The sequence below is a fragment of the Pholcus phalangioides genome, unplaced genomic scaffold, assembly GCF_987345545.1.
Source record: "Pholcus phalangioides strain wild (caught in Gottingen) unplaced genomic scaffold, Ppha-v1.0 ptg000018l_1, whole genome shotgun sequence".
NCBI lineage: Eukaryota > Metazoa > Arthropoda > Arachnida > Araneae > Pholcidae > Pholcus > Pholcus phalangioides.
Window position 1 is genome coordinate 9,800,145 of NW_028301611.1, and position 144,179 is coordinate 9,944,323.

General features: G+C 34.5%; 7 protein-coding genes and 1 long non-coding RNA gene across 10 annotated transcripts in view; 3 read left to right on the plus strand and 5 right to left on the minus strand.

The window, feature by feature from the left end:
* Window positions 1-2,394: 2,394 nt before the first annotated feature.
* Window positions 2,395-6,004, minus strand: LOC149071690 (cytochrome c oxidase subunit 6C-like). 2 transcript variants are annotated; one of them, XM_089247782.1, is made up of 4 exons: window positions 5,868-6,004; window positions 5,338-5,513; window positions 4,226-4,317; window positions 2,395-2,490 (listed from the first exon to the last, which is right to left on the minus strand). In XM_089247782.1, exons 2-3 carry the CDS (start codon window positions 5,508-5,510, stop codon window positions 4,251-4,253), a joined length of 240 nt encoding a protein of 79 aa, XP_089103908.1. In that variant the 5' UTR covers window positions 5,511-5,513; window positions 5,868-6,004; the 3' UTR covers window positions 2,395-2,490; window positions 4,226-4,250. The 2 variants fall into 2 exon arrangements, with proteins under 2 accessions (XP_089103908.1, XP_089103910.1); XM_089247784.1 differs by having other exon boundaries at window positions 5,900-5,982.
* Window positions 6,005-6,216: 212 nt separating this feature from the next.
* mRpS16 (mitochondrial ribosomal protein S16) lies at window positions 6,217-10,486 on the plus strand. Its single transcript, XM_089247781.1, has 3 exons — window positions 6,217-6,328; window positions 9,173-9,415; window positions 10,286-10,486. The coding sequence occupies exons 2-3, from the start codon at window positions 9,175-9,177 to the stop codon at window positions 10,405-10,407; spliced, it is 363 nt and encodes a 120-aa protein (XP_089103907.1). The 5' UTR covers window positions 6,217-6,328; window positions 9,173-9,174; the 3' UTR covers window positions 10,408-10,486.
* Window positions 10,487-11,594: 1,108 nt separating this feature from the next.
* On the minus strand, window positions 11,595-22,101 carry LOC149071692 (uncharacterized). The gene is made up of 3 exons (XR_016194572.1): window positions 22,014-22,101; window positions 18,902-18,935; window positions 11,595-15,191 (listed from the first exon to the last, which is right to left on the minus strand). It is a non-coding gene; the product is annotated as an uncharacterized LOC149071692 (long non-coding RNA).
* A 555-nt stretch (window positions 22,102-22,656) lies between these two features.
* ND-18 (NADH:ubiquinone oxidoreductase subunit 18) lies at window positions 22,657-32,060 on the plus strand. Its single transcript, XM_089247768.1, has 5 exons — window positions 22,657-22,811; window positions 26,019-26,151; window positions 30,471-30,646; window positions 30,746-30,819; window positions 31,841-32,060. Exons 1-5 carry the CDS (start codon window positions 22,705-22,707, stop codon window positions 31,942-31,944), a joined length of 594 nt encoding a protein of 197 aa, XP_089103894.1. The 5' UTR covers window positions 22,657-22,704; the 3' UTR covers window positions 31,945-32,060.
* Window positions 32,061-32,086: 26 nt separating this feature from the next.
* On the minus strand, window positions 32,087-57,086 carry Snup (snurportin-1). Its single transcript, XM_089247767.1, has 9 exons — window positions 56,878-57,086; window positions 52,978-53,136; window positions 50,837-50,984; window positions 49,053-49,157; window positions 48,607-48,703; window positions 42,901-43,013; window positions 37,332-37,409; window positions 34,225-34,311; window positions 32,087-32,329 (listed from the first exon to the last, which is right to left on the minus strand). Exons 2-9 carry the CDS (start codon window positions 53,133-53,135, stop codon window positions 32,087-32,089), a joined length of 1,029 nt encoding a protein of 342 aa, XP_089103893.1. The 5' UTR covers window position 53,136; window positions 56,878-57,086.
* Window positions 57,087-57,623: 537 nt separating this feature from the next.
* On the plus strand, window positions 57,624-82,414 carry LOC149071695 (tyrosine-protein kinase CSK-like). The gene is made up of 13 exons (XM_089248024.1): window positions 57,624-57,935; window positions 59,257-59,344; window positions 59,512-59,622; window positions 60,800-60,900; window positions 64,105-64,324; window positions 65,571-65,739; window positions 70,347-70,449; window positions 72,388-72,549; window positions 73,482-73,581; window positions 75,262-75,357; window positions 77,812-77,898; window positions 78,142-78,353; window positions 81,437-82,414. The coding sequence occupies exons 2-12, from the start codon at window positions 59,318-59,320 to the stop codon at window positions 78,319-78,321; spliced, it is 1,356 nt and encodes a 451-aa protein (XP_089104150.1). The 5' UTR covers window positions 57,624-57,935; window positions 59,257-59,317; the 3' UTR covers window positions 78,322-78,353; window positions 81,437-82,414.
* Window positions 82,415-90,828: 8,414 nt separating this feature from the next.
* Window positions 90,829-102,388, minus strand: Rlb1 (lysine-rich basic protein Rlb1). 2 transcript variants are annotated; one of them, XM_089247863.1, is made up of 8 exons: window positions 102,160-102,388; window positions 101,943-102,031; window positions 101,269-101,341; window positions 100,369-100,440; window positions 96,903-97,834; window positions 95,197-95,283; window positions 91,887-91,990; window positions 90,829-91,010 (listed from the first exon to the last, which is right to left on the minus strand). In XM_089247863.1, the coding sequence occupies exons 1-8, from the start codon at window positions 102,184-102,186 to the stop codon at window positions 90,907-90,909; spliced, it is 1,488 nt and encodes a 495-aa protein (XP_089103989.1). In that variant the 5' UTR covers window positions 102,187-102,388; the 3' UTR covers window positions 90,829-90,906. The 2 variants fall into 2 exon arrangements, with proteins under 2 accessions (XP_089103989.1, XP_089103990.1); XM_089247864.1 differs by lacking the exon at window positions 95,197-95,283 and having other exon boundaries at window positions 102,160-102,283.
* A 15,803-nt stretch (window positions 102,389-118,191) lies between these two features.
* The window catches only part of LOC149071697 (SHC-transforming protein 1-like), a 29,204-nt gene continuing 3,216 nt past the window's right edge, over window positions 118,192-144,179 (minus strand). The window contains exons 3-12 of the mRNA XM_089247811.1: window positions 143,743-143,813; window positions 142,709-142,769; window positions 140,928-141,047; window positions 140,468-140,521; window positions 140,163-140,341; window positions 139,171-139,318; window positions 130,325-130,379; window positions 125,935-125,997; window positions 121,662-122,026; window positions 118,192-119,996 (exon numbers count right to left, since the gene is read on the minus strand). Coding sequence (XP_089103937.1) covers window positions 119,859-119,996; window positions 121,662-122,026; window positions 125,935-125,997; window positions 130,325-130,379; window positions 139,171-139,318; window positions 140,163-140,341; window positions 140,468-140,521; window positions 140,928-141,047; window positions 142,709-142,769; window positions 143,743-143,813 — 1,254 coding nt within the window. The 3' untranslated portion in view covers window positions 118,192-119,858. The remainder of the gene's footprint in view (window positions 119,997-121,661; window positions 122,027-125,934; window positions 125,998-130,324; window positions 130,380-139,170; window positions 139,319-140,162; window positions 140,342-140,467; window positions 140,522-140,927; window positions 141,048-142,708; window positions 142,770-143,742; window positions 143,814-144,179) is intronic.

Consider the following 144,179-nt stretch of genomic DNA (forward strand, 5'->3'; position numbering starts at 1 on the left):
ACACAACACAGTGAGTGTCTGTAGATATGAATCCACCCTAATAGTCACTGGTATCAAGCTCTTTTAGCATGTGAAGGCAGCATACCAACTGTACAGCATCCATTTAAACCATAATTGGTAATTTAGGGTTTCTGTGGGCACTATTAACCCAATCAAACCCCCTCATCCTTACTCTGCCGATTCCTATAACATTAATGTGCTTTGTCATGACGACTATAAACATTACATGGGTGAATACATAGATTCACCTAACACTGATACAAATACAACGCCACAACAGGCAAATTGCCCAACGAGGTGGCTGACTTAAGAACATCATGGATCCCCGGATTTTTTGGAGGCCCTACCTACTACTGCTACACCACACCCCCCCCTCCCCCACGGAACCCCCAACGAATCGGTACATGTGGGAATGTACGTGTACATGTAGTGAAACCTGGACGTGAAGTTTTTTGTTTCTCTGTAATGCTTATGTGTAGTGCTGCCATCTGCCACCATTTTTTCTAACTATGAGTGAAGTGTTATGATTGAATGATTTATCGTTGTAGGACTGTTGCTCTCTGTGGCGAGACTTTTTAACGGGGAGATCGGCTCGCATTTGCGCCTTGAAGTTGGGAACCACAGAAAACCAACTTCAGCCAACCACCACTGTGGGGTTCGAACCCGGATCCTCGCATCGCGAGTCCGTCACTATAACCACTCGACCACCACAGCGGCTGAAAAAGGGCTCTCTTTTTTTTCAAGAAAAATAACAATCACACTGATCAATCAGACCAGTGGCTGGAGTAATCCCCAGGGGAACATAAACTGAATGAAATGTGGTTAATTATGGCTAAATTTATATAGTCTCATATATATACACTAACTAGGATCAAAACGGAAATCAACATCAATATACTGAAAAGAAAACCAAAAGCAGGTCACATTGTCATAAGGAATTTCTTTTTTTTTTTTTGGAAAAAATGAATCTTATCAGGGCCAATATGATGGTAAAAACCACGAACATGCTATACTACGCATAATTTTTTTTTGTTTTTCGAAAAACAATATACACACACATGTACAAACAATGAAAAACATTAGTTTAACTTCAAGAGCACTGTTCCCCCATTTTGAAGTTATTCATAGGCCCAGAATATCGCAGGCATGTGCAGAAAATTTCTTTGGTCTGGAAAATCTGTATTTCATTCTACTATCATAAGATGATATCTCAGCAAGATGTTGAAATTTGGATTCGGACAGTTTATCATAGAATCTCTTGGACAACTTCTTGGTACATGCAGTGATGTTAAGCACACCAGAGTCTTTTCTGATATTAATATTTCTGACGAACCATTTATTTTGGAACCTCTCAAGGGCAATTAAATTGTAGTGTCGGGCAAATAGTCACACAGGAACAGCATCCATTCTCCATGATCATAGACGCTATAGCTCAAAAGTTTTATTTAAAAAACCAACGGACATGAAAAAAAAATTGAAATGCTTAAAACAGATTTGTTCATGTGGTAAATTTACATTCCTTTGATTAAAACATTTGTAAAATTCAAAGGATCATTATTCAACCAGAAATCCATCAGATAATGACAGATCAATTGCTCAAATGATAAATCATTTAAGATTACACAGAGAAGATAGCGTGACTCTCTACTATTGATGCAAACTACAGATGACAGGATACGATGCAGAGATGAATTTTGGAAGAAAAATTGTACATGCCTCAGCAGAGAATAAAACAAACTTATCAATCCTATTGCAATCCCAACAAGTGTGCTACACCAGTGTTCCTCAACTGCCTGGCCACGAGAATCATACTGCAAGATAATCCAAACAATTACAAATCTTATAGACTAAGATGTCTAATAATTAGTTTGGTTTTTTTATTTAACAACTGTGATGTTAGTTAATAATCCTACTAATAACATGCAAGTAATAAAGCAATGCCTATTGCCTTAATTTTAATTTAACAAGCCGTGATCCTAAAATGGTTGAGAGAATCACTGAACAACAAAAGCACCGACATTTTTCTTCTTTGGAGCACATATGAACGCTGAACCTAACACCACGGACAATACAGTTGAGCAAGGAGTCCACTGCTCAGTACTGTGTTCAGCTTTATACTTATATATACTCCAAGAAAGAAAAATATCAGTGCTTCTGTTGCGTAGTGGTATAATGCATGCACTGATTCAGATTGCAGGAGGAGGGTGGTTCGATTCCCCACAGAGGCATGTGGAATTTCCCAATTACAAAATTCAACTCCGCATCATATCAAGTCATCAGCACTTTGCGTCACAGTATAGGTAATTTTCTAATTACTCGAGAATTGGATCATTTTAACTTTAAAAAGGAAAAAGTATATAATTCCCCCTTCCAACAAGAATGAAATAAAAAAAATCTAGAGCAATGGTTTTATTTTAAATAAATTTACATATCTCACACCTTGAGAGAACCTAACTTTTTCATGACAGCAAAACTGGAAACTTTGTGTGCCTGAAAAAGATGAAAAATAAAGAATTTGGATTAATTCATAAAACTAGAATTTTATAGTACCACGTGAAAAAAGAAACTGAAGCACATGCAAGCAAATGGAAATTTTCAGTTATGATTTGAATATAATTGAATTTATATCAAATACGCCAGAGATTTTTTAAGAGAAATATAAAGCACAAAGAAAAGACTAAATACTAATTCTCTTTAATCAGATGATTATAAGGTTTTTGTCATACTGATATCACACACTAACTTTGTGGGCCTTTCTTTGACCAGATCTTTCCCTAAACCAGCCTAAAAAATCCAATTTCTCTCAATTTTGTGAATTGTTAGAATAATTTTTTATACTTAAGTCTGAATAAATATATCTAAGTACATCAAATTATGTACAATAAAATGTTCGGCAATCATTTAAAAAAAATCAATCTGCACCCCATAACTTCAATCACTAATTACAGTGTTCTACAAATAAAAATGTAAATCATTTTTTTAGGAGTAACAGTCCTGATTCTTATGGAAATCTGCCTCCTGAATTCAAATCTGTAATGTGTTTCTGTGTCAGGTATAACTTTCAAGTTAAAGGCAATTTCAAATTTTTGACTTTTTTCTATGCTGAGAGTCTATATAGGAAACGCATGCAATACTCACTCAACTAGTTACTTTTAAAATTGTATAGGACACAAATAAAATGAAACAAAGTAAATACAAGCCTATGAATTATATCATAATTTTATAGAAAAAAAATTTAAAGATAGGAAATATAAAAAAGTCATTTCTCCAAGAATTTGAAAGGCTTGTTTTTTCTTGCATGATCACTTTTGCTCTCTTGAGTAATGTTCTAACAACAGTCATTGCAGGCATCCATTTGCCTTCATGCAGAATTCTCTACGGTCATTATATCTTCATAAAACCTTTCACCATGTTCGTCCAAAACAACACTGCAGTTCTCTGGGAAAATAATGCAGATGTGAATCTAGGAAATTCACTCTTAGGGAAGTTGCATCCAAAATCCTTGCACGCACTTACCAGCCATTGAACCAATTCTTCATAGTTGTTAGCTCATTTACTTCTTAGAAAGTTTCGTGTTACATTCTTGAAACAAATCCATGCACTTTTCTCTTTTGATGCCAGGCATTTTTCAAAAAATATGTGTCTCTGTGAAGTTCTCTAATTTGGAGACCAACAAACACTCCCTCATTTTTGCAGTCAAAAGACAAAACTTTCTGAAAGGTACATAAACCCCTTTCCAGATGAATTCATGGCTTTGACAAACTCTTTTATAAAGTCTAGCTTCGTGTGAAGAGGAAGGCAGCAGGACATCATCAATGGTTACTTATTTCTCATTGTGTATATTTTTTTTCTCCCTCTTTCCATTCACGTTGATACCAAATCATTCTTTTGCCGTGACCCATTCATGCAGAAAACCTCTAAATTTTGGTATATTTTTGCTGCATACTTAATACTCTCAAGTATGACGTATCTCAAGAAATTATATTTCTTTATAACAGAATTGGAGAATCAATTGAACATATTGAATTTCATAATTTGTAGGGAAGAGAAGAAGTCTTATTTTTTTTTAAATTCTCAGTTATTCGACTCGCATATTTATACGCCATTTTGACTCTGCCTCCCTCGCATCATATAAACGAGGTTTCACTGTACTATATTTTTTCATAATAAACAATGTTTTGCATTTTCTAATAATTTATTTAAAAACCAAACAGATATTGCATACCTCACACCTACAAAAAAATATCTCGCTACTCTTCTCTCTCAAAATACCCTAGAGCTTTCATGCGTTGATAGTCAGCTTCTACATCATAAGTCCTGCAATTTATAAAGTTTTAATTTAACATTACAAAATGTTAATGCAAATAAATAAAAATATTCGAGCATGATGTACATAGTGATACTAAAGACATGTAAATACCTTTACCATGAAACACTCATGGTAGGAAAAAAACATACTACCAAGAGAAACAATTCTGAAGTTTCCTTCTTTTCTCAAGAAAGTCTGGATTAAAGTTTGAAAACTGGTGTAAATGGCTTCGTTCACAAAATTTTCATTCACATAAGGGTGAATTCTCAATACATGCATTACCACTATTTAGTGATTTTTTTTTTACAGATTAGCCTTTTTTGGCATTATTTTCAGGGTTACTGGTGGTGTGATATGAAAACACCATAATGACTCCCACCCCTTCTCAAAAAAAAAAAAAAACCTTTAAGGTTTTTTGCATGAAAGGAAGTACAAAAAAACAAAATCCCTTTTACACTTGTCGTATTTCTTTTTTGAGAATTTCTTCTCATTTGTTGCACCTGGGCCTCTAAGAATGGCATATTCACTGAACAGAGTTCTTGTGCAAATGAAAAAAATAAACACAAAAATAAAAAAAGGATGAAAACGAAATGATACAGAAAGGCCAGCGCAGCATCACCATCTATAACCATGTTGGTGAAAAATTACTGTTTCGAAATAACCATAAACTTTCAACAAAAGAGTATTCCTAAATTGGGAATCCACCCATCGCAAGTAGCAGTAATTGATATTTTAATGAAGCTCCAAATTTATTGTCAAAAACGGCTACTTCATAAACATATACTTGATTGTACATGCACCTCGTAAACATTCCTCTCCAAAATTTCCAATGAATCTGTGCAAGTCAGAACGTGGAGCATATGTTAAATAGTGTTGTCCCCTAAGGTATTCCTGTTGTCTGAGTTATGTTTAATCCGTGTTTTTCTAGTGCTGCCATCTATTTTACATATTATAAGTAAAGATCGTTAAAAGCTTGAATTTTCACGTTGGAACAGCTCCCAACTATTTTAAATACCATGAAAACTTACTTGTAAAACTCAGCGTAACGCCTTTTCCTTGGCTCAGCTACACCATACCTATAAGCTAGAGCAGTAGCGAACCCTAGGACAAAGGCAAGACCAATGTGTAATTTTGTGCTTTGCCTCAACATCCCTCTCATCTGAGGCTTCTGTAATTTCTGGACTTGCGTAGAAGTCGACATAGCCTTGAATGAAACAATTGAAATGCTATTATAATATAATCGTTTTATTTATCATTATCAGCAATGAGAAAAAAAAATATCTATAGCAATAATGCAACTAGAAAAATTTTCATTCCAGTAACTCAAGGCCGGAACTAGCAGGAGGGTGGGGGAAAGCATGTGTGGCCAGTAACCCGGGGCGATTGACTGAGGGGGCGACGAATATTCACCCTTTAATTGCTGCTTCTACATACACAGGGGCGACAAAATGTGTGCTTGCCCCGGGTGATGACGAAGTATTTAGTTCCGACCCTGTTAATACTAAACAATAAAAAAAACCTATAATAAAATAGTACTAATTTAAATTACACAACTCACTTCGATAAGACGAAAATTATGAAACGAGTTACCCCGAACAAGGTCGCCTATGTTGCGAATAATTTTCTTACAAGGAAGGTCAGCCAGACATGAAAATATTCATATGGTAAATTTCTGATGAGGAAGCACATAAATACGGGGGGGGGGGAAAGAAATGAAACCAAAATATTTATCTGTAGCGACATCTTGAAACGTTCACTAAAATTTTTTTTATCGTTATTTACATATCACAAAATAATTCGGTAGCGACAGTTATGAAAGGGAAAAAAAAAAATAATAACTAAAGTGGTTTTTTTTTGTTATTTTTATCCTCCAATTTGGTCAAAGTCGTCTTAATTATTAATAACAAGCTCAGGCCGTCCATATATCAGCCCGTCATAGAGGACGTTAATCTATCTGTATCTGTATCAGCCCGAGTAAACAAATATTTTTACTGGCATACTTTTTTTTACAGCCATTCAGTAAGTGAATCGGTTTTTGAGTGGTTTATAAAATTAAGGCTATGGGTGAATTAGTGATAACGTAGGTTTTACCTGTACCATTAAACTCTACTTCGTCAGAGTATTCAGGTTTATATTTACTATGATAATCTTTTTAATATAATGCCAACTGCGTTTTTAATTAAATTCATTAATGAAGTTATTAATGGCTCAGGAATACTCCTTTACGGCTGAAATTCTAAAAGCTGGGTTGCGCCAAATTTGGTGATAAGTTTTGGAAAAGCTTTGGTATAAGGGACAGGTTGGCGATTTTTGGTGACTTTTTTTTCCGACGCGAAATATGTCCGACGGTCCGAGAAAAAGCCGCCAGACACTACGTGCGCCAGAAAAAAAAATCGCCAGCATAGAAAACAATAACAACAAATGGTATAAACAAAAAGAAGCTCTGCATTGTTTAAAAGATAAAACTGTGGATAAAAATAAATCAATCAGGGTTTAAATAAAACCTGGCCATTGTTTGAAATAAAGCCCGGACCGTTGTTTAAATAATAAATCGATCAGGGTTTAAATAAAACCCGGGCATTGTTTAAATGAAGCCCGAACCGTTGTTTAAATAAAACTGGGCCATTGTTTAAAATAAAGCCTGGACCGTTGTTTAAATAATAAATCGATCAGGGTTTAAATAAAATACAGGCACTGTTTAAATAAATGAAAAAAAAAAGAGAACAATAAAACCTGACCAGCGACGAAAATGTAATCCAAACACTCGTCAAAAAATGGCTGAACGGCTATTTGAAAAGACGCGCTACAACAACTAACGCCGCCTGGCAGAATTTTTCAGAACAGCGACAACCCAGCAGAACAACACCGAACCAGAGTGCGCCAACGATGGCAACTTATGGACGGAAAAAAGTCGCCAATTTGGCGTGTCCCTTATACCAAAGCTGTTTCCAATATGCTATACTTATCTATTCTTACACCATTTTCATTCCTTATTGTCTCCAGCGTCATTATATCACGAGCGTCTTGGCTCTCTTAATGGTGCTTTGTCACCATTGAAATTTAGTTTATTGAGCATAAGCTGAAGTTAGTCCCTGTTCGTCATCCTGCATTCACTTTTTTCATGGATAAACATTCTTCAGTTGGATGAGAAAACGCTTCAGTTTCTTTACAGAAGTCGGCATGATACCTGCTAAAGGAATTATAGTTTCTTTCATGAAATCTGCCTCTAGCATGATTCCAAACAGCGATCCCACCAAGAAATTTGGTCGCCATTGGATTTACTGGAATAGAAACACGAAATTCTAATGTAATGGGTTGATAAATCCAGTGGCCAATAATTTTATGGGTTACAGAATTTCTCGTGATGTTCTTGCTTGCAAAAATTTGGCAATCTTGATTTTCATGATGTTGAAGATGTTTGGTGAGCAAGAAAATTCCATGATGCTAAGGAGCAAGAACTTGGCAAAATCAGAAATCACCAAATTTGGTGCAACCCAGCTTATGGAATCTTAGCCCTTTTTTACCATCCTGAATTTTTTAAGATATATATATTTTTTTAATTTAGGGTTTATATATCTTTACTGATGATCTTAAGTATTTTCTTGTGACCTGGTACAAAAAACAAGTTTTGGCCCTCGCAAAATTGATCATGGAACAACTAAATTATAATCCCTTTTGGTGATTTTTTTTCTGTGGCAAGAATTATGTCCTAAAGCATGACTCTGTTTCACTCTCGAAGATTTCTCGTTGTGCTTATCTTGCCAAAGAATAAAATCGCCAAGAAAGGGATAACGCTATGGCTGTTTTAACAAAAAAATAGCAATGAAATAAGGGATCAAGATTAAAAATATAACATCCTAAACCAGATACAGGATTGAAAATAATAAAAACCAGGACTCTCATAAACAACCATGCCTTCTGATATATAAATAAATGTTCTCTGGAATATAAACTCAGACTCTCTTTTAAAACCAAAGTTCAAACGACTGAATACAAAGTGAAGATAGTTTCAGAAAGAAAAGTCCCCCATTCCTCTATGGGGAATTAAACATGAAGTTAATCCAGAGGAATATGACTTCGCTTTCCAAAATTATCTTTGCTATGTATCCAGTGTCATTTGTACTATGTATAATTAGCGGAGAGGTTCATCGTTGCATTGTTTTTTAAATAATACAACGTTCAAGGCAAAAAAAGCCCTCTGGGTTAAATAAAAACATGATTGTAGGTTTAAAATTATAACGGCTAGTATACAAAAAATTAATTAAAATAAAAATATGAGTTGTATACAAACTGAGATAATCCATATGTAATCCTGAGAACAAATTACATATTGGGAAAATGATATGTGCGATACAATATATGACGAACAAAAAAAAGATCTGAAACGTGTGTGCGTGACTCGATAAATTCAAATGCAGCAGTATCAAGATATGTTCTGCAAAAAGCGATGTTTCATCCACTCCAGAGAAAGTGTCCTCTCACTGCTTGCTTTCCCTATCCCATATTGTATGGTGGAAGTTGTTTGTTTTGGCAAGTTCTATCAATCTTTACAGTTCTGGTTTAGTTATACTGAGTGTATATAAAAATAAATTGTGTCTAAAGGTCTTATATAAACATTTAAAGTATATACTAGCAGCACAAAAAAAATTCATCTCTACAAAAAAAGGAAGCCTTTAAAATAAAAAAATTATATTATAATAATACTCACCGCAATAGAGAGGTGAGTGCATCTCTCTGTGAAGGGGTTGACCGTTAAAAGAGGTTGTCACTGTATGCATATATGTATATTTTCTTGTTGCTGCTTTGCAAATAACATTTATTAACTCCGATTATTCTTTTCTTAAATTCTGATCTTATATATAGATATGCCAAGACCATCACTCATGATACGGCTTCTTCGTAAAGGTTGTGGAAACAGACCTTTCTATCACATCATTGTGATAGAGACTGAGAAACGATGCGTGTATGATGGTATCGAACAGTTAGGAGTTTATGATCCTATGCCTAATGAAAGAAACGAAGAGCTTATTTCGTTGAATGTGAAGAGGTTTCAATATTGGATCGCTCAGGGAGCACGACCAAACACTAATGTATCTATGTTACTTGGTGAGAACAAATTTTTAATTATAGATTTTTTTTTCTACCTTTGTTAATAATCTCATTCGTAATTATTATTAAATATTGCAGTCAACTGCACTGTTTATTTGGATTAGGTTTTGAATCTTGGTACGGAAAATGGATCCATAGCTATTCAAAATTGACTTTAAGGGGGGTCATTCAAGTATTATGTCAGCATCGGGGGGGGGGTGTTCCAGATTTACAGAATTTTGTGGACAAGGGGGGTTTGAAGGTTGTTTACGTCATCAACCACCCTTCTTTAAGATATGAAATATTCTAAGCTGCTGAAGGGGGGGGGGGGTCAAAAATGGCTAAAAATCTGCTGACGTAATACTTGAATAGTCCCTAACTTGTAGAATTGTCTCTAATGACCTTTTGTGTGCATAAAATAATTTGGTATGACAAAAAAAGAGGGCATGGCTGTATATTAGAGTATGGTCCTTATGTGGACCTGACTGACCTCAGATAATATGAACCTTACAGAATTTGTATGTTAAATGGCAAAAAAGGTGTAAATACATTTTTTTTTGCAGTTTTTTCAATGCAATTAAAAAAAATTAATATAATAAAAAAAAATACATGAAATGCTATTAATATCACTCGTGTTCTGTTATGTTACTGCCCTGCTTTCATGCCATTGTAAAAATGCCCGAATTTAGTTTTATTCAGATTAAAAGTAAATTTATTGCATTTTAACCATTGTGAAATTATAGTCATACTATTTTGAGGTTTATATGGTCATTAACCGAAACATCTCATCACTGTGTCATCTGCATAAGTTGCAATATTTCCATTCATTTGTATCAGTTAATTATGCTACTGCATTAACTTAAAAATATATTTTTTATTCATACACAGGTTTAGCTGGCATTCTTCCTATTCACCCACACTCTCTGAGACTGGCTTTGAAAACAAGAGAGGAAAGAATAAAAGAAGCAGCAGAAGAAAAGGAGAAAAACGAAGCTGCAACTTCTGCTTAATAGACAGCAGCATTAGGCTATTGTGGCATGTAAATATATATACCGTTAGAATCAGCCAATAAAAACAATTTTCTCGTCATCATAACCTATTTCTTTTCTTTGAAATTATGGAATGAAAATAATTGATATTTCTTGTTAAAGGAAATCAAGGCATAATCCCCCTTTTTTTTACACAATATACAGGATGATTCATGAAGAAGTGTAGTTTCCAGATGCTGTAAAATGGTAGCAATTGAAGACAAACCACAACTGCTGCCCTTTAGGTAGATTTATTCATAGTTTTTTCTTTTGCTACTGAGGCAAAAGGTGATAGCACATGCACCCCCATAACTAGTCTCTTCTAGTGCTGCTTCCAACTTTTTTTTCCCTATGAGAAAACTGTCACGGGAGACTCTTTCCCTGGATATATCAAGTCTTCACTTCATGCTTCGGTTGCAGGGCAACTTGATTTCCCTATTTAGATTGTAAATGTTGCTGCACAGCATGTACATGGATTCTATTTTGCTGACTTTAATACCACAAAATGCCTTTTCCATTGTAGACAGAGCTATTTTGAATGACTAATAACATTTGCATCTGCTATTGTCTATGCCACTTACCTTGGTAGTATGAATACATCTACCTAACAGATTGTAGTTGCAACTCTCTCAAACTCTTTACTTTTGACTTAAACTGTTACTGTTTTACAGCATCTGGAAACTTGAGAGTAAGAGAACCATTGTGTGTGTTTACTTTAGTTATAACCACATGATGCTCAACAGATCAGGCAAATATGAAAAGCCTCATATATACTAGTGTTCGTTTAGGAGTCTGGTATATGTGTTACTCCTGGTACGTATCAAGTGAAAATTTGCTTAAAACTTTTTATCACCTTGCAAAACACTCTTAAACCAATGTTTCACTTATTTTTCTGTAATATCCAGTATGAAGAGTTGAGTTACTGAATGCCATAACTATTTTTTTAATTGTGAATCAATTTAAACTGACTAAAATAATCACATTACTCAAAACCTGTTCTATGCACAATCACAGCATTCTCCAGAGAACCATTTTAATGGGGTGACCACTCAGCAATTTCAGTTAACTCCCATGAGATGTTATTCCTATCAGAAAGCTGTGAACAAATACTGTGCTACTTTTAAATGAAAATTTTAAGACTTCATGAGCAAATAAGAGACCAATATAAATGAAATGAAGAAAATGTGAGTTTATTGCTAGTTGAACCATAAACCATGTTGGATGAACTGAAAAATTCTCAAGCATTTTCATATTGTTTACAGCTAATGAACAAGCAACAAAATGATATTTAGCATTTTAGACTATGTTTTAGATAGTTACAAAGTTTTATCACAATAGTTATAAATCAACAGTAATTGCAGTGAATCGAAGTAGGATCAAAGCAATGAAACAATATAAATACCCATTAAGCATTTGATTCTAACTAGACATCCAATAAGACTGGAAAAAAACCAATGAAAACAATAGTACAACATAAATTTCAGAATCAATACTAAGTTCATGCACATTAAAACCAAATCAAGCTAAGTGATCTCGAATTGACAACATTGTATACATTAATTTAAACATGTTTTTATGTACTCGTGCATCAAAAATTATATTTTTCAATGAAAAAAGAATTCCAACTTCCCATAGTTTCAACCCCCCTCCCCCTGGAACATTCCATCGCCCCCAGAAGAGAAACATATATATGTCTGAGAAGAAAATTTTACATGTTATATCAATTACTGCTGAATTTTTATTTCAGCAGTAATAATTAATATTAGGTATCAGCAAACAGACAAAAATATACTTGCACATTTGTGTCCATCAAATTCCTTAGACACATAAACGTTTATCTTTTCTCTTTTTGCTTGAATGAGCTATTCAATTTCAACGAAGAGAAAAGAAAAAGATTTTACTAAACTCTCTCATTAAGACATGTGCCTTCCGACTTTACAAGAAGATGCCTAAACAGCCTCGAGAAGTCTTCATACAGTCTCTTATCAAGATGATATTTCAAAATAAACATGTCTTGAGAGAGATTTTTCAAAATTGCAAATAACAGGCAGTGGAAACCTCCCACAAAAAAAAATCAATAAAAGAAATATAGCTATATAGCTGCCAACTTTGGAGGATAAGATTTTTGCACAGATCCAAATTCCATACAAAAACAAATATGAACAGGATTTTTGAAAAACACACCAAGTAGTTTTTTTTTTCGTAAATAAAAGTAAAATCGTGGAGATTTTTTCTCTTTTGGAAAAATGGGACATTTTGCTAGCCACTACCAATTAGTCGACATCATCACCAAAAATGTAAAATCACCTCTGTCATTGCTACACTTAGATCAAATCATATCAACAAAGAATTTGCCATCTGCCCCAAAAACAGGGCATGCAGACATAAGGTCATAGCAGAGACAAGTCACCTCCTAAGTGGCTGAACTGATGCTGGCAGTTTGGCAAACTTTGTCTTAACCCTGCAAAAAAAACAACTTATTTCATGATTTGACGTAATGGTAACTTGATTTTGGAGGAGGGAAATGAAAGCAACAGCTCTTTTTGGGGTAAATTTTTTAGGAATAATAATTCCCCCCCCCCCCCAAAAAAAAAGTAAAATTTTTTTTACAATCACAGATTGAATGTGAGATATAAGAAATTCTCAGGAGCCCCGGAGAATGAGTGCAAATTCAGGAATTTCCCAGAGCCTTGGCAGCTATGTAACTAATAATGGCAATAATTATCAATTTATCAATTTTCAAACTTAAAGAAATATTTATAAATTTATGACCTAGCTCTGCAACATGCTTCATGATATTAATGTAATTGCATCATGTTTGTAGTTGAACATATCTGAACCAAAAGAAAAAGAACTTTGATTGCTGAGAAACATTCAGGCACATACGACGTATCTCTTAATATCACTTTGAATAGCTGTTCTAAACACACTCTTGCACCACAGAAAATGAATTTAAAAAATTTAAATGGTTGTGTTCAGTGTTCTTTTCCTGAATAAACTGATCACACATCAAAGGACTTCAATTAATTTGATTCACACAATTTCAATTATAAATCAACAAAAAATTTAAAAACATCAAAAAGGAAAGAAAATTGCATCACTATAATTAAGATAAAATCAATAGCGATTCATCATGTAAACTGTCTTTCTATTCAAACTACTTAAGTCTTCCAACTAATTATACTCTGACTGCTTCACCGGTCTCTTAAAGCTCATAACTTCTCTTTAACTCACATCAATATATTTTGTGTAATGGGTTTCACTGGTTTCCAGTTAAGATAAAAGCAACTGAAAATTTCAGAGGTTATTGGCAATGATCTGTAATATAGGGATAAAATAGAACTGCTGTGTAGTTACATTAATTTATTTCGAAATATATATCACCTACTAGCTCAACATGTTTCCAACGAAACCACTTCTTATAGATGGTGACAAGCTAATATACAACATAATTGGTTCATAATGTACAATTATTAGTAAAATTTTAGTCTGCATTAGTTTTTTCGGGATAATTACTTTTATTTTGGGTTGCTGTATTTTAGTTATATTTGACATGCACCTTTTTTCAGCCACCTCGTTGGGCGTTTTGCCTATTGTGACCTTAGTATTTGTATAAATTGTGCAACCCTAAATTAGCACATTTTGTTAATCTAGTTCATACTCAATTTATAATATCAAGATTTGTATTTATTTAAAAAAAAATAACACTAAAAATCACATCAGATAACCTTTTTTTTCACTAATTTAAATTGAAAGCGCCAAGCAAACCTCATAGTTATTTTCAGACTTGCAACTCAGTTAAAACGAATTTCAATACAGACACACAAGCTTGAAGTTTCCTTCCTTGAAAAGGCACTCTAGGTGCATACATCATCACAAGCGTTTGCACGTTCAAAAATACATCCAGCATACATACATTCTCATATACACACAAATATATATATCAACAAGATATCTTATGGCCCACTTGTCAGTCATCTCTGGTCACATTGGCTTGGTGATAGAAGAGGACATTCAAATGTTGTAAAATGTGGAGCCTTTTGTTTCGTATCCCATAGTTTTACTAGGAGAGGTTTCGCATGGATTAATTCATTTGCGGTACAATTTTAGTTACACGTGCACATCTGGAACAACACAGTTTGACCCACCATTCCTCAAAAAAAGGCCATATCAAGTCAACTCAGATAAACATCACTGGTAACAGAATCTTCATGATGTCATGAGAGAAAGATAAAAAGATCAACAGAGAAATAATAAATAGAATAAATGAAACATTTAAACTAGAATTAGCACATAAAACGTTAATGGAAGCAATGATATCCTATTCCTTTTAAAAAATAAACCAATGAGTGACTGTGAAAATGTAACAAGAGATGACCAACTAGTACCCATTATGTTTTAAAAATTACATACTATAAAAAAGTAGCAGTGAAATACAATAGGAACTAGGCACAAAAAAAAGTACAGTGACTAACACGCAGCAAAAAAAAATATGTACATGCATTGCCGAGACTAGGAATAATCATATCAGAACAATTAGGGAACTACTCCAGGAAATTTTCATCGATTTCTGGAATCGGTTCCCTCCAGTAGAGAAAGGAATCGTAAACAGGAAGAACATTGCAACTCTCCTTTACAGCTTCATTCGATGGCAAACACAGCTCAGCAAATGAAACGTCTTGTATTGGCTCTCTCCAATACTGGAAGCTGTTGAACTTCTCTTCGATAGCTGCATTGGTCATGAACTCTTCTTTGGTTGGATACATCTGTAATTACATATTTATATAAAGTCAAGCCCACTTAATACAAAATGACAAATTATCTTACACTATTTAAATGTATTAGGTATAACATTTTGTACAAGTGGTCAAATAAATTCAGTTAATGCGAGAAATCGGCATCATTGTGTGGAATTTGTGCCAGTATGCCGACAGACATTGAAAGTGATCAGTCACCAATAGGGCTGAACAAATCCCAGGCACCAGGTCACCATGGCGACTGGAAAATTGGCATTGGCATATAAATTTTTTAAATGTGGTTGCTAAATTGGAGTGAATTTTTAAGAGTCTCAGGAAGACGCCCAGTTTTCTAATTTCATTACAGCGCGTCTTTTAACATGCAAAAAGTAAAAGAAAACATTATTTAGGACAGTTTTTCTTGAGTAAAATACCATGCTTGACTCCTAAAAAATTGAGCTGGCACCTAAATATTTTTTTAGTTTGTCAAGTCTTTGTGACCGGAAAAGTTGAAAAAGGGATTTTTTTGGAGTTTTTCTTATAGGAGAAAAAAACTTTGGCTACTGTGCAACTTCTTGTCAAAGCCCTACTGTTTGCTTTAAATTATACACTGGTCATTGTCATATATAAATGTGAAGTCACAAAATACTTTTGAAATTGTTGAATGTTTATCTATTTCAAATAGATTGGAAGAAAATTGCGACTTTTTTTATATCAAAACAGTGGCAACGTAACTAGGGATTGATGTTTCCCAGGTTTTTCTCAATTCCTGAAATTTCCCTGGCAATATTTTTTTTTCAAAGTTATTAACTAATATCATTAATAATTATGTATATAGTTTCGTTATTTAAAAAAATTAGTAACTAATATACACTGATTTGTAGAAATAATCTCTTCTCACCCAAAGTTTGACTCCAAAACAGTTCAATGTGCCTAGGGGGGGTAATGTATCTCGCAGATCACCAATAGTGCTTTAAGCCTAAAATACTATTTAGTAATGATTGTGGTTAGTAAATGATTATAATTAAGATATTACACTCATTCGCATTAATTGGAAGAATAATCGTAAGTGTAAACTAATCTACAATATTGTTGAAAATAATGTAATTTTATAAAAAGTTTCTTTAGAAAAATTACCTAAACTAAAAAAAAATCAACATTTTTTTTTCCCTTTGGACCGATTTCAATATTTGTAGAACAATTCTTTAAATAATTTGACATGCATTTCATTGAATTAGTTTCAGAAAAATTAGATTTTTTTGCTTTTTCAAAAAGACTTCACATTCTGCACTTACAGCAACCTTTCAGTTGTAGCCAGTTAACCCTTTAAGCAAAAGAGGAGAAATCATTAGACCCCCACAAAATGCCATATCTTTTTTAACCCGCGAGCATGCGCAAGTGTGTGTTTCCCAACCACCTGAGTATATCACAAATTTCCTAACTTTACCATTTCTAAAATGGGTATAGTTAGGGGTATAGTATATACCCTGTGTAGTTGCTTCTAAGGTAATCTTTTAGTAGGGGAACGTGTCAGATGCAAAATTTCCTCTTTTGGTCACTTGAATGCAGCTACTGGGGTGCTAAACACCCCCCCCCCCCCAGCATGTCCTATTGTTACTTTACTTGCATGAAAATGACTCTCAATCTGAGTTACAAAGATGAGATTAAATACTTGCAAAAAAAATTGAAGATGTTTCTACGGATGAAAAATCAATGAATGAGTCAGATTGGTATATATGTCCTAAGAGCTATTGCAAGATCTTCTAAGAAAATTCTTGTGAAGATGCTTGGTGGATGAAATTGGCGTTCCATATATTCTACTGTTAAAATTTCAAATAGCCTATGATAATATTTTTTGCAAATGTACTATGAAAGCTCTCTTTCATCTAGAAAGACCTTAGCCCTTCAACTAATCGGATCCCAAATAGTAAAAGCACTTGAACTAAAATGAAGATTCTGAACAAATTTTTCAGCTTGCAAACCATTTACAAAAAAAGCTAAAGACTTCATACAAACGTTTTTTGTGTGCATGAGAAAAAGGCAGAAAAACAAAAATTAGCTGCTTCAAGTATAGCAAGAACATATCAGTCTTTGAGCGCAGTGTGTGAAATAATGCAAGTTTTCATATCTAATAAATGCTGGTATTTTCCCAATATTTCTTCCATTTTAATTAAATTGTTGTTTTCAAGATTTTGTTGTTTTCATATTTACAAACATTTAAATAAAAATGTGTTTCAGAAGAAATTAATTATTAGCAGGGTGCAAAGCACTCCCTTGTGCACTTTCGTGTTCTTCCCTGTATCGCGCGTGCTACTGGGTTAATTGGAGTAGGCTTTCTTCAGATTTTCAACAGGTGCAAAGATAGCGGCATAGGGAAAAGTTTTCCACTCAAAAATCAACTTTACAAAATATCTGGGCTTGTCAATGCTAAGAAGCTTTCAAAGAGACAAGATATCTTGTCAATGCTGCTAAAAAGGGTTGGTAAATGAATTCAAATGAAATTTTAAAAACCTAATTCAAGTGGCTTATTTATTCTAGATTCCCATTGTTAGACAAATTACTGGGTAAATCTCAGGAGGGAAACCCTAAATGTAACTCAATGAATTAAAAAATACAGGTATCTTTCGATTTATGCGATTTCACTGTAACAGGATTTTTAAAAATTGATTTTAAGGATTCCAACCTGCAAAATTCAACTTGGAGTTTAACTTTAATCCAGGAAATAGGCTTGCAAATATTGAAGATATAGTTAAATCCTTTGATGACGGAATCTGTTGGATTCAATGATGTAGAGGAGACAAATATGAGAGAAATTCTCAGATACAACTAATTTTAGTCCCCTTCTTTGTCACACGCATGCAATCAAGTTTATGAATGCTTCAAGAAAAACGTCATAAATTCTGTTTCATTATTTTAATTGAAAACTATCAATTATAAAGGTTACGGCTGTAAACACTTTAACCTGCTTGAAGTTTATGGGATATTTTGTATAATTTTTTTTTGTTTAGTTTATTGGAACAAGATCATTTTTAACCTTTAACTGGCGTGGTGGGGTCATCTCCACCCCCCCCCCCCCCCACACACACACACACATATCGTTCACCTTGCCACCTCCCTTGAGAAAGAATCAATCATGAGCCCAGCTAGTTCTGTACAGAGATTTTTGCCAGATAACACGTTTTCCTCCTCTGCTCCCCCTCCTGTCAATCAACTGCCAGTAACAGAGTCAGCTTTTGTTCAAATTTATATTACAGAAGAGAGAGAGAGACTGTTTTTTTCCCATCTTTTCAGATAAGTATAAGAATATGCATACAGAATAAATTATAGAAAAGATTGCTGTCAAAATGGCACAGCAATGGACTTGCTGGAGTCCAACGGCACAAAATTTTCACAATGCCAGTTAAGAATGGTACAATAATTCTATGGGTTGCTAAATATAATCATAGTACAACAAAAGAGGCTAACCAAGCAAACAAAATAAAATTTTAAAAGAAAATAAAAACCACACATATTCACAGTACACATTTTTTTTTCAAATCTTACCTCACAATTGGTAGCAAAACGAACAACTAAACTGCAAACTCAATGCAAATCTAATGAAACAAACCAAACAAAATTGGCAAAACAAAAAAATTAAATTAAACAAAAAATGTTCAGCCAGGAGATATTTGTTCTTCAAAATAAGAGTGCAACAAAGGCCAAAGATTGGAGCAAGATTTTTTGCATAAGGGCATAGTCACCTCTGCAACAGTTGCTTCACAAAAGACAAATCACCTATAAAGTAATAGTAAAAGAAGAAAAATTTTAAACTCATAACAAAATAGATAACGAATCTCATACTCTCAAATGCTACAAAGCACATAATTTAATGCACTGTTACTTACTCATATTGAATCTTATAATTTTTCAGTTTAAATCATTGGAAAAGCTCATAAAAATAAAAAAAGATGTATTATATTACTTCTTTTTTTCCGGGAGTGGACAGTATTTTTATAAGCATTCATAGTATGAGGGTCGTATGAGACACCAGTACAGCTTTTCTCTCTTTAGCATATGTTTCTATTTTTTTCCCTTTAGCATATATCTCTATAAGAAGTACAGATGACAATACCAAACAAAGATAATGGGAAGAAAAATCACATTCCTCTGTGGGGAATCAAACCACCACCAACCCCACACTTTCTGAGAGCGTGCTCTACCATTAAGCTACAGAGGACATTTTCTTTCGTAAAAACACTGTTCACAGTGTTCCCCACAGAGGAATGTGACTTTTCTTTTCAATTATCTTTGCTTGGTCTCCAGTCATCTGTACTTCTTGTAATTAGAGAGATTCATCATTTCATTCTATATCTCTACAGCCATTGCTTGGAGCTGTATGATTCTTGTACCAATCAATAGAGGATTTTTTTTCCTTTATAGGAATATGTGAAAATGAAGAAAAAATGGAACTGTCTGGTTTTTGCACCCATGTGTCTTCAATTTCTGTTAATTTCATCAGAGAAGAATGAAACTTTAAACATAACAAATAGATGTAGTAGCTCTCACAAATTTATGAGCAGTGGTAATTTTCCCTGGTCTACTTCAGTTGAAGGCCCCTTCACATGAGTGATTAAGTAGTTAAAAACATTTTAAGTCATGAAGTGCTCTAAAATCTGTCCCAACGTAAGTAATGGCGTGGTGAATGATCATCAGAAGTGACTTAAGTGGTGGAGGGCAGCAGCTCAGGATTTAGTTAGACACAACATAATTTTTTAATTTTTCCAATAGTAAAAATTCACATGACATAACGCTTTTGAGCCATATTTTGACAATAAAGATGTTGAGAAAACTTAAAAGAACGGACAGGACCAGAAACATGGATTTACTCTGCCACAAGGGTACAAGTTTACATTCTGGTGCCCCCCCCCCCTAAAAAAATTTTTTGGAACGGTTAAATAAAGACAAAGGAAAAACTTAGCGTCTTACTTTTCGGCTCTGTAATGAACCAGAAATGAATTAAATGAAGTAAATTTCTTTATAAAACTCTCCTTGTTATACTTCCTCTTTATGGGAAAAGTGTAAGCAATGATAACAGCCCTTACAAGGGCAGTGATGAAGGAGCTCCAGCCCAGTATGTTTCTTGTCCTTTTCGTCTTCTCATGCTATAAATTCACTGTGGAAGGGCTCTGCTGCATATTGTGAGGGTCACGGTAACGATGGCTCATCAATAAGAGCTGTATTATGAAACAAGTTACCTGGTGTAATTAAGAATGGTAAAATAATCCTGGATCAAAATGTGGGACAATTTATTTAAAAGTGGAATGCATGGTCAAAGACATTTTGTTTAATAAACAATGGTGTGTGACTTTGTACTGAAAAAAATCAGATTTATCCCAGGCTCACCTAGACTGAAGCCCTGTCAGCCTCCAGCTAGGGTTGTCCGAGCAGCAGGTAAGCGCTAGCTCCCTCGATAATCATTCAATAATAATATGAAGGCTACGCTTACTGGAACGGAACAGTTTCGGTATAAGGGACATGCCAACTTGGCAACTCTTTTCTGACGATATGGCGCCAGCGCGCTTGGTTGTTTTGCATTGCCGTTGTCTGCTGGGTTGTCGCTGTTCTAGAATGTTCTTTCTGATAAAAAAAATACAGCCAGATGACACTGGTTGTTGTTTTCACTTGTTCCTAGCGCGTCTTTTGAAACTTCCAACTGCCATTTTGTCGTAACTCATTCTCTCCCCTCCCTTTTCTTCCAAATGACATCACCATAGCCGCGGCATTTTGAAAACCATTGGTAGATGAGATTTTTTTTGTTATTGAGAGTTTGATTTTCACAATGTAGTGCATGGATCGGATTAATTATTGGATATATCGCGCTGGAAAAACAATCGCCAGCATAAAAACAACGGAAACCAACATCGTCAGATTTTTCTATTGTCTCTCAGGTTGTACCTTTAATATTTTCCTTTATTTAAACAGTGCCCGTATTTTATTTATACCCTGATCGATTTATTATTTAAACAAGGGTCCCGGCTTTATTTAAACAATGCCCTGGGGGTAGCGGCTTAGGCTTTAGTTAGACACCGTAATTTTTTAAATTTTCTAACAGTAAAAACTCACATAACGCTTTCGAGCCATACTTTATGTATGTAATGATTCGTCTTTGTTAGCCGAGGTATCACTGTATATATATTTTTTGAATAACGTTATCCAAACGTGTTTCGGAGAGATTTTTAGGATCTCTAAAGGGAATTTGTGTTAGTAGATATCTATGCCCGAACCCACACCTCCACGGTAAGAGGCCAGCTCCCTCTCCACTGCTCTGCTACGTGGCAATATATATAATCTTACCTGAAATATGAAAACTTTTCAAATATTTCTGGATGTTACTCAGCAAGTCATGCAATGTTTTGATATTTCTGAAATCAGTATATTTTTCACTGATTGTAATACTTTAAATAGAAGTTTTTCAGTTATGTTTGTAAATAATGTGGCGGGAAGGACAAAACACTGCCCTACAGGCAAAAACTTATAGAAAACATTGGAATTGCTTGTAAATAATAATGGAATTCGGGGTCCTAATGTTTCAATAGTTATAATTATGAATTGATAAAAAATTATCAATTACATACTGATTATAATGATACATTATTTACACATTGTGAAAAATATAGGGGAAAGGGGTGACTCGTGCTCATGCGCCCAATGCAACTTTACGCCTATGCACTACGCATCAATAACAGTGAGGTGTATCCACATGAGAAACATTAAAAATGATCAACAGAGTCTTTCATAATAATCATTGGGAAATATGGAAACAATATTAAAGTGAATCAGTGAGTTTCTCAAAATAAAAATATTAAAACTTACAAAAGTAAAGCTTCGATTCTCAAATGACACACCCACGCACATACAATACACCTCAGGTTAATATAAAAACAAGAGATCGATAAACGCTAATAAATGCAGACGGCTTTGACTTAGTTGCGTGATAGCAATGCAAAATGAAACAAGAAAAATTATAATTGTAACCACTTAAAAAACTAATTACCCCGTAAAAACGCACTATCGCACTGGTTTAATGAAAAAACTATTTTCGATTCAGTAATATTCGAGAAATACTCAGAGAAATTTTTGTGGTTATAAATATTTAGTCAGGATGTTAAAGCCGTCCTGATGTTATTGTAAACAAACCATGTTCATCAAGCTATAGGAGACTCTTCTTCTTGCTGAATAACATTCACATACAGTCTATCAATAATGCATGGAACTAAGCTTTACAAAATAAAAATACAAAAACTTAAATAAAAAACTAAAGCTTCGAGTCAACGTAAAACCGAGATCGATAATCGCTCATGCATTATGGACGGCTGTGACTTACTTGCGTGAAATCAATACAAAATGAAACAAAAAAAATTGTAATTTTAATCATTTACGAAACTAATCCACTCATGAATATGCGCTATCTCACTGGTTCAATAAAGGTTTGGTGGTATTGAGAAATTATAAGGAGGAATAATACTAATTTGTTATTTTCTCTGGTGATAAATATTCAGTTGAGATGTTAAGGCCGTCCGTATATCGTTGTATGTCACACACACAGACTATCCTAATGGCTCTTGTGTCAAGGATAGCAAATTTGGGACGTTTGAGGATCATTGGTGCCAGGTGAATGAAGTATTGTGTTTGATTAGGTCGATATGAAAGAGCATCTCTTTCATATTTTGCATTCAGTGTTGATCACGTACAGTATTTTCTCACATATTCGTGAGAGGCTCTTACCCAAGGTTAATCTTTGATAGAGCTATTTTTGATATAAAATACGGTGTAAAGGGTTTTATCGTTAAATACAGTAAAAACCTCTCTTTTATGGTCACCGGCGCGACAAAAATATTCGTCGTAAAAGAGTGGTGACCATTAATCAAGGGTTTGAAATGCATACTTTTATTATAGAAGGGGAAATTATTTAATAATAATAATAACGTGATCTTCACGTATTGCCAAGGGATCAGCATGATCCGTCCAGGGAATTCGTTAGTGTTAGGTTAGTAGACATCCATGCCCGAACTGGGATTCGAACCCAGACCTGCACAGGGAGAAGCTAGTTCCCTAACCACTCGATTTGTCCGTTAAGAGGGATTTTAATGTGTATTTTTTGGTTACGAAATTGGCCTCGAGCAAATACGATACTATCATCAACTGTATTCAAATAAAGTTTCAACCTGATGTAAATTTTCAGTTCATTTGCTGAGGTGAGGAAATATAAAAAATTGGCAAAATATTAAAACTTGCAATGATGTCGATTCTCAAATGACACACCCATGCTAGGGATACGTAAATTTTCTATTTACGAAATAACCGCGGTAAATGTTAAATTCCCGAAATAAATGCGTTAAATGTTAAATTCCCGAAATAAATGCGTTAAATGTAAAATTTTTGCCAATTTCGACAAATAAATGCAAAAATTTGAATTTTTACTACTTTTCTACAAAATCTTGATAATTTAAATTTTATCGTTAATTCTTCCATGTGTTTCCAAGCTAAAATTGACACCTTAAAAGAATACGAAAATAAAGGATCTAGTATCAGATTTCGTGCGTTACATGACTGCGTGCTTCAAATTATTAAAAACACTTCTTGGTGACAATATTTTGCGCTACCAAGGCTGGTCACATAAAGTGAATCTTGTGGGCGACGCGCTCATTAAAGAATTGAAAGAATTTAATTCTGTTGTGGCCAAGATGAACATATTTTTTTTGCACCCAAGAAAAATAAGCAGTGCATAATTAAGCTAACGATAAAAAAAAGTATCAATGTATAAGTGATTACTGTATTACTGGCAGCAAAATTCTTCCTGACGCCTGTAGTAACCAGCCAGAATTCGAGGTTCAAAGCTGTCATTCATCTGAGCGAATATCATACATATTGCTGCTTCTCTCAATAAATATGAAGACGATTACTCTAGCACGAGTTTCTTAAAAATAAGTTTTGACAGTGAAATTCTAGTTCCTAAAATACGGGTTCAGTTGACTTCGTTTCCGAGTTCTGTAGGGAAATTATGCTAATCAACAATTTGAAAGGATCTAACTTTTCATTCGCACATGTTTTGTGGAGTAAGTTAGTAGATTTGAAATCTTTTGGACTCAAATTTCAAGGGAATTCTTACGGGAAAAAAATTGACTAATGAATACAGTAGAGTCTCGCTTATCCACCTCAGAAAAATCATTTTAGCCGAGGGCCTATGATATGTTATTTTTTTAAATATATTTTTTATTTATTTTTATTTTTGTTAAAAAATGAATTTTTTTTGTGTACAAATACGAAATTTCGGACCTGAATTTTTTTTGCAAAATTTACGTATCCCCTAACCCATGCAAATATGTTATACCTCAGTTAAATATGAGAACAAGAGATAGATAATAGTTCATAAATGAGGACGGCTTTGACTTTCCATGTGACAAAAATACAAAATACAGTAAAACCCCAGTAAGGTGCCACCCTAATAAGTCATCATTTTTCTTTGGTTTTATCCAGCTTGCAATGGATAGCAGTGATATTAAACCCTCGGTTACTCTGTATTTTCGGTTAACTTGTCACTATGGGAAAGTTTGAGAGGAACAGATGATTTCTATAGCTTCCTTTGAAGAAAAAGCTTGATAATAACACTGCCGTACAAAACAAAAAAGTGGGTTAAACAAAAAGTTTGATCCAAATGATTTGGGTTAAACTTTCATTTGTGGAGACAAACATCCTGAGCCCTCTGGTTCTGACACCTACGGTGCATACAGTGGTGGGGATCCAATAATTTGACCACTAGTTTGTTACAAACCAGTTACCTCCAGCTTCAGTGATCTCTCTCTGATACATTTCTTTCACTTATAAGATTACTTTCTACACTCCCGGTTGAAGATATAGTATAATAATGCTATTCACTTATATATGCCACTCACCTATGCTTCTTTTTCCCTTTTTCCATTGCACCAACGCGTGAGAGATCACTGTGCAGTAGAGTCTCGACTATCTGGCCTAGTTAAAAATTAATGCATAATAATTCTCTGTGATTCCAAGCTGCACAAAAACTGGTTTTGGGGTGTGGCTAAGCAAAAACGTCCATTAAAAATCTCTTGCGCTGTGCCTGCCACACCTCAAAACTGGACTGGTTTTTGTACAGGTTTGACTGTAAGTGGAAGGAAGAGGAAGAAGAGGACTAGCCCTCAGTCATCTACAACAAGGACTTTTAAAAAACTAAAACCTGAGAGTTTTTCGACTATTTCATCTTAGGCCTACCTTTTGACATTTGCAGTAACATTTATCAATAAAGAGTGAAATAAGTTTAAATAATTTTTTATACGAATATATATCTATATTGAACTCATATTTTACGTTGATCTTTTGTTTACTTTAAAGGCATACAGTATGTGCTCATACTATATAGTGCTTATAATTTTGTTTCCTGCAGTTAAGATAGACGTAAAAGAATTTATCCTAAAACGTGTCCAATATTTTTATTCTTGAACCATTAATTATTAAATAAATTTTTAAAATGTACAGTTCAGTACTTAACTAATATTTATTTGTGTAGTAGTATTCGCGAAGTACTTTCCCCTCCAATTACAGGCAAAGTTTTTGCCTGTACTTAGAGGTCTAGGTCGGAAAATATGAATAAGAGTGGGTTTTGGTATACAAAGGGTGTTTTTGATGGTATGGGTGGAAAGTAGAAAGTGACCATTTTTATAGAACTCCGGCGTAACTGACCTGCCCTTCTGTAAAATTGGCCAGATAGTCCAATCTACTGTATTTACAAAGTTTCCTTTGGTGTTTTATGTTTCTTTCATTGTGCAAACTATATGATTTCTTTTATATTGTCTTTTCCAGGTATTCGTCGGGATTGTCAATCGTTGAGGAAGGATTGAAAGTCAATGAACCAGAACAAAAAGATGTGATTTCTACAATGAAAGAAATTGAGGAAGAGAAACATGTTCCTGAGTATATCATGGGAAGTGAAGCGGTTAGTTCTTTAGAGACAGCAGCTCCTTCCATTTAGTTTTTTTTATTGTTAATATATCTTGCTGCATGCCATACAGGAAACTCTTGGGGCTACAAACTAAATTGTTCTGCAAAATTTTTCACATTGAAATAAAATCCTAAATTTTTGAGCTTATTATATGATTGTTATGTATTTTAGATGTCATCTTTTCTAAAATGGCTGTTGTGTAAATAGTTACTCATCAAGTTCTTATAAGTGGCAATATGATAGTATTTTAATTCAAAAACAATACAAGAAACAAGTAAAGAAGGAAGAAGAGGTATAACAGGTTTTACCCCTATTCATCATGTTTATTCTTAACTTTTCTCTATTTTTTTAATTCAAATATCTCAGCAAATATTGCATTTAGAAACATGAAATTTATTTTTTTCTTTTTTGGGCTAGAGACAGGGCAACAATTTGCTCATCGAGTTTTTTGAGTGCAGGGTGTCCATATAAGATGTTTTTAATTTAATAACTACCAACCCCTTGCAATGTGAATGACTTATCTGAGATCCACATCATTTGGATAATTTTTCTAATTAGAAGTACGGTTCTAGGATCAGTGGTTGGCCAGTAATTTGTGGTGCATGCTATTAGCTATGCACCCTGTATACAATGAATCCTCAATATAAACATATTTTGCAGACTAAGAGAAATTATCATTGTAGAGAGGTAATTGTTATATCAAGAGGTAGCATCAGCATCTCTTCTGAATTGTCATTATTAGTATCATGATACAAAAGTGTATGTAAAAGTACAGTAGAATCCCATTTTAACGAATACTGTTATAGCGAAAATCTAGTTTTAACGAACATTTTTCTAATTCCCCCAAATAAGTTTACATAGGAACAATGTTAGATAACCTGGAATTCCTTTATAACGAAATTTCGTTTTAACGAAGTGATTCCTCTGGTCTCTTAGCGTTCATTATAACGGGATTCGACTGTATTTATTCTCACCAAAAAATTGTAATTGAATAGTTTGATATATAAAATTCACTACGTTTTTTTAAACCTGTAAAGTAGTTTACAGCGCAACACTTTTATGTACTTTGCAAAATTAGCTTCATAGCAACTTCATTAACACTTTTAAAGGGTTTTTACTTCATTTTTCACTATGTATCTCTATAGTGTAAAATAAATTATCCAACTATTTTACCATAACAAATTTGACAATATTAATTACTAATACTTGATGAGAAACGTAAAAAAAACTGTAAAAAAAGCCTACGAGTCTAAAAATTAAGTAAATCTTTTATTTTTGAAATTATATATACAGTCAAATCTCAATAACTCAAATATGTAGTGGCAGATGAAAAACTTTAAGCTATCGCAAGTTCGACTTATCAGAAATTCTGATTTCGTAGAAGTAAAAAAAAAAATTTTCTAAAATATAGTGGAATCTACAAATACAGGGGTGCAAAAGCTGCGCCAAACGGTTCTCTTGCTACATGTTGCACTAATTCTTGTTTGTGGTTCACAGAGGTACCGCTAATGCACTGTATTGCGTCAAATACCCCGAATTTAGGAAAAAGAAGCATGACAATTTTGTTCACGGGATGCGTTCTTTCCGAGACAAGGAAAAAGATACAGAGGAGGCAAACTTCAATTTGTTTTCACTTCCCACCACCGCGTTCTATCTGTGACCTTGGAAAGTAGTAGTTCTACCTTGAAGTACGAAGTCCTGTACTGTTGTGGTATAACCCGCAGGCTATCAAAGTCCCTGAATGAATATGCCGAATTTCCCGATTTCTGAGAGCGTTTTTTCTCCTGCGGGTTATACTGAAAATAACGGTAATTTCGCGGCTACCAACCTGCGTACAAAGACAGCATATCTACGGCGTAAATTCGCTGTATTTCCCACAAGATTGCACATGCGCCTTTGCGAAGAATCCAAAAGGGGATTGGTTTACTCGTTTAAATTACTACTACTAAAGCAGACAAAAGTACCGACGTTTTTTGGAGATCGTTAGTAAAAAAAGGGATCTGTAAAGACTCCAGCTAAAATATCCAGTTTTGTCATCTAGCTATCGTCGGTCGCGACAATTTCACATCGCGTAAATCCGGATTTGACGAACAGGGTGCGACTCGAAGAAAATCTCTACCCATGCAGAACCTATTTTTGGCTGACAACACTTTTTTCACCCTTTCAACCCCATTTGGCACCCCTTCTAGAGCGGCACCGAAAATTGCTGCACGGTCCGCCTCTGCATTGGTGGGGGAGGGACATACTCTTAACAATAGTCAAAGGAAGGAGTTTGTACTAGGAGCATGCTCATTTTACATAACTTCTGTGAGATACCTATTATATGTAAATGTCGTACCTTTCCAAAACATGTTGGAGAGAATGAAATGTTTGCACCCTCTCTTGTTTTCCGCACTCCTCGTGCATTGCTGAGATGGTACATTACTCCCTCGTGTATTGCTGGGATGTTGCTTAGCATTGTATCACCAACAGAACTATCAATTATGTATGATGAATGGGTTTCACTACAATGCAAAGAATTACAAGTGAAATCAGTTCAAAGAATAGAGATATATATAGAGACATATATATATATTGGGCAGACATATTCAAACTTTGTAACCTTGAAAGCAGCCCGAAGTTCAAAATTTTACCAGTTTTGGTGAAGTTTTTTTATTTTTAACACATGATAAAACGCAGACAGTGAAAGAGAGTTCAGCGTTCTGTTTGAACAGTGAAAAATCTATCCATCCAATGCTTTAATGGAATAGAAGACACAAAATCTTATGTTCAAGGGCATGAAAATTTAAAAAAAAAATTGTCATTGAGATGCTGAACTTCTGAAAGCGACTGATGATTCGTATAAAAAATATTGTAACAGGCTTCAGGCTTAGAAAACAACAGGACTATTAACATGCTATTATGTTAAAATAAATAAGGTGTTTATATTTTTCCCGTTTTTTGCATTGCGCTTTTAAATTTAATCATTTCTTTAAATTCTGTGAGCTTTTTTTCACGGAAACCCTTATTATATTCTGCACGGTTTATTTTTTTTTTGCTATATCAGGATGAATAAGATTTTGGTGTTCAAGCAGCAAAAATTTTTGCTGCTTAAGCTTTCAGTATGCATAGTGCTTAATTTGAAAAGAGTCTATAATAATTGTAATCGTCATTTCAGTAATTTATGTTTTAGTAATGACATAAGATACTTCAGAAGAAATTTAAATGGACTTTAATTTGTGAAGGAAATTTATTTATAATTATTCAGATATATTATAATTGCAGATATAGTTAGTTTTTAGTTCTGCTCCATTTTCAAAATTTCTGCTCCAAAAATGAAAGTTTGCTGCTCCAAAATGAATGAGGGGTGCTTGCACCCCTGCGACCATATTAGTACAGAATGTCACACTGCACATGAAGAAATTACTAATGGCAGATTAGTCTAATGCATAATTATTGATAAAAACTATTTAAGCATGGACATACATATTATGTGTATAGATTTACAGAACATGCAATATTTGTGACACAAAAAAGGTAAAATTTTTTATATAAAAAAAATAGTAATTTTTGATTTTTCTCTCATTTTATTCACCTTTTAAGAGAGTCTTGCATGAATGATGTCATTGTTTTTTAAAATCATTGATACACTATTCTGAGAGATGGCTTACTTTTTCAACAAAAAACCTTTTATTAGGTTTGAATTTCTCTAAATTTCATTGATTTCTTTGTTTCACAAATCTAATTTTTCTATCTTTGTTTTCAAAAAGTTCACATGCAATCAAGATTTGTTCTGACGTTTGAACCTGAATCGCAACTAACCTGAATGGAGATATTGACGATATACCAGCTGTGCAACAAAAAATTTGCTTGCGCAGGTGACCAAGTTAAATTGTCATTGCTCAGTTTATCTACAAAACTAGAGATGGAAAGAGAGGGAGAAAAAATTCCTTTAATTATGTACCCTGGACCTATAAGTCCTGAATGGCTAGATGCAATTTTTATAAAAATTCATATTACACCCAAGAAAAGTTTTACCACATAAATAATACTGAAGGTCCTGGAGTGGAAAGAAAACTTAAGCAAATATTTGAGTTATCAGAGTTCAACTCATTGCGGATTAACTGTATTACTAATATTAATGAAGTTGCAACATAATATGTTTGGTATTTTGTTTTGACAGAAATTAAAAATTTATTTTCTATTTAACGGACAACAATGTGTCCTTAATTAGTGTGTTTAATATCAAGGGCTTACTATATCAATTAAATGTTACATGTATTGTTAGAAATTTTTAAAAATCCCTGAAATTTTTTTGGTTGCTCTGTCAAAAGGCTGATTTGAGACCAATTCACGGTGTTCCAGAAGAGCATGTTGCAGAGAGGAAGGTCAGAATATTCAAGCCTGCTAAAAACCCAATGCAATCTGCAACTTTCAACACTAGGAAATGGCAAATTGAATTCAACACACAAATGAGATGGGAGAACCCTTGCATGGGCTGGGCATCCACGTGAGGCTTTTTTTTTTGTCTTAACTAATGTTTACTTTTATCTTAGAAATTTTGAGAATTGACATTTAAAATGTAATTTTTCTTTTTCTCAATTCATAGCGGAGACCCTTTATCAAATTTGAATGTACAATTTTCTACAAAAGAAGAAGCTACAAGATTTTGTGAAAAGAATGGTGAGGTCAAAGTTTTTTTTTTTCAATGCTATACTCGGGTGTACAACCTCTGGCTGAATATGACCCGGCAAGGTGTTTCTAAAAAAAGTATGCATCTATACATTATTATGGTTGCACTAGTTTCTGGCCTGCGTCACATATTTGGCTCATAGACTGAGAAGGTTGTACACTTCTGCTGTAAATGGTTTTTTAAAATATTTATTGCAAGATCAAAGTGACAGAATTTCAGGAAAGGACACATTGGATGTATCAAATATCTCCAGTTCTGGCTAAATATTTTCAATTTCTCATACTGAAAATTTACAAAGGAGGAGAAATTTTCATCACCCTAGTTCCATAAATAAAGGTTAGGCTTATATCCTTATTGTAGTTGCCAGCATTAACTGTCATACAGCTTTTCCATCGCAAATACGGTGAAACCTGTCTAAAACGGGCACTGTATAAGTCTCTTCATTCTTAGTTTCATATAGGTCCCACAGTACATCACAAACTAGTTTTAGATGTTCTTTTGCTCCCAACATAGATTTAAACGTCATTCCAAGAGAATCTCAAACTTGTTTTGAAAATATGTACTGAAACACATTCCATAGGAGAAAAAAATACTTATTCATTTTTGGGGTTTTTAGCCCCAAAAATCTATACATAAAATTGATTTTCTGTCTGTGCGTGTCTGTTCTCAATACAAATCTAAAATTTTAAATCTATTGTTGCCAAATTTTGCATATATGCCAAATGGGACCCGACTTGAATGATAGGGTACTTTAAAAGTTTGTCTGACTTGTACAAATGCCCGGAAGTTTTTCGGCATTTGTGGTATAGGCAACAGTAGTTTTTGGGCGTCAACAATCACTTTCGAATGTAATGCCGCCAGTATTACGCATAATAGTTCATGCCTTTGTAATGGTCTGTCACTTTTTCAATTCTCTCAGTAATTGAAGAAAACCCAGGCAATGCTGGGTATTATAATTAGTACTAATATACAGCATGTGATGGAGCCAGTTTTTTTTTCATTTTTTTTTAGGTTGGCCATACTTTGTAGATGAACCACAGGTGTCATCTCCAAAGACTAAAAGCTATGCATTAAATTTTTCCTGGAATAAAAGAACAAGAGTGTCAACCAAATAGTGAAAGCTACAGGATGCTTTCTATTGTATAGGCTAGCTGTATTTACCTGTTCTGAACAGATGCAAGGTCGGTTTTGTTCATGAACGCAAACATTTATTAAAGTTTTATGAAATATATTACATGAGCTACAAAAAAAAAGTGTTCAAGTTTCTTCACATTGCATTTTTGTCTGATCATCCTCTTTGCGACGTTCATACTTCTCGAATGCTTTTGGTACGTGGTCTCTCATCGTGGTGTAGTTAGACGGCTTATCCTTGCAGAGAGATTCTGGTACTTCAATATTCAACATCTCTGGAACCATGAAAGGTTTAAGCCACACTATCAGAGGTGTAGCCACCCCAGGTTGGTAGTGTGTCCCCTTGTGAAAGAAAAGCAATCCATCTAGCTGGTAATGATAAAAAAACAAACAATTATACTGATGCAATTTTGTGCCACCTTTGGTGGTGACAGAGAACAAATCACTTGAAAAGATAACTTCAACATACTAAGGAACTTGAGTTTTTTTATAATACCAAAAGAAATGTAGGAAAAAATAAGTGTGAATATTTGTAACAATAATGTGTCCCATAAAATCTAGGTTTTATGGTTGCCCTAGTTATGTCAAAATGTCTATATTGCTTTGAAAATTAGTTTCTCATAAATATTTTGATGGAAGAGGAAATAATTTTTTTTAAAAATTTATATATATATATGAGCTAATGTAGCGATATTGGATACAGACATTACATACTGAGAAGCAAAATTTGTTTTTTTACTAAGAAATAACCTTTTTTGGTGAATTATCTGAATGGGGTCTGGTCTTATTTCATTTGATAATTGGAGGTCTGGTCTTATTTCATTTGATAATTGGAGTTCTGCTGTATTTCTTTTATAAGTTAAGTGAAAATGTTTTCTGTATGCCATGTCATTATCTCTTTGACTCTCAAAACCCTTAAGCAGTCCAACATTATGTAGATTTGAAAGAAGACTCAAAAATAAGCCTATATAGTCTATATAAATTACAAGCAAACAGAACACGAAATAAACACAACTCTGCAACATAAATACAATAGCCCCAGACTATATAACGTAATAAGGCAAAAAGGTGGGCCGGATATCAGAAAGGCTGGAGTTCTATAAATGCTCACTTCCCATCTCCACCCATACCATCAAAAGCACCCTTTTCATACCAAAATCAGCTCCTATTCGTATTTTCTGACCTCTAAGTACAGGCGAGTATTTGATATTAAGGTTTATTATGTGCTGAAAAACTACATTTTAAAAATTTATTACAGAATTAATGGTCCAAGAAACATATTGGACACATTTTACGATAATGTCTATCTTGATTGGAGGAAACAAAAAATATACAGTTTATATACACTATATGCTTTTAAAATAAACCATTAACATAAAACGCAAGTTCCATGCTTATAAAAATTATTTAAACTTATTTCACTCTTCATTGATAAATAATGCAAATGTCAAAAAGTAGGCTTAAGATGAGAGTCAAAAACTGAGTTTTTAGTCTTTTAAAAAGTCCCTGATAAATGACTGCTTCTTCCTTTCAGCCCTCTTCTATGATGCAATGCCCTTCCATTTACACTCTAACCCAGCAAAAACAGGTCTGGTTAACAGCCCGGGAAATTTTAATGGTCAATTTTACGTAGCCACACCCCAAAACCTGTTTTTGTACAGCTTGAAATCATGGAGAATTATTATGTATTAATTTTTAACTAGGTCAGATAGTCAAGAGTCTACTGTACAGGAGGAGCTATACCAAAACAAACATATTTCAGCATGTACCGATTTGTAATTTCTTGGAGGAATGCGTACAAGGTGCATTTGTGTGATTTAGTATATATATTTGATTTTCTGTGTATGTTCTCTATACAAATATACAATTTTAGACCGATTATCACCAAATTTTGCATGTATACCAAACGGGGGGGGGGGGGGTCTGATTGAACAGGATACATTAAAAATTTATCAGAGCTGGGCAAATACCCAAAATGGGCTGAAATCTGTCACTCAACAATCACTTTCAGGATGTTTACCATGGTTCCCTAGCAGTGCCTTTCAGACATGATATACTTTTATAATAGTGTCACTTTTTCAATCCTGCCATTAGAGGAAACCCGAGCAGCACCGGGTATTATAGCTAGTAGTCTATAAATTAGCTAGCTTTACCCTCTCCCTTCCCTACAGGGAATATTTAAAAATATGTACTGGGAACCCAAATGGTCATCAGCCTTAGACAAAATTAATCATGTATGACTGGTACACAGCCATTATCCTTACCTCAGTGGGGAAAGGTAAACTTGAGGACATCGTCGACTGAAGAGTAGCATTATCACACGTATAAAATGGCAATGGAACAAACTTGAACTGTAGAAATAAAATTCGGATTAATACAAAATATAAAAAATACTTAAGTTTATTTTAAGCCCTCTTTCTATGGGAAATATAAAAGCTGGTGTAGTCACTCAGCAACAGGGGAAAAATCATAAACGATTATGGGAGAGGTGGCATAAACTGCCAATAAATCCACCAAGGAAAATGATGTAAATCATTCTAAAGTCTATGCTCGTTATAACAACCCCTATCGTTCTGTTAAAAACAGTTGTTATATCGTGGTAATTATATTGAAAGGAAAACAAATATCTTATGTGATAAAATATTTAGGACTTATCCTGCTGGCCATTTAACAGAATGGCTACTACAATGTTCAGTCATTATAACGAGCGCCAACTGTACAGTGATACCTTGGCTAACGAAGATAATTTGTTTATGTTTGTTCGCTGAAACATGATTTCCCACAGTTATACATGGGAAATCTTTTAATTCGTTCTAGGTCCCACAATTGGGCGGCTTTTATATAAAAGGAACCACACACAAGTATCATTTTTAACGTTTTTGAGATATACCGACATCTGAACTGTTGAAAAAGGTGGGGTTTTTTATCTAAATAGAAGCAAGTGACATATAGGTTGTGATGCCGTCTGTGTGCAACTTGAACTAACTACCAAACTGAATCAAAGATAACTATAAATAGCTTTTTCTCATTTTTTATTTAATGGTGCTTGGTTCTTTTTATATAAAAGCCATCCAATTAAAAGGTAATTTTTTTGAAAAATCAAGGACAGCTATAAAAATACAAAAACTGACTGAAGGCTAAAATGAACAGCTTCGAAATCGGATAAATGGGAATTTACAAGACAAGATACTGAAAGGACTTTTTATATTACGTTATGTATACAACCAACACCAGTAGATTAAAGCTGGTGTTGATGCAGCCAAGGTGAGTTCCCCCATCCATTTGTAATTTGGTCGGCTGTGTCTGATGCATGCAGATGGAAAAGATAACCACCTAGAATGTCCAGACCAAAGTTTTGGTCTTGAAAATTATCCGTGCTTTAAAAATATAAGCTAAATTAATCATTTTACATGAAATAATTCAAAAGAGAAATAGAGGTTCACCTAAAAAATAAAATTCTGAGGTAGAGATGAGTTAACTGGGCTTGAGGGACAGTAATTCTGATGATTGCCGCTGATTTGGCCCATGTAGAGGCTGTGTTAGTGGGTTATAAGTAAATGTTACTATGTGCATCCATACCAACTAAAATGTTTGTTATCTGAATCATACTCATAAGCTGAGGCAGAAAAATCATGGAAAAAAATTCATTAGCTGAGGCATTTGTTAACTGATGTATCAATATATTACCACTTTTCCCTAAAAGGAAGAGTTTCAGCTTCCGAACCATTGACCATTTTGTTTGTATCTGCATTAAACTCTGACTCAAAGTTGTTAAAAAATACTGAACTCAATACTTTCTCAAACTGGCTTTGAATACAAGATTTAATAAAAAAATATGAGAAGTATTAAATAAACACAGTGAAACCTCAATATAACGATACTCAGTGGGCTGAGAAAAAATATGAAACAGTGTTTCTCAAAGTGTGCATCACAACAGCTCTTCTAGGGACATTGCCAACCTTTGTAAGGGATGTCGCAGCGAGCTGGAGAGATTGCTTTTTGTGTGCCTATTTATCCTTTGAAGTGGTTCTTTAAAATTGGAAAATATCTACCAAACCATTCTGGGGAGCCACATATGAATCATGAATTGGGCAAGGGAGCCATGAGTGAAAGTTTGAGAACAACTGTTGTAGAGCATTATTATGTCATATACTTATGAAAGGCAATACGAGTATTATCACATGCCATCAAATTTATGCTGCTGTTGGCATCTCTTTTAAATCAGTGTTATTAGTACTGCCAAAAAATTCACTTTTGAATATTTATTCGCCACAATAAAACGTACATTATTAGTCATAAGTTAGTAGGTTATAAAAAACCTAAAGTTGACAAATGAAACTCAGATGTGTTTGCGTGTGCATTGCCCCTGTAAAGAGGTTTATCAAAATAAACTGGTGTATCACACAAAATAGTGATACCGAAAACATTAGCACTTTCAGTGATCAGAAGATACCAAATACCGATAATATTAGACCTCAGAAGAACTAAGATATGTGGCGAGTTTAAAAATACATTGAAGGATATTTCGAGTGAAACATCAAAAATATCGCTGTAGTGATTTCAAAAGAGCCAAATCTCATGAAGAGTTAGCTTCCCATATGAAAATAGTGTTAACTCGATTAAAAGATTCCAGATTTAAAGAGAAAAGAGAAATATGTTTATTTGGTACAACAGAAGTACATTTCTTACGATCCCATGTACATAAAGATGGAATTCATCATTTTGAGAAGAAAGTTAAGGTGATTCAGGCCATCCATATTCCTACCAATAAGCAATAATTACATGTGTTTTTGGGGTTGATCAACTTTTACCATGGGTTTCTTCATAAAAAGGCTATGATTGCAGAACCATTGCATCGACTGATGGCTAATAACGTACCATTGGGAATGAAAAAGTTCACATTGATACTCTAAATGCACTAAAAAATTAAATCTCCTCTTCCAGCATTTTAATAATATCTACCACCTGTGCTGCGCCCCCGTTTGGGGTAAGTGCAATATTGAGTCATCAAATGCGAGATAGAACACACTTCAGTTCTGCCTTTGTTCCGTTGAATACCATGGCGCTGGTCACTCATAAAACAATGTATGTTTAATTAATTGTTCTTTAATGTTTCGCATTGTGTTATACAAATGTTAATAAATTAATCTTTAACCACCACATTTCCACCTCATTAAAGTTATTGGGAAGGGGGGGGGGGATTATCGTAGTAAAGGATATCATTGTATTGAGAGAAGTTTAGCATTAGACATAGACAATGGCCAATTTCAAACAAGATTTGAAAATATATCATTGTGGAGGAATTCATCATTACATAGAGTATCATTGTAGCAATGTTTCACTAGAGTTAAAGAATATTTGGAGCACATACTGGGTTTGTAGGACTAGAGTCTTGAATAGCTGGCACTTCCTTCAGTTTCGTGTCAATCCAGTAAAACCTAAACTCTGTCTGAAATTCAATACAAAAATTAATTATGCACATTTTGAATTGTTTAAACTTTTAATACAATGAAAATTAAAAAAATTATAATTGGATAATGAAAAACTTTTGTACATCTTCTCACAAAGTAATTGCACTTGATGCAGTAAAACCATGATAGCTCAACACACCAAGTGAATAGAAAATCAAATCGACTCAAGCAGATTTCAAGGTAGCAAATTTTCATAATATTTTATCTTAAAAATTTTTAATCTGTTCAATGTTTATGACATAATATTACATGGAAGTTCTATGGAGGAAATACAAAACACTGTCCTTTCCCTTGACAAGTGTGTGTACACCGATTTGAAATAAGAACGTAATCTTGATAATTTTTTGTGCGAATAGATATAAAAACACATTTTTCACTCAAAAAATGTCTGTCTTAACAGACAGAATGGAACAGGTCTTTACTTGAGGAGTTGCATATTGGAATAATTTCATAGAGGGGATATTATTTTTGAAACTGACTTGTGTTATCAAGTAAAATATGCAAAGGTACATGAGGTTATTGAAAATATTGGTAGGCCACAGACCCAATATTTCTACAGTGGAGAACTTTCCTTAACAGGCACTTCCCTGCTATTGGACACCTCCCATTAACGGACACTTTTCTGATCCTCAGTCTCGTGGAATGGGGCTTTAATGTATTTCGCTCCCCGTTAGCGGACAGTAAAATTAAGCAAACTCTAATTTGCGAATTTTTTCCCATAAATCAGGAATTTATCATATTCAATGGTGATTATGTATAATCCCAAGCTCATTTGGTAAATACGATAATCCACAAATTAATTACTTTATTAACTGAACATAACTATGTTCCAGGATGCTGATTCCGAATAGTAATGTTGGTTTTGTTTGCACATGTTGATATGTGTGAAAAAAGCCAACATAATTGATAATGTTATGAACGTTTATTCCAGGGCTGGGGGTTTTTGACATAAAAAACTGGTTTAAACCATCAAAAACCTAAATAAATGCTTTTGGATAATGTTTTGAACACAAGTATATAACATGATGAAGAACTTACCTTTTTGCATATTACAATGCTTTATTTTTAAACGCTAATTTATTACAATAATTAAAACAATACTAATTATAATTTGTGGTTTTGAATTTTTTGACACACAAAGAATCTAGAACAAATAATACATAATTTTATGGTTCATTTTATCTAAACTATTGATTATCTTTGTTCAATTTACTAAGTCAAAGAGAGCTGTTTATTCAAAATATGTGTGATCAGGGTTAGGTTTTTGACATCAGACACACAGTATTGAGATACAGTGAAAAACTTATTTTGATTGCTAGATATATAGTAAAACCTCGATAAGTCGTCACCTCAAGTTATTGAAAAATTATGACGACTTAAGCGGAGTTCCGTCAGTTTGAATGTGTAGTGCTATGAAAATCATATCAATTTAAAGTAATATGACATTTATTAAATTGATAGATTACGAAAGAAAAAATAATAGCAATTTTTTATCTCTTATTATTTAAATTATTGTGGTAAAATGTACTGTACACTTTGATTTATACTAGTAATTTTTAATTTATAGACTAACAGAGCAACTGTTTGAATAAATAGCTTTTCTTCATAACAGAACTCTCTATTGCACATTAATTTTACATATAGATGAAATTTAATTTTAGTGTTTGAATTCTTCATCAGTAGTTCATGATGCAACTACAAAGTAATCTCGAACACTTTTGACTTGGTGGAGGGGCCTGGGCAGGGAAAAGTAAACAGAAGACCTCAACTTGGGAAAGAATGTCTAATTTTTTTCAACAAAGATATTTTGTTTAAATTTCAAGTCCTAAATTAGTAGAGTCCATGCTTTCTATGATTATTTATTATCCGTGCCCATTGCACTTTGACTTAAACTTGATTAATTTGATTCTTCAATTTACATAAATTTTGATTTCCTTGCACTATATGTAATCTTTGACATAACAATAAATTTTGGTTTTGCCGGAGATGCCCTGTTTCCCCCCCCCCCCCCCCCGGAGGGCAAAGTGCTTACATTGCTTCTTTTGCTTCTTGCGACAGAGTTGGGTGTCTCGCGGTATCTCTAATGGAGCCCAGGCGGAAATGAGATCTAGCCTAAACAGTCCCCAACATTCCAGAAACCTTATTCTGCAAATGAACTTCCCCAGCATAACTTTCGTTACTTAAACTATTCCGTTTGGGTATATAGGATTTTATGGTGACTTTTAAGCATATAGCAATGCTGTTGACAAGTTCTTTTTTTAATGGGAGCCATAAAAATAGCCTGTTCCTCTTTCTCAAACTTTTTCATAGTGACGACATAACCGAAATTAGCGACGAGTAAACGAGGGTTTGATAACATTGTAGTCTATGAGTGCTGGAAGGGTGTGATGAAAAATGACGACTTAACGAGGTTTTACTGTATTCTAATGTTACGCACAATGAGGATATTCTTTTAAGTATCTCAGTGATTATCTAGATAATTTAATAATAACAGAAATCAACATCACAAAAACATATATGGCATTTTTAAACACCTATTTATTATGAAAAGAGTACAGCATTTGGTTTATATACATACACATATAGGCCTATAAGCAGTTGAAGAAATTTTTGAAGGTTTTTAATCTGGAATTAAAGAATATCAAATAGTATAGGTGATAGTTTTTCCTTCAGCTTTTATACTATGTTCTATTCAAATTGTGTATTTTGTAAGAAAACAATATATATATATATATATATACTGAAGAGCCAAAAAATCTGGTACACCTGCCTAATATCGTGTAGGGCCTCTGCGAGCTCGCAGAAGTGCCGCAACACGACGTGGCATGGACTCGACTAATGTCTGAAGTAGTGCTGGAGGTAATTGACACCACGAATCCTGCAGGGCTGTCCATAAATCCGTAGGAGTAAGAGGGGGTAGAGATCTCTTCTGAACAGCACGTTGCAAGACATCCCAGATATGTTCAATAATGTTCATGTCTGGGGATTTTGGTGGCCAGCGGAAGTGTCTAAAGTCAGAAGAGTGTTCCTGGAGCCACTTTGTAGCAATTCTGGACGTGTGGGGTGTCACATCGTCCTGCTGAAATTGTCCAAGTCCGTCGGAATGCACAATGGACATGAATGGGTGCAGGTGATCAGACAGGATGCTTACGTACACTGTCACCTGTCAGAGTCGTATCTAGACGTATCAGGGGTCCCATATCACGCCAACTGCACACGCCCCATACCACCATACCATCACAGAGCCTCCACCAGCTTGAACAGTCCCCTGTTGACATGTAGGGTCAATGGATTCATGAGGTTGTCTCCACACCCGTACACATCCATCAGCTCGAAGCAATTGGAACCGAGACTCGTCAGACCAGGCAACGTGTTTCCAGTCCTCAATAGTCCAATGTCGGTGTTGTCGGGGCGTGGCGTAAAGCTTTGTGTCGTGCAGTGGGCCTTCGGCTCCGAAAGTCCATATCGATGATGTTTCGTTGAATGGTTCGCACAGTGACACTTGTTGATGGCCCAGCATTGAAATCTGCAGCAGTCGTCGTTGGTCCCGTTCTTGCATGATCTTTTTCCAGCCGCAGTGATGTCATAGATTTAATTTTTTACCAGATTCCCAATATTCATGGTACACTCGCGAAATGGTCATATATGAAAATCCAAATTTCATCACTACCTCGGAGATGCTATGTCCCATCTCTCGTGCGCCGAGTATAACACCACGTTCAAACTCACTTAAATCTTGATAACCTGCCATTGTAGCAGCAGTAACCGATCTAACAACTATGCCAGACACTTGTTGTGTTATATAGTTATATAGGCGTTGCCGACCGCAGCGCCGTACTCTGATTGGTTCCATATCTCTTTATTTGCATACGCATGCCTGTACCAGTTTTTTTGACTCTTCAGTTTATATATATATATATATTGTACAAAATAATTCGGTAGAGAGTAGAAAATTATTTTACAATTTCATATTAAGTTGTTAGACTGTTATACAATTTTTTGTATAACATAGTCATTTTAAACATTACACGAAATTAAAGTGTGTATTTCCAATGAAAATTTTTGTATTGAAAAGCAATATTTGATGTGACAGTTTAAACCATCAAAAACTGGTTTATTTCTTCTTCATACTTGATTTAATTTTTACAAAATATATGTGCAGTGCACATATCGTGTGCAGGAAAAAATAATTGGTTTAATGAAGAGAAGAAAGGTTATAAATTTTTCTATATCTATCAGACTTTCCAACTTTACTTTTGAATTATGCATAATCACAGATAAAAGTAGTGAAATTTAATAAAACTTTTTTTATCGAGATGATTGATGATTTGGCATAACAACCAGTGTATCACTTTTACACACAGTAGCATATAGAAACCAATCGCGACCGAAACCAAACATATAAATGTAAAATAAAGTTCTACTTTATATTGTACCTCCCTAATAGCGGACAAAAGTTTTGGTCCCATGGGTGTCCGTTATCGAGAGGTTCTACTGTATAGGTATTATTGAGATGGTGGCAAATATTGAGGGCTCGGGCTCATGGACCAGTTATAAGTTTACATCTATGCAGGGCTCCCCTCGTCCTAGTTTTCCTACTTTTTCGTAAACATGTTCTACTTTCTCGGTTTTGTTCTACTTTCTCAATTTTCTCCTACTTTTCCTCTCTTTTATCAAATCCTATCAACGAAATTTGTGCAATTGATTTTAAATAAGAAGGGAATCATTGATATATTGCCAAATAATACAAATATAGTGGATTACAATTAATGATTCTGCCAAAGCAGAAATTGTATCGTTTTTCAGGTTATTTGGGGGGGGGGGGTAGTGTACGTGTTCCATTTGATTTATCAATTTTTTTGTTTTCGTAGTTTGAGGGTTCACCAAGTAGAGTAATTATTAAAAACTTTTGTCTGGATAGAAAAAAAAAACTTTGTATTTATTACTTCATTGTCTTGGACAGTAACTAACATTTATCATTCTTAAGAAGCTTACATGTCTTCACAATTTGCTGTGAAAATTGTCGAAGAAGGTTGATCGACTGGACTGTGGAAGACTCCAAAAAAGAATGCAATATATATTGTGAGGAGAGACAAAAAAGAATTATTTGTGGTTGCTAGCACTCTGTTTGTGTCAAAAATTGCTTTTGTAGCCAAGTCATTTTTGTGATTTTGCTTTGGCTCGAGTCACACTCGAGTCATACTGAAATGGTGTTTTAAAAAAAATATATATTAATTTTAAAATTAAATTTTTTATTATTATTCCAAAATACATAGTTATTGATAGACATTTCAAGCCATAAAAATGGCGTTTAATTAGCTTAAAATTTTATTAACTGTTCGAAAATAACAAGTTTACCATCTAATAAGAATAGGCAATTTTGAGTAAACTGTTGTACAATACTGAATGGAAGTATTTGGTTGAATTAAATGATTCAGTTGAAGTAAATAAGGTGTACAATAAACTTACATCAGAATCATACAGGGGATGGCTATTCCAGCACATCAAATCCAAAATATAGTAAGTCTTCTCTTGCTCACTATATATGCAGTCAAGTATGCTATATGTAGATGACCGCATACCTAAAAGGATGAACCAAAGTTGTCTGCATAAGAAAGTGTGTAATTTAATTTCTGAATAAAAGATACAGAAATAGGCAGAGATTTCTCATCATTAATGTGGAAATCATTGAGGCAGTATCAAAATAATTTGAAATTTCTATGCTTCCAATTAAAGATCTTGGAAATACATAGTGAAAATCCTATAAAATGATAATCGCTCATGATAATCATAACGATATTACTCTCTGGTCCAGATGCAGTTACATTGTTAATGTATTCCATCTACAATGATATGGTTTTTCTGCCCCTGGAGTATCATTACATAGGTATTTCAATGTATTATGACGAGGAAATTTGTACTCAATACATCTTGAGTGATGACAAAAATAAATTGATTCAGATAATTTTTCTAATGCTCTTCATCAAAGTTCATTGCACAAGCATGAGGTATAAAATGCTATAATTTTCCCCTGACATAATGAAAAGAGAAAGAATTAAGTTAAAAATTCATTAATTTTTAAAAGTGTCACATCACGAAAAGATAGTATCTTGAAGCAAAACTTTCTTGTTAAAAAAAATTGGGATCTCAATTTCTTCCGCATTCCTAGAATATTATTCCCATAAAAATCACTTGTGAACATTATAGTATAACATTTGCTGTCAGCTTTAACTTGCTCAAAGTACACAAGCTTTAAAAATTGAAGGAACTTTTTTTCGTAATTTGAGCTCATTAATAAAATATGTACTTACAAGGGTTCAAGCAACACAGCATATGGGTTTAGGCATCATATATGTGCAAGGGTCTATCCAGTCGAAATTTGGGTTAGTTTTCTGGACCCTTCACAAAATAAAAGTTTACAAAACCATAAATCAGGCATTTCATTTCTTTTCTGATAAATTAAACTAATTATTTTGCTTTCCACAAAATTACTTATTTTTCACAAAACTAATGACCATTTTCAGAAAAATGAAAATTTTCACAAAAACAGGACCCTACAAAAAATGTCTGGACAGACCCTGATATGAAGTACAAATGACTGGATACCAAATGAAGATAATTGGAAAGAAAAGTCCCATTCCTCTGTGGGGAACTGAGCCATCGACCTCACACTTTCCAATCATCTTCGCTTGATATCCAGTGTCATTTGTACTTTGTACAAATAGTGGAGAGGTTCACTATTTTGTTTATAAGGCTAATTTGGTTACGAGCTGCTGCTGAGTTAAGAGGCTGTCTATTGCGCAGTCATATTAAAACTTAAAATGAAATCCAGGTAATGATGATATCAGAGTCATATAAAGATTTACAACAAAATATTGAAGTGAAAACTGAAAAGAACTAAGGAGGCATATTTCCACACTAAGTTTGTAAATTTCAGTAAAGACAAAAAACAATGGAAATTAGTAAATAACTTTGTGAGTGGGAAAACCTCTAAAAAAATACTTCCTGATCAAAATCGTAAAACTCTTGCTGTATATAAAAAAATGAATGTGTGTGTGAAACCTGAACAATGATGAACCTTATGAAAATCTTGAAGACCATCAATATATGCCTAACCAGCAAAATTCTATGGATTTGACTTTATTTAAAGAAACTGAAGTAAAAAAATGACTAAAATTAGACAATAACAAAAAGCTCTACGTCATGACAGAATTTTGCCTAAAATGTTTTTTTTTTTAATTGAACATTTCTAAATTACCATATTTGTTTTCTAAAAAATCTGATAAATACCTCAATTTTCATGGGGGGGGGGGGGGAAATTTATTGTAAAATTAAAATATTGTATTGCAACTCTAATTTACAAATCTGGCAGCATAAGAGAATTCAATCATCACCGCCCGAAAAAGAAAAATTTTGGTTCTTCCTATTTTTCTCAGGTTATTGAGTGCTTAGTTAAAAATGAAGCTTATGAACTTCCTTCAGTCGAATTCTTACATCACTAACACACAATTTGGTTTCTTGGAGAACAAAAATACCAAGATGTCTATATTAAGACTTACAAAACATGTTTATAAATAACTAAATGATAGTAAACAAGCTCTAGCTGTCTTCTTAGACCTAAAGAAAGCATTTGACACTAAATCATGAAATTCTCTTCAAAAAATTGTTTTGCACTGGAATTAGGTTTTTTTTTCATAATTGGTTCAAAAGTTTTTTTGTCAAATCGGATGCAGGCCATGAAAATTGATTCCGAGATAAGTAAATTTTTATTTATAAAGAATGGTGTCCCACAAGGATCTGTGTTGGGTTCAATTTTATTTCTAATCTATGTAAATAGATTCTAAATATCTTAAATTGCATAGTAATGTCATAAGCTATGCTGATGACACAGCTCTTGTAATTAACTGAAAATACTCTTTAGACATTAAAACATCACACTGAACATGATCTAGCAATATTAAACACTTGCGTAATGAATAATAAATTATTGTTGAACTTTGCTAAAACTAAATATATAAAATTTCAACTTTATACACCAACAGAAACAATACTGAAAATCTCATAATTCATTGTCACAATGAAGACTGCTTGCGGGTAAACTGTGAATGTCCCATAATCAATGAAGCCGAAGAAATTAAACATCTAGGCATAACATTACATAAAAATTCAAAATGGAAGGCTCATGCCCTGAAGATCTGCAATAAACTAAATTATATAAATACACTGCTGGCCACCCAAATTGCAACACCAAGAAAGGCAAGAGATATCGCTACAATATTTATTTTGTAGATAACATGTTGACCAAGCATCAAATGATTAAATTTATAGACTTCTGTGAAGTGTGGTTCCTGCCAAAATCAGTAGCCAGAGTAGCCGCCATTGTCGGAGATCACCGCTGCCACACGCCTCGGCATTGATTCAAAGAGACTTTGGTTGTGTTCTTGGGGTACAGCAGACCAAGCAGCTTCCACGCGTTGCCAAAGTTGATCTGGTGTGGCAGCTGGGGATGTAATCTGGGTCAATCGTTGAGCAACCATGGACCACATGTTTTCTATCGGCGAAAGATCCGGAGAGCGAGCTGGCCAGGGAAGCAATTCAATCTGGCGATTGACGAAGAACCTTTGGACAATGCGTGCCACGTGTGGTCGCGCATTATCCTGTTGAAATATGGCTGTGGGCAAGCCCTGAAGGTAAGGAAGGACAACTGGCTCCAACACCTCGGAGATGTAGCGCTGGCTTTTTAAAGTACCGGTAATGCGTACTAGAGGAGTGCGAGAGTGATATCCAATACCGCCCCATACCATAATACCCGGTGCAGGACCAGTGTGGCGGTGCATAACGCAGCTGTTCAGCATCCTCTCTCCACGGTGTCTCCAGACTCGAATCCGACCATCGTGGCGTTGCAGACAGAAGCGTGACTCGTCAGTAAAGACAATTTCATTCCATTGTGCCGTTCACATCCTTCTTTCATCGCACCATTGGCGGCGGAGACGTCTGTGGTTCTGCGTCAAGGGTAGACGAAGCAATGGACGTCTTGCGGACAGACCACTCTGCTGTAAACAGCGTCGAATGGTACGCGCAGACACTGGATAATGCGGTACAGACTGAATGTGCTGTGCTATGGTTCGTGATGTGGCTGAGCGATCCGTCACTGCCATACGCACAATACGCCTGTCATCACGTGAAGTGGTGCACTGAGGTGGATGCGATCGAACACGTCGGTCCGTCGTACCCTCCTGCATCCAACGATCACATATCCGCATTACAGTTGTTTGGTTTCGTCCAACACGACTACCGATTTCCCTGAAAGATAATCCACAATCTCGGTAGGCCACTATCCTTCCTCTGTCGAACTCGGATACTTGATCAAAAGATGATCGCTGTTTTCTACGAGGCATAATTGATCGTTTTTTTGAAAAAACCACAAGAAAAACACAATTGCCGTACTTCAAATCGTCCAAATCTCCAAGCCTTAAATAGCGCTTTGAAGTGGCGCCACAGGCGCGCGTGATGTGCGTCTGCGCTGAAATTCTAATCATTTGCATATCTCACCTCCGCTAATGCATGTTGTAAATTTCATATTATTTGCATGCTTCCTTCAGGGTGTTGCATTTACGGTGGCCAGCAGTGTATTTGAATTTTCAGTTTAAAAAATATAGTTTCCTTCTGACCATCTATTATGCCTGGGTTCTTTCCTTGATTTAGTATGCCATCTGTATCTGGGGCGGGGTAACTATGAATAAAACTTGAATCCGAATTAAATCTGATCAATATTTCTCTTAACAAAATTTCACATACATTGTTCCATTCAAATAGAGCTCTTTATCAAAATGATTTTCATTTTAATCTTAGCAAACTACATATGCGAAAAATATTAATGTTTATACAGAGAAATCCCTCATATGGTTTAAAATGAAAAATGAATCAAACCCAGAAAGTAGACAGGAAATTTCCTATGACATTTACAAACCTAAAAAAAAACATTTTCCAAAAACCGTTTCTCTATCTTGCCCCCAGAAACTATATAACAAAAACTGATCTAAAGAATGACAAAAATTGAAACTCTTATAAGAAATCTATTATCAACTATATAAATAACCAATATGATATAAATAAATATATATATAATTCCTTACTTCAAATCAAAAATACATCAAAATAGATTTGGTTACCATTCTAAAATTATGCTATTCATTTTGCTTTGGAATGTGTTTGCCACTTGCATAAATCTTAAATAAATAGTTTGCCTTAAACAAATCATACCAGTTCCCTTAGGTACAATGGAAGCGGACCATGTATGTGTATATGTATGTTTTTATATGCTGTGTAGTTACTTTCTGTGTGTGTGTTATGTTAATAAATTTCAGTTTTTGTGCGATAAAATTTGAACCCAGCTTGCTGTGGTATTTTTTCAAATAGTGTTCATCAAACTTATTCGTACAGTGAAACCCTCTTAATGAACACAGTGTCAAAAACTATTCAAACCTTTTTTTAAGTGTTGGACGGATGAAATACATTTTCCTGTAAACACAATGATGGAAAGACATTGGATGCAGTCTCACAACTATAAATACATTTTCAAGGAGTTGGAATACTCAGATACACCCACCAAACATCGATTGATCAGTTTTTCCAAAAGATGTAAATTCATTCTACAAATTTGATGTATTTCTTTTGCAGCTTTAATTGCATATCTATGCAATAATTATGTACTAGCAGGACTTTAAATACATCTTATATTGCCAGAAGTTTGGTGATTTTTAAATAAAGCATTTTAGTTGTTGTTAATACTGTATTTTAGTTTCAAAAGGAGCCTTCTCTAATATAGTCACCCGGTTTTACGGACAATTTTTTCTCTTGCAGGTGTCCGCAAAAGAGGAATTTTACTGTATTTGGTTTGACGTTGTCAATCTTGTGCTGGAAAGTGACTTTTAAAATCACCCCCAATTTTCTTCAAAACCATCATTAGAGCAAAATTTTTTACTTCACACAGCTATGGTTTAATTTGAAAGATTTTAAAAAGGTTACATAAAGCACTGTGAGGCTGCATAGCACATTTGGTAGAGCCAAGAGCATGCAAATTTAGTGAGGATTATTTAAAAAAATCATACCTACACAGACTTGATGTAGTTTCTGTAAATAATTTTTTTTTTCAACTAGCCTTCATATAAATACCTGATTTCTGGCTCATTTGCTCTTTATTGCCACCTGGCAGCTTTGATGGAAATGTTCCCAAATGATATCCACCTCGTGAATAGGCTTTGGTAATACCCTGAAAAAAAAAGGAAAAAATTACAAATTCAAGGTAAATGCAACAACACACAAAATGCCTAATGCGGTGGCTCAGAAGAAAAAATAAAAAGCGATCATAAAAATAAGAAACTACCATCATAAACATATTAAGAAATGAAATCTGTTCATAGCTTAAGACCTGTGTATCAACAAGTTTTGCATGTTACCAAATGTATGTGATAAATGTCTGGCTAGGTAGCTTGAAGGTATAGTCCCAGACCTGGTGATTACATACATTATGTGCATATATTTTGTATCAAAAATATTCATTAGAAAAATTGTAATGAATTTAAATAACAATCAGCACAAGAACTTGTTCGACGTCTTACTCTTGAAGCAATGACCAAACAACGCTTGCCGACTGGACACAGAACAAGAAGCCAATTTATCGCCAAGTCTTCTGGCACCTCCACCATCCACTCTGACAGCATGAGCTAAAAATCAAGATATGTGTATTAATTTAAATTTAATTTAAGCAACAAACTACAGTAGGCATATTGGAAAAAATCGAACTGTTAGTATTTTTGCAGTAGCAAAAAATATTGTCATGTTAACTTAAATGAAGATGCGGGAGTAACAATCAGAGAACTCCAGTTTTTAAAATTTTTTAGAATGCACAAAAAAACACTTTAAAAATACTTGCCATTTAATAAAACTTATCAAATTTGTGTAAAGCATTAATAATATCTTCTATCACAAACCGGTTTTTTTTTCCAGCTTTTTGCCTAGTTTTTTTATCGAAAAAAAAAGAATGGAAGTTTGGTTTTTTCTACCTAACACTGGAATTCTGTAGCCAGGCTTACCGATAAAATCATGGTAGATACTCAGAAACTCTTTATTAACACGTTAAAACTGTACGATTACAAGAAGTAACTTTTAATAAGTTTATGGAGAAAAAAAAATCTAGAGGAAGATTTTAAAATGAATATGGAATTTCGTTCATTTTTCAAAAAGTATATTGACCAAAATCATTTTTAAAAAAACAGTTACTATTGCACTTTTCATTGACTCACTTAAAAGGTACTGTTTCATCTTCTTCTGGCATCAAAAGTAACTCTTTCAGTTACTGCATTACAAAGTTGTAAGGTTGCTGACCAAACACTGAGCTAATTCGTGCAGAAATAAGACAACTCCAGGAGCATGTATTGCACTGTGTGAGACACCAGTACAGCTCCTTTTTCATTATATCTCTATAGTCATCGCTTGGTTCTAGCACCAACTGATAGAGGATTTTCCCCTTTATGGAAGTGTTTCTCAAAGTGTCTCTCATGGCACCTAAAGGAGTCGCGGCGAGCTGGAAAAATTCATTTGTGTGCCTGTTTATGCTTTGAAGTGGTTCTTTTCATGGGAAAATATCTACCAAACTATTCAAGGGAACCGCAGATAAATCATGAAGTGGGCAATGGAGCTGCAGCTGACAAAAGTTAAAGAACCACTCCTTTATAGGAATAAGTGAAAATCAGAAAAAAGTGTAGATGCCTGGTTCTTGCACCCACGTCTTTGTTTCTTCCATTTTTCTCATTGCCATAAAACACATTTCAAAATACTGGCTCAGTTCAAAAATTTGTTGAATTTTTGTTTGAATTTCTGTTTGGTGTTCAAAAATTTTGTTTAATTTTTTTATTCTTAAACTCTATGTTTTATCTGCATTTTAAAGATTCAATTTGTATGGAACTGAATGGAAATCGGCTCATATTTAATTATAGTAGGGAAATGTATAAGCAGAGTTGGGAGTTGTTGCTGTTTTGCAATACGTAGAGCTACATTACTATTGCACTTTTCATTGACTCGCTTAAAAGGTACTGTTTCATCTTCTTCTGGCATCAAAAGTAACTCTTTCAGTTACTGTATTATAAAGTGTTAAGGTTGCTGACCAAACACTGAGCTAATTCGTGCAGAAATAAGACAACTCCAGGAGCATGTATTGCACTGCTGTTCTAATGACCTGCATAACTCAAAAATGCAATTTTCTGAGTTTTTGCTTATTTGAACTGCACTGTTGAAAAGAAATCTCATGTGACTGGTTACAGCAGGGCAAGAAAATAAAATGAAAATAGAATCACCAAGCATAAAAGTCATACAAATATAAGTGTTCAGTAATTTTAATATGTACTTGATTCCTATGTGAACGCGGTGGCTTTTTCAAGTCAATATCCATCTCACCCTCATCATTTTTATCGCCATCTTTCCACATATCATCATCATCCTTCCATTCATTAGTTGCCAGTCCTCGAGCATGATTGACAAAATTAAAGCGTTTCCTGGAACATTTTCCGAAATTATTATGCACGGATGAATGAAAATACAAATAGAGCATTGAATATCATAATACGGTCAAACAGCTTTCTCCAACCGTACAAAGCTTATAATGCATCTGATATTCAAAACAGTGTAAAAAGAATTTATACTCTTTAGAAAATCATCTATTGTTTGAAAGGAAACTTTGAAACATGCCTATTGCATGTAATAAACGAAACCTTTCTGCCTTTGTTTGGTGTACCTATTTAGATATGATAAACTTCTAGTGAAAGACCTTGGTAAGAAAAAATAGTATATTAATTGTTTTCAATGTTCAGTCTGGTTCAGAGAAGTAAAAAGAATCATATTTACTAGATGAAGAATCGAAAAATTTCTGAAAGATGCTCTCTTTCTGTCTGTGCTATACTTTTCAGACCCTAGTGCCACAAATGTGTGGGCTTGCCTTTCTCACTGTAGAATTTTTGCTTTTGACCTCAGGTAATTAAGACATGACAAAGAATTACCCAAGTTTTGAGTTAGAAATATGGTCAATATGCACTTTGGGACTTTCATCAGGGGTATAATGACTTGTGGTAGAATTTGCATTATCCAGGTTGTACCATGAGAAAAGGCCTACCATATTATAATACCCTGGGACCTTGAATGATTGATAGCACATATCGCGTAGCAAATCTGCCGGAAAAATATGATACTTGTTTTTGGTGAAATGCTGTTGTGTGCTCTCAAAAAACACACTCTACTGTCTTTGCTATTGCAATTCGACTACACATTCTACGTTGAAAAATGCTTATTAAAGTGTCTCGTATCAACTTCGTCCCATGAATTCAGAATTGCCCTGGAAATTTGAACCTAATCCACAGATACAGAGTAGAAAGATAGCTTTTTCTAGATTTTGTGCATAGGAAAAATTGCAGAAAAATACGGAGCACTATAGTTAGATATAACTGCACTAAATATTTTCAACACATTTCAATGAGGCAATAGGGTTCTTCTGATAAAAAGTATGAATAAGTCTAGAGTTCGCTAATTTCATTTTACCAAAACTCATTAAATCTGTGAAAGCACATGTGTATACACAAATGTGTAAATTATTAAGCAACATCCATCATGCAAGTTGAAAACACATCATAATAAATGCATCCATCAACTACGCAAGAAACAATCTTGTCATAGAGTATTTTTTTCATTTCGTTGATGCTGAATGACCCTTTGGTTGTACATCAAGTGAATTGAGAAATCTGTGCCATATGTGATACAGAGTTGCCACCAGGCATTCACTTTGAAGGGAGAGCCCTCACAAATAAAAGCACTTTTCTCCACCAGAAAAATGTTAATCTGTGGCATTAAATCAGGCTCAATGACCTTTCATGTTACAAAAAATACAGATTTTTAATGTTCATATTTTTCGCTTGTAGTTTATTCATTAATGATGAATCAAATTTGAGAAATTAATTGAAAAAAAATAGGTACGTAATACGAAAATATGTATTCTTGATTAACAAGATTTGTTTTAATTAATAAGTGGTCAGTTAATTTAAATAAAAAAAACTGATTTAAATAAAAAAATCAGATTTTTTTAACTTCTCAAAAAAAATCATTTTTCCCTGGGAGACAATCCATGCATGTCATGACATTTTGGGGGAAGGGGAAAAACAGAGGCGACAGACTTTTACCAAGTTAGTTCCTTGGGAATAATTTTTTTGCCAAAGAGTAGGGATTTTTTTCAATGATGGACAAAATTCTGGAGATGGAGTAGAAATTCTGGAGCATAAATTTGGAATTTAATATGTTGTGTGTTGAATTTTGACTGGATTTGAAGTTTTTAAAATCAGATTCATTCATTTTAACTGGGGGGGGGAGGGGGAAAGAGATAAACCTTTAATCTTCCAACAGTAGCACATATGTGAGAGACACGCAGAAACAAAGAAAATGCCTATCTCTCGCATATGTGCGACCACTGGAAGGTGAAACATTGGAATAATCCGACAGACTTACAGTTTTTGAGCTTCCAGAAATCTTTTCCGCCTTTCTTCTTGAGATGAGGCACTTTTCTTGACTTTGTACAATGAGAAAAGTGGGTGAGATGAAGTGGCACTCACCGGCTGAGATGAAAAATTGAATGATGCCAAAGCACCAACGATTTCCTCCTCCATTCTGAAAAGTAAAAAATTTAAAAATAATACCAATTTTTATTTCAACACCCTAAATACTGAATTATAATACTATATCACACAGTACTTTCAAAGAAACACTTTCTAAGAAAAAAAAGAATGTTTTGGCTACAATACAATACACAATTACCATATTTATTTAAATTTAACTCATTTTTCCCATTAAAAACTAAACCTGTCTATTTAGTCGAGTGTCAGAATCAGTGATAAATATCAAGAAAAAAAAGACTATACTATATTTGTGTGCGGTGGCCCAGCAATTTATAACCGAAGAGTGTGCTACATGAAAAAGTGTGTGTACACATACAAAAAAGAAAGTGTGGTATGAGGAAAAAAAAGAAACTTATGCAGCCAGTCTATAGGTGAACAGTAGTGTGGTCTGAAGTGCCTTTGCAGGAATTTCATCTAAATTTTGTTTAGCTTTCATTCACTTTAATAATATGCTATGATTGTGGAAAAAATTAATGCTATAATCATGTGTTATACATGTAAGTTGATAAATAGAAGATTATGAAAACCAGTGACCTTTGCTTATTCTTACTTGTACAGTGATACCTTGGTTTTCATTGATAATCCGTCTTAAAGTAATTGGCAAAATCCGAAACCGACAAAAAACAAAAACTGAGGAAAATATTTCCATATGAATCAATGTAAATCTAATTAATTCATTTTAGACATGCCAAAATAATACCAAAAACATATTTTATAGAGAATAAATACAATGTTTGATACTAAAAACAACAAGAAATTAATATAAAAGACTAATCTAAAGAATAAATGAACATTTAACATGGCATTTTAAATTTTTATACCTTTCTGAAGACGAAATGAACTAACTGACCTTTCTTGGTGTATGAAAGATGGCGAGGAGGGGAGGAGAGGCGCAGATGTTATTCTTTGGAAGGGGGAATCCCCTCCATAAGGACCTTAGGTACCAGGCACTATCTGGGGTCACTTCTCTTCTTGGTCTTCTGACGCTTGGACCAGTTTCAGAGTCAGTAAACTCATTTGTCACGCAAGAAAGTTTTTTTTTTCTTCAAACCGAGCACAACTCAGCTCTATATCACCATGGAATTTACTACCTAGTGAGTTGTGCCAGAAGTGTAAGTGTGTGTACCTAACAATGTGTGTGCATATCTAGTGTTGTGATTTTCAGTGCTGCCATCTATATTTCAGAAGTGAAGTGTAATGACTGAATACTTGTACTGTTTGTAGGTGTGTTGCTTTCTGTGACGAGACTTTTTGATGGGGGAGATTGGCTCACATTTGCACCTCAAAGGTGGGAGAACCACAGAAAAAAACTTCAGCTGACCACCACTGTGGCGATGGTGGGGATCAAATGCGGGTCCCCACGAAGCGCGTCTTTCACCATGACCACTTGACCAACACAGTGGCACACAAGAAAGCTGTCCAAAGAAATCTGTTGTTTCTGTCGCCTCTTTAAGACATCTAAAATGGGGCAAGACATTATCATTAAACAAGTTGCAGACACAGTCTGCAACAGCTTTGACTGGGTGATTTTTTTGCCACAAATCTCTGTACCTTACTCCACACGGAGCTCCTTTCGCTACAATAGCCTCCTTTATTACTTCCTTTTTCATCACAATGGAACTTATCGTGCATGGCGACTTCCCATACATGCAATTTATTCCCGATTTCAACAGTTTTAATGCAGCTCTCATATTCTTCAATGATTTCCTTCTTTAACTGAATCGTGTTCCTGGCCTTCTTCGAAGGACTACTGGCTATGGAAACTTTCTTTAGTGCCACAGAATTCTTTGGCTAGATGTGTGGGGTGATGCTCACACACAATGAGAAATATTGCCACACTGAGAAGGGGAACGAAAATTATTTGTGAGCCACATGGACACACAGATGAAATCTAAGGCAAATTAAGCACAAACAGCTCATCTTGTGCAGGGATCGTGCTTTGGCACATGGCAGGTCGAGAATAAATACATCTCTTATTACAGGTGCCAACATGAAGGAAACATTAAGGGGGCTGAAAGTTACCAGTCGTCCTGTATATACATGACTGAAGTCTGTATGTAAGAGGGGGAGTATGTGTTTCATTGAACATTTATTAATTATTGTGGGGCTTGCCCCCCCCCCCTCGGTTCCGGCACCTATGGCTCTTATTTCCAACCAAACTTGTTAAAAGTAATAAATTGCAGTACAGAAATACGGCAGGAGTACTTCAGTTAATTAGGTGGGCAAGTTCACAGAATATAATTTTTCCTGAGGGGCAGATGGTGCTGTCAAGACTGCCCTGGTTGAACCAAGCACGGGGGATACAATCGCTCCCTCAAGAGCCCAATAATATTGGGGAAAATTTGTGTCTCATAAAATACGGGGGATGATCAGATGCAATTATACAATATGTCTCTCCTCAGTGCAGCCATGGTGGATATACCCAGGTGTGAATCTATGAGAGGTTATCATCCCAATTACCCCCCCCCCCCCAAGCAAAATGTGATAGTTCATATGTTCGCAACTTGTATATGACAATATTGCATTCAATCAGTCTGATGAAAATTATCTGTATCAACATTTATGATTAAATAAATGCAAGAACACGTCAATTGAAAAACGGGAAAAACTGACATTTTTCAAAAAAATTGGGGTGAAGGAAAAAAACCGGGATTGTTCTGGAAAATACAAGTCAAAACGTAGGCCGTGTAGTCACTTTATTCAAATTGAGCAATTTCTAGCCATTTGTAAAATCAACTCTCCCAACGAGCTCTAGATACACCCATGGATCTACCTGGCTAAGTCCATTTGCGGCTGAAGATATCTGCCTTCACTTCATTCACAGCTGAAGATACCAGGTTCCACTCCATTGGCAGCTAAATATATCTGCTTCGGCTTCATTTTCAGCTGAAAATGTTTGCCTTCACTCGATTTGCAGCTGAAGATGACTTCCTCGACTTTATTCGTAGCTGAAGATACCTGCCTCTGCTCCATTCGCAGCTGAAAAATCCTGGACTTTATTTGCAACCGAAGATGCCTACCCATGCTCCATTCAAACTTGTGAAGTTGTCTGGCTATGCTCCATTCTCAGCTGTAGATGCGTGCCTCCCCTACATTCGTAGCCAAAGATGGCTGCCTTCACTCAGGTGCAAAAACGGGAAGGCAAAAAGACCACTCCTTCCTTTAAGTCGAATATCATGGGGGGAAATTTGTCTGTCCTATAAAATACGGGATGATCAAACGAACTTGCACAATTCACCCCTCCTGTCACATCGTCTCCCTGCGTTCAACACCTAGAGCCAATGTTGGAGCAGACTGATCTAATGCATGTGCATGAAGATGAATTGACATCATCAAAATCATTACCCCCCCCCCCGCTTCTCTGTGCCCCCAGCATGCAACAACGACTCCCCCTTCCAGTTGGTTTTCACCCCCCCCCCCCAGAATACCCCAAGACCGGTCCCTAGATTGAAAACCACTGATCTAAATAACCACCTTTAGAACAAATTAAAAACTCAAATTAAATATGCGATTTGAACGGTGAACAACGATTCGTTTTATAGATGATAACAGTACCGCTTAGAATTCAACCCATTTGTAATGACTGAAAGATCAAAATAGTGCTTAGAAACTTAGAATGTTTATAAATTATCATTTACGAAGTATTAGGACTGTAAGTAAAATTTACTGTAAATTATGAAACAAAATTAGCATTAGCGAAACAAAAATTGAGGATTATAAGAGTGAGACTTACGCAAGCGGTCCTGTAAAACAGAACAATTCCACAATAATCGAAACTCTACTTCACAAAAATTCAAAACAGAACTTGACCGCCATTGAAATGAAATTAGGAAAAGAAACAACAACCATTGTCGTTCGTGACGCCATCTATTATGAATATATAAAACTACTTTTCATAGGCAAAAATTACACTTTCAGTCCACGTTTTAAAGCTAAAGAAAACAAAGAAACAGTTTTCTGTTTCATTCTTAGAATAATGATATTTTTTTCATCCAAAATATCAAGACAATTTCACGCATATTTCGTTTTTACATTCTATTTGGTCAACGTTTCACGGACAGCATTTTAAGAAATAATTCAAATATATATTAATAAAGTTGAAATAAATTAAAATCGTTAACTAATTAATGGCACTTTTTTGAGTTTTTTATACAATTTTATAAAATTAAAATCTTTATGATTGAAGCACCTATCGCGGATTGAAACAAGTGACGAATCAAAAGCTGCGTCTTATAAAATTATAGTGTAAATAGAATATAAAAGTTTTTTTAATTGGATGCTACAAATGAAAATTTTCGGATTTCAACTTCATAAAATCACTGAATATTATTTTTATAAAATATACTTAATATTACAGATTCTTTAAAAAAAGTTTACTAAACAATATTTTCTAGTTTTTTTTCAAAGAATATTTCTGTCGGAGAAATTCGACAGCTCCACCCCCGTCTCCATATCAAGGGGGCAATAACCGCCAAAAATAGGCTACCGTAACCGTTTATTTCAAGTGCGTGTCTTTTTACTTATAAATTTTTTATTTATTTATTTATTTATTTTTTTATTTGTTTAGTAGAAGTTTCAGTATTTGGCTGAGGGCATCTGTTTTAATTGGAGCGATCGGCTCCCTGAAAGTTGTCCGAGGAATTGGTGGAGCTTGTAACCTCTCAATGTGCTAGAGTTCTGCATCCACTTCTCGAGTCTCAAGGAAATACCCACTCAATATAAACATAACAACAGCATGAGTGTTTGGGAATCCGTGGCCGCCACGCTATTCTGATATCTCCATGTTTCAAGGTATGGTTGCTTTATATAGCCGCTGCTTTAAATAGAATTAAGTGGTGTTTTTTAACTGTGCCATATGGCTTACCTTTTACATTTGTCATTGTAAACACAAATGCCACAATATATTGGATTGTCGATCCAATTATGTGGTTGTGGTGGTGGTGGTTCATTTCAGTGAAAAATTTGTTAAGAAGGTGTTTGTGATTGGGTTTTTACAATAGGATCAAGTGATGATGGTAACTAAGGTTTTTTTTTTTGCTGGGTGGGAGTTGTTTTTTTTTTTGCCACCACTGATGTATTTCTAAGTGTGGGGGGAAGAGCGTACTGGGCTACAGTCCAGGCGGCAAATTTAGAGAATAAGTGACCAAGAAAATTGGTAGAATGGGAGGAAGAGTGGCAGAAATTTGTGGTACTTTAATCCATAAATACCATAATGGACCATAAATCTGCCTATGCTCGTTGAGCGAGGAGTTACATCAGTGAGTGACCAAATGAGTGACATAGTCTGCAAGCGAGTGAACGAAAGAGCGTGCAAGCACGCAAGTGAGCGAACTAGTGACCTAGAGCATGTGCAAACATGTGAATGACCAAAAGACTAACCTAAATTGTGTGCAAGCGTGTGAATAACTAAAAGAGGTACCTAGAAGAGTGTATGAGTGACCTAGAAAGTGCAAGACCAGGCCAATGATGGACCAAAAGTGTGACGCAGAGTGTGTGCAATCATGTGAATGATGGGAAAGGGTGATCTATAGTTCATGCATGCATGACCAAAAGGAAATTTCTTTGGTATAATCCAGAGTTAGGGAACTTTTTTTGGCGTCAAACATGTCCAATGACTCGACAAAAAATCACTCTGCTTTCCATGCAAAACGTAAAAAAACTTGATAAAATGTAGAAATAGGTTTTTTGAAGGTAGTCAGTAAGCGAGTTTTTTTTTTTAAAGGAAAAAAAAACTCTCTAAAAAAAAACTTACCAAAAATTTCAAGTACTCTTCAGTGAAATTTGAAGTCGTGAAATTGTATTTTGATGTGTGAATCACACATCTAGATGTGTATTGGTAAATGCTTAGGTTTTACCCCATTAATTGACTGGTTCCCAACATTTTAATAGGCGAGTGTGTATTGTGAATCAGTCAATTAACAGGGTAAAACGTCTGAACAACTGTCACATTATCTTAACTTGGAACACAACATGACCACTAAATTATTCATCATAATTTGGTTGGTGCGTAATTTTTTTTTTTTCAATTTGTGTAGCCAATATCAAAAATTAAGAAAAGTTTAGTGAAAAAAAGTTTCAATTATGTTTTATTATCGACCATTCTTCATTTCAGCATCTGTTTGCGAATCCTGCTTCTTGGAAAAGAAATTTATTTACATGGTTTTCCCCTTGAGATGAATAACGAGAGGATGACTCGAGGGGTATGTCATTAGAATATATATATATAATGTTTAACTATTGTGAGTGTATAGCCTATGCTTACAAATTTACAATAAATCTTTTAAACTGACTTGATTTTAACAGATACTTTAGCAATGTGAAACTGTTTATTTTGGTTCTTCATTAATGAAGTGTTTTGTTTTATTAGGGTTGGCAACCAGGAACTGAGGTAGTTGCTCGTTACAGTTTCAAGGGCAGTTCAGAAGAAGATCTGACTTTCCAAAAAGGAGATATCATGACCATCGTTACTCCCACTAAGGTGTGTCTATAAATTAGGAATATAAATTTTTAATTCTACGCAAAATCAAATAAAACAAAATCATTCATAATTATTAGAGTCCAGAAGTTTAGGCATTGACAATGGTCAAAGTAGGCAGTCAAAAAAAAAAACCCCATTAAAAATGCCTAAAATAGACTCTGAAAAAGACATTTATAATAAATGGAAGAAAGGAAAGGTAAATAAAAAATCTACGCTACTAAGTGTCCAAAAACAAATATCTGCCAGAACGTATTAGTTCTCACCTTATTATTGACCATTAGAATTATTGTTGAAAACCTATATTTACTGTAGTTGTCAATGAAAACCTACCCTGTGGGAAAAATGATTACCCAGCTGTTTTATGTCATATAGCAAGAGAAGTAGACTTCATTATTGTAACACAGCAGAAGGTGTTGAATTTCAGGATTAGGGTGTCTATAGAGGAAAAAGAAAGAAAAAACAAAATATTGCTCGAGTCTAACTAGTCGATAAATCATCAAAAAAAGGGGACAATTCGATGGTTGGAAAACCCACATACTACTACAGTAGCGAACAATTAGATTGTGCTACTGTTTTCAAATAACGAGGAAGCCTTGTGCATGCGGAACAGACCATATTGTTTGTAATACTCAGAAGAAGGTTGTTCAAAGAGCTAACAAATGCTAACTTGTGGGAGTAGCTGAGCGAGGGAGGAGTTGCAGATAGTGAAAAATATCTGCTAACCTCACAACAAGCATTCAGAAAACAAAACAAAACCGGTTTCACAGAAACTTGTTGAAAAAAAAGCATTTGAAAAAAGATAGAAGGAAACAGCAAAGCTAAAAAAAATATTGTTATGGCTCTCTCTGAAAAATATTTTTATAGAGGGAGTTATCACACACACACACACACAGTAGAGGACATTGTATTTTGCTATGAGTTTAACATTAGGGTAAAGACAATTTCGAACTAGGTTATGGAAAATTATCATTGTATTGAGTATCATGGTAATAAGGTTTCACTGTACGGACAATGTTTTGTAATGTGCGCGAACGAAATTATTTCATCTTTGAATCAAAGGCTCTGATTGACTGTTTGACAACAGACAATAATTTTTTTTTAAAGAATTGTGTGATTGAGAACAAGTGTCATTCACAAGTGATTGAAAATATCTTTTTTCCACCCTCATTATGATCAGGATCCAAATTGGTATAAAGCTCGTCATGTAGACACAAGAGAAGGTTTGATTCCTGCAAACTACATACAGAGGCGATCGGAAGTGAAGTTGAATGCTATGCCGTAAGCTTATAATTCAGTATATTTTATAATTCTTTCAAAAGCATTATATTTTTTGTTCATTGATGTTTATTGATCATTTTTTCTGTCTTTCTAAAATTTAAATTTTTTTCATGTATGTGCCTAATTGTAAGCATTTGTTTAGAGTTAATATTTCATTATCCCAGTAAACGCTGGTTGGTGACACTTCTAAAATTCCATCGTTGCTGAATTAGTCACTTTTTTTGTGAATCGTTCTTTAACTTTTTTTTTTAATTGCCTTTACAGATATGGTGATTCAATAATTTTCAACAAGTTGTGTTTTCCACTATTATTATCCTTGTTCTAATGTGGATCCCATTTAAAAATTTCCCACTTTTGTATTTCATGATTCTGGCGAGATGCTGTATTGTTCTGGATAAATGTCTCTCACAGAAGTCCTTGAAATGGGAAAAGAACAAAACAAAATTCAAGGACGTCACAGATTTATTTAGAACAGAAATTTGCAAGTAAAATTCACAAGCAGGATTTGACTATACACATTAAAACAGAGAGCCCCTTGAAAGTTGGCTTCTCATTCAAGTGAACTCCCTCAAGTTACTCACACAAGTGAACTCTTCTTTCTCAACACATTTTGCTTAGAGAGGGAAAAGATCGGGGAGCATCAAGAAATTTCTAGCCTACATTTCCACCAGTTTCTTTCTTTTGTGATGTCATTCTTTCTTGTGAACTCATCACTGTTGCAACATCGCCCAATTCGCAGGAAAATGCATTATTTATGTTTTTACATAACTTAATGACTATTTACAGGTGAAAAATGATGAAATAAATTATAAATAAGGGCCATTTATACATAGTTTTAACAGTATTATGCAAATACAACGCCACAACAGGCAAAATGCCCAACGAGGTGGCTGAGAAAAAGATACCCACAGACCTGCCAACTCTCCCGATTTAGGCGGGAGACTCCGGATTTCTTATCCTTCCTCCCGCTCTCCGGATTTGTTAAAATTTCTCCGGATTTTGGCAGAAAATTAGATTTTACACGAGCTTTCGAGTTGTCGTGGCATCAATGATTACTGTCGTCGTTAGGGAAAACACCCATAGAGGACAGCCGTAGTCATTTCCATCGATCAGCCTTAAAAAGTCTCTGTGACCACGTTTAAGCAACTGGTAAAGACGCGACTTCGTTTTCGTAGCATTTATCGGCAATAATTTATCAGGGCCATGACCTTGGTTGCCGAAATTCCTGTATAATCGTTATTGTATTCCATTAACAGCCGTGCGGTAAACACGTTTTTACGTTGGCAGCTTTGTAATTTGAATTTTTTTAAATCGTTTCTTCCGATTAAATATCTTCAAAAAGAAAATATAAAACTTTATAAAGCTTTTAAGAGTTCATATACCCGAGATTAGCATTCACTGATGGCATGCACAAAAGAAAACACTTATACTTTTTGAACAGTATGTAGATGTGATTTCTCCATTCTGCATGGAAAGACTGACATGGAATTATATTTTGCTCAGGGGCAATGCAGAACCTGCCTTGGGGGGGGGGGGAAGAATGTAACTTTTTCTTAATTGATTAAAAAAAAAAAAAATTTTCAGAAATTTTTTTTGTGAACTTTTTTTTCCGGATCGAGTCTATAAGTGTCTGGAGGGGGGGGGGGGGGGGTACCCCCCTCGGGAGAATCTCCGTATTTCTGGATTTCAAAAGTTGGCACGTCTGGATACCCATAAAAATATGGATGTCATATATTTCAAAACTATAGCAACCCAATTAAAAATGCAATTTACAAAAATTGTAAACAATATATACACATGTGATAAAATATTATACAATGCCCATAAAGAATACTTATGGTTGTCTTATTCTAAGTATGGATAGCTTCTCGATTTACCCCAACATGTTTATCGTATTTCTTTTTAAAATTATGCATCATTCTGAATGCAAAATGGTAGTCCGAATCACAATGCTGAGTTCATATTGCCAAATTTCACTCTACTATTATTTGAAATTTAAAGCAAATTTTTCTTCAGAAATTTTGTCAACGATAGTGACTATTACCCCCCAATTATGGAGTATTGGCCAAGAGAGTTGAATTTAGACACAAGCAAATTTCATTAAGTCAAAACATTTTTTTGCTTAGAGATAAAATGGTCCTTGACTGTAATTTTCAGACTTTTTCGTGATTTAAGTGACTTTTTCCATCGGGGGTGTACACAAGACCAACATTTCGGAAGGCACACTGATTAGAAAGAGAGAGTACGGCATATCTCTTACAGAGGCATTTTTAAATTGAAATTGGTCACCTTGGGGGGGGGGGGCAAAGGTACATGGGCTCCCTCATGGCCCTCCTTGCATATGATTCTGTTTTCTGTGTTCAAAAACACATTGTCATGAAATCAGAAAATTTTGTATTGCCTTTTGTGAATCCAACTTAGCAATCACGTAAAGAAAATTTTAGGTACCAATTTTAGACTTCCTCACTGCGACCAGGGTAGCCCTGGCTAAATATAGGTGTTTTTTATGCTATGGAAAACTTACTCACTTATTGCATCGCTATCACATGTTGCTATTTTGAATATTATCGATTTCGTAATGTAACAAAAAATTGTAGATAATAGAAATACATTAAAATTTAACGATTGTGAATGAAGCTTTGTGATGAATGAATGATTTAATGAAACTTTCATACATTATGAAATCATATACCGTATTCCCCCTGCATTAGCCGTATGCCACCAAACTCAAGATACACCAGGTTTTTAATGTAGTTCAGGTTTGTTCCTGGCATCCCAGGAAAAAACAAGATATAATGAGGATCCAATTCAATAGATTTTTGTAATAAAGATATAAGAATTTTCCAGTTTTCAAATTTCCTGGCACAATGTCAGTGTTTCCCAGTATGCTGGCTAATGCAGGGAAATAAAGTAATACTTTTTGTGTTCACACACGTGAAGTAAGTCTTTCGATTGTAAACTTTTTTTTCCTTCTTAACATTTACAGTCAATGCTCAGGTAATGACAAACATATCTACATATGACATAGACTACATATTTTTTATTTTCTATAAAATGTTAATTTTCAACGGATTGATGGAGGTTGCTATAATGAGCATTGACTATACACATGCCCTCTGGTATGTGTTATTGGCTATTGTATTTATAACATATCTGTTGCTCGAGAACTGCATGAATTTAATAACTTTGTTCTTTTGTTAAAAGATGGTTCCATGGTAAAATTACTCGAGATGAAGCTGAAAATTTACTTGAACCACGAGAAGATGGATTGTTTCTAGTTCGTGAAAGCACAAATTTTCCTGGTGATTATACTTTGTGTGTGTGTTACAAGAACAAAGTTGAACATTATCGGGTCATCTACAAAGAAAACCAACTCACAATTGATGAGGAGGAGTACTTTGAAAACTTATCCAGGCTGGTGGAGGTTAGATCATTTTTTTAATATTCCTCTCATTTTATCCTGTGAAAAGAAAGCATTAAATCATTTATAGTATATTAAAATTGATTTTAAGTTAGCCTAACAATACTGTTATCCATCAATATGTTGATGAGATAAATGCTTTAATCAAATGATAACATCAATGGCTAGCCTGCACAAATTAAAATTCCCTAATGATTTTATTTTAAGAAAGGAATTATTATTACTACTACTATTATTTTGCATTTATATTTGTTATTTTTTGGCACAAAATCTACTTTGAATGCTAACCGCAATGTGGTTAGAAATTATAGCTCTCTTGAAGTACAGTCATACCTTGGCTTGTGAATTTTTTGGCTAATGATGATTTTTTCAATGTTTATCTGCCTTAGCTAATGAATACAGATTCGGCTAGCAAACACTTTAGTAGATATGGATGCATGAGCTAGCATCTGTATTGCGAGATGAATTTTCATGCCAATCAAAATAAATCCAGTGAGTAATTGTCACTTGAGCCAGATTAACTTATTTCCCTCTCGAAATCGTTTTCCAGATGCACTTCTCATTCTCGTTCAGAAAGATTTTTAGCCATTTCATGTGAAATGAAAGGATAAGAGAAAATGTATTTGAAAAAAGCCTCAAACTTGAATGGTTTTAGTGCATACAATGACCTTTATTATCAAACTCAAGTCTGGACATTCTAGGAACTTATCTTTTCTATCTGCGTGTGTGTGTGAGAAAGAAATGAGCTCACTGTTATCACACAGTACAACATCTCACACACTTCCCTTCATATGGCTTTCGAACCCACTCTACATAGTGTAAAATAAAAAGGTGTTCAGTTGGTCATCTTTTAAATTCTCCTCCATCCAAATGTGAAGTTATTTATCTCAGCCTTCAGTCAGTATTTGTCTTTTTCATTATGCATCTTAATGTTTTATGAAAGTTACTTTTCAATTTTTGGCAGTTTGTGAAGCAAATCAAATGATTTTCCATAGAAACTTACGGAAAATCATGTTTTGGCTAACAAATGTGATTTTATGATGAATTATCTTTGTTAGTCAAGGTATCAATGTACTTCTATGTGCCTAAATTTAAAGCTTGAGCATCTATATGCTCTACCCGTTTTCTTTTTTGTCTAAAAGTAGCTATATCCCACTGAAAAACTTAAAAATCTATTAGCAGAGTTTGACAAATTGAGAAAATATTTTTGGCCTATTTTAGGCATTTATATAGTATTCTTCTCCTGTAGCATTACCAAAAGGATGCCGATGGACTATGTACACGACTCAAATTGTCAGTTCCAAAGAAGGGTGGTCCAGAATTTTCTGTTGATTCTCAGGAATTTGAAAAAGCTGGTTGGACTATCAAATTAGATGATCTGAAATTGGGAGAAGTTCTTGGGAAAGGAGAATTCGGTGGTAAGATCATTTTTACCAGTCATATTTAGAATAGTTTTGCACATTTTTATTTTGTGAACATGAAAGTTGATGGCAAAACCGTTGAGAAATGATTATGTTCTTAGTGAAAGATGTATGAATGTTTATAAATTAAAATAAAGATAATTTGCCTGAATTTTCAGGGGTGCAAGAGCTGCACCAAGACGCCAAATCCCTGCGCATTTGCGGCAATTCTTGTTTCTGGTTCGCGGAGGTATCGCTAATGCACTGTAGGGCGTCAAATCCCGGGAATGTAGGAAAAAGAAGCATGAAAATTTTGTTCACGGGACGCGTTCTTTCCGAGACACGGAAAAAAAAATACGAAGGGAGAAACTTTAATTTTTTTTTCATTTCCCACCATCTACCACAACAGCGTTATGTTGTGACCTTGGAAAGTAGTTCTACTACCTTGAAGTATGAAGTCCTATACTGTTATTGGTTAACTGCCGGGCTATCAAAGTCCCTGAATGAATTTGCAGAATTTTCCGATTTCAGAGACCGTTTTTTCTCCTGCGGGTTATATACTGAAAATTACGGTGATTTCGCGGCTGCCAACCTGCATTCTAAGACCGCATACATCGAAAAGAGGATTGGTTTACTCGTTAATTTACTGACATTTTTCGAAGATCATTGGAAAAAAATGGGATCTGTTAAAACTCCAGCTAAAATATTCATAGTTTTGTCATCTAGTCACTATGCGGTCGTGTGATTATCGTCGGCAGTTGCCGATCGTGGCAATTTCACATTGCAAAAATCCGGATTTGGTGAACACAGGGGCGGCTCGAGGAAAACAATTTCTACCCATGCGGAATCTGTTTTTGGCACTACTGACAGCGTTTTTTTTTTGGTAAACAAAGCTTTTTTCACCCTTTCAATTCCATTCGCACCCCTCCTAGAGCGGCGCCCAATATGGCCGCACGGTCCGCCACTGCATTGGTGGGGGAGGGGCATGCTCTTAATTATAGTCAAAGGAAGGAGTTTGTACTAGGAGCATGTGCTCATTTTACATAACTTCTGTGAGATACCTTTTTTATATTAATGTCCTACCTTTCCCAAGCATGTTGTTGGAGAGAATGAAACGTTTGCACTCCCTCTCACGCATTGCTGGGATGGTACGTTGCTCCCTCACGTATTGCTGGGATGTTGCTCAACATTGTATCACCAACAGAACTATTAATTATGTGTGATGAATGGGTTGCACTACAATGCAAATAATTACAAGAAGTGAAATCAGTTCAGAGAATAGATAGATATTGGGCAGACATATTCAAACTTTATAACCTTGAAAGCAGCCCAAAGTTCAAAATTTTGCCAGTTTTGGTGAAGGCTTTTTTATCTTTAGCACATGGTAACGCAGACAGTCAAAGAGAGTTCATTGTTAACAAATAAATAAAAGTCTGTTCGAACATTGAAAAATCTGTCCATCTAATGCTTTAATGGAATAAGACATATAAAATCTTATGTTCAAGTGCATGAAAAATTTGAAAAAATTTGTCATTGAGATGCTGAACTTCTGAAAGCAACTCGTGATTCGTAATCTATTAACATGCTATTAGGTTGAGAAATTGTTTAAGTAAATACGGTATTTATATTTTTCTCGTTTTTTGCATTTTGCTTTTAAATTTAATAATTTCTTTAAATTTTGTGAGAAGCTAATTTTTTTTCATTAAAAAACCCTTATTATATTCTGCACGCACTTTTTTTTTGCTATATCAGGATGAATAAGATTTTGATGTTCAAGCAGCAGAAATTCTTGTTGCCTAGGTTTTTAGTATGCATGTTGCTTAATTTAAAAAGAGTCTCATAATTTTTATTCATCATTTCAGTAATGCATGTTTTAGTAGTGACAGATAAGATAATTCAGAAAAAATTTAAATGGATTTTAATTTGTGAAGGAAATTTATTTAGAATTATTTGTTTCAACCATTTTTGGCAAAACTTTTGGCATTTCACAGAAAAATTACTCCTTATATTGCAGATATAGTTTGTTTTTAGTTCTGCTCCAAAAATGAAATTTGCTGCTCCGAAATAGATGAGGGGCGCTTGCACCCCTGAATTTTAAACAAAATTCAATTTAAAAATTAACCGTTATTAACTATGAAGTTCATTTTTATATTTCAGTTCATTTTTAAACATTGGACTATCAAATCCTGTTATATTGCTGTGTTTTTTTTTTTTTTTTTGCTTTTTTTGAAAATTTCAATTATAAATAAAGTTTTATTTGTATCTTGAAGCAAACTTTCCTATTTAGTAAAATCATCAGTTATCATGATATACAGTGGCAGAGCTGCCAAGTCTTGGATTTCTATTCCTTCTACCAGATATCTCCATCTACTCTCAAAAAATTCTTATATGTCACAAATTTCGATGTGATTGAAAAATCCCTACTTTTGGGGATGGCGAAATAATTCCCAAACAATTTATCCAGAAAAACACTTCTTCTCATTTTAAATCTTGAACACAAGCTTAATGTTAATTGTAGCCATTGCATCAAATAATAAAATAATACTTCATATTTTTGGGGGAAGACAAAATTCACCAAACAGCTAGCATCGATTTGGCCTTTCGACATCCGAAATTGGCGAGATGACTCATGTGTGCTTTGGACTATTTGACCATAAGTCTGTATATCCTGTTTCAGGCCTTATGATATTTTTTTTTGTTGGTGTGATTCAATTTCAGAGTAGTAATGACAGGTAATTTAACCTGCTGGTTGGTGAGTTGTCTGTAATCGCAATGACTTGTACCCATGTCGATGCCCAAGTGCCACAGTGGTAAGATGCTCATCTTCCACCATAAAGGTTACTGTCAACGCCCACGGGTTCGAATCCAGGGAAGAATATAAGAAACAAGTTCTGTACCTACCGAGCCTGTGGCAACTAACGATAGATGGAACCTTCATTTCCCACCCAAATCCACTGGTTCAAAATTGCTGTATGGCATTATATGGCTAGAGTTGGTGTGCGGTAAAGTAGCTGTATCCGTGCTACGTTTTTAGAAAGGGGAAAAATTCTTATATAATATTTTTTAAGTTGAAAATCCCTTCATTGTTTTTCAAAAATCCCTTTTGTATTTATTTTTTTGCAGAATTCGGATCCATGCAAAAACCTTCCTAATTCTCATTCTCCGAACTTGGCAGATATGCAGTGGCAATGGTTGTTATGAACTCTTCCAAAGTATTTTAAGTGCCAAATGAGTTTTTCTTGAAGATACCATACATTTTTCTGTCATTTTTCCTTGCTTGCTTCACATCCTATTGTCTGTGACACTGTAAAACTATAAACGTCTCACTCTGGTTGGGGTTGGGGAGTCAGAAACAATGGGGTGCAAGTGACAAAATTTGAAAAATTGAGTTAAGTGCTTAAAGTTCTTTTACCCAACATCTGACTACTGGCAGATGGACAGGCCCATTCTATATACCAGGGCCATTACTACTAAACCATTCATGCACCTCGTCCACATTCCTCTGTGGAACTTCTAATGAATCAGTACATGTTGGGATGTGCATGTATGTGTTGTGAACCTGTGTGAAACCAGGGCTGCTTTCTAATACAAATACAACGCCACAACAGGCAAAATGCCCAATGAGATGGCTGAGAACACCCTGTGTTGGCTATGGTTGACTATTACATAGAACTCATGTAATAGATTAACTTTGAAGTTGCATCCTTTTCCGTTGTAACCCTCTCAATTATAATGAGAACCAAATAAATTCTCCACTTTTTCAAAGAACATTAAAACATTCAACTTGTACTGTAGGCAAGACAGGCACAAAACAACAACATTTCTTCTCGCTCGCTCACACATACACATACTCTCCCTGTGTGACCTCTTAACCACCAGCATCCCCTATAGTGTTTCTTTTCTCTCCTCCCCAGAGTGAAAACAATAGCTAAATAATAATCTGAATAAATCTTTGAAATGGGATCAAATTCCTCTCTTCTCTGGAACAGTTCTTGAAGGGCCTGGTAACTGAAGTTGGTAAGATGTTCACTTAAAGTACCAAAAATGTTTACAGGGTTGTTGTTCGATACCCAATACATTATTGTCAGAAACTTTCCTGATGCATAGGTACAACATGACGAGATGACAACATGACCACAGAAAAAGATGGAAGTCCCACACTCAGGGGGCTAGCGTACCAACCTCTTAGTTAGTAAAAAAAAGCAGAATGTTGAATGCTGCCTTTCAGAATCAGCAATAAGTTGTAGCTCCCAGTATAATGAGCATTCATGGGACAAGAAAATGATCATGGTGTAACAAAAATGATCAAAAGATCAAAACAGCTCTTGAACTCCAATATGACAAGTAAAATAATAATCCAGTATCATGATACGGTGGCAACCCCGCTGTTGTTATCCAACTCTTTCAAAATGCCTTTTCAAGAGCCAAATGAGCTTCTTATAGGTCGAACACGCATGGGTGAAATTCTAAAAATAATTGTTTCCCAATGGAATTTTTAATATTTGTTGAAATTGCATCCATGAAATTTTTAAAAATATAATAATCAATATACATGACATAGAATGTATTATATTTAATAGGAATATTGATGAAATAATTTGTTTGTAATGTATATATTTCTACAGATGTGGTTCTTGGTTGCTTTCGTGGTCAGAAGGTTGCAGTGAAAGTCCTAAAGGATTCAAGCAAGGCAGCCCAAATTTTTCTTGCTGAAGCATCTGTCATGACGTGCGTTTTTTTTCTTCTCTTTTAGCTTTGTTATGCTTTTTTTTTTCATTAGTTTGCTTAACATTTCTGGCATGAACTAGCTTTTTCTTTGATAGAGCAAATTTTTTTATGCATGAAGATTAACCTACTCTTTTTGATTTTCAATGAAATTTTACGTAGGTACAGAAAATTTTTCTTTACTAAACATCACTTTTATGTACATAAATAAGCAGGATTGACACCAATGATTTTTATTGGCGATGCAATTACTAACTGTAGTAATAATTCATTATCTCAGTTCGATGCAGCATCATTATCAATGATATTTCCATCTATTTTCATAAATCCTGCATAAGGTGTTGCAGCATATATATGCATCATATGCATGCAGCATATAATCCTGCATATATATTGTGAATAAAATTTGATTTAGATAGCTGACATTCACATTACGAAGTTGAAAAAATCCCTGGAAAAGGAATTCAGGCAGCTTGTTCTATAAAGAACAATTTATAGTTTAGAACAGTAGTTCCCAATGTGTTTATTCAGTCACACGCTTAGTGAATTTTGATTTGAATTCTCACATGTGAGCTCCAAATTAAATTCTAGCACTCATTTCGATGATTACGTATGAAATTTGAGAATTTTCCAACTAAGAAACTTTTCCTTTTTCACTGCGCACCTATCCCAGTCATATTGTGATATAATAATTTACTACTGACTGAGTTGGGTCAGAAATCTTTCTCTCCAGAAAAAGTGACGTTATTCGAGAGAAAGTGATGACCTCCGTCCTCATTTGAGCAGGGAGGGACTTTCAACAAGCACGTATTGAAAAGGTGTCATCCGTCAGTTGTTGAGTCAGATCCATGGGGAAAGAACTTTTTTAACCAATCCTTTTTGCCAAACTTGTGGAAGCTTTCATGGTGATATGTCAGCATCTTACCACTATACCACTTATGCCTCAAACTCACGGTGTGGTAAGCGTCTATTTTGGTAGGGTGACCACATTTAAAATGTTACAAAGCTAGGACATCTATCTAGTTCTCACCAAATATCATCTTTTCAAACCAAATTGCATTGTGACAATTTGAAAATTATCCAGGGCAAAAATCAAAGCCAAAAAATGTCAGCCAAAATCTTTTTGTTTGCAGAGGAAAAGAAGGGTCATATGAAAAGACTCAAAATTAAGTTGTTCTAATTTTATCTCCTTGAATGGGAAAAACCTATTATGGAAATGGAAATTAAAAAAAAAAAATTATAATGATAAATAGAAAAATTAAAGTAAAATGATAGCCAAATAAATACATGCATATATATGTAGTGTCAAGTGTAGCTGCTGCCATTGCACTTGAACTCTTTGATATGAAAAGCTGGTGTGTCCACCTAACTACTTGATTGTATTAGGATCTGCTATCATGTGAATTGTAAGCAAGAACTGATGAATGATGTAATTCATCAGAATCGCAAATTTTTATAAGAGAAAGCTATGTGGTATCTAGCACAAGTGTGCTATAATAAGCACATCCCTAAAATATATACAATATGGGTGAATACTGTTACAACAAACTCAAAGGAGGCTATAGAAATGGCCTCGTTATAAAGGTATTTAAGATTTTACTAATCGTACCTTCGTAAAGCCATAAGACAATTGTTCTTCCTCCACAGTTCAAGTTAATTTTTTGACACCGATTTTATGGGATCATTTTTTGGAACATTCTGTACTTTTGATTTTTCAGAAACTTGTTTTTAAATTCTTTGTAATGAGTTTTTCATTTCACATAATATCAGAATTCGTAATACATTGTTCCTATGTAAACTTATTTAAGGATTGGAAAAGTTTTCGTTACAAAGGGATTCAACTGTATAGATTGTTTTTAGTTTGAATATTTTTGCTTTCAGTATGGGCATATCTGTATTAATATTATTTTCAATTATTTAATGGGTTTTTTTTTTTTCCAGGTCCCTTAGTCATCCTAATCTTGTACAGTTATTGGGTGTTGTGTTTGATTGGCCTTCCATTTATATTGTGACAGAATACATGTCTAAAGGTTCGCTGGTTGATTATCTCCGTTCAAGAGGCCGGCTCCATGTTACTAAACGTGACCAAATTAATTTTGCTACGTAAGTTCTTTCAGTTAATTATCAACATTTAAAAATTTAGATATGATTTATATTAATATATGATAAACGTGTGTATTTAGTAAGTCAGTATAGGTGAAAGATTGTTGGAAAAATTATAAATCTTGTTTTAGATTTTTTGGGGCTTATTGTTGCATTGACACAGTTTTTTAGAATGATTGCGAATTTGAATAGACCTTTTTTTATTATTCTTTTTGATGATAGCAATGATGCTTTCATTTTTTTTTAATGCGTATTTGAAAAAATATTAAAATTCTGAAATTTTTTGTTCTTGATAAGGTCAATGTGGCATATTAATTTCATTCAGAATAAAATTGATAAATTTCATTGATTTATTATTTTAGAAACTGTGAAAAAAAATAATTAAAAACAGAACTACACACTTTTCAGTAGTTATATCCGCCTTTGTGTGGTCACGTGGGCATCATAATGGACTCACATTGCATGAACAAGGTTTAAACCCTGCTGGCAACACAGTGGCGGTCAGTGTAAATTGATTTTGTGTGCTTTCCCAACTTCAAGGCACATACGCGAGTTGATGTCTTCTTTGAAAATAATCTTGTCACAGCGAGTATTGACAGACTTCACAACATTTGAATTTTAATCAGAATAATCATTTATTGTCAATTTCTTCAGCTCGTACATGGCAGCTCTTTCGAACACACATGCATGAAAATTACATAAATGCGCAGTTAGGGTCCACAATTATTAAGTCTGACAGAACCACTTTGTCAGAGGTAAAATGGTAGTAAACTGCCTCTGTGGCAATAAGTATTTACATAAATTTTTAAGACAATAAACACAACAGAAACAACAACAAAAAGAATGCGAAAGCATATCGTTATTGCAGGAACCCCGTCCCCCCTTGAGTAGTTGGCATACAATTATCAGCTAATTTTTTATTTTTTTTTTAGGGATACTTGTGCAGGCATGGAGTACTTAGAATCTCGACATGTTGTTCACAGAGATTTAGCTGCTAGAAATGTTTTGATTTCTGATGACAATGTAGCCAAGGTAATAATGTTATGATACTCAAAAATTTTTATTTTTTTTTAATCTCCCAATTAGGAAAAAAATGCCTCGTCTCTATGTTTGCAGAGATACTCGCAATATTTGAATTCAAGAATTGCTGAACAATTCAATACCTTAGCAATTAAATTCATCTCTGATAGTTTGAAGACAACTTACAAAAGCTTTTTTTTTGGGGGGGGGGGGGTTGAATAATTCATGGTAATTTTCAAGTTAAGTATTTTAATATAGGATGTATGTTGCATTCCTGATAAAATTGTAAGGATAATTCCGGTACTGCTATCAGAGAGAGTTCATCAGGTTTGTTTGGCGAGCGTCATGTCCAGAGACTGCCAGGTGCTAAGCAGAGTCATCCAGTGATTGATTTTGGGTCCGATCTTTACTTTATATACTTAATGATATCTCCCCCCAAGCAGAATGCTTTGCATTGTTCTGCAACGAGCCCTCTGCTGACTGGAAATGTTCTGCAGTAAAATTTTGCATAATAGTTTGTTTTCTGTACACTTTCCTTTCAAGTTATTTTAGATTGTTCTGCTACATACATCACAGATTTCAGCATATTGTGCTTTTGGGACGATGCCACTCAGGCTAGCCATCCTTCTATTGCAGTTCGCTGATGACATGAAGTTGTTTTCTGCTGTAGAAAATACTAGGGACCTAAAAATTGTAAACCAACAACTTTTCCGGTGTTGTCAGTATAAATTCCCCTATTTCAATAAATCGAAAAGCGGCTCTCAATGCATTTTGGGCAGACGACCCGATCCTGAATATTATCAACTAGGCCATGGGTTCTCAAGCTTTTCCTACCTGTGACACCCCTTTCTCCTATTCAATGTTTATCTGCGAGTTCCGCTGGCTCCCCAGAGCTGTTTAACAAATAATCTCTTCGAAAATCCTTTGTCAGGGAGTGCATAGTTTGAGAACCCCTAAGCTAGGCAATGAAACGTTGCAGCAAGTAGATACATGTGTAGACTTACTTATTGTAATGAGCCACATCCTGGGTTTTACTGAATATTATCATGGCATAGTTTGCGAATCTAATAGACTAATCGAATTTCATACATGTTATGTACAGCATACTGCAAATGTGATGCGCATGCGATCACCCGACTCTGAAGTTATGTTCACAAGTATGAAGCCCTTACAAAATTAAGGACATAAAGCTACTTGAAAAGCTACAGAGGTTCTTCACCAAACAAATAGCTGACATGAGTTGTTAGTCTTATTGCAAGAGACTTGAATTTCTGGGTTTGCACTCTCTGGAATGACGTAGAATCGGTGAAGATCTGAAGATATGCTACAAACTAGTCTACCAGATGGTTTATCTACCATCGAGAGAACCTTTCTTTGAGATCATGGACAGAAGAACCAACTTACGTAGGCATCACTTCCAAATAAGAGTACCAATACTGGCCGAAAGAGATTGTTTTTTCTATGGGTACATATGACGTACCCCAAGAATCTAGAACAATCTGCCATCAGAACTTGTATGTGCCACCTACACAAGATTTGCTTCCGTTATTGAAGATCTCGACCTGGCTCTATATGTGAAGCCTTTTACCTACTATTTTTATTTTTCATAATTACCATTATTATTTTTATTTATTATTACTTTGATTGCTTGTGGGTTTTTTCTCCTCATATCAACATTTTCAAAATTTTCAGGTTTGTGATTTTGGTCTAGCTAGAGCTGAAAGTTTCAACCTTGAAGGTGGAAAGTTCCCGATAAAATGGACTGCCCCCGAAGCTCTCAGGCACAGTGTATGTCACTCTTTATCACTTGAAATATAGTAGACTCTTGATAATCTAGCTGTGCGCTACTCTTTCCTGTCAAGTAATTCGTTGTTTTTAGGCAGGTTTTCTTCGAGTATAGAAGAGGAAAAGATGTCACTGTGCATGTCTGTGCTCAAAGGTTTATTTATTCAAATTGGACTTTTTCAACCAATTTGCCTATGATCCGGTACACCCTGGTCTGATATGTGCCAGATTTGCAAAAGTCTAGTGTATTTTCTAATTTTTGTTTCAACCCAAGTTTATTATTGATCAACATTATTGTCAGCTCCATGTGGCTGAATAGCATTAGTCTTTATGAGAAATACAAATACAAATACAATTCCACAACAGGCAAACTGCCCAACGAGGTGGCTGACTTAAGAACATCACGGATCCCCGGGCCATTTTTTGGAGGCCCTAACCACACATGCACACCCCCCCCCCCCCTGCGGAACCCCCCAACGAATCGAAAAAAGAATTCGCGGAAGATTACATTGATATTCGAACCCACAACCTTCAACTCACAAACCCCGTACTCTAACCATTACACCGACTGGCGCACCCACAATATCATTGCAACTGGAACTATTTTTTAGATTGTTTTCAATCCCACAATCCTGTTTGTACATTCAGATCTCTAAATAACTTATGCCACTTCACCCCGCTTAAATCACCAGTTTTAGGTTTTTAAAAATCCTTGGCAGCATAATTGGTGAATTCAACTCACTCATTATTAACCCTAACAGCGGCAATCCTGAGATATCTCGTCAAACTTGATCTGCTTTATTTTTGTCACCCCCAAATATCTCAGGTTCTTAACGCGTTTTTATTTTAAATGCAGAAGCTATAATTCAGATAAGGAAAATTTTAAAAACCACTTAAAGGGTTACCCCTTTCATCATTAAAGGCCCCCCAAGAATGATGTTATGCCTAGAACTGGCTGCATCTTCTCTTTATTATAACTTCTTCAGCTCTGTCATATTTCGTGCAATTCCTCAAAGACTTTCAAACTTTTCAATTTTGAAAAACAGAAGATTCTAAAGATATAATACAATCTATATTGAGCGGTCGATATTTTTGTAGATCTCTACTGTTAAGTTTATGAAGGATTGACAGCACCTAAGCACATACATTCACAAAACTTACATAAATTCTCGATTAGAGTCTACAATGATTAATTAATCCAAACATACCCCCCCCCCCCCAAACCAAAATGTTTTGCATTGTTCTGCTACAAGTCCTCTCAGCTGATTGAATATGTTCTTCAGTAAAAATTTTCATAATAGTCAAGAAAACTCCCAAGTGGTTTTTCCCCTTATTCTTAAAATTCTTACCAAAGGTTCTTCGATATACATCACACAGTTTTCTGTACATTCTGCATCTGAGACCCATCTCTTTGGAGTTGAAATGATAGTAAATTTCCTCAGTGGCAATAGGACCGAAGCAGTGTACAGGTGGTGAAGTAATAAATCTACTAAATTTCATATGACTGTTTGAATCTTATGAATTTCTTAACATTGTTATTAAGCTGACCATCATTTGTGTTAACCCACTAGAATTCCTCTCTGCATCTCCTTGATCCTTTGTACACAGTAAAACTTTATGAATCTAAGACATTTTTGATCAGTATCTCTAGCTGGAACATAATTAATGTTAATAACATAAATAACATTATGTTCCAGATAGAAATTAGTTTGCTCATGCTCCTCAGAGCAATCTCAAATCAATGCTGTACACCAAAAGTACACAACCTCCTGCCCATGGGCCTAACGTGACCCATGAAGGGATTCCATCCAGCTTGCAAAGGGTATTCATAAAAGAAAGTACACTCAACCCTCAGTATTTTCAGATTCCACAATTGCTGTCTCTTTCCCAGTTTTCTGGAAAACACTGTTACAATGCTAATTCTTGTACTGGAACAAAATATAAATTGTATGCGTTAGTAAACATTTTAAAAAACTCTAAAGGTTCTTCTGGTGCTTCAGGAAATGTTTTTAAAAGTGAAAAACTAGAAAGAAAAATTTGAAAAATTGACAATGGTTAGCTTCGTTGCTGCAGTTCCCCATTATTATGGCATCAATAAATTCAGATATCAAAAAAAAAACAAAAAAACTATCAGCCATTGCTGAAGCGACACCTGCTACTATATAGCCATGGATCCAGATATCTTTCACATGGAAAATGCTGTGTTTAGATGCCTAAGAAACAAAACTTCATGGTTTGTGTTATTCATGGATTTTCCGTATTCCCTTTGACCCTTGGAACTTAACTCCCATGAATGCCGATAGACAACTGTGTCAATCCACACAAGATGTTAATTACACTAGTTTGTTGCCCGTGAGACATATCTGGCCCATGGATCAAAAAGGTTGTGATTCTCTGCTTTGAATTGTGTTTTACTTTGAGGGCATAAGTTTTATCTAGTAATTTTTTTTCCTTCAGAAATTCTCCAACAAATCAGACATGTGGAGCTTTGGTATTCTGCTCTGGGAGATCTATTCATTTGGACGTGTACCTTATCCAAGAATAGTAAGTAGTGTTCAATTTATTTGGGTAATAAATGCTCCTATTTTAAGAACCCCTGGTTTTTTTGTAGAATACCCTCTAATATTAATGTTTTTTTTTATATCATTACTGAAAAGTGTAATCTGTTTTTCAAGTGAACTTCTTTTACTTATATTTTTTTGCACCTTAAAACATTTTGTAAATACATAACTGGATAATTTTCTTCTATTCTTCATATGACATTCATTCATGTTTCCTAATTTACAGCCCTTAGCAGATGTTGTTAAGCATGTTGAAAAAGGTTACCGGATGGAGGCGCCAGAGGGATGTCCCCCAGAAATCTATGAGATTATGAGGTTGGCATGGGATCTCGATCAAGAGAACAGGCCCACATTTTCTGAAGTTCTCAAGCGACTCGAGCATCTTAGGTCTTTAGCTACTATCTGAGCCAAAAAAAATGCCTTTTAATACTTTGAATGGTAATTCTTTAATTTATAAATCATCACCTGTCAGTTTGAACTTTATTGCAATCATATATCATGTTAACACATCGTCAATGACGGAGATGGCATTCCTCATTTCTCAAGTGCCAAAAACAGTGAGCATGGTTGGAGGTATGGTTTACCCCTGCATTGTAAACCTAACAACTATGTGATGTATAAAATATTTTTTATTAGTTGAATTAAATAATGAGAGACATAATGCACTATATTGTGAAGTATCAAGATTCTACTATAAGGATCTTAAATTCATGGCCCACATGCCACGTGTGGTCCTCGAAGTCTTTTGCAGTTACCGCACCAACATACAAAAATGCTTATATAGTTACAGAATTTATAAAAATGCTGAAAAAAAAGCTTAAAAAAAAGCATTCCATTATTGGGGAAAGAATTAATTCCAAAATTACTTTTGGATAGGGTTACCAGATTCGAAAACTCAGAAAGGAGGACGCTTGTGCATGCACACACACCATCGGTAATGTCACTTTTCCCAATTTCTCAACAAATGGTGCCACTACACTAACAAAAACCTGCCACCACAATAATTTTTCCCAGCCAAAACCGCTAAAAAAAACAAGTACCTATCTTTCTCTCCTCGATTTTGATGAATTGTTTATAGTTTGGTTAGTTTTATTATTTTGCCTGGAATAAGGGGAAATGTGTTTTTTTTTCCTCAACCCTCAGAAAGCTTTTTTTTCTTTTGGAAGCATTGCTTTTTTATCAGAGGCGATTTTGCCATTGGAATCAGCATTGAATGCTGTTTGCATCCTATTTTAATTTTTTTATGGAAGATGTAACCCCCCCCCCCCCCCCCCCCCCCCGTTTTGGTGAGCAAACGATTTTATTCCCAAAATGAATGTTGCAGTTTAGTTCTTTCAGACTGTATTTTTCATATTATCTTGAAATAAGCTGGGTCATGGTTAAAATAACATCTGTCCTGCTTGGAAGCAACTTTGGTTTTTGTATTCTGGGAAATCCGATGGTGCTTGGTCAAAGCATGTAAAAATGTGTGTTAAGAACAATAGATATATGTTCCAGAGTAAAAAATTTTCCCCAGAAAAAAAAATTCAAAACCGAAAAGGGGAACAAAAAGGTAAATTTTCTAAAATGTAGGGCCGCTTGAAATTACATCAAAAAAGGGGACGTCTGGTAACCATAGTTTTTGAAAACATTTCCAAACTAATCAGGTAAATAATTTTAGTTATTGAAAGAAATGATTTCAGAATTAATGAAAGTTAATATTTAATGAAAAATATTTGCAGAATTACAGAAATATTCTCAGAATTGAGGAAAAATATTTACAGAATTATAAAAAATATGTTCAGGATAAAGGAAAAATATTTTTTCAGAATAAAGGAAAACCCCCAAAGCAGAATGTGTCAAAATCGATGACGTGCATGTGTACAAAATGTGTTACATATGTCGCAAAACAATCTGGAAGAATTTTAATAAAAAGTGCAAAAAAAAAAAACTTACAGTAGAAACTCTCGATAACAGACACCCATGGAACCAAAAATTTCATCTGTTAACAGAGAGCATCCGTTGATGGGGAGATGCGATATAAACTAGAACCTTGTTTATACGACGTTTGGCTTCGGTTGCAATAAATTGGTTCCAATACATTTTAATGTTGAGAATGTTTACTGTAAAAGTGATACACAAGTGGTTATGCATAATTAGCAATCGTCTCGATAAAGAAAGCTTAATAAATTTCACTACATTTATTACTTTTACCGACGATTATGCATAATCCCCAAATAAAGTTGGAAAGTCTGATAAATATGGAAAAATTTATAACCTTTCTTCTCTTCATTGAACCAAAAATTATTTTTATTTGTACATAATACATGAACTATACATATTTTGCAATAAAAATTGAATTAAAATAAGTGAAGAAAATGAATGCGTAAAAACCATTATCAGTCTTGTAATGTTGGCTTTCTTCACACAAAACAAAACCAGCAATGCCATTCAAAAATTGACTGTCCTGGGCCATAGCTATTTTTAGTTAATTGAGTAATTAATTAATGATTTATTATATTCACCAACATGAGCCTGAGATTAAACTTAATATTAGTTGAATATGATAAATCCTCAGTTTATGATCAAAAATTAATAAATAAAAGTTTGGAAAAAAAATTATAAACTGCCTGATTTTAGTGTCCGCTATTGAGAGTGTTTGCTAACAGACAGTGAAATACATTAAAGCCCTATTTCACTGAACCAGAGATCAGAAAAATATTTGTTAACTGGAGGTGTCTGTTAATAAGAAGTGTTCATTAGGGAAGGTTCCACTCTATAGAGATTTTTAACGCAGAGCATTTCTAGTCAGCCGAGGGCTCATTGCAGAACAATGTAAAACATTCTGCTTTGGGGCAGAAAATTATTTATAGAATCATCAAAATATTTTTCATTATTTTATGGAAAACAATATCAGAATAAATACAATTCTTTAGTAATATGGGACCCCGTCCACTAAGACACCACTGTGGGAATCTAGTTATTGTAATATGACTGGTTGCCCTCAAGCATTGTGTAAATTTTTCCTTTTGTCTTTCAGTGCCTGAAAGCTTGAAAGAACCCTGTGCTACTGTATACTAAAAATACATATGAACTGAGGATTCGCTCCATTTAGCAGCATACACTTGTCCAATTGTATTGGGATCTCAGAATTATGCATTGGTCTACCACATAGTCTCCCAAACTTTTTGTTCCATCGTCCTCTTCATCAGAAATTTTTTCCTCTCATCGCCCCCCCCCCCTCCCAACTGAAGTAAGCCCATAGGATCCTATGTTAAATCAGTAGGTTCTATTGCCCCCTTGGACCATTCTATCGCCCACCAGGGGGCGATACTGCTCACTTTGAGAACCCCCCCCCCCCCCAATTGAAATATCTTAATGTTTTGGAAATTTAAGCTGTTTCTTTTCTTTCAATTGATTAGGCATGTGCCTACTATAATGCATATGTTTACACCATTTTTCAGTTTCTATCTGATGGTCTTGAACTATAGAAATTAAATAAGTGGAAAAAATATATTTTTTTCTTTTATTTTGAAATGTAGGTAATTTGTTAATCTATGCAGCAAGTATCCATCACGTTGATATGCAGTGCCTTGAGTTCTGATCTGCATTTCATCTTCATCCCGCATGGAAATAGAACAGCTTTCCTTCAACTGGAAAAACATTTCACAAGATATAGAAGGAAATTCTCTTCTGAAAGCTGTGCTTTCATTATCAGGTCAACTTCGGCCGCAACTGGAATTCCAGTTGCAGCAGAAGCGAGTTGTTTGAATTGGTGACAAAGAACAGGCCATTTTTTTATGCAAGAAAATTTATGAATTTCTAATCTCTTCGAATCCATGCGGATTGATATATATTACTTGACTTTACCGAGCCATATCAACAATTAACTTTTGCTTTTCGTCAGTTTAAATTCTGTCTCTTTTTTTTTTCCATCTGTAACCAGAAATATTTTTTTGTACCAGTTTTTACATGTTTGACAGATTTGATATATATATGAAACGTGTCTGTGTGTCTTTTTTATACTATATAGTGATGTTCTCAGCTGTTTATTGCGAATGGCGAGCCATTGCCGATAACCTGTAGGGACGGGGGAAAAAATAGTATTTGCTATTTTTTTAGGTGTTCTCAAACAGCTTTTTACTTGGACACAAGTATATTATGTGTGTTTGTGCGTGTGTGTAACTTTAGTGTCAATCCCTTATCTAGATTTTAAGATAGATTTTTCTGGAAATGTTAATGTAGTGAAGGTATTCAATGGAATCATCATGCATGTTTGCAATAATTTTTTTTTTAATTTACCCAGAGATGTGTCAAGAAATTAACTAAAAAATTAACTTACGAAAATGTAGTTGTCATTATATGTCTGCCTATATAATTAACGTTCGAGAGAATAGTCCACGCAGCCCTGATTTCACGTGAGATGACTTGAAAATTTTATTACCTTAGGATGTGTAGCAGATTGTGTAATTAATTTGTCTCAGATTATATTTTATTTAATAAATCTATCATTTTTGTCGAAAAGAAAATTTGCAATAATATTTTGTATATAATTGTAAAGAGATATTTTGTTTTTTATTTTATTCATTTATTCAGTGATCGTCTATACAAATAGATACAGGATTAGATGATTGTCGTTTTTTCCGTAGTGATAATTATAAAATCATATTATATAAAAGATATAATGAATTAATATTTCATCCTGCCATTGAGGGGGAGGGGCGTCATATTCCTTCTACTAATGATATTATAGTTAAAACTGAAAGTTTCTTGCTTTATATTTGTACCCATGCTGTGCTAAAGCAGAATCAAATTTTTTTCTTTAAAGAGTATATATCGACATTTTTTCAGTATGAATGATATGTACTTGTTCGCTGCAACATATTTATCATGAAGTCATTTTTTATTTTCAGTTGCTTCATCTTGACACTTAAAATTGATAGAAATAGCATTACGAGTTAAAACAGTAAAGTTAACTGTGGCAATGCATTGAGCTGTAGCTCTTGATTTCTCAAAAATGTACTAAGAACAATCCATGCATTGCATGTGCTTAAAACCATTGCTTGATCTAGCAATTTTTATATCTATATCCCATTTGTATCTAGCTGCGAAGGGTATGTACTACCCATTTTGACAGTATTATGAAACTTCAGTTTAAAAGCATAATTCATTCCATAAATGTGCTCGTAATCCAAAACACGTAGATCTGATCAAACTTCTCCATAAGAAATTATGTAAACTTGAATGTTTCCTTCCATGACAGTCTTCCTCAAGCTAGCCAAGATTATTTTTAAAGATGGAAGCGCAGGTTAATTTATTTTACTTGATATTTTGCGTTGAAGTCGCATAGATTTTTTTTTAGCCAGGGTTCCATTTTGAAATCCCCTTTCCATTCACACACAAAGTGACCATTTTAAGATGGTTTGCACTCTTTCCCAAAGGGATGAGCTGTCTTTTAACACACAGCAAGAAAGTTTGGTCTTTTATGGTTTTATAGCTAAAAATGTCAATCCCGTATTCAGTGGCGTCTGAACAAAATATGGTCCTAGACTATTGAAAGTTTTCATTAATATGCAGAAGAATATAATATATATTTTTTAAATTTGGTCTTTCACATTATAATAATAAAAGTAATCTCGAAGAATGCTTGGGCCTGGTCCAAAAACTCAGACAGTTATGATCACGTGAAATTCAACAGACAGCAACAACAATATGCAAATTGACTATGTAGAAACCTGTTTCTTTATCTATGGTACAAGGCGAGTAATGATTCAGGAGGCTGTACAAATGGGTTAAAATCTATCTATGAAAAATCTGCATCAATAAATTCTATTAATTGTATTTTTCTGCGTATAAACAAAGGATTACTCAGTGGGAAAACATTTTTCTCCTCCTATATAAAATTCTCATACGGTTGTGTATTATCTGCAGGTTTTTTTTTCGAGAGTTTGCAATAAAAATAAATGTATATTTTTTTAAATTTTGTAAAATGTTTTTTTTTCTTTCAAAGATTTATAAATATGAGTGAAAAAATATATAACATTTTTTTCCATGAAAGCTTGAAAAACAGCCCTTTCCATCCCTTAAGATTTCATTATTGATTAATGAGACTTCCACATGCAGATTATATGCCGCTGTAGACTATACTGACATTTTTTTTTCACAAAGGAACAAAATTTGCATCTGCAGATCTCTTTTGCATGAAATTTCTCAGGATTTATAAAGAAACTGGTGCAAATTTAATTATTTGTAATATTACAACTGAAGTTTATTAGGCAGCTATTGTTGCTGGAATAAGTTTATACTGTGTCACAGGCTCTGACTTGATTAGTGTCCTTATTTCATGAGTAGTTTAAACCAAGTATATTTTTTTGTGAAGTTGATGGTGCTATTACTAGTCTGTTTCTTTCAATATTTAAGCGGCTTTTCGTATCAGTCACTGTATTTTATGTCATCGATGGAAAGTAAATTCCATCGATGTAATTTAGCTTCCCGTAGAGAACTGGTGGGAAGCTTTGATTTCGATTATTGATGTCTGATTAACACTTTAAATATGAAATAATTTTAATAAACATGAGGCGTGCAATTTTATATTGTTGATTGTAGTCTTCGGGCTTCTCATGCGTGGGTTATTGATTTTGAACTTGTCTTCCCTTGTTGGTTTTATGTGCACGAGTTTTAAAAGCATTCAAATTCATGTTTATATGGAAATTGTTTCTGTGTTCTCTTACCTTCTATGTACAGCCAAACCTTATTCGAGGGTCATCTGAGTAACCTGTTATTCTCTTACCGGGGGGGAAGGGCCTTTCTCGAAATATTGATTACCCTCTCAGGCCTTCCAATATTATTAAACTCCTGATAATGCATATCCTATACTGCAGGGTCAGTTTTATTGGAGCACCCTTTCAAAAATTTTCATTGAAACAGGCAATTGTGCATATAATGTTATATACAGTCGAACTATTGTAATGCCACTATCTGTTCCAAAGAGTGTTTGTGCTATAACGAGTTTGCACCATATCAGATCATGGTCAGAGAGAATAGTGTTTCAGAGAAGAACCATTACATAAATTCACACATTTATTATGAACTACTGTATCTCAGTGTCTTATTAGTGTTACTCTATAAATAAAATAAGCTATTTTATACACATTCAATTTTAAGATGAGAAAATTCATAAAACTGAAATTACTTGAATATTTCTCGATAGAAACTTGACAGAAAAACATACTTACCTTTGAAATAATTTTCTGCATAAATTTAGAGACACATTTTATAAGTACAAAAATGAAATAAACAAAGGGAAATAATTGCGGAATTACTTTTAGTCTGTTTTAGTTTTATAACCACAAATTTCCTGTTTTTCAGATATTAGATGAACAATACCCTTCCACATGATTTGAATGGAGCAAATAGAGGGAGATGATAGCTCTTTATATGTAAATAAAATGCGAGTGAAAACATGCACTGTTTAAAAACTTTCCTTGAACAAACTAGTGCAGTATGCTCATTGTACACTTTCTCTTATCAATAAATCTGTTTCATTGATGGTTTTGGTCCCTACAAACGTTCAGATATTCAATGTGCTTTCTAAGATTTCCCTGACCCATGTCATTCTTTATTCTTCAAGTCATTTGCTCTAAACCAAGAGTTCTCAACCTTTTTTTGGCTCCCTGAGCCTTTTTGGTAAAACATTTCTGTGGCAGAGCAATGTAGGCCTATTTTTTATTTGTTCGTCAAAGTCACTGATTTATTTTTATTATTTAAAAATATTTATAATTATTTTTTCAAATTTATTGTTTTCTTTTACTTTCCTCGAGCGGCTGCGGAGCCCTACCAAGCACCGGTTTAGAACATCTGCTCTATACTTGTTATGCTGACCAATCACAACAAAGGAATATATAGTATTTTCAGAAGAAGAAAAAAGGTGAAATGATGGGAGAAGAAATGTAGTGGAAAGTGTAGAGGTTTTTTACATTATAATCCCTGGAGAAGGATGATACTTTTGGGACCCCAAGATATATGAAAATAAATTTGTTTTTCATTTTTAGACTTATTTCATTACAGAAGAACAAATACAGATAGACCCTGTTTATATTTGGTTTCCTTCAAAGTTGTGCAATTATGCATTTTTGCCATATTATTCATACAAAGATATAAATGCAGATTGCAAGCCTTTTTTGTCACACCCTCCAATGCCTTCATTGCTACACCCCTTCGGAACCCGAGAATGATCACATCTTAATCAAATTCTTCATCCGAGGAAAAAAGAAAGTCACATGTGGGCAATATCAGGAGAATAAGCTGGTTGTGGGAGTATTGGAATGGGATTTTTCGACAGGTAATCTGACACCAGGGGGGATCTGTAAGCTGGCACATTATCATGATGGCACCCATGACTCCCAAAGATCTGGTTGCTTGCGTCTCACTGAATCATGTAGACGTTTAAGGACAGGGTTTTATGTCCCTGCTGTTAGATTTACGTGTCAAAAAAATCACATTCTGATACTTCCACACCACCATCTTGCCCCATGTAACTTTTTCGTCGGATAAAGAATTTGCCCGAGAGGCAATGATTCTAATGTTTTGAAAAGGTGCAGCAACAAAGGCAGTGGAGGGTGTGATAAAAAAAGGTTTGCAATCCACATTTCCTTTTTTCTATAAATCAGAGCCATATAACAAGGGCTGTGTCACGAGGTGCTGGAGTCTGTACCAACCAACATCATTCCCCCTGTAAACCAAGTACACCTGCTTTGTGGTAGTTTGCACAATCGCTGTACTGTCGATTTTACTGAATTATTTCCAAATTATCTTTTCGACTATTTTGATTCATATCTTTATTTATTGGCTTGCTTCGTTCAGCCATTTAAACATTTAAAATAAAAAGGTTTGTATTTGTGCTTATGTGTGTGTGAGAAAGGTTACTTCCACTAAAAATATGTTTCTTGGATCTCTATCAGTTGAATCATGTGCGTTAACTTTTATTGGATTGATTGAAAGCCAACTCGAGACAGATAATTCCAATTATCTTTGGACCTTTCTAATAATTTTTGATTATATTTTTATTTTCATTTCAATTAGATGTAGTTTAAGTAGTGTTGACTTTGTTATCACCAATACAACAAAAACATGGGAAGCCAAGCATGCTGTGGGGTGCTTGAGCAATCATGATGATTTATAATATGGGTCTGAGCACCTAACTAAATTGATTCAGAAATTCTGAATTTCCTATGTAAAGATAAAGACGAGCACCCTCAAGTTCCAAACACTAACGATGCTCAGTGGGATGCAAATATAAAAATTTCCTAATATACAATTTTTGAAGTTATTATTACTTTGAATGCTAATATCAAAAACTCACCTTCTATTGCTTGGATTCAATCCATTTTTTAGATTATAAAAATACTACATATATATACCTGAAACACCACCATAAATGAGAAATCTCTCTCCATTGTATGCTAATGTCGTCTGCTTTAAAAAAAAGTAACAGGGCCATTATGTCACACAGCAGTTCGTAGACCAAGCCCTCTAAGCTAAAGCGCAACATCAAAGAGATGAAACAGCCCTGGTATGAACAGTGGCAAAAATGAATAATTGCACAGGGTGGTTACTTTGAAGGAAACACCAAATATATACAGGTTCTATCTATATTCATTCTTCGTAAATAAAATAAGTCAGAACACTTTTTTTAACGTAGCAGTATATTTTTTTGGAGATCCACAAATTTGGCCAGTCTGGAGAAATTATTTCTTCTATTTATTTACTTTTCGCTATTCCATAAACTATTTCTCCCATTCGTGTTGATTCTCAAAATTTTTAACCAAAAGTTTTCATCGGTCTGGAAGTGCAAAAAAAAAGTTGAAGAATACTGCTTCTATCACTCATAGATGACTGCTTAGTAAGCTGTTGAGTCGCTTATTACTGATTTACAGTTTAGGATGAAAGAAGTGGAAATTTTTTTAGTTTATGAAGTAAATCTAAGATTATTTGCACATGTAAAAGGGTTAAAACCAAAGTTATCACCCTTAGCCAAATGAAATATCCGGCTCAGCTGTTCCCCCCCCCCCCCCCAATCCTTCATTGTTAAAGACATTTTGTTTGGTCATGTGCTGGTTGATTCCCCCCATTGTCAATTTATGTATTGACAATGTTGTCATAAATCATTGCCAGAAATTGTTTTATACTTCAAAAATTTTTTAAGAATCTTAACAAAATGTTTGACTCGTATGCACATCGATCAGTTCCAAATGGAAAAAGCACTCTTGGGACGTGATTGCACGAAATCTCCAAAAGTTTCTTGTATTAGTAGTAGTATTGCACAAAACATTTATAGTCTCGAACGTCTCTGTTCTTTGATTGCTTCATGTCTCATACATGTTAGTTTTCCTTCCATTATATTCAGAGACTGCCGTTTGTGCCTTGCTACTTTGTGACGAGTATGCAAATGGCCAGCAAGAGCTATACGTGCTAAATATATTATTGTGGTCTGTTTTAAAAAAAAAAAGTAGATTTATCTTTTTAACTTTGTATATTTTTTGTATTTTTTAACTAAATTTCAAAATATCTGAGTTTGTACAAAAAAAATGAAAATCTGTGATTGTGATCAGAACGTTTTTCCTTTTGAATAAATGATATTCATTATAGAAATTGGTATATTGGTCATTTTATTTAGACATTAAATTAACTACGAGTCATGGAGGTCAGTGCTGTTAAACATCTATGCTATCTCTCAGAAAGGTATCCACCTGAAAAGTAAATGACATGACTTTCTCTCCTGCCTGTCACAACCTCTTTCGACTCATTCTGCAATTTAAATGTTCTGCAGGAGGGGGGGGGGAGACTCTCACCCTGGCAATAATGTATAGAGTGGAGAATCCAAGTCGATTGCTTGTCCAAAAAATTCACTGACAACAGTTCAACACGAGTGAATGAGTGAGGTTGCTCACTCAATCAGTAGGCGTTTAAGTTCATACGTCACTCACAATGTTGCTCACTATTTCACTCTCAGTAGATTGCTCATTTTGACATTTTCTCACTCGCTCTATCATCAACTCACTAGGTTGCTCATTCTGCCACACAATCAATCACCAAGCCACACAGTTACTAACAGCCATATTCACAGACAAAGTTTAAAGGATTAGAGATCGACACGATTGGTTAGAATCCTGAATTTAACCAATCCTCCTTGATTTCCAATTCTTTCATATGCGATTGTAGTTTAAACTCTGTTGGTGTACACGGTCATAAGTCACTCATTCTATTACTCGCTCATTCACTAGATTACTCTGTGTTGGTCACTTACTACTATATCATTTACTGACTCGCACTCACTCTGTCATTCTTTGCTAACTTACTGGCTCACTGCCTTGTGCGGATTGGTTAGAACTGTTGTCAGTGAATTTTCCATTGATAAATTGTTGATCTGTAAATTTTCCTCTGCGGTCATTATGCTAGACTATCATTGTGAAGAATCAGGCTTGAATCTTGTTGGCAGCACAGTATTGGGTCAGCTGGAGTATTTTGCAGTTTTCCCAACTTTGAGGCACAAATGCAAGCTATTTCAATAGTTGAAAATGTCTCGCCACAGAGAGCAGGCAGACCTTCACCATCATACATATGAAAACTTCAAAATATGGAAGGCAAATTTGCAGCGCCAGGAAGAACACTAAACAAGTACAACTTTGGCAACATAAATACGTTAGGGCCAAGGCCGTCATTTCAACTTTTTCCAGGTGGGGGGGGGCAAAGCACATGTGCTCAATGTATGTATATATATATACAATTTTTAGTGTATTTTCAAAAGCCCGGGGGGGGGGGCCCTGGTTAGGGCCATGCCATGCATATATACCCACGACATATCGTGGGATGAGAGCAGGCAGACTATATTATATACTATATATATATTATATACTATTTATATACCCACGACATATCGTGGGATGTACCAATTCATTCGAAATTTCAGAGGGGAATTTATGAGATACATTGTATGGTTGAGTTGGTCCCAAACTTTATCACCCCCCCCCCCCCACCCCGCCAGTGGAGATAGACCTTTGCACAAAGCAGCACATCTGCCACACGTGGATGGAGCTTCCCTAGCGGTGAATAACATGGTTTTGAATTGTCTGTGAATTTTCCATAAACCAGTCTATTGCTCACCCACGGACAGTGGGAAATTACCCTCTACTGAAAAGATTACTGATTGAGAACAGATCTTAAGAGAAATTTAAGCCCATTTGTGCAGACGGAATAACCTGTATGTCACCCCAGATGTCTTGCAAACCTTGCTTGAGGACTAAGCATGCAGTCCTAACAGCATATAGACTAGGGGCCGAATCTAGGATTTTTGCTGCCCCCAACAATTTAAAATTCAATAATTTTATGATGGTGTTCTTTGTTCCCACCTAAAATTAGTCCCTCCCCCTCTAGTTTCGGTCTTGTGTAGACAGGGGATTTTAAGACCTGGCTTAGAGATCTTTTTTAGTAATGCTGTGTGAGGAAGGACGAGCAACTGGACTCGTTCAAGTCAACTAAAGTTTGAGATGAGTATTCCCATGTAAGGAGGCCCTTAAACCACCAAAATATTTGAATGCAAAATATTAAAAACACCCTCCTCCCCCAAATAATGACCGCACCCACCATTACGAAATTCAATGATTTTATCACAGTAATTTTGTTCTTTCCTAAAATCTGCCATTTGGGGCAGTTCCCCCCCCCCTCCTTTGTCCTCTCTAGTTCCGACCCTGCTGTACTAATTTTATAACTATCAACGTTAACGGATCACCATTTAGATTCAATTTCTAGTCAATTTGGGGGGGGGGGATCTCAGAAAAATCAATTTACCAGAGTGTCCATGATGCTCTTAAGACGGCAATGTTAAGGGTTGATTACTGCAGACAATTTCTTGTGAATTTAGATGGAATCGAAAGAATTTCAAGTTTCAGACAAACTTTTTAATTTACGAATAAAAGATAAAATTGTGAAAAAAAAGTTCCATCACAAATGATTTTTAATCTTCGAACTTGATTTTTGTGCCTTGAAATGGAGCGATGCCTATTTCTTTCTGCTTCAATTTCCTTTTTGCTTCCCATGATGGATGAAGTGCAGCTGAAGCTAAATGGATGGGAAAATAATACATTAATCTGCAGATATACAGTAAATTGGCTGAACAGTTTGCCACTCAGCTGATACATCTTACAAATCTATATTTAGAAATATACAGGGTGGGCAAAAAGTCAGTAGAAACTTTAAAAATTGGAAAAATAACAGAAACAAAAAAGCGGTTTGCAGGGTTAGCATCACTAGGTCACAGTAACTTTTTTAAGACAGGGGAAAAAATAAACAGCTGATAGGTGGCACTGACGTACACAAGTCAAAGAAAAGGTATGCAAATTTAACGAACAGAATGTCTCCAACTCGTTCATTACGGCAGTATGTGTTTCCACATGACCACCACCACAGGGGATAACACATTGCATGTGAGTCACAAATCCAGCAATGGCAGAGTGCAGCAGGTCCACATACAGGGTTTACAACGTGAACTGATTGTGGATTAGGAGCACAAGTTCTCATAGCAATCTCATTTGCATATTTCCACCGAAGTCACTCGTACCAGCACCACCTATCGGCTGTTTTGACATTTTTCTCCATCTTAAAAAAATTTCGGTGACTTAGCAATGCTAACCCTGCAAACCGTTTTTTATTTCAGTTACTTTTCCAGTTTCTACTGACTTTTTGCCCACCCTGTATATAAAATCACTAACATGCACAAGGGTTTTGGCTGGAATGATTATTCAAAACTTATATGAATGTAGAAAAGGAAGGAAAAAAATATGTAAAAACATCGACCTTGATTTTAATGACGCCTTGGTTATAACAAAATTTTGTGGAATCTTCTATGTTGTTATAACTGAGTATGACTATAGTGTTTAAGTTCAATTTTTTTTATTTTTTTCATACAAATAGCAAAGTAAATATTGGAAAGCCTACCAGAGTTTCCAGAGCCAGTTTTAGGAATGATCCTTTCAGAATCTCTAGAGCTGTTGTTATTTGATTTTGATGGAAACATTTTACTTTTCGCATCCAGATTTTTGCTGAACAGATGAAAAAAAAAATGTATGTAAATAAATGCAAGAATTCAATAAATTTAATCCTTAATTTTTTTAAATTACAAATTAAATTTTCTAAAAACATATTTCAAATCGCCAAAACAGATATAGTGAGATCTTGGCTACGTAAACGTATACCAGCTCTTTGAAAGGGGGGGGGGGGGTGATGGTCCCCATACTCCCTTCTCCCAGAAGGGCCGGATTAACCCATATGAAGGCAATAAGCACTCAAGTGATTTTGGTGCCTCCACCCACTTTACTTTAACACATGAGCCCCACAATAACAATTAGATTTGTTTATAATTTTCTAGTATAAGTATGTAAACTGGTAAGTAGGTATTTTTAGGTGGGGGAAGGGTCAGAAGAATCATTTTTCCCGGAGGGGGGATGTGATGCCATGGCTCAGGAGCCTAGACTGGCGGGAAGGCCTCATAACAATTTGATCCGGTTAAAATTTTGGAGAGAGTGAGTTCGCAAATTGTGTGGTGGGCAGGTATGTATTGCTAAGTAGCGGCCTTGGAAGAATTCGCTTTATCTGAGGGTGGGGTCCTATGATACTATTGAGACGGCTCTGGACTTACTTATGGTAATAGAGCAAAATCTTAATTCAAAAGCACGAGTTCCATGTTCCAAATTAACTTAGTTACTCTACTTTTGTAGCACCCTTAGGGCCGCAACTAGAAACAAAAATTTACTGTCACTTCGGGGTCTGTACCCACACACCTCTTCCCCTTAATTTTTAACAGAAAAAGAGTAAACTCGACTTTGTTACTGGTCCAGTGCCAGGGGATTAGACCTTCCCCCTGCCATCTTTTAGTTGCGGCCCAGGTAAACCTTTCCATAAAAATTTTCAACTGCAGAATCAAGGTCGTCTTAAAATTTTAAGATTTCCTACTGGAGGGTTGATGCTGTGAAAAAAATTGTAAATTTAAAAACAATTTACTATTTGATATTTTTTTGTGGTGCCCCTTTTCTCCTGATGCCCTAAGCACGTGCTTATTTTGCTTAATGGTTAATCTGGCCCTGCCCCCCAGTGATCCTCAAATCATACATCTTAGCTCCTAGTGACATCCCCCAACCTTTGTTAGGGGCATCGCAGTAAGCTGGAGATATTAATTTGCGTGCCTATTTACACTTTGAAGTGGTTCCTTTATTTGTGAAAATATTGTTACGAAAATTAGGTCTTTCTGCAATTTTTTAAGAACTTCTCGGAACAGTAATCTCTTGTTGCCAAACCGGAAATGTCAAAATATATATAGAGCTGGCCAGCCAGTTCATGAAGTGGCTGGACATCCCTGGCTAACAAAAGATATGATTCTGGGTCATCACCCAGTTTGGCATATTTTTTTGTGATAATCATTTCCAGATTAGCTACGACAACTCAAACTGCAGTCAGGATGCAGTAATCTTTTTTTTCTCCTCAAAATTTTACAGCAAAAAAAATGTCTATATTATTATTTTTATAGTTTTTTCTCTCAATTTCTCTTTACTCCTTCCCCCCCCCCCCCATCACATGGAGCTAATCCAATACCGCTACTATATATAGCAATGTATCATATGTGTTGGTCAGGAATCTCTAGCCAAGCCAAAGCCTGAATTATTTCTGAAAATTAGACTTTAGCTCTTGACCACTTCACGAATTGGTCACACTTCAGGCTTTGGCAGTAACATATCAGATTCTTGATTATCCAAAACTTTGTCAACTGGCATCCATTTCTTTATTTTGTCATCATAGAAGAAAAAATATCAGTAATCACTGAAGTCTGAAATACTCTTACAGGTTGAAAATGAAGATGCATAGGAATATCTCTCTGTACTTTGCCATCTGATGGCCAATGTCAGTATATGTGAGCTATTAGCTGAGTCAAAACTGTCAATTGTATGATCCTGTTCACCATATATAATATATATACTCCAAGAAAATGATATTGTTGCTTCTGCAGCACATTGATTAGTGCATTTACCCAGATCGCGAGGGGACAGTAGTTTTTGATTTCCCACAGAGGCAATTTTATTTCCCGAATTCATCTTAGCATTATAAAGTTGTCTAAATCAGGACTTGACGAATCAAAGGCACCATGTTGCCATTGCGACTAAAAAAATGGTAATGGCACCTAAAATTTTCATTTCTGAAAATTTGGCCTTTGGCCAAAACTCTCGGCCTGGCTGCATTTCTGGCTTCAGTAACATAACCATTCTGTACTACTTCGCGAGTAAGTATGTTAATGTGTAAGCTGTTACTTCCAGCTAAGTGTGGAACCCCAAACCAAAACTTTGCCTGAGAATCCATTGAGACAGTCCTGCGTAGAACCCCCCCCCCCCCCAAGAAGGAAGCTCTCTGAACTAAAAAGTAGGTGTGGAGCCAGGGTGATATGTCAGGACAGGCAATCAATTGTGAGGTTCATTGGATCATGCCATCTATACATATAAAATTAATTTTCTGTGTGTATGTCTTTACACAAAAATCTACAATTTTAGATCGATCGATCATCAAATTTTGCATATGGGCCTGCCCGAAAAAGGACCTGACTTGAATGATAGGATACTTTAAAAGTTTGCCAGAGCAGGGTTAATGACCAAGTTTGGCAAAAAAACCATCGGGCAGCAATCGTTTTTGACCCTCAACAATGACTTCTGGAATGTTTATTTTGATTACCGTAGTCCTTAAACAATGCATCTCAGATATGTTTATTCCTTTAAAATGGTTTGTTACTTCAATTCTCCCATTATATTGAGAAAACCTGGGCAATGCCGGGTATTATAGCTAGTATTTTATAAGACAGACCATTCAATTACAATAATTCAGTTTTCAGGAGTGATAATTCCCCACCCCCTCCCGGATCCAGGCCTGGCTCAGGGTTCCAGATAGATCTTATCTATAACATCTTCGTTCAGTAAAAATTTAGTTTTGACTAACAACAAGTAGAAAGGGTCATGCTTTTGGATGGTGGGGGGGGGGGGGGAAGCATGGATAATATAGTGGGCCACGAGAAGAAAATGTGGTCCAAAGAGGGGGAGGGTCATGGTCTAAAAAGATAAAAAACACTACCCTTGATCATAATTGAAAGCAATGAAACTAAATATTGCAGATTTACAAAACAATCAGTCAAAAACAAATACTTTTTTCTCATAGAGTATTATCAGGATTTCAGTGTATTATATTTTTTAAAACTGAAATCAGGAAAACTCACGGCTCATAGTCGTTCTTCGAGAATGTTGTCGTCCGTTGGTTGGTTTGCATAGTTCTTCTTTGACCGAATTTACCCCCACAGGAATTTCTAAAATAAATTTTGGAAGATTGTTACAAAAGTTGTATAAAAAAAGCTATTATTTTATAATTGGGAGATGATTACTTAATTCCCCTTGCCACATTTTATTGATGAGCTATTGGTCCTACATATTTCCAATTAAATTTTAATTCAAATATCTCTGAATATTGCACTGGACGTTTCTTTGTCGGCTTCAAGAGAGACAGGGCAACAACTTTCTAATTTGATTTTTGAAGACAGGGTGTCTATAAGAAAAGTAATTTTTTTGCATCTTATTAACTACACAACCCCTTGCAACACGAATGGCATATCTTAGGTCCACATGTTATTCGGATAATTTTTCTAACTGGAAGTATGCCGCTAGGATCAACGGTTCACCAGTAAAATGCTGCACCGGAAATGTAAGTAATCAACCTGTGTATATAAAGGATGTTATTTTTACAAAAGCTGCGTTATATTTTATTTGGCTCAATTATATTGGGTAAGTTCACTAGCTACTCTCTACTACTAGTAAACTCTACACTTGCCCTGCTAATGTACGTAAAGTTGAAGGGTGGGTACTTTTTTCACTACTCACATGTTTTTATCTTTGGGATGCAATATCGGTGCAGATTTTTTTCTTCTTGCTTCGGCTTGCAGCAAAAACAAGAAAGACAACATTAAAAATTAAAAAAGGGGGAAAAAAATTATATGCTTGCTTATCTAGTGAGTGATTTCACAAGTCGTGTGCAATTGAAACTCACTGGGCTAGGTGAATCCGATTCGCTTGCACAAGTTACTTTACTCACCATAGAATACCTGGTAAACTCATCCAATGTAATTGAGCCTTTAATTTATATGCCACAGGGCCAGGAAGATGCCCTAATTCATACAGGGCTCCATTGATACATGCATGCATATATATATATATGCACTAAGTATATTTTAATTTCGTCTTTCATTAAAATAATTAAAAGAACGGCAAAAATGCTTGGGCCTGGCTTCTGACTTTGTTAGGTCAGCCTTGGCACCAATAAGAGAAAGAGAACTATATAATCAATTGTGATCATATGATGCTAAAAAGACCATGATTGTTTTTGTGTATGTATATGATTTGTAGGCCAAAAATTTACTCATGTATGGCAGGGGCATAAACAGGATCAACGTTTGGAGGGGACATAAAAAGCTGGGGAGGCAAAAAAATTTTCTTCCCGAAAATTTTTGAGTTACTACCCTTTAAAAAACATTTAAATTGACAGAAATTTGTTAAGATGTTACATAATATTTTCTTTTGATAAAATTTTTAACCATATAAAAATGGGCTACGGATTCACTGTGATAGGCCTAGTGTGTGTTAGTTAATCGACATATTTTTGATCAATGGATCAATATAGCTTTTTAAGGATTTTAAAATTTTAACCTGCATATGGGCGTTTATACTTACAAGCTGGATTTTTTTTCTTTGGTTATTGTTATCAGAAATCTTGGGTCCCAATTTGATCACATCAAAGGAGTGCACTGTATTTCGAAGAAAAATATGAATCTCAGAAAATGGTGTGTGTGTGTGTGTGTCTTTCTCTGTTACCTGGGTTTCAGTTTCTGACCCTGGGATACAGATTATAAAAAGGAATTTGATATTCAAAACTTACCCTCTACACTCTTTCCTTTGAAAGTTTTGTCCTTCAACACTTCTGTTTTGCCGGTGCATTTGGTTTCTGAAATTTCCCCTCAATGCCGTTTTTGGAAACTGGTGTCCATAATTTCGTGCAATGCCTTTGGGTTTTGAATTTCCTTTCAGGAATTTACCACCACGAGGTTTGTCAGTTCGAAAGGGAATTTTTCTTTTAGGCGATGAGTCACTGTCAGAATCTTTACCAGATTCTTCTACTATAGGTTCATCACCTGAAATAAAAAATGGATCGCTCTTCAAATCATGACCTATTTCATCATTGCTGTCAACCTCGTCCTGTTCTGATGAATCTCTATCGCTATCGATTGAAATAGTATCTTTGCCCTTTAAATCTTCCAATTTCAAACAAGCTATTTCTTTTTGAGTTTTTGTTTTTAACTTCAGTGTTTTTGGCACAATGTTGTCTGAAGAATCAACTAGATCATTTGAATTTTCGCCACCTCCCATTTTGATAGAACCAGTTTTTACAGACTTTTCTTCTAACATTTCATAATCGTTATCTTCTCCCGATTCTGAAAAAGTCTTTCGGTCTTCATCATCCCCATCTGATGCACATGCATCTTGCACAGGTTCATCAGAGTGAACACAAGAATCAGCATCACCAGGATCAATTGGCGCCCTCGATTTGGATACTGTGTTTTGTTCCTTTTCAACTTGCAGCTGACGTTTTTTAAGCATCTTTTCTTTTTTTCTTGATCGCAGTTCAGAAGCTTTAAGAGTCTTGTCATTTTTCCCTGGCCGAAAGACCTTCTTCTCCTCCCAATGTTTCATCAGATCAGGTAAGAGTTGTGCCAGTCCAGGGTTCTCTTGGTGAAATGACTCAACTTCTGTCTGAACTGCATTGTAGTTCGCGAGCAAAGCAAACGCTCGCTCTTCGACAGTTGCCGTTTTCTAAAAGATAGAACAATACATAGTAATGAACATGAATCCAATAAACAAATAATGAGGAAAAAACTTTGCAGATGTTTGATACTGATAATTATGCACATCAGGGCCGTAACTAGGATTTTTTTTTAGGGTGGGGGGGGGAGATATGATTTTGCTACCTCCTTTACTGTAAAATTAGATGGTTTTAAGATGTTGTTTTTGTTTTCACTTAATATTTTCTATCCGCTAAATTTTGCTGCCCAGGGCAGTTGTCCCGTCCCCCTTCCAGTTCTGGCCCTGCAACATTGATATAAAATTTATGCTTGTATCAGATGGATAAATTTCAGTATTGCCAATGGGTAGGAATTTTTTTAATAGAAGCAATTTTCATTTTGGGTATACAATGATAGGTTTTGGAGCCAGGGTTTACCTAGACCACATCGCCATATAAAATTAATATGGCAATATCACTGTCCTTCTGAACATTGGTGCCTCAATCATAGGTTTAACTGTACTTGCATCTCATAAACATTTCTGTGAAGAATTTCTAACGAATTGGTACTTGCGGGAACGTGTTCTGAGTGTATGAGTGGAGCACAGTTTTGTTGTCAAAGTTATGCACATCTTGTTATATTGGTGCTGCCATCTCACTTTTATGTATGACTGTGAAATACAATGATGAGATAGGCTGCATTACATAAACTTTGTAAGAGTACCACTACAGTAAGAGTAGTAAAAGTGCAATACATCAACTTTGTAAGTAAGTTGAATGTTTATAAAGCCGGGATTGTACTACAAAAGTCTGATAAAGTTCTTTTATAAAACTTGAAAATACCATAGCTGCCAACTTTTGAAAATGAAAATTCGGGAGATTTTCACGCAAACCCATATTTTATGCTAAAACCACTCCCTAGTAAATACAATAGGGATTTTTCCAAATAAAATAGGGATTTTCCAAACATAAAAGTTAAAGCGTAGGGACTAAAATCCCTACTCAAAAACTGAAGTCAAATTAAAATAAGGATTTTACACACATGGAAGTTAAACCCTTGGGAATAAAATTCCTACGCAAAAGACAAGTGAAATTGGAGGCCAAAACTTCAATGATGTAAAAATAAATATTGTGTTCAATCAGAAACGCTGTGAACAAACATTCTGCGCCAAAATCATCGGAAGATGAAGGAAAGCACCGTCAATTTTTGAAGAACACTGACTTTTTGTGACACTTGCTTGATGTTTTTTTTTTTTCATTTCACGTGAGTGATGATGTCAGTCTTCCCATGACCGATGTTTATGTCTGTAACACAACTTGCACAAAAAGGAAAAGTCGGCCCTCTTCTGGAACGTTTGATGAAAGGAAATTCATCGGAATAAGTATCTTTAAAATTGATTAAATATGTTTTTGCTTATCATTATTCATGCTTTGTTATATCGCACGTACGTAACTTCAACAAAAGAAATTTTGACCATATGCGCGTCACTATAATCTTCAATTATTATCCAGGACTATTGGCTGCTAAGCCATTTCCCTGCACGATAAGACAAACAACTTTCTTGTTACCATCAGAGGGTTTGTAAAACTTCCTTAAAAAGAGAATTTACCCATTTACGACGTGTGACGTCATTTCGAAAGGGAAAAAAAAGAGGCTTCATGCCCCACAAGAAATTGCTTAGGGATTTTTTTCATAAGCGGGGATTTTTTTTAATGAAGTAGGAAATTTTTAGGGACAATTAGGGATTTTTGTGATTTTTGTAAAAATTCGGGAGATTTAAGAACTTTTCGGGAGGTCGAGCGATGAAGCTAAAATTCGGGAGATTCCCGAAAAATTCGGGAGACTTGGCAGCTATGAAATACAACCAATAAGACTATTGGTTACAGCAAATGTAACCAATATGCTTTTTTCAAGTTTTGTAAAAGAATTTTTTTATAACTTTTATAATGTAAGCTGTCCTAGGTCACAGAGCATCATTACTACTAAACCACACATGCACCTGTAAATATGCCTCCAAGAAATTTCTAATGCATTGATGCATGTGGGAAAAACTTACATGTTCAGCGAAACTACTGATTATGAGTGAAATAAAATAGCAAAATACATAAGAGCAAAATTTTTTTAATGAATTTTGACACGATAAATAAGCACCATCTGACAAAACAAGCAAAGTTCTTTAAAGTTTTATCAGAGTCTGACTCAAAGAAGTTTGTGTAATGAGTTCAACTGTAATCACTTGTGTGTGTCATGTCATATAATTTAGTAAGTATATATGGCAGAGGCATGTGTGGGAAGGGGGAAGCATAAAGTGGGCCTGCGTCTCCTTACACACAAACATGCATAAAATGATAAAAAAGTGGTTTTTTTTCAAATTGAAACATTGTGAAAAAAACCTCTTTATGACGTTTTAATAAATTTAAAAGGCTTTTATTAAGGTTAATAACCCAAAATTTCTCTAGAAGAAATTCCCCTGTGCCCTCCCCCCACCTTTCAAACTTCAAATTCACCAAATACATTAAACATAAAAAAGGAAGAGAACACCAAAACATAGTAATTACAACTTACGCTACTCAATACTTCTTGCCAATTTTTGTCTTTCATCAAAGCGGCTTTACTGATATCATCAACATTTAATTTCTAAAATAAAAATAAATAAATAAAATGAATTTTTTTTAATTCCAAATACAGTAAAGATTTAAAAAAACCAGTACAGCTTATAAAGAGAATCTTGCTATAACAAGTGATTGTGAAGCATATAATGTTAAAAATACAAAAAATATTCAGTTATAGTGTTGTTAATATATTGGAAATCTTTCGCTATAAAATTTTAAATTATAAATAACATAAAAAATATTCTTGATAACAGTAGTTTTTCTTTTCTCTCTTAAAACATTAAACTAAGGATGACACATATCATCGCAGATGCTACTCATAAACATTAGTCTGAGGTACTTCCAACAAAGACGTAGAAAAGTCATTTTCCACCTATTCTTCGAATTTTTAGTCCTTTCCGCCATACACATATGGTATGTGAGAACTATATTCAACTGTTGTCTCTACCACTGACTAAGTGCACACAGCTGGTACAATGGACAAGTATTACGTAAATTTTCCTTACTACAAGGTTTTTGCGGACTCTGAGAGTAAAAATTTTGGATACAATTAAAGTTTTGACTTCGCCAATCATTCAGCACTTGTATCTCACCATTAAATTGAGATATTTTAATGAAATTGGTGTTACCTTATAGGATTTTTTCTGTTCTTTCTGAATATGTGTTTAAATTGAGTGCAAATATTTCAGAAACTTCACAACTTTTGGTTTTTTTCCAGACAATAAGTGACAATAATGAGAGAAATGAAAAACATATTCCACTTATGGACAAAAAATTAGAAACAACAGAATCATTTCAAAACTTTCAAACAGAAACAAAAACAGTTTCAAGATATTAGAAAAATATAACATACTTTCATCATATCTATTTCAGAAAGTAGTTTTTCTGTCTTTCGCTTATATTTCTGTTGTTGCGACTCATCGCCACTATTGAGTTGAAAGAAAAAAAAGTTACTTTCTCAGCCATATATAAAAATTAAAAACAATCAGTAATAAAATATCGCAATCTGCCGACAAAAATGAAATTACATCTGACATGAAAATATGCAATTCTGAAGGATTTTAACCTGTTGAGCACGAATATTGCAATGGAAAAGTTCTATTAGCCTTTTACTTGGAGATATTACCATGCAAAGTGTTAAAAAAAAGTATTTTACGAGCTGTGTCTGCAGACAGTAATGAAATTGCCACCATGAAAGACTGACATCAAAATACACAATCCCAAATAATTTACTTTAGCCAACTTTCTACGAACCTTTTGCCAACCCTGTATATATACATATATGCTTATATGCTGAACGTTACCATGGGATGGACGGTGAGACAATCAGCTAAGGGGGCCATTCAAGTATTACGTATGTAGATTTTCAGCCATTTTTGACCCCCCCCCCCCCCCCGTCAGCAGCTTAGAATATTTCATATCTTCAAAAAGAGTGGTTGATGACGTAAGCAACCTTCAAAACCCCCCGCCCCTCGATGCTGACGTAATACTTGAATGACCCCCTTACTTTAAATTGAAATAACTTACTGTTTAGTTTGGAGACCCTTACTAATTTTCACTCGTTTATTTATCATTCTAACTTTGGCTTGCTTCACATACTTCCTCATAGATATAATCTGAAAATGGGAATAAATAAATAAATATCACTCTAATATAAAGTATAGCGGTATAAACGATGCAAAACTATTAAAATAATGAAATTCACCACATGAACGTGACACAACATTTAAAAGCGAAAATTTACTTGATTGTTGATTTTAATTTTCTCCATCGAATAAATTATACGAGTGACGATGTTCTTATAACGTTTTGAACGGCTTTTCTCAGTTCATAAAACGTGATAAACGTAAACAAACAGTGCTTGGAGCTGTGTTGCCAGATCCTTAAAACTATTACCAGCCAAAATCCTCAAAAAGTAACCCAAAATATTTGAACTTTATATGGTCAGCTCTTTGCTACTGGAATTTGAGATCTGTGCTCACGCTGCCATCTATGTAATAATCGTTTATGAACTTTATTAATGAATCACAGGGGAAAAAAAGTAACTAAAGACTAAAATTGTAAAGACTTGTGCTGCTATCTATTATTTCAAAAACAATCAACTATTTATTTTTCAAAGATGGCAGGAAATTCTGGAAATGAGGGTTTTTTTCTCGTTTTTAAATGTGTTTTGTCCAAAACCATGCACAAGGGGCCAACGGGCAAGTAAGCCCAAACAAACCTTGGCCCCTTATTTATTCCCTTAATCCTTTAAACCCTTATATATTCTAGAAACCTTGCCTTACCATGCTTTCCAATGAGAAACATCCTAGTTTTTAAAAAAACATTTAAAAATTTTCTGTTCATTTTACAGGAACTCAATTTTTTTCACAAATTCTGTGTATATATTTATATAATTGAACGGGAGCTTTTACAATTTCAGTTGTTATTTGTTTTCGAATATTAACTTCAACAACATGGAACCTTTTGCAAAAATAACCAAAATTTACCCATATCTTGTGCACACAAAATTTCTTCTCGGCATTTTAATTTTTAAAAAATTCTTCCAAAGCTTGTAACACCTCAGTGCTGAGAGAGAGACAATATTTTAAGACACTTGAACAGTCAATGTTAAAATTATTATTTTTTAAATATTAAAATATTGTAGAAATACCTCTAGTCCAGTTAGAACAAAAACTCGAACACAGACAATTTTAAATTCAATGTGAAACTGTGTTTTTTGTCGAATTTTCATATACACTTACCACTTTAAAAGAAAAGTAATAGGTACAAAATAAAGAGGAAAAAAAAACAGCCCAAGTGATCATTTTATAAATACTATGCCGTCCTGCTCCAGGATGGGAGACCATAGTGCTTGACACCGAACAGCTCTAACACCAACCCCCCCCCCCCCCCCATCAAGCACTCACAAGTTTGAAATACTGCCGAGTAATATTATGTAGTCAATCAGACTGGGGAAACTGCCCCAGGCGCCAAAGTTATTTAGGGGGCAGCAGTGAGGGGGGGGGTGGCTGAATCATGTTAGCCCCGGACAGAAAAAAATCCTAGCTACGGCCCTGTCAGAAGGTGCTCGAACAACTCAGAACTGATTCAGAAATCAAAATTCCTCATGTAAAGCTTAAAACGAATGCTCATGGGCCTGAAAGTTCAAAATGCCCCCAGATCTATCATAATGATGAACGAAACAAAAAGGCAAAATAAACAATTAAAAGAAAAAAAAGCCTATTTTAATTAATCATATTCCCATAGACATTAACGGGATACATTGAATTTTTAAAATAAATTGAAGGCACTGAACTAAGAACTTATGACAAGTTGCGAGTGAAAAATGTTCTTCCCTTTAAAAAATAAATTAAAAATATAAAAACCCCTATATAAGGATAAGGTTTTATCTTTCCCCATTATCGGATCATGCAGATTACCTGAAGATGTATTAAACAGTCATGGTGCTTGAATTTATTTAGTTATTAATATTTTAAAAGAATTTGATCCGGCAAAACACACGTTAAGTATGGGGAAAAGAGCAGTTTGTTTGGGCTTACTTGTCAGCCCATAGGATTGCCACAACGACTTGGTATTACGACACCTCTGTGGTATTATATGAGTCAAAATTGTTTGCATTTTTATGTCAAAAAACATGGCAGCTCGCTTATTGGATTCACAGCCAAGCCATTAATTTAATGTTCCTGACGATATGGCTGATACAGGCTACTATTGATATAGCAAACTCATTGTAAAAAGAGCCAGTTGAAGAAAAATCTCACCAATGATTATCCAGATAACACTGACAAGTACAAAATAATCTATAAATGTACATCACTGATGTAAATATGGTCGGTTTTGGCTCACTGTAGTTCCACCTATAGCCTCTTGAATAGGGCTCCTCCTTATCAAGGCACCTTAGTTTCACCTGAGACCTATACAGCCATTGAGCTTATATTACTGGAGGGAGTATGACATCAGCGGTCTCTGCCTTGGCAGTGCTGAGAACGGTGTCACCAACCGCCAACATTCATTTGTCGATCGTGGATCTTGTGACGTCGACACATGATCTCGGTAAAAACACACAATCTCCCATTATTTTCTAATGCCATAAAATAAAAGTTTAAAACAATAAATGAAAGAGATAAAAAATTTCAGTATTAGTGAAATATAATTCCAGAATTTATGAAAGCGGTAATTCTAGCATTAACGAAAGATAATTCCAGATTGATGAAAGTAATAATTTCAAAATTAATGAAAGCAATAATTACAGAATTAAGGAAAGCGATAATTCCAAAATTAATGAAAGATCATTTCTCTCTCAGCATTGATGAAATAGATAATTTAGCATTGATTAAAGCGATAATTCAAAAATTAATGAAAGAGAATTACAGAATTAATGAAAGAGAATTACAGAATTAATGAAAGAGAATTCCAAAATCAATGAAAGAAATAATTTCAGCATTAATAAAAGCTATAACTTCAGTATTAATGAAGGAAACAAATCCAGAATTAATGAAAGAAATTGTTCCAGAAGTAATGAAAGAAATAATAATTAATAAAAGAAATAATTCCAGACTTAATGAAAGAAATAATATTAATAAAGGAAATAATTCCAGAATTTATGAAACAAAAATTTTCAGCATTAACAAAAGAAGTTATTCCAGCATTAATGAAAGAAATAATTTAATATTTTTTCATCTTCAGATGAGTTCTCTACCCTTTTTTTTTTAATCCTTAAAACGCAATATTTAGAGACTGAACTGTACATTTCTATGGGGAAATTGCCGGGCAGGAACTGTGTTTTCACCGAGTCACATGATTTCCTTGCATTCGATGTTGACCCTATTGCAGTGGCTCGATGTATACGACCCTCACCTATATTATTTCATACTGTGAAAAATGATTTTTCCATGAAGAGTTTACTGTCATCTAGTTTTCAAAAATTATACTAAATGGTTTATTTTCCCTTACAAATATCAGAAGGCAGCGGCTGTTGTATAATTGGTTTCATTTTTCTGATACTGTTTTTCCATCTGCTGACAGATGGCACCAAAGTTCCTCATGTTTAGACTTGAATTAAGACAAGAGCTGTGCCAAAAAAAAGAAACTTGGTGCCTGACCCCAAAATTTAGCAATTTCAAATTTAAACTGCTAAAAAACTTCAACGGTCAGTAAAAATCAACTAAACATCTTGAACTCAAAGAGGGAGGTGGCATAGTATGTTGATGGGTAGGTAGTCACCTTCATTCTGGGTACAGCTCTGGTCCAGTTGAGAGGGACCTCTCTGCTGTGGAGTCCTACTAATGCTCTAAAAGCACAGCCACACATTCTTTTTCTCAAATGTTTCACATGTTTCTTTCATGGCCTCCCACATCCTGCAGTGAGCCCCCTTAAACTGGAATCTTCAGCGGGAAACTGCCCAAAACTTTTTGATCTACCATACATGCGCTTCAGAATTCTTTTTTTCTTCTCATCCAACCAACTTAAATCAACATATGCTGCAAGCATATGTTGCCAGCATACTTTGATACCCATGTAGCTTCAGCTGCTCTCACCCCGAACCAATAGTTCCCAAAGTGAACAATATTGCCCCATTTGGGAAGCACTTTGGAAATAGTGCACCCTCCTATAAACAAATGTGTTTGGGTGAAAATTCACTCATACACATTGAAAAGAAATGTAATCTACGACTTCCATTCATAAGGGGCCATTCAAAGAGGGAGTTTTGTTGTTTGAGAACTATTTTGTGTCCACTCAGCACTCACTTGGTTGTCTTTGAGTGATTTCCTGGACTCCCATATATAAGAGGATACATGGTCTTTAAACAAGGGGGGATATGGTTCAGCGAGGGCGTGTATGGTGATCGGGAGGGGATTGTCTACTTTTGCCTATGCTAATGATGTAATTTTTAGTGAATAGCTGATCACTACTTCTTCCCTGCACCTCTGTACCATCTATGCTACTGTATAACGTGGATGAGAAAACATGCTGCAATGATTCATGGGACGGACAAGCTAAGAAACTATTACCGTGTAAACAATTTTCTTGTAAGATGGAAAGCTGTGACCACCCCTCCCCCCCAACTGGTTTGTGTGAAGGTGGGATATTGTAAAAGAAGCAAACGTTTGGTTTATTTTTTTTTTATTCCCCTGAAATACTTGATCACAGGAAAAAAAATGCACTCTGAAAAAAATTGATAATCGTTAGCTAGCACAGACCACACACATCCACAATAATTCCATTAATCGCATCAATAACTGAATAGGAAAGAATTACTTCAAATTACTTAAATGGTTGTTTTAAGCAACCGTCTTCCCATTGACTGATCAACATTTCTGGAATTTAGAAAAACCATGATGAAGAAGACGAGAGCCCCTAATGCTCAGTAAATTCGTCCTAACTCCCAACTGCAATCTATACCACTCCTTTAATTGATGCTTAACTTAAACCACAAGCTAAAAATATAGTATGTTTAGTCTATAACCATGTGGGAAAAACTTCCTGTGCAAACATAACAAAGTTCATTACAGCAGTGTCAGGTGTAGTATAATCAAATAATATATTGTTACAAAAGTTATGTGAATAGTCCTTATTTATCTCTTATTATGTCATTCTCATCTCCAAATAGTCATTATCTTATGTAGTTAAAATTAGTCATCTCTGTAAATAGTGCCAAGTTGCCAACAAACTTAATGACAGCTCAGATGATTCGGCAATGTGATAGTGCCAAGAGAAACGAAAATATCACGAGAGCCATGGAAAATGTCCTAAAAGATTTTCTTTTGCCTATATAGAGCACCGCCAAAGCGGAACAAGAAGCAATTTATTACGTTTTTTTAAAAACAAGATCTCTTATAGGAGAAGCCGCTCTCTGCTTAACATGTTTCTTTAATCGCTTCCTGTGAATATGTGTAAACAGCTGTTCTGTAAAATAAATCGGTGTTGTTCTTGGCATTGCTTTGTGCTTTGCGATCTCGAGTGTTTGTGAAAGACAATATTCATAGCAATGTAATATTTTCTTCCAATATTTTATTTTTTTGCGTCTGGGAGTGCCATACAGAGTTTCTGCCCCCCCCCCCCCCATATACAACTCTAATCCCAATTTGCGTTACGAGGTGGGAAGCAGAGCTGACAAAATTTTGCTAATGGGGGGGAGGGGGTAAAATAGCTAAAAATCTGTTGACGTAATACTTGAATGGCTCCTTATACATTTTGCCAGTTTTTTTTTTAATATCTTGAAGTTCATATTTTAATTATGTATATGTCACTTTTTGAACTTGTTTTGACGCCCTGTGCACAGGTAGCACTGCCCTAAAACCACCATCAACATGCCACTGTGGTTCAAATCAAAAAATTTATTGATAAACACTCAATAAGGCCTTGAAACAACATGGTTTTAGATCACTATATACAAGGCCATAGCGAAAGAGGTTAGATATAAGAGTTATATAGAATAAAATGCTTAAATCTTACTATCTTATTATAACTACAAGTATCACTTAGGCCCATCTCAGAAAGAAATCTGACTATGGTCCTGACTATCACAGCTCAGTTATTAGCAGTAATGTAGTATTTTTAAAAGGACCTGAAATTTTCATAAAGAGAAGTTAGCAATAATTGTTTCACCCTCACACAAAAATTTAAGTCTTATTCATTCAAATGATTAGTGGTTTTTGTGATGCATCATATGGACTTGTGTTCATTATGTGAGTAAGGATAAATTACTTTTATATTCATCCAACCAGATCATCAATTGAGCATGGCAGAGAACTTGGAACTACTCTATTAAACATCATTCATTGCCCCAAAAGAAAATTTAATTACATAAGCAGACAGAATGAATAGCACCTATATTAAATAAAAGAAAGCAATTAATTAATACTAACAGCAGCAAAAGCAATGAGTAAGTAACAGTTTATTTCCCACTAATTACTAAGAAAAACGTCCACAAACTGAATTTTCACTTAGTTTAATTATGCACAATATATTTTATTTGATTATTGTGCTACAACATGAGAGAATTTCACACAGACACCAAATTCTAATTTAAACATTTCATAACTTTTAAGTAATTGTAATGACAAGCATTTCATAACTCTACATTGTGAAAAATACACACAAAACTGTTTCACACACAAAATTTTTTTCCTCCATAAGCTTTATCTGCACAAGCAGGGTTATTCTAGTGTGAAGATTACATTGGGGAAGTTGAATGATTCAAGCAATCAGTACATCCGTTGACTGTTTCATGGAACTTGTGTTAGAATCATTGTGATATTACCTTAAAATTTTAACCAAATAACTACAAATTAATTAGCCTTTTTGTGCATTAATTGACAGTAGTTTGTGTGTTATGGAAGTTGATGAATTCCATTAAGAAAGGAATTCTTTCCAGAAAAATCTATGGTTTACAATAGAAGAAATAAAAAAAAAGCTTTAATTAATAATTGATATACAGGGTGGATGCTATCAATTGCTCAATAATTACACACGATTCCTTGTGGAAAACTAATATGGAAAATTGTTTTCAGTTTTTTGATTTGACCAATGATTATGGAGCTATAATGCATCAAAAATTGATGACGTCATCCTTGAATCCTGTCAAATTCACTGAACGTGCACCAAACGTATAACTTGGTGTTTTTAAACTGATAGCAATGATACAACCCTGAGCATAATAAAAAAAACTAAAGCTGGACAAACCAGTTTTTTTCCCTTGTCCTTCCCCTCAAAAAATTTGGCTTAACAGTGAAGCAAAAAAAATTACCACATTTTGGCAAAAAAGTGTTGATTTTGGGAAAACAATTTTTTCAATAGATCTAGTTTAGCTAACGCTTCACTAATGTTTTGATAAATTTTCCAATATGCCGAAGGTAAACACATAATAACAAAAAGCGCCAATAGTGAAAGAAACTAACTGAACTTGGCTTCTAACAGGGTTGAATATTTCAGTTCATTTTGAATTAGTGGCAACCAGCTGCATGGACAACATTTTTCTCATTGGGTGTTTGGTGCATAACTGATGGTTAGAAAACTGACATATATATCACAAAATTTCAAAAAGTTATAAAGTTACAAAAAGTTCAAAAGTTACTCCCTTCATATTCGTCCAATCCTAAAATGAAAGTGCTTTTTCGTATTAGTTTTTCACAGGGAATCACGTGTGTGACTATTAGGCAGTCGAAAGTATCCACCCTGTATATCTGTTGGTTTTTGAGATTGTATGCTCTCATGAATTTATGAGTTCTTAGAATTTGATTTAACAAAATGCACAACATGTGAAACAGGATGTTTTCCATGAAATGTTCTTAGTTCACGAGTGGGAGTGGACTGGAAAATACATTCAATTTGTTAAAACAGTGTTGAATGTAATAACTTCCCGTTAAATTTTGATACAACTACAGGTTGATAAAAATTTAGAAAAACCAATATTGTATTAGTTAATTTGAAACAACTGGTATACAAGTGAAATAAAACATATTTTCTGAATAAATAACTTCAACTACAAAACAGCTTAATATTTTTGAACAAATTATGGGATCAACTTTGATACTTCCACAGATAATTTTTTTAAATCATAAAAAAAAATGTATCATACAGAGAAAAACACAATGCAACACAAAATAAAAGGGGTCATTGGCACAAATCAGCTGTATATGAGCTATAACAGGAGCAATTCTAAAATGCATAATATCACATATTATACAATCTGGATTCATCAGTTTTCTTCCCCAATCATTTGGCAGTACTTAATGAATGAAAATTGTTATAAAACTCACATAATAGTATTTATACTTAATTTGATTTTGTTTCATTAGAAGTATTTTTATAATGCACTGAAATTTCTGAAATAGCAATGCTCAAGAGACCAGCGAAATGTATTTTTGTAAAGGAAATATTATAGATGCAATATATCAACACTGAAAAGTGCATCAGGATCAGAGAGTAATACTGTTACATAGGTGATTGTAAATTATTGTTATAGAGGGTGTCCAAGGGCATCAAAAGTATTTCAAATCTGTGGGTGCCTGTCTTGAACTTTCTACAGGAAATTTCGCTTTCTGAATCAATTCTGGGCGCTAATTACAGTGCTACAGCACTCATGTCTCTGAAACCACTCAGGGTATCATTATATAGGATTTTCACTATAATTTTTCCCCTTTTTCATAAAAAATCAGAAAGACTTTAGGGTAATTTAGACCATGGAATAGTCAATCTTGATATTAATAATTTAGACCAATTCAAAATGAGGTGTCCCTCACTTTACACAATTTTGCTATAACACAACTTCGAAAAATTACTTGAAAAAATTGTAGTTGCATAGTTGAAATCTATCTGATTTGAGGATGTAGATCAAAAGTTCACAACCTCCAGTCCACAGACCACATGCGGCCTACCAAAGATGCTCCATCCGGCCCACACAGTTTTCTCGTAGAAAAGTATTAGTACTAAAAGCTTCCTTCAGAAAACTGTCAAAGGTAAGTAAAGTTGCGAATTAAAATAAAAAAAATTATCAAAGGTATGACAAAGTTGCCAATTATCATTAAAATTGCTGAAAAGTCACCAATGGTAGGGAAATAGAGGGGCTACTGCAATATATTAAAATGTAATTCATCAAAAAATATGTATGTGTGACAAATACAGTCAACCCCCCGTATTCACGATTTCCATATTCACATTTTTTTTTTCCTTCATTGGAATTTTTTTTGGAACACTTAGAAATCGTATCAGTGTTCCAATTCATGTGTTTTGTTTACAAAATTTGAGTTGTGCATATTTAGGATGTCTTGCTAATGACATTACCTTCATCATTAGAGCCGTGGCAGTTCCAAGAGAGAAACAGTCACCTCGGGTTGGATTAACGTTTGGCCACAATGTGTGCTAGAGCCAACAGAAGAGACTATAAAAGACATTGTCACGTTAGTGAAACAGGTGGGTGGAGAAAGGTTCAATGATATGGATATAGAGGAAATCGAACAGCGAATTAATAGCAATTCAGAGGTATTGACCGAGGAGGAATTAATGCAGTTGACTGCTCCTGAAACTGAAGCGGTCCCAGATAAAGATCAAGATAAAGAAGTAGAAGACAAGTTCAACATGAGTAACATAGAGGAAAGGCTTTGCACGTTCAAATATGCAATAGATTGTTTTCATGGCATAGATAGACCCTCTATAGCAGCGGTTCTCAACCGGGGCTCCGTGTGCACTTCCCAGGGGCTCCGCGGCCACTCGAGAATAATAAAATGAATTAATAAATTTGATAAACAAACAAACAAAAGGCCTAAAGGGTACCGCCATATAAATAATATACTAAAAAGGGCTCCTCAAGTTAAACAGGGCTCCACCAGGGAAATTATTCACTGAAAAGGGCTCTGCGAGTCAGAAAAGGTTGAGAACCGCTGCTCTATAGTATGCTCTTCACATGCATGTAGAAAAATTGGTAGAGGAAGTCTTATCAACATACTCCAACATACTTGATGATATGAAGAAGAAACGGCAAACAGAAATCACAATTGTTCTTTCAGAAAACATCGCCAACAATCGCTGCACCCTCTTTTACATTCCCTTATAACTCTGCATTACCCTGTTCTTCTCATGGCATTCAATAAACAAGATATTTGTTTATTAATTATCATCCCAGGTTCTTAAGGAGAGAAAAGATGCACATTCAGCAGAACTAGCCCATTCATCATTCGATTAAGGACAGATGTGAAAATTTAAAATCAAATTTATTTATATAGAATAAATTCAAGAGATTCATTTTGAATAATTAATTCTTTTCAAAAATTTATTTTGCATCTGGAAGTAATTTTTCATCCTTTTGGAAGAAAAAGTAATACGAGAGACACTTAGTTAATACCACAAAATAATTTGACATGGAATCGAACATAGGTGTAGTTTTTGAAAAGTAATATGAATGTAAAATTTATAATAAAAATCACTTTCACTGAAAAAAACAAATAGCAAAGTGTTAAAACAGTTGCAATACACTATATTGCAACTGTTCAATGTGTTTTGTATACAATATACATTGTACTACAACTTGTGAAAAATTTACAAGTTATGTACAGAGAAATAGAAATGTCATGAAACTATGAATTTATGGCAATACACATTCAATGTCATATGAAAACTCTTATTTCGCTTCAGAAAAACAAACTATTTTTATAAGATATTATGACGAGCATAGCATCGTGTTCAACAAAGTTCATAATAACAAGGAAATATGCTTTCTTAACAAAACATTGATAAATGCTGTTATAAATATAAAAATACATAAATAAAATTGGCTATCAATTTCTTTCTTGTAAATAGCAGCTAAATGAAGAGGATTTGAATGAACAAAAGTAAACAAGTGTTTATAAAGATTTCTTTATAAAAAAGTTTTTTCTCTAATTACTGACAAATTCACGTTACTTTTAGAAATTTAATGTCAATCAAATGACACACACACACAATTTGCATGAGAAAAGTTGCATTTCATCAAGTGTTAAAATTCATGACTTATTATAGAATACTAAATCATAATCTACTCGTATTACTATCAGACGCCTAATCTCAGGCACACATGGTGAACATGAATGGCAGCATAAGGGAGCTTAAAATTCATAGAATATATGCACACATTTTTCTCAAAAGTAGGTTTTATTCAAGTGCATTTGAAAAAAAATAGCAGTTTCCAAAACAGTTTTCAAGTGGTTAGTATTTCACAGAATCAGAGGATACAGCTTTAACTGGTAAAAAAACAGCAATATGATTTCAGAAACATATTATTTTTTATATGTATATTATGCCTTTTATGCCATACTGGGGAAAAAAGGTCTGAAAAGTCTTTATATATTATTGATACTCCACTCCCCCATTTGAGTTCAAATATAAAATGAGTTCATATTTGATTAGATTCAACTGGTACTATAAACAACTGCACAAAAAACAAGATAAATGGTACAAGTTGAAAACATCATCATTTGCAAAATAGGCCTATGCACAAACAAAAAAGATGTGTTTTAGAACATCATAATAAGTATTAGTAAAATTGACACACATTAATTTTTTTTAAATTTTATCAGAATTAATTTCTTTAGCAAAAAAATAGAAATCACATTTCATTAATTTGACAAAGACTTCTCACTAACATTCTTATTGCTTGGTTCAGGCGTGCTTTTGTCAAAAATATCAAACTACCTTACTAGAGGTGAAAATCACATTTTGTTTGCTATCATCATATCTATAGAAGTCTAAACTGATATAACTTAATTTTTCCTGACAAAAGCTAGGAATGTTACTCATGGAACTGAGCAGGGAGAAAGGAAAATATCCCAACTCTACTGCAAGCCTATTTACAGTCGACGCTCGTTACAGTGACCATTCCATTACAACCACCGGTAGGATAAGTCCCAAATGTTTTCATATAATAAATGTATGTTTTCCTTTCGATATAACGACCTTCCAATACAATGTCCATTTTTGATGGGATGATGGGGGGGGGGGGGTTCGTTATCATAATGAGTGTTGATTGTGCCAACCAATTTTCCCAGCATTATCTGGCATGCCGTAAAAATTGGGGAAACCAGCTTTTTGAATGTTTGAGTCTGATTCATTTCTTGCATGCTGAGAAAAACGTGTGGTGTAATAAAGATCACTGAACATGTTCAACGGACTGATATCAATTTCTATTGAATGTATTAGAATAAAATATCAGTTTTTCCCTGTACAGCAAATGTGTTGTCAGGAATTTTGTAACGATAATGAAAATTGAGGTAATAAATTGAGCTCTAATTTAATTATTGTTAACCTAATATGGGCACTACATTTTTCTCTTTTTTGCATGTTCACAGATTTCAGAATTATGCTCATGCTTCTGTATTGTAAAATCATGTTTTCAGTACAATTATTTTTTAACTCTGATTATTCAAATTTTACATATATTACAGAGGAATGCATAAATAATTTCTTTCATTCAAACTGAGCACAACTTCTGTCTATTGCGATGTGAAATTTAAAACCAATTGTGTTGTGCCAGAAGTGTAAGTGTGTGTTTCTAACAGTCTGAGAGTGTACATAGTGGTTTTCTTTTTGTGGGAATTTTTTGTGCCGCCATCTATATGCATAAATAATTTGCAATTCTTCTTACATTTCTATTTAATCAACCTCGACAAATAACTTGATAGCCAATAATTTTGCTCCTTTAAGCAGCTTAACGGAAAAAAAAATCACTAAACCCCCCCTTAAAAACTATATCTTTTTTAAAATGAAATAAGCTTTTTTTCCTATTTCCAGCAAATGAAACTAAGTGAGTATAGGGAGAAGTGTTCCACTGAGAAATCACCTTTATAAAATATCTGGAGTTGTGAATGCTAAAATAAGAGGCTTTTAAGGAGGCAAGATATCTCGCCAATGTGGGTTAAAGGATTAATAAATAAAGATTTCAGCGAAAGCAAACAAAGTTTGAAACAGCCAAATGTAATTCATAACATATAAAGGGTCCTATAAATGCAGACATTGAACATTGAAGGACCGGACACACCCCCAAATGCAGACAACAGACAAGCCCCAAATCAGAAAACTCAATTGTTTTTTAGCATCCAAATAATTAAGAAATTCTGAATCTGACTCAAATATTCAGGCATGCCAGAAAATATGAATGCTCCCGGCATACAGGTTTCCCCTGCTGTTTCCTAGCATTCCGGCTAATGCATTGGAATATAGTTACTAAAACTAAATTTGTCATTCATTACCTGGTCACACGTAATGAATGATCTTACAGGTCTTTGAAGCACTAAAGGTAAAAATATTAACTTAATGTTATATTTGAATTGCACAGCCACCATTCATGCTCTGTAGAAATACATACATGCATAATATTTAAAAATGTAAATACTGAAGCACATTAGTAGTCACATTCCACAATGAAATAAAATGAAATAACAAAATAGATTAAGTAACACAAAGAAAGGTCACTGTATTTGAAAAAAATAAAAAATCACTAATGTAATCAAAAAAGATCAGAAATAAGTACTTATATAGTATGGCACCAGTACGGTACAATAAATCTGAAAAAAATAACACATTACTGAGATTTAACAATATCATTTACATAAAAAAAAAAATCAACAGATAACAATAAATACATGTACAACTATCGTAAAGGTGGTTTCTACAAAGATGTACTTAATAATTGCTGTAAATATATTCAATGAATACAGTTATAACAAGAGCTAATTCGCGATCATAATCTTCTAAAACATAAATGACCATAAATTACTTATGAAGATGAGCAGCATTGTATGAAGGCTAAATCTGGAGAGCAAATTTCAATAATTTAAATAAGAGGATTAAAGCAAATTTACTCATCAAAGGACCCAAACATCAGAAGGAACGAGCTATTTACACAATGCACGACACCCTTTCTAATATTTAATCATGAATAACAAATAATTTTGCAATAACAAAATAAAAACTTCATTTACTCAATATGCTTATCAAAATATTTTCATGTAAAAAAAAATTAAGATGAAAATAAATAAATTACTTCTTGCTATAAGTAACAATTGAGCAGAAACTGATTAAAACTCGTAAAACTTGTTCAATTTCACCAACAAATAATTAATATGTATATTACAAAAAAAAAAGCTGCATAAAAATAATTTGATAAACAACCAACTTCAAAATGGAATTTAAATTATCTTGTTGCCACTGTTCAAAATGGAAAAATAAATAGACATATTTCCTTGTCATGTAGTTTCAAAATCGGCATTGCAAAAATAAAATAACTCAACGATTTCATAATTTTTATGTTTTACTTTGGCACTGTATCATGTTTGTTTTATAAATCAGGTGAAAATTTATTTCTGTATACACCTAATACCAAATAGCTAAATTTGGTTTCCCCCAACGTTGATGTGCGAATGTGAGCCCCCTTTATTAAAAATCCCCACCCCATAGCTGCACATGATACAAAATTTCAAAATATGCATTCAATCATAGATACCAGAACCTGGGCCTTTAACCCTTTTTTCCCAGCGTTCTCCAATTAATTAATAAATTCCTCCATTTCTCACACCCTTGGTAGTAAATTTCACTGAATGTGAGTAATAAATTTCACAATGGTCATAGACTCTAGAGCCAGGCATGGCCCAGGCTCTGTTCCATTGGAGGGGGGGGGGGAGATAAGCACATTACCCCAAGGGGTTGGGCATGCTGGAGAAATGGTAATAGACTAGGATTGTGTGTAGTTATCACGCTCATCAAACCAAGAGGTCTCGTCTTTCACAATTGTCCCCCATCTGCTTAACACACCACCAAAAATGATATTTTAGCATGTTTCTGAGTCTCATACATCTGTTTTATCTGTGGCTTGTATATGTCCCTATATTACACCTCAGCCACCTTTTGTTAGTTGAAAGTGAGCCCTTTCCCATTAATTGAAGTGAAGAAATCAAATACTCAGATGAATGTAAAAAAAACTAATTACAAAAACCAGATTTTGAAGTTGGGAAAAGTTCCTAAACAACAGAGAACTATGTTTTTTGATATTATCGTTTCTGGACAACTGATTTTTTCATGGTACTAGTTGTGATCCTGAAACTTGAGAAGATAGGGAACACAAGAAAATCTGTTTTCCAAGGATCAGTGCACTTCTACAAAAAACAAAAGAATAATGAAGAAACTTTTCTTGGTTTTAATCCAAAGAAACAGCAAAACAGATTGGAGACAAATACACATCTTTATAAACCTCTTGCATATCATCTCAAAATGTCTGTTTCTTTGAATAAAATTGTTCTGTAAAAAAACCTGTCATGTCCTTTAATTGAGATATGACTGTTCCGAATGAAAAGGGATTGGAGTAAAATTCTTTTCAAATTTTATCATTTTACTGACATTTTCTTTCTATTAAAATGATTAAAGAAATAATCATTAGATGATGAATTTAGTATTCACATGAAACCTTCATATCAGAGTTTTTTCATTTAATACAAATTATCTAAACTACTTTTTTTTCATTTCAGATATGTTTTTTTATAAATATTTCCCAAAAGAAATTGAGGAATGGATAAAGGAATGGACACACAATTCTTTTTATGCCATAAGAAGATATATATGTGTCATATACATATATCACATTACATAACACATATGCTGTGTACATGAATTAATTTAAATTAACATGAATGAACAATATGCATGTTGCCAGAAGATTATAATTAGCATCACATAGTATAATTAAAATGAAAAACTGAAAATTATAAATTTCTAGTAAACTTAATAAACAAAATATTATTATACTACTCTCGGCCATGTTAAGCTTCATTTTGTGAATTTGATTTGAAATTTATTATGAACAATGATTTATGTAAAGTTTATAAATATTTGTGTGACAAAATTAAAAAATTTGCTTACGTTGTTCTTTCATCAACGGAGAGCCGTCATCAGGACCTCGTGGTCAGAATTCACATGAATGAGTTGTGGAGGGGTGATGTTTACGCCTGGTCGTCCGAAGAGTTTGCCTTTGTATTTGCTGCATCCAAGTGGTCTTTGGATGCGAATTGGGGAGCCATCTGTTGAAAAGCGTGCTCCCCAATGGCTCCCCGATTCGCATAAAAAGACCACTCGGACGCAGCAAATACAAAGGCAAACTCTTCGGACCACCAGACGTAAACATCACCCCTCCACGACTCATTCGTGTGAATTCTGACCATGAGGTCCTGATGACGGCACTCCATTGAAGAGCCGAAACGCGTCAACCATTCGACCAATTGAAATTATTTGTTTTGAAAACGTGGCAATTTTTGTATAAATTAAAACCAGGCAAAGTTTCTAATTTTTGTGATAGGATTATTTATTGTTGGTTTGACATGCTTGTTCTAAAAAAAGTGTCTTTCAAGTTGCGAAGGATAAATAAAAATTAAATATTTTTGGATTGAAAATTTTCTTTCAAAGAAAAAAAATTGTTTTTTGTAGTGTTTGCAAAGCGTAAAGAGCACACATGTTTACACCACAAGTTTATTTCCCAATACAGTACTGTACTTTGCACTAGCCAAACTACTTTCCAACACAGTTTCAAGGTCACGAGATAGTGTGGTGTGACTGCAAAAGATGGGAGGAAGGGAAGTGGTGCTGAAGTATGGAAGAATAAAACACATTTTTCTGGGAAAGAATCGTTTTGTGGCACACAGGAACAAAAGTTTTTGGAATCCTTTTCTGAAATTCCAGGAACACTGAGACAAAATTGGCTATTTGGCGTAGAAAAATACACTATTGGAGCAGGATGACATAAGATCATTTTGAAGCAGTGCAGCAGAATTGTCCCAGAGTTCTCACCCCTGCCCTATAACCATCAAATATAGCCTATGACAATTTGTTTTTGATAGCCCTCTTTGTTTCAGACAGTAAAAATGACTGGAAAAACATTTGAAAATCTTCCTGTTTAAATGGACTCTGCCATGAGATAAGTCTGGTGGCAGAGTCCTGATATTCATTTATGTATGCTATAAAGAAATTTTCAATACAATAAATTTGTGATGAAGCAAATCGATTTCATAATATAGAGAGTGTTTTCAACAGAATTCCATCATACATTTTTTAAAATATCACACATTTGTTGAAAAAAAAGTTTTAAAATTTTTGAACAAAATCATGTCACTTTTTAATAATTTGTTACATTTATAACCTATATATACATCTCCCTTTTTAAAAATTAGAACATATATATTAACTCATATAACGAAAAAATCTCGAAAAATTTCACATTTTTAATTTTGCTAAATTTTTTCAGAAAGCAAAACTTTGAGAAAAAGATCTCTAGCAACATATAAATAGCAGAATATGAAGATAATATATATTAACAAACTTTTATTTAATTCTATTAAAAACATAAAACAATAAAATATTTTGTATACAACAATAATTTAAACTACATCCCACAAAATTGACCTTGTGTGTATATATTCTAGAACCTCTCAGAAAAAATTTGGGCCAAGAGTAGTTTTAATGATTGTTAGAAACATGTTATAAATCTTTTATATGTACATCAAAGGCAAATTGGAATAAAAATGGAATTACGCATCAAATCCTCACAAAGTACCACCAAATTTCCCTTACATACAAAAAAAGGTTTTAAAAACAACAAATAAATTTGAAAACTTCAAGCAACAACTCATATGTACACTCACGATGCCAGAAAACCTTGTGTTTTTTTCACCTTAAAATCGCTGATGTAATCGAAAAGTGAATTATTAATATTTTATATAAGATGAGGCCGATTCAAAGTCTGCTGTACAAATTTTCATTTCACTTCAAGTACAAGAGTATGTTTCGATCATGACTGTGAAAATGATATACATACTTACAATGAATGGCCAAATTTACACAAGACCATGTGGATAAAAAAAAAAGAAAATATTTCCAAAGGCTTCAATTATCACTTGCATGCTTTGATGATGGTCATTCAACTTCTGCTCAACGATAACTCATATTCCTAGAAATTGGGTATCTCAGTATCAACGTGCTTTCTGCTGATACTATAGGCAGGCCATTGTTGCAATGAAAGCTCACCAGGTGTGTCACACTTTCAAATGTTCTGTCCTTTGTACGAACCTTTTTTTCAAAATCAAAGAAAGAAAAAAATTTCAAAAAAAAAAAACCTTTATAAGTGGATTAATTTTTTTTGAATGACATGTAATGCAAATATGAAAAACCATAAAAGTAGTTTGCTAAGTAATCTAATAGCCAGAAAAAACTGGAAATTCTCAATTTCAATTGTACTAAAACCCAACCAATCTGAACCCTGTTCATACGAACAGGGTGATTCTTTTAACACATTTTTTGAGCATTTTGTAAATTGGAACCATTTCTCTATGACAAATGCTTGATAAGATAAAGGCTGAGTTAGGGCTTACAGAACACCCTGTAAATTGTTATACAGGGGCATGGTAGCCCAGGTCGATAAGATACTCGCCTAAAGTACCAAAGGATGTTTAGAGGTGTTGCGAGTTCGATACCCAGTTCGTCCTTGTCAGAAAACTTTCCTGACAGGGGTACAACAGAAACAATGGTATGACAGCAGAAAAAATTGCTACCACAGGGAGTCTTCCAATCGAGAGGTTAGCGCACCAAAAACAAGCCTGCCGTTCAGAATTCGGCAATAAATTGTAGATCCTGGTCTAATTAGCCGTCATGTGCAGAAAATGACCGTGGTGAGACAAAAATGATCAAATTGTTATACTGGCTGGAATAAATAAGAAGAATTGAATGAAGTGAATTCATTGAAACTTTTCTCAAATTTTGAAAAATGTCTTTTTTTTTCAGTTTAGTTTTTGAATTTATTTTAAAAACAGAAACCAAAATTAAATATTAACAGTAGCCAAAAAAAGAAATAATAAATAAAAGTTTATAAAAAATTAATTAATACAAGATAATTATGTAATTGATTACAGAAAAAAATGAATAGAAAACATTATCCAAAGGTGTGCAAGAAGCTTAGTCGTATTGCACTAGGGGTGCAGGATGGAAAAAAGGTTAATACCACCAAACATATTTATATTTTCAGAATTAGGCTATTTTTATGTTCTTGCTGGTGCTGCCATTCACCTTCAATTTTTGAAGTAAAGATAGAAATACTTGAATTTTCATGTCAGTATAGTGTTGTAGGTTTGCCTGCTTTCTGTGAACACTTTTTAAATAGGAGACCAGCTCGCAGTCATGCCTCAAAGTTGAAAAACAGCAGAAAATCAACTTCAGCTGACCAAGGGTATTATACAGTCAAATCTCGTTGAACGAACTGCAAAAGACCAAAGAAATCATTTTGTTATAACGAAATTTTGTTATAAATGAATTCCAGGTATTTGTATTGTTCCTATATAAACTAATCTAGAGTATTTAAAAAGTGTTCGTTAAAATGAGATTTTTGCTATAATGGTATTCATTAAAACGGGAATCAACTGTACTATACAGTCGAATCCCGTTTTAATGAATACCGTTATAGCAAAAATCTTGTTTTAACGAACACTTTTCTAATCCCCCAAATAAGTTTACATAGGAAGAATGCTAGGTAACCTGGAATTCCTTTATAATGAAATTTCGTTATAATGAAGTGATTCCTCCGGTATCTTGGCATTCGTTATCACAGGATTCGACTTCACCACACACCAACTACGCCCACATTGCTATCCCCAGTTTACTTCATGAAAGAAACATGAGTAGCTCTAGAATTTTATTTTGATATTACAATTTGAAGAAATTATATGCCATAGTTTTGCTTACCACTCCTTCAGGATCAACCAGCAGCAAATGCTTCCGAATTCCATTCTGCATACCAGTCAACACATATTGTCCAGGGGAACCCTGTGATTCACGAACTAAGAAGTCCCCATCCTTCACCACAAGCCCTTCACTCTCTTTACGACTAATGGGCCCATGGAACCAAGGCTCTTGCAATAAAACTACTCTGTGATTAGCCAGACCAGCTGGCCACTTTGTCTTTGCTGTAACAACTATCGGATTAGTTGAAGAGCTGTTTCCCGTAGTTGCATGAGGAGGTGGATTCGGTGGCAGAGAATCGCCCAGTCTGTGCCTGGGAGGTGGTGGTGGCTGCTGGCTTTCTATGTTCAATGCATTTTCGAAGTGTTCTAAAAATGAGCAAAGTTTAGTATGGATTTTCCCAGTTCACAAAGTTTAACATTATTTAATAAATTGATAAATTACTGATCAGTGCAAAAAGTACTGAAAATGAAGGAAAAATTATGTGCATATCATAAAAAAAAATAGCCCTCAAAATTTGCTCTGAATGAAATTTTTTTGTTTTCAATGCTGTTAACAATCTTGCTATAACTGGAAGAACTTAAAACTTCCAATATCAAACTATTAACCACCATATCATGTTAAAATCGTAAGTCACCAGACTGTGAATAACAGATGCATCAAATGATCACAAATAAGGTTCAAGAAAATAACCTATTGCAGTGAAACCTCCCATAACTGTCACCTCTGAAGAACGACCACATTTTCTTTTGGAATGCCTCTGAAAAAGAATTTCCCTACAACAGTCATTTTCAGCCATGAAAATGAAGGGAAGATGATACATATCATAAAAAATAGCCCTCAATACTTTCTCTGAAGTAGTTTTCTTCTACAAAAACTCTGTGATCATTAAAATAAGTGTAGGTTCTTCTCTACATCAGTAGTGGTGGTCAGCAAACCCTCATGGTTTTACGAGTAGTTGCTAATGGCTGCACTAAATGCGTTTCAGAAAAGAACAAAGCAGAAATTAGAGTTGAAATATGGCTTGGGAAGTCATTGGTTTCCGTGCATTTGACCAAGGATTATCGGATAAGCACCAATTGAAAATACTGCCCTAGACAAAAAAATAAAAGATACCCGATAGTATTGGAAGATGAACCAGATCTCTTAAAGAATGCATGCCCATGGATACAAGGATTACAGCACAGTACTACACATTTTTCTTCATGTCATTTAATTGTCACTTTTTTTGCCAAAGCCTGATGCATTTGTATCTAGAACTTGACAAAACTTAAAATAGTGATCATAAATCATAAGATTTTTATGCAAAATTCATGCATCTTTAATGTCATGTGCTATGAAATAGCTTCGAATTAGTCACAGTATGCATTGCTGATTTATGTAAAATAATGTATGAAGGTTAGAAAGTAAGTACAGAGAAGTGATAGAAACTATATGGGTTGAACTTAAAAACAAAAAGCATCATAAGCTTATTGTAGGAGTTTGCTATAACCACCCCGAATCAGTATCCAAACTGCATCTCCAAGATTCATGAAGAAATTTTGTACATGTGGAAACATAAGAGGGTAGTAATATTAGGAGATTTTAATTATACAGGGATTGATTGGGAGAACCTATCGACTAGGGATCAATATATGAGAGATTTTCTTAAGTTGGTGCTCGATAATTAATGTATCAGCAGGTATCAGAAGCTACTAGGGGAACTTCTATTTTGGATTTGATTCTCACTAGTTGCGAGGATTTTGTTGAACATGTTTCAGTTGGAGATAACTTTTCTTCTAGTGATCATCATGTTAATGATTTTTTTGTAGCTTCTTTGCAGATAAACAGAACAATAAAAAAACAAGTCTTTAATTTTTGAAAAATCAACTTCAAACATTTGAAGGAAAGGTTAGGGTAATTTTCAGACTCATTGGTATCTGTGGGTGTGGTAAGTCAGTGGGAAGAATTCAGAACAAAACTCTCCTGTTTTGCATGATGTCATACCCTTTGTTCGTAAAAAGTGGGTTTGTTCATTGCACTCCCTCTGGTTCACAGATAATCTGAGTAATCTTTATCTTGAAAAGAGAAAGGCATTCAGAGAATACGAAAGTGGAAGGTCTTTAGGGAATGTGCCAATGAATTGTGTTGGGGCCAGTCGCACAGATTTATGAGAGTAGTGTTGCTGAGAGTATTGTACCAAGAGATTTAAAGCTTGCTATAATATGGTTCCAATATTTAAAAAGGGTAGTAGAGAAGCAGTGTCCAATTATTGTCTAGCTGTGCATATATGTGCTGTGAACATAACGTAAAATCTGCTTCCGTGTAATGCTTGTTATGTGTAATGCTGACATCTGCTGTCAAATTCTATGAGTGAAGTGTAATGATTGAATAATTGTATCGTTGTAGTCTGAGGAGAGATGACTGAATAATGAATAATCTTAAGGAATTCAAGAAGTGTCACATTTCACAGAAAGTCTTGATTTTGTACTTGCATATATATATTTGTTCTCAAACCCTTGTTCCTGTGAGTGTCTACCCATCCTCAAGTCCTCTGTGAAGGAAGGGCATGGATCTCTCCAGGGTCCTTCACCGAGGACTTGAGGATGGGTAGACACTCACAGGAATAAGGGTTTGAGAACAAATAAACAGCTTTACTCACATAAACTAAAAGTACTGCTAAAACTAGAGCAGCCTTCCAAACATACCCCTTTCCTCTTCGAATTCTACCGTCCAAGTTCTTTTAGAATCTTGTTCTTCTCTTCTAACGATCGCATGCCACACATACCTTGCATGCATTCACAGCCTCTTCATAACATTGCCCCCCTCCTCGACAGTTGCATGTCCCAGGCAATGCAGTCCTGAAATTGGTGAGTCCTCCGTACTCCTTGTGATAATGTGTAAGTCTCATGACATAGACCACCCTGAACTTCAGTGTCTTTTGAGAATTCACATCACAACGTAATTCAGTCTTTTTCTGACACAATAGCGTCCTTCCCATGAAGTCTGTACTTTCGGACATCCTCCTTTCCATCATTTTGAACACCCTCCTTTCCATCATTTTGAACACCCTCCTTTCCATCATTTTGAACACCCTCCTTTCCGGCACTTCGTACACCCTCCTTTCCGGTGTTTCAGATTCCAAGGCCATACGAGGTCTCTCTCTTTGAAGTCATGAGACGTTTGCATCGTAGCAAACTCGCATCTTCTCTGAGTTGAGGTTGATCCCATCCCTAGCAATGCGATGCACATCTTTGAGGTGCTCCTGAAATTTCTCTACGTATTCTTTCATACGAAGAGGAGCATCTGGTGGTCATTCAAACAGCAGGTCACTTGACAGACCGAAGATTCCGTCTCATGAGCATCTGTGACTGTGAAACCCAGTGCTCTCGTTGACAGCACTTCTGTAGGCTAGCAAGAGCAGCAGTAAATTCGAGTCTCAGTAATATTGTTACTTTGACACGAACAGCGAGATATGATTCAGAATGGTTCTGTTGAATCTCTCCACCATCCCATTGGATTCCGGATGAAGCGCAGTATAACGTGTCTTTTACATTCCCAGAAGTTTGCACATCCTAAGGAACACAGCTGACGTAAAGTTTCTTCACTGATCGGAATAGATCAGCATGGGGACTCAGTATCGTGGCTCCCAATTTTGCACCAACACTTGTGCCAGCATCTCAGCCTCTCATTTGGAATGGGAAATGCTTCTAGCTACTTGGTGAAACAGTCCATCAGCACAAGCATATACTTGTTACCATCAGGTAACGGTCCTAGGATGAAGCTACGGGTGATATGCATTGGTATATTGTCCGCATTAACCCTGTATGGTCCAGTGTATATTTTAATATAAATGGCAAATACATTTTCTAAAAAAAACTATTATGCCAAATTCTTTTTGTAATATTTGGTTATTTTAGTAAGTACATCTTTCAGTGTCCTTTCAATACAAAATACGGTTATGTAAATACTTTTTTTTATCTAGACAGAGTTGATTCCTTGTTGTAAATCCACTCTAATTAAATTGTTGTGTTGTTGTATTGTTTTAATTAAGAATATGCTAATAGCATTCATTTATATCCTTATTTGAAAAATGCAATACATTTTATGGGAATGAACTACATGAGTTAAGAAATTCCAATTTTTTTTAGTGTATAATCCTAGAGCACAAACAGTAAAACATGGTAATGATAGATCTTGAAAATCATTACCAGGATATTAAATGAGTTTTAATGCGTAGAAAATAAGATTGAGATAATAAGTCTGATCATACTTGAAAAGAAAACTATAATCTTACGTAAATGGAAAGATGTTTCTGATGTTGACTGTTCACTGGGACAAACTGCACTATTAACATAGTCTGTGAAAGACAGAAAGCCCAATCAAAAACACAATGAGCTTGTAAAAATAAAAATCAACATTTAAGCAGTCAAAATAAAAAATTACTGTATTCAAGCAGTTGTTAATTACTGAATAAAATTACTGTAGAATATATTTCTTTATCTTCCAAAAAAATACAAATAGAACAAACTACAAACATAATAAGAGACATAAAATAAAATTAACAGGAAGAAAGGTGCAAAAAACCTTTTGATGAATTATAATTGTATCGACAATTTACATGTAAAATGTGTGATTGCTATAACACGCATCTATTTAGTATATGATTTAATCTGCAATAATTTTCATTACATTTTTACATAACTTAAAAATTTAATATAAAAGCAAAAGCATTCAATGAAGTTAAACAACCGTGAAAATTATTAATTTACATCTACACTCTGCAAAAATAATTATAAAGTTGAACTAAGACAATTGACACTTTTTTGAGAATATATAATGAAGAGTTTGTTGAAAATAATTCTTTTTAAATTTAATAAAAAATGAGCATTGCAGATGCACCAGCTAAAATATAAAATGATTATGATACAGATGGTTGTTTAGAAAGTAAAGGTAATGTACTTAATGTATGGTGGAAAAATCAATGTTTCATTGCGTACGTTGTCATTGCTGACTTTGATTATTAAACTTCTCCCTAATGGTCTTTAGTCATTGCTACAATGAGTCTGGCTTGAGAAATAAAAGTTTATAATGGCGGAGTCAATTCAGAATCCTGCCAACTGTGAAGTGCACTCTGTCATACATTCCGTCAAATATGAATGCACAGGAGATGCCCACAAGGTAACTTTCTATTTATTGGAAAAGAATCAATAAAATGTAATGATGTAGTCCTAGTGAGCTCTCCTAAGGGAGAACCAATGTTCATGAATTCAAAAATTAATCATCTCAGTAATGGAGCCGCATGGATTCATTAAAAACCAAGAAATTCCCAACCTTGGTTGAAGTAAAAAATCACTTCTGGCAAGGCTGTATCAAGAATTGGGGACCAGGAGGGTCCAGTACCGCCAAAAATGTTAGAAAATAACTAACATATATATAGAACTAGCTTACCCGTCACGCGTTGCTGCAATCTCAGAAGAAATGAAATTCAAGCAAATGAAGAAAGGGGAAAAAAATTCAAAAAAAAAAAAAACTATGCCAGAAACCTTCGCGGGAGTGTACTCAACAACTTCCCAAAGTTTCATGGCGATCGGATGAATGGTGTAGTAATGCATAAAGGACAAACAGACATACATACATTCGTTTTCATATATATAGATAACATCCATAAGTCGACTGTTTTATCACTTTGGTTCCCCTAAATATTAGTGTTTTCGCCCTTCAAAATAAGTTTCCAACTATGGTCCTGACCTTAAGGATAATTACTGGAACAGATTAGGCAAAACAAATAAGATATAATGTCGACTGTTTTATCACTTTGGTTCCCCTAAATGTTAGTGTTTTCGCCCTTCAAAATAAGTTTCCAACTATGGTCCTGACCTTAAGGATAATTACTGGAACAGATTAGGCAAAACAAATAAGATATAATGTTGACAAGTGGATGTCCTCCTACTCAGACTCACATAGCGAATTTGGCCATTGCACTTCTCAAGCAGATCCAAGTTGTAGGTTTCGACCAAACAGCATGAACCTTATGGTCAGTGCCTTTTATTTCTTTAACTGAAGAAACATTGGGGCAACACATTCATGACAATTATACAATAAAAACCAAGTTACAATGCGTTTCTGATAGCCAGCGGCTGATTTTTATGACACTGGGGTACAGAAACAAGTACCCAGATCGAATAGACAATGGTGGCAATTACATTGAAAAATAATGCATGCACTTTGTAGCAGGGTTGTTTGGTTTAAACCACCTTGGTTTTAACCAAGTGGTTTTTTTTTCAAAAAATCAAATAAAAGTTGCCTAAATATCATTTTTTTTCCTTGAAAAATATCATATTGGTTCATTATTAGCCGAAATGTTTCATTTTTACCACATTTTATATCCTTGGGGTACATTCTGATAGTATATCTTAAATGACATAAGATTTTATGAGTGGTTTTTTTCAAAAAGTCTCATAAAAGTGGCCAGAATATACATATATTTTTCATATGAAGTATCTTAGTTATTTAAAGTTATATATATAAAAGCCAAAATTTCTCATTCTTACAACATTTGCTAACCTTTGGCTACATTCTGATGCTCTATCTTTTGCAAATTCATTAATAAGGATTGTATCACACATCTAAATGTAGTGGTGTATTATCTCACAGGGTTTCTTTTTCCCGTCACAAAGAAGCAACTACAGTAGTGACACCATCATGCTAGGGGCAGGTGGTCCTATAATCCAATAAAGACACCAGCTGTCCTTAAAGGACAGACTAGTGTACTAGTTCTAACATTACCTCACATACATTTTCATTTTCTTTCCCATAAGAAGTAGCACATCTCCTACTGTATATCTCCCAGTCTTAATATTCTCTCTCAATAGTTGTTTTTTTTTATACTTTCACACACGCACTGTTAAGCCCAATTAATCAAGGTTCTACTGTATAGTAGTAACTGATTTCTGAAAAATAATCAGCTATATACAGGGTGATTATAATTAAAGTTTTGATTCCAAAACTATACAATAAGTACTGATCAGAATGACTTGAAAATTTGCATGGATACTCCTGAAGCAATGGAAGTTTCTTTCGCAAAAGAAAAAAGTGTAAAATGTGCAAGTAGACGATGCTGTACTTGGCCAGCAGTATAATCTATTTTGTGCAACCACATCATTTCGGCACTTCCACAGCATCAGTGTGTGGATAGAACTTCTATCAAGATGCACATTGCAATACCAGCTGCTGAAGACCCATTTTGACAGGATGCACCTTAACCCTTGCAACTTCTGGCTGTGGGGATACCTCAAAATGCTATAAACAGTGGTCAGATTAAGTGGTTTAATAAAGCTGAATTGCAAGCACATCTACATTATGACCATGGGGCATACTCTGATTCTGTTGTTGAACAAGAATTTTTGTGCTTTCAACCTCATAGCCAGAACACGCAGTGGACAACGTATTTAACATTTCTTAAGTAAGTTGTAGTTATTTGTTCAATTACTTCGTTTTTTGTGATGTTTCCATGAATTATGAAATCGTGAAATGTTATAATTAAGGTATCATTCTGCCATGACTGTCTATCGTTTCCATTCTGCGAGCAAATTTCCCACATGTTGCATGATATCATTAATTTTAAATTTTTAAGTATTTTTTCCCCTTTATCAAATAAAATTGAATTTTTTCAGGAATATTCATGTCAATTTTCAAGTCATTCTGACAATCGTTCTTTTTTTTACAGTGTTTTGAAATCAGAACCTTAGTTATAATCACCCCGTATATCGTAAACCATTGCTAATTAATCTGCATTATTTATGCTTCATTAAATACATTATATTCACCCAATTTTTATTACTTTTTGCAAAATAGCTTCGTAATTAAGTATACTGAAAGTAACTGGAGAAAAACCTTTATATATTATATGATTAATAATAACATTAAAAGAATTTTCAAACACTCAGTAATCCATTGAGTTAAGCAAAAAATAATTAAATTGAAAAAATTGGTTTTTGTTAAAATGTAAGAAATATTTATTGATTAATTAGCATGGGAATAGTGTTAATTATATTAATAAACATTTTATTTTAGTTAATTATTGGAAATTTGAATGATTTTTCAGATATTTTATTGTTTTTAATGTTAATACTATTTAAAACAAAAAACCGGTTTAAACCAAAAAAACCTGGTTTAAACCAAAAAAACCTGGTTTAACCAAAAAAACCTGGTTTAAACCAAAAAAACCCGGTTTTTTGGTTTTTTTCAAAAAAACCGGTTTTTTTACCAACCCTGCTTTGTAGTATGCATTTCGTTAAATGAAAATATTTTGAATAAATAGTAGCCATTGTATCTTTACTTTTTGAACATCCCTCCTAATTTTTAATTGTTGGATAAACATGAAAGCTTGATAAATAATGCATCAAAACAGGGATGTTGAACTTTTTAGAGTTGAACATCCCTGTTGAATATACATAAATGATTTCTAAATCACTCACGTGCTGCATAATAATTTTTGTAAATGATTGTGCACCACAATTAAATAAAATTATTCAAAATTCAAAAAGTTTTTCTCTTAAATTCACAATGGAAGATTTTGAACAAAAACTGCTGCCTTGAGACAGATTCCTGTTAAAATTTGATGGGTGATTCAATAAAATAAAAATAGTTCTTGCAACATTAAAAAAAAGTTTCAAGTCAATTACCTGGTTCAGAATCAGCATGGTTTGATGAATTACCAACTACGTCAGAAATCATTTTCTGAAAAATAAAAAAAGCTTCTCATGTAAAAAAAACTAACTAAAAATTTTAATTACTCATTTTATTTTATTTCTAAAAATATAAATGAAAACAATTTCAAAAGTTTAGCCCATGGAAAAGTTATGAAATCACATTAAAAAAAAAAAGCTTTATTTCTCTCCACCATTTCTTGTATAAACATTAACCATAGAATACTAACTATGCATCTCAGAAACATAGCCGAAAGTTCAAATGAGCAGCAAACTATTTGACCATGCAGTGCAACCCCCCTCCCTCTAGCTATGCTTCACAGCGCTTGTCTACTTTCCATTGGTCTATCTCCAGCCACCGTTTGGTTCTTTTCTGGTGAGTACTGTACCATTTCTGTAAACCTAGTGCGTCTTTAAGACACATAGTTGGTATCTAACGTAAATTTTCCTATGTCTCTCGAATGTATTGTTATTGATGATAGGTGCATTTAGCTACATCTCTCAGATATATTGTTAGTAATAATAACTGCATGTTTATGTATCTCTGAGACATTATTATTAATGATACATGTATGAACATTATATTTTGCAGATATATTTTTGAGGAGTTATTTGTCATTATTTTGTGAATGGTTTTGTTCCAGACCGCGATAATGGAATCAAGAAGACTAAGAAAAAAAACTGACTGCATTACGTTAGAAGAAATAGCAGCAGAATTAAAATGGTAAATGAAGGAGTCTACCTGAAATGAAACTGTAAGCAGTGAAAGCATAATTGAAGAGGGGATTTTCTCAGATGATTTTAATGACTTAGATGTAGACAACCAATTATGAATTCTTTCCTGAAGAAAATGAAATTTCGGCAAATGTTGTAAAGGAATTACTCCAATCACCACCTGAATCTCTGCATTCTCAAACTACTAGAAAGATTTACCCTCCGAGTCTGGGCTCAAGACTCAGCCAGTTGTCCTCTTGAAAGCAAATAGCAGACAAAAAAAGAAGAGATAATGATATTGAGAATAGAGCACCCAAACGAGTGAAACCTGATGGAGACAGTATATCGGAACGAAATTATGACTTTGTGTGGAAAACCATTCCACCCTCACCAGTGGGTCTGGAAACTCTGTGCGGAATAGTTGAAAATAGTTAGCCAATCTGTGGAGATCACGGTATACATACTTGTGTTGTATATAGATAGGGGGATCTTTATGTTACCAGACAATAAGTCTTGATAACTACCTACTTGTTTGAATGTGATACTTTATCAAGTCATATTGAATATTATTTTACAAGTTTTGAACTCATTTGCATTTTTTGCAATTCTCTTATATGATGCATTGATCTTTTTCTATGGTACCAAAAATGAAAATAAATAGTTTCTAATGTTTATAAGTCTGGAAAGTTGATAAGAGCATTGGCTAGCATATGAAAAATTCAAGTACGTTTTAAATGGTACATGATACGCCTTAAAAGTTCCAAAACACATTTGCACAAGAATATAAAAAAATTTCCATTTGTTATGAATGTATAGGAAATATTCAGTAATCCCTCAGCCGAAAAATTAATACAATAACTTCAGGAAGTATAATCGGTTTTAATGGCATGTACATCTAAGAGGCGCATAGTTAGCAACAGTAGTGTAGTTTTTATTTCAGTTAGCATTCTAGGGTTGAATAGGGTCAGTTTCATTATAGCAAATAAAATATAAATATTGGTTTGTTTTCGTCTTAGAGAGCCAAATACAGAGTCTAAAGGCTCAATAGGCAAAATTACCCACAGGTGGGTAAAAAAGCATCCTCTATTATTATATTATATACGCAGTGAAAATCCTATATCACTATACCGTCCATTACAATAATCAACTATACAACATATTACTCTCTGGTCCTGAAGCACTGTCCATAGTATTAACCCATTAATGCCAGTTGGTAAGAAAATTTGCCATTCGAAAGTTAATTTTTTTTCTTTGCCAACAAATGGTGGGAGTGGGTCCCACTCAATGTTTTTTTTCTTTCAAAAAATCAAAGTCATCTTTAATGGGTTAATACACTCCATCTTTAATGATAACTCCTTTATACCGTTATGTTTCTCTGTCCTCCTAGGTAACGTTATAATCATTATATAGGCGTTTTCTTATGTCAGGGGTCTAAAGCACAAGGGGTATAAAACACGCACTTAACATTGCACTTATAATACCCCCAGTGCTTTAGACCTCTAACATATAAATGGAAAAAAAAGCTATAACAAATATGAATGTTCATAATACCTAACCACAGCAACCTAAAATAATGAATAATAATAAGGAAATTAAGTTTTAAAAATAATACTTAGAGAAAAATACACTGCCGATGACAGAAAAGAATGTGGTCGCCAACATCCAAGTATAAATAGTTTCACGATTTTTTCCACCATGAATACTTTTTTGATACAATATAATTTGATACTATTGGCATACGCAAGGGGGATTCTCAAGTTACCCCCCTGGTCAAGTCGAGATTTATAGTGTTATATGGCAGGGAAAAACTTAAACCTCCAACCCCTTCAGAAGAAAAAAAATTAACCCCCCCCCCCCCCCCAGACAGGAAACCAGAGAAGTTGACTCTTACAGCCGCCAATGGTTTCCCTATCTCAACTTACATTACCAATCTTCTAACATTGAATTTGAACCTGCGAAGGACATTTGCTTGGCCATTCATCATAGTTGATGTAACCTGACCAATTATTGGTGTAGATTTTCTATCGTATTTCAACCTGTTAGTCGATAGCAAACATCACCGCCTCATAGACGGAATGACCCTGTTATCCGCCACTTGTTCCACTGCAAGAAATATCGCAGCTACATCTTTTTGCTTAAGCAGTATCCACCAATTATCATCACTAGAGCCCGGATTATATGCAAATGCATATGTGCATATGCATTTGCATATTTTGGCCTTTTTTAGCATTAATGCATATAAATGCATAAAATCAAAGAATTTCCAGTATAAGTGCATATTTTTGAAGGTTTACTTAAGCTCACTCAATTTTTTTTTTATAATTTTCCAAATAAATATTGTTCATAATATTTTCATAACATAGATTCTTTTCCCCGTATGTGAAATTTAGTGAATTAATACATATTTATAAAGTATTTTACGACTTACTAACTGTTTTATTGTAGGGTTATTTCTAGAGCTGTGTCAAAATGTTAATTTTGTTTTTAGAAATAGTGTCGAAATTCTTTTATTACTGCTATTTTCGTTATTGGGCAGCTACAACAAACTGAAAACTAAAAAAATGACTGAATAAAAAATATGTAGAAGTTATTTGCATATGCTGTATACATATATAGGAGGGGATATTTTTTGGTAAAAATGAAATACATATGCACTAATAGAAAAAATGTATTTTAAAAACACATTCGCTCTTTTTTTGCGTACTTTTGGTGTATTTTTGCGTAGTTTTGGTGTATTTTTGCGTATTTTTTGGTGTATTTTTTAATGCGTATTTTCTCTTTTTTTATACATATTTCGGAATTTTTGACTTTTTCAAGATTTCTAATGCATATTCTGGGGTGTTTAATGCATATTCTGGGGTGTTTAATGCATATTTCGGAATTTTCAGTGCACATTTTGTATTTTAAGTGCTTATTTTTGCATTTATAAGTGCATATTTTTGCATTTATAAGTGCATATTTTTGCATTTTTAAGTGCATATTTGCATATTTTTAGAGCATATTTTGCCACTTTTTTAGTGCATATAATCCGGGCTCTAATCATCACCATATCAAGATGTAGTCAAAGAGTTTCCTGATATTCTCCGTCCATACATCAAAAATAAGAAAATTAAGGAGTACGATATCAAGCACTTCATCGAGACTACAGGTGCACCAGTTTTTGCTCGACCTCTACGGCTTTCCACGAAAAAGTTGAAAGTAGCGTGAAAAGGGTTCGAGTTTATGATGCAACAAGGACTTTGTCAGCCTTTGAAGAGCAGTTGGTCTACTCCACTCTATCTAGTACCAAAGAAATCTGGTGACTGGAGACTATAGAGCACTCAACAAAATCACAGTTCCTGATCGTTACCCGGTTCCTTTCCTCACAGATTGCTCGCACATTCTCCACGGAACGACAATATATTCCTCAGTTGACCTGATTAGAGTGTATCAACAAATTCCAGTGCACGAGCCAGATATTCCGAAAACAGCAATTACTACACCATTTGGACTCTTTGAATTTCCGTATATGACCTTCGGATTCACACTACTTCGGATTCGTATACATGAACCTTCCAGAGATTCATGAATACGATCCTACAAGGGTCGTAATTTTTATTCTGTTATTCCCACAATATCCTGATTGCTTCTCCGGACGAGCAGAGCAAACTCATCTCCAACACTTAAGTGAAATATTCAGTCGACTTGACCAATACTGAGTGTGCATAAATGTGTCAATGCATATTTGGTGTCCCGACCATTAAAAATTCTTGGGATATGAAATTAGCAAGAATGGACTGAAATCGCTATCCGTCAAAGTAGATGTCATCAAGAACTTTATGCAACCCACTTCTGCCACGTTCGTGCACCGATTTCTGGGCATGTTAAATTTTTACCACCGATTCATACTTAAGTGTGCAGACCTGCGGCGACCACTCACCGTTATGTTGGCAGGTCATGTGAAAAACAGCCGGAAACCACTCAATTGGATTCAACAAGCTTCACAAGCCTTCGCTGATGTCAAGGAAGCACTCTGCAATGCCACTTTGCTCGTTCATCCAAAGCCAAATGAGCACATTTCTCTCATAACAGATGCATCGGACAATGCCATCGGTGCAGTGCTACAGCAAGAACATGACGGTGTGATCCAACCCCTCAGTTTTTTCCCTCGCACACTCTCCCAGTCTCAAGTAAAATACAGTGCGCATGACAGAGAACTTCTAGCTATTTGTAGCACAGTTAAACATTTCAAATACCAACTATAAGGACGTCATTTACAGTGACCATCCTCCATTGATGTATGCCTTCAAACAAGACCCGAACAAAGCTTCGCCTCGGCAACTACGGCAACTGAACTATATCACAGAATTTACTACTGATATAAGGTATATTCCCACACCAAACAATGCAGTTGTTGACACTTTGTCACGCATCGCAACTATTGCTTCTCCATCACCAATTGACTACGACACGATTACTGACTCTCAATGTGATGATGAATTACGTGAACTCCAAAGAAGCTCATCATTGAAGATCGTCAAACTTCATTTGCCAGACAGTAATATAACAAAGCACTGGTTTTGTGACATTTCCACGGGACACATCCGTCCTTAAATTCCAGAATCACAAAGACGACAAACTTTTGAATCACTCCATACGCTTTCTCATCCAGGCATCAAAGCTATTACCAAGTTGGTTTCTCAACGCTTCATCTGGCGCAACATCAAAAAAGATTGTCAAACGTGGACTCGAGAATGCATTGCATGCCAGAATTCGAAAGTTCACCGACATACTTGTTCCAAGGAAACAGTAATTTTCCGGATATTATGCTGAGGTGAGCTCGGAAAGAAAAGTCATCACGTCTCCGCCGGGACTCGAACCCAGGCCCTCTTGCATACCGGGCAAGCATGCTACCATCTACACCACTGGAGACACATGAATCTGCCTTCCTAATTTCACGCACTGTGTCGTGAGGCGCTGAAGTAGAGGCATTAGTAGCCTCTCTTAACTTCAGGAAATGGCCCCCGGGTGGGACGGTTTAGAGAGATATAGATGGCTTTTTTCTCAGCCAGAGATATCAAGGAAACAGTAATTTTCCAGATATTATGCTGAGGTGAGCTCGGAAAGAAAAGTCATCACGTCCCCGCCGGGACTCGAACCCAGGCCCTCTTGCATACCGGGCAAGCATGCTACCATCTACACCACTGGAGACACATGAATCTGCCTTCCTAATTTCACGCACTGTGTCGTGAGGCGCTGAAGTAGAGGCATTAGTAGCCTCTCTTAACTTCAGGAAATGGCCCCCGGGTGGGACGGTTTAGAGAGATATAGATGGCTTTTTTCTCAGCCAGAGATATCAAGGAAACAGTAATTTTCCAGATATTATGCTGAGGTGAGCTCGGAAAGAAAAGTCATCACGTCTCCGCCGGGACTCGAACCCAGGCCCTCTTGCATACCGGGCAAGCATGCTACCATCTACACCACTGGAGACACATGAATCTGCCTTCCTAATTTCACGCACTGTGTCGTGAGGCACTGAAGTAGAGGCATTAGTAGCCTCTCTTAACTTCAGGAAATGGCCCCCGGGTGGGACGGTTTAGAGAGATATAGATGGCTTTTTTATCAAGGAAGAGATATCAAGGAATCATGATTCCTTGGCTGAGAAAAAAGCCATCTATATCTCTCTAATACTTGTTCCACTCTGGTCGAATTCACAAAGTACCGAACACAATCGATTTCAACACATCAATCTCGACATAGTTGGCCCACTGCCATTATGCCAAGGCTCGCGTTACCTCCTAACGATATCATGCTTTGCCAGACTGCATCCAAAAGCAATATTTTTTTAATTTCTGATTCCTTTGTAAAGTCTGTTTTATTTTCCTCATATAACTTTTAGCAAAGGTTCAGCGGTTCGGAAGGCATCCACGCCTCAAAATTGGTTTTCTGTGGTTCCCAACTTCAAGGCCAGAATGCGAGCTGATCTCCTCGTTAGAAAATCTCGCAGCAGAGAGCAACAGGCCTGCAATGTTACAATTATTCATTCATTACACTTCACTCACTATGAGTTGAGAAAACTCATACTTTAAAAAATTGATTGCAGATGGCAGCACTACACGTGCAAGCCTTACACAGAAACAAACTTCATGGAAGATTCACAACACAGACACGCACATTCCAACATGTATCAATTCGTTAGAAGTTCCACAGAGGAATATGGACGAGGTGCATGCGTCTGGTTCAGTAGTAGCAAAGGTTCAGGTGTTATGAATCCATATAAATCCGTCAGCAACATTTCTTATGTCACAGGACATACAGTCGAATCCCGTTTTAACGAATACTGTTATAGCGAAAATCTCATTTTAATGAACACTTTTCTAATCCCCCAAATAAGTTTACATAGGAGCAATGCTAAGTAACCTGGAATTCCTTTGTAACTAAATTTTGTTTTAACGAAGTGATTCCTCCGGTCTCTTGGAATTCCTTATAATGGGATTCGACTGTATTATGAACCTAACCTACATGGCCCCCACAAGGGTGGGGCTGACAGGGCTCTAGCCATGGGGCCCAGGACGATTTTCATAATTTTGTTTGTTTTTTCCCCATTATAAATTCATCATAAAGGGGCCTATGAAAGTCTAGTCTGAACGCAAAACATCCCAGCCCTGGGGCTCTGCTAACCTCCCTGACTTTTGGGGTGTCATATTATGTCTTAACACACATTTCCTAATGTTTATATTTTTTTACAAAGGATCCTCTCTCTAGCAGTGCATCACATGGGCTATTAGACATTTTCTACCACATAGAATGCATATAAATATGCACTTTTCTTGTTTGAGACTTTTCAGTTCAATAAGTTGTCCTCAGTTTGCCTATGTGTATCACATTTGAAGGTTGTTGGAGATTTTGTAGTTTGACTCTTTCTATTTGATTCAATCAAATTAATTTTTAGCCTTTTGGCTGGTTTTGTTTTGACCGTGACAATGGCTGACTGATGATGAGGACAACAAGAAAGCTCTCTTTTAAGAAATGTGTTGTGTGCTCTAAAACTAAAAAACAAAAAGAAACCAAATATTAGTTTTCTTTTAATGATGTAATTTAATACCATAATTTCTTTTTAATAAAATTGGTGCCCAGCTTCACATTATAGAATATATTACATATAAACTGAATGATAAAGTAAAAGACTTGGAATTTCTTTTATATATATATTTTCTATCTTATAATTAGTAACATGCAAGGAAAAATATTCTGCTTACATGTCATTTTAAATTTCAACACATCGTTTTTAACATGAATTACAGATAAATATTTTCCTGAATTCATTTCAAACTTAAACAACTTATGTTGCCATTGCATTTAATTGAGAATTAAATATTTCTATTCAGATCAGTAAGTAATAGCTTTTATTATTATCATTCTGTGCCTGATCTAAATTCTTAGGGCCCTCGTCCCCCGTCCCAACATGATAAACTAGTTTTGATGTTTTCATAAAAAATTCAATCAAAAAAACATTTTAATAGTCTCAAATTTCCAAGAAAAGGAAAAAGGGAAAAGCAAATTGGTCAGTTGACTGGTTAAATGAGAGTTGCAAACCATTGTAGTTAATGAGCATCACATGAAACATTTTTAAAAAACTTGTATTAATGTTAAACGTCTGGTGCAAAACTGTGACCTGTCTGCAAAAATGGTAGATGCCAAACAAGTCTTGGGATTGCAATTCTTAAATCACGTAAAAATTTTAATTTTTAACAGCTTTCCTAGTTTACTCTTCTCAAAAATCTATGTAATAGTTTCATTACATATGTTATTTTTATTGACTAAACAATTCTTACTTAATTACAGTTATGGTCTGAACAATAATTCAGTGATTATGCTTGAGATAGCACAATGTGCATTTTCATAGAAAATTACGTAACTTTGAGCTCGTGTAAGTCAGAGTATGGCTGTAAAACATTATTCGTTTTTAAAATGATGTACAAAACTAGGTTAATTTTTCCTTTTACATGAGGAAAAATTGTATTTTTAATCAGATATTATGGATCAGTGACGTGCAGCTGATACAGTTAAAAAATGACAGTAATGATAACAATATATAAATTGTCAGGGACAAGAAAATGTCTACCAACCATTTCATTTTCATTGGTTATGTGATAATCAGGTAATGGTGGAAGAGGTGGAGGTTCTTCTGAAGCAACTTTGCCAGGAAGATCATTATAATACTCTGGGTCCTCTCCCCAAGCACAATCGTCACCATTGAATACTGGGTTTTCCATCCTGAGTGAGCAGAAATCAAAGATGATAATAATATAGATTAAAAACAATTGAAATTTCAGAAGTAAAAAATTGTAGTTTTTTTCTGTTTATTAAATACTGTTTGTTTATTTGCATCTAACTGCTGTTTGATCGCGCAGAAACAGCACAATTTATACAATAAACTTTGCACAATTTATAAGAATAGAATAGGTTCTAAAGTTTTACCCAAACAAATAAGGAGCTAATTTTGCACAAGTTGAAGCTGCCAAGCGATATTCAATAAAGTTAAAGAACTAACATGCTCAGTATGAATTTCATCATTTTGATTACTCACTTAGCTTTAATGGTACATAAAAATTAGTTTGCACGTATAGAACTATATACACCATACACTTCTATTGCATGCAACATTTTGCTTCTATTTGAACAACAAAGAGATTAGAGCTACCTTTTGCTGTAATCACACTCTTCTGGATATACTAACAAACATTTCTGTCATTACCATCTTCAACACCAAGACAGAGAATCTTGCCAAGACAGAAATCTTAGCAAAGATCACAACTGGCATTACAGTTTATTGCAAAAAATTTCTACTGAATTGAGGCCAGGATTAAAAGTAGGCCAGAGAATGTTCTCTTCACACGAGTCATTAAAATATTGCTTAACTGATCCCATGATCATACATGAACAGGTATATGGCCCCACTTCATAGAATCGGAAGAGAAAGAAACACAAAATTGACCAGAATGTTCAGGTATATTTTAGCGTTCGTCCTACTGGTCACAGGTCTAGGTAATTGCAATTTGAATACTTCTGAAATTCATCAGATGTCCAGACATTGTTTTTCAACAAAAGGCATATTTACCTATCTGGAACTGTCAGAGCCCGTGGCGTTTTCTTCAAGAAATCTTTAAAGCGAAGTTCAAAAGCTTGACCAATGGTTGTTATAACGTCTTGAGCCAGTCCACCACCACATTCAAGGACAAAACATGCTCTTCCAAACTTGGTATCTTTAGCAACATACGCAACAAAGTCCAGAGTGTCCTGGGGAAAAAATGATAGTATTGAATACCATGAACAAAGGACAGGATTGCGAAAAATCAAGTTTCACCAAGTTTGTATTATTTATGCTAAGATTTACCAAGAGATAAAATACAATGCTATACTCACTGCATCACCCCCTGATGCAAAAGATACATTTGGCATATCGTGATTGGCAATGACCTGTAATTAAAAGTTTCAGAGTGCATTATTAATCTATTAATTATGCAATATCATTACAACAAAACTTTTCTGAATTGAGGCCAAAACAATTCATCAATCAATCAGAGACTGTCCATTAAACTAATTAAATCCTTACTATTATAAGTCATGTTTATTAAAACAGAATGAGAGGATTTAATCATACGCTCCAGATAAACATGCATGGAACTTTTCCATCTATTGTATTGATCAAAATACATGTATAAAAACTCATTTGTCTACACTCATTTCAGACCTGTACATGAACCTTCGTGCGAGTGGTTTTTTCTGCTTCAGTTTTTTTTCTTTTCGTAATCTCCAATGACTAATCAACTAGCAATTGCATTTATAAAAAATTAAATATGAAAATTTTTAGTTTTATACATACTGCACCAGATTCCATAACAGTGAGACTAAGGTGAGAACTTGTGATCACAAGATTTACATTTGAACCAGCAAACTCCATGTTTGGTTTCTCTGCAAGCATACGAATGACCCTCTTGTCCACCTGGTGAACATGAGAAAACAATTCCTCAATCAATCAGAGACTGTCCGTTAAACTAATTATATACTAACTATTATAAATCATACTTATTAAAGTTAAACTAATTATATACTAACTATTATAAGCCATACTTATTAAAACAGAATGAGAGGATTTAATCATTTATCAAATGAATACAAATACAATCATACATTGCGTGCATTTATTTTTATATTATTCTCCCCCCTCCCCGCCATGTTTTTTGATAACAAAAAAACAAAGAAGAGATTAAATTGCATTAAACAGTTTATAAATTTATTCCATTTGTGCAATATGTATTGTATAGCTACAGTTGAACCTTGACTAGATTAAATCAATCAAGAAGTAAGACCAGGGTCCAGAGTCACAACAGATATTGAGTACCTTGATTACAGAAGATCTCTAAAAATTTTCCCAATAACAGCTTCCCAATCACAGATAAATTTATTGTGTAGGATGGTAGTACTGATAATTACACATATTCTACATATCCAGCAATATACAGTAAAACCCTGTCAGATGTGGTCACCCTTTTTTTGTGGCCAAATAATAATTTCCCCTTGTATAATAAAAGTATGCATTTCAAATCCCTGATTAACGGTCACCCCACTTTCATGGGCAAATTTTCTTGTTCCACCGGTGTCCACAAAAGAGGTTTTACTGTAACATGCCGTTACTTAAATTTGTCTAGCTACAATCTTGGTTTGTAGAGAATTACTAGCGAAGATAATTTTTGTCGCACTAAGGTCATTTTTTGAACACAAAGATTAATTAGACCAGCACCTATAATTTATTACTGATTCTGAACGGCAACCTTTTTTATACTCAGAGATGTTAGTGTGCTAACCCATCTGTGGGACTCCTTGCTGTAGTAATTTTTTTTCTGCGGTCATATCAGCATTTTTGTTATACCTCTGTATCAGGAAAATACCTGACAAGGACAAACAGGGTACCAACTCACTCATCACATACCAGGTCAATAGACCTGGGCTACTGCACCCTATTAGTGAAGTTATAATCTCTTCCAAAATGAAGAACCAATAACACCATAACCCAGTTCCTCCTGAAGACTGCAGTGCATTATCCTGCAAAATAGAACCAGAGATAGGAACTATTATTGAGGACGTTACTAAGCCAAACCTATCAGGTATATATAAATCCAGCTTATTACATGTTTTTTCTTTTAATGTTCATTCATTTTATAAAGCCTTTGCAAGCTGATTCCAATACAAAGATATTTTTCTCAGGTGTCATTTTCCATGTCCTGTAGTTTTGAACATCATATTCTAAGATAATTATTTTTATCGATTTGTTTTTCCCCCAAGTTTTTAATTACTGCTATTTCCTTCCAATTGATATCTCTTTCTCTAATATCCAATTTACATTACCACAACTCTCTTCCATTGATGATATGAAGTCGCGCTACAATATTGAAGGGGATACGTGACTAGTCAACCTTTGCCTGGCCACATGCCTTGTTTAATAGAGACATGGTTAATTACGATTATTGTTCTTAAACATTTTGTTAAATTTGCAATAACATGTAAGGGATATGCAGAGTGGTTTATGAATAACTCAGCACCAAATATAAAAATGAACTATATATAGCTCAAAAATAATTGAATTGGAGAAAAAAAGAGACATACTTTTCTTTTCTTATCCACTGTCTTCAGTCCAGCTGCTTCACAAACTTTATTAATACATTCTCTACAATGAGACAAATTAATTTACTTTAGAGAAAAAAATATTGCTTGCTAAGCTTATTTAGATAAACATTTATCTCATTACATGATAGAAACAAATATTCAATTAAAATCTTAACTTTACACGAAGAATTCCTTAAAATTATTTAAAAAATTTAAACAATTGAATGTTGTTTTCTTTCTTTTTTGAATGAACAACGCTTGCACATTGGTATTAACAGATTTTCTAGCTATTGACTTAGACTGAATTTAAAATTTTTGGCATCTGAATGAATGTTGTTCACTTGCTGGTGCACATGTCCAACTTACATATAATTTTGACTAGACTAGTCAAGATATCTGTGCATCAGAGACACTACATTCAGTTACTCAACGAATATGGTAAAGAAATACAACTTTCACCTGTTTTAAAAAAAATATTAAAGAATATATAACGCAATAAAGAATTGATATATTTTCTTTGCAAAAGAAATCAATGAGTTTCTTTGCCATTCAAATGTACTCATTAAATTTAACATTGTCTAAAAATATTGTGCACTCACATGGTTTGTGAATTAAAAAAATGAATATGAAACTCTAATGACACCGATCACTGTGGTAAAATATTTGTTGTTTTTTTTCTTAGGGTTGGGAGGCAGTTTAAGTGATACATAAAAAATACTATGAGCCACTTTGACTAAGTAGACCGCTTTAAATCGGAATTGCACTACCCTGGCAACTCAGGCATTTTCAGAAGGAGAGTGAGAATGGAGGGGGCCTTACACATGACAATGTATGTATGTTTGTTCACAACTTTGTATAACTTGAATGGGTTTGTTCAACTACTTTCCTGCAATGCAGCTCAAATCTGGTCTGATACATGCCAGATTAATGAGTCAATCACTTACAACATCAAGATATTCACACAAAAAATAAATATCCACTATTTCCCCCTGTCAGTACATTTCAAACACAAAACACTTAATGAAAATACTCACTTTGCAACAAAAGAGCGAAGATCAAAATCAAGAGTTTTCATTGAAGTGTTTATCTCCAAACAACCAATGTACTAGAAAATAAAATAAGCAAATAATATCAGAATATGGCAGACTGAAACAGATATGATAAAACAGTATGCAGTGAATTCTATAGAAGTGCTTTCCCCTTTGGAGAAGTGTTGTGTTTTCCCAGTCCCATTTTTTTTCATATAATATAATTTCCAGTTTAAGAAATTTCCCCATTTAATATGTATATATTATATTGTCTCCATGACAAAATATTAAGCAGGATCCACAATATAGGTATGAACTTTTTACAAACACTGCAACTAATTCCTATTAAATGTTTCGTTCATATTAATCTGTCATATCTTTCATACTGTTCATATTAAATTTTATTCAATTGAAGCATTTGCTATTTTAATGTCATCCAAAGG

Excerpts from the sequence above, each read along its gene's own strand:
- LOC149071690 (XM_089247782.1), bottom strand. The coding sequence starts at position 5,510 with ATGTCGACTTCTACGCAAGTCCAGAAATTACAGAAGCCTCAGATGAGA. Across the intron at positions 4,318-5,337 it reads CGTTACGCTGAGTTTTACAA|GACTTATGATGTAGAAGCTG; the intron begins GTAAGTTTTCAT and ends TATAAATTGCAG.
- mRpS16 (XM_089247781.1), top strand. The coding sequence starts at position 9,175 with ATGCCAAGACCATCACTCATGATACGGCTTCTTCGTAAAGGTTGTGGA. Across the intron at positions 9,416-10,285 it reads TAATGTATCTATGTTACTTG|GTTTAGCTGGCATTCTTCCT; the intron begins GTGAGAACAAAT and ends ATTCATACACAG.
- ND-18 (XM_089247768.1), top strand. The coding sequence starts at position 22,705 with ATGTTAAGGCCGTCCGTATATCGTTGTATGTCACACACACAGACTATC. Across the intron at positions 22,812-26,018 it reads TTGAGGATCATTGGTGCCAG|GTATTCGTCGGGATTGTCAA; the intron begins GTGAATGAAGTA and ends TGTCTTTTCCAG. Across the intron at positions 30,647-30,745 it reads TGCATGGGCTGGGCATCCAC|CGGAGACCCTTTATCAAATT; the intron begins GTGAGGCTTTTT and ends CTCAATTCATAG.
- Snup (XM_089247767.1), bottom strand. The coding sequence starts at position 53,135 with ATGGAGGAGGAAATCGTTGGTGCTTTGGCATCATTCAATTTTTCATCT. Across the intron at positions 50,985-52,977 it reads TTTCTGGAAGCTCAAAAACT|GAAACGCTTTAATTTTGTCA; the intron begins GTAAGTCTGTCG and ends AAAATGTTCCAG. Across the intron at positions 37,410-42,900 it reads ATCCCCTGTATGATTCTGAT|ACAGAGTTTAGGTTTTACTG; the intron begins GTAAGTTTATTG and ends ATTGAATTTCAG.
- LOC149071695 (XM_089248024.1), top strand. The coding sequence starts at position 59,318 with ATGAATAACGAGAGGATGACTCGAGGG. Across the intron at positions 59,623-60,799 it reads CCATCGTTACTCCCACTAAG|GATCCAAATTGGTATAAAGC; the intron begins GTGTGTCTATAA and ends CATTATGATCAG. Across the intron at positions 73,582-75,261 it reads CTGATGACAATGTAGCCAAG|GTTTGTGATTTTGGTCTAGC; the intron begins GTAATAATGTTA and ends CAAAATTTTCAG.
- Rlb1 (XM_089247863.1), bottom strand. The coding sequence starts at position 102,186 with ATGGAGAAAATTAAAATCAACAATCAA. Across the intron at positions 100,441-101,268 it reads CTGAAATAGATATGATGAAA|AAATTAAATGTTGATGATAT; the intron begins GTATGTTATATT and ends TTTTTATTTTAG. Across the intron at positions 97,835-100,368 it reads GGCAAGAAGTATTGAGTAGC|AAAACGGCAACTGTCGAAGA; the intron begins GTAAGTTGTAAT and ends TCTATCTTTTAG.